The following is a 118135-nucleotide window of genomic DNA, read 5'->3' as shown; positions in this document are numbered from 1 at the left end:
GAAGCCCCCTTTTAGTCGCCTCCTACGACAGGCAGGGGATACCGTAGCCCTATTCTAGTCTCGGAACTACAGGGACAAGGGTTCTGTACCTACCCAAAGGGTAAAACCGGAATCCTATTACTAAGCCACCCTTGACACTGTCCGTCTGTCACAGGGCTCTATCTTACGAACTGTTATAGATAGGTACTTAAAATTTTTACAGAGTATGTATATTGGTGGCTTCTATTATTTAATTTGTTTTATTTTTCCTTCTATGATCTATGTACATCACAGATAGATACATAATTAAATCTTAAATATCTATAAACATCCCTTCACAAGTTTTCGTGTCATGGAGAAGAAGCGAACATCATTATTCAGTTCACTGTGGGAATCGATGTAATATCTAAACCACCACACAAACCATATTATCTAAATATATATAACACAAAGGTGACTCACTGACATAGTGATCTATCAACGCACAGCCTAAACCACTGGACGGATCGGGCAGAAATTTGGCATGCAGGTAGATGTTATGACGTAGGCATTCGTTAAGAAAGGATTTTGATCAATTCTACCCCCAAGGGTATAAAATAGGGGCTGAAAATATTACTTCGTAACGCGAGCGAAGCCGCGGGCAAAAGCTCGTCTTTGATATTTTTAATAATTTGCGCATGTAATTATCACACGTAGAGTAAACTCTTACATACACACACACACGGCAATGTGTGCAGTATGAATAAGTACGAAAAGCTGTAGGTGTATTGACCTACAGTCAAGGTATCCACAATTAAGTACATACATTAATATCTTACAATGAAAAAAAAATCTATACATTCGAGTAACATTCAAATAGTAACTCTATCGGTAATTGTCGTTGAGAATAATACGATTTTAATTTTACAAGGTGGTAGAACCCTATGTGGTTTGACTCCAGCGGCACCACCGTCACACCCATTTCTGCCTCATAACAGTAGTGTTAAGCGCTGCTGTGTTCTGCTTTGAAGGGTGTGGTAAGGGAGACATAGTTTTCCGAGGCGTTCCTTAGTCCTCAGGGGAGCGGCGCATCTGTGGTCGACTTCAGGTAGGAATATCTAATCCTATCTGGGGTTGATTACAGATGTCCATGGGCGGCAGTAGCCACTTACCATCAGGTGGATTGCATGTTCGTCTGCTACTCCCATATTATATCAAAAAGTAATGAAACAACGCAATTTACCTGCACTGGTAACCAGCGCCAGCCAGCGCCGCACTTGAACTATTACTGTCCCAATGCTGGGCACGGGTTTTTTCTAAGAATGAGAAGGATTAAGCCATAGTCCACCGTAGTGACCAAGTGCGTATTGGTAGATTTCACATACTTTCGAGATTTTTTTTAAGATCTCTCATACATGCATGTTTCTTTGGTATGTTCCTTCGCCGTTAAAACAAGTAATAATTACGTTTAAATACGCTCGTTACTTTGAAAAATTTGACGCTTTTGACAGAATTATAAGGGTTTATTACAATTACTTAATTTTCAAAATTCAATTTAATTTCATTTAAATAGCTATACTGATGGCCGATGGGGCAGGCGAGTTCTCGAACAGCGAATCGGCAGGCGGAGTGTAGGACGCCCTCCGGCACGCTGGACCGACGACCTTCAGAGGGCTGGTGGTAGTGGCTGGATGTGAACAGCGGAGGACCGAGTGTTGTGGCACACCTTAGGAGAGGCCTATGTCTAGCAGTGGAATGATAAAGGCTGAAGTGATGATGATGAGCTGAGTTTATGTTTAAATTTCCAAGGCAGATATGGCAGGGCTTTTTCACTGACCATTTGACCTTAGTTGCCTTATAGCGACCGTCCCTCTCACTATACCCTCCCCCCGGTGACTCCGGGATCTCCAAAGGAGCGCAACCGAAGTCCTCTAAGTATCTTGCCCCGTCGGACTCTACCCTGGTAAGCATAAAACTCGCTAAACTATCTAGTGTATGCGACGGTATGCGGCCATACATACCGCCGCCCTTCCCGGGATCGCTTACCGGGAGGTTCGAGCTCCCACTCTTTCCACCCGCGACCCTCTCGCTCTACCCTACGACCAGCGTAACTGTCAATCTTAACGACAACATGTCAAGACCGCTTGCTCGTGAACGACAGCAATTTTACGAGAATCTCCATATTTTTGGTGATACTGAAATGTATGAAAGTGATGTTTTATAAGCGCCCCATGTTTGCTCTTCATTGCGTCATGACATGACAAGCAATTAATCTACGTCGTGGGATGTTGCGGGCCAAGATCTTAATTGGACAATATAATAATAGCCTGAAATAAATAAGGTGGTTTTTGGGTGCGGTGGCGCAAAATTAATCATCTAATTTTGTTTTTGAATAATTTTTGTACGAAATAAAAAAAGTGATTTTGCGTAAATAATCTTTACTTGGACCTTTATTTTTTTTTTTGATAATTGGAAAATATGATATCTGTCAAGTGTTTTCCACCAGCATTGACGCACATTCGCGCCCGTTTCATCAACTTAAAAAGCAAGTAACTTTTTGATTCAGTACAAAAGTTATTCAAAAACAAAATTGGATGATTAATTTTTCGCCTCCCTATACGAGTATAACAGTCGTGTTAAAGATGTCTTACAAAATCTAATTTGAAAAGTGTGGTATGGTTACAAAAAAACCAGGCGTTACAACGATACAACTTCATTCACTGGGGTCTGTGACCGTATCAGGTAAGTGTCATATGATTTATTTATTTATTTTTTATTTATTAATTTATGCACACAAAAATACAACATAAAAGAGAGCTATATCTAAAATTTAGTGCAAAGGCACTGCTTATTTCTAAAGAAATTTCTTCCAGCAGACCTGAGATTGGAAATTGGTTAACACCTGGTAAGCGTGCACTTTTAACATAATATATAACGTGAATAATATTATAATATATGAACATAAATATACATATATATATAAAGTAATAAAATACACATAAAATATACATATACATTTAATACTTAGATACATAATATTTTCATACTCATACGGTTAAGGACAGGTAGTGATTTTTTACTCTTTTCTTGAAGATATGGATGTTTTTAGAGTCGCGTATATTTGGAGGGAGCGAATTCCACAACCTGACTGCATTATTTAGAGGTTTCGAAGATTACGATAAAGGTGTTAATAGAAGGCTGTGAACACTTATTGTCAGTTGGACTTGAGTCTTTGCTAGTCCTAATGCATATGTCCCTGTAGTTCCGGGACCAGAATAGGGCTACGGTATCCTCTGCCTGTCGTAAGAGGCGACTAAAAGGGGGCTTCCGGGGTTGCGGACGGCAAGAGTGGGAGCTCAAACCGCCCGGACAGCGACCCCGGGAAGGAGTGTGGTCACATACCGTCGTGCACATCAGACGGTGTGGTGAGCATCGAGCTCACCTGGGCGGAGCCCGACGGGGCACAGCGCTAAGAGGACTCCAGTTGCATTTCTTTGGAGATCCCGAAGTCCTCTACGCAGCGCCGAGGACGGCCACCGGGGGGGTTTTAGTGCGGTAAGAGTCCCACATAACCCTGTGTCGCTCCCACGGCACCGGGTACCTTTTGAAGGTTTCCCCCTCGTTAACAAAAAAAAAAAAAGAGTCCTAATGCATAACACGACAATAGATATCATGAGCTATACGGTACCAAGAGATAAAATTGTGATGTCTCTTATATTTCAGTGACTCTACATTCTTAAGATTAAGCTGTTTTTATCCCTTATCTAATGACCTTACAGTCATTACAGAAATTGTCTATTAAATGTAGAGGAAAGCAACATACGCCTACGTCGTTATCAACATTGATTCTCAATTAGGCACCGTTCGGCAAACACTGTGTTAGGTTTCATTTGCGCTGTAACTTGTACGTAGTATCAACGCTAAATTCTGCCTTATAATCGTAACAAAGATTGCTTGATAAAATCTACACATGCCATCTATGCTGCCAAAGTATGAGGAACTTACATAAAAGTGTTGCGTGTTTATTTATGTTTCAACATTACATGAATTAATTACTTTTAATGGAGTCTTTCATTTTTGTTTTACAGAAATCTTGAGTTGCAGTTGCCTTTTGGTAAAAGGATGGTGAAGCTAAGTGACTTACAGGTATATAAAGCGATCATCTTAGCCCTCAAAAGTGGCGGCGCCTCTACAATCGGCTTCAGGTAGAATGCCTGTCCTATATGGAATTGGTTACATATGTCTTTTATTAAAAAGTCCCAAATATTCTACAACCGTGACTCTATCAACAAAAACATTATAAACGCCGACAGAATCACGCTAGAAAACGTAGGTACAAAAGTCTTAATCTACTCAGAGATGCTAAAAAACGATACTCGAATACTTCTAAGCAATAAAAAGAATTTCATGGATCTGAAGAACTTTAAATATGTCCGTTTAATAATGAGGCATTTAAAAATGGTTCAGTCACTGTATTAAAACTTAAGGATACTGCAATCATAGATTCTTGGTAAATAATCATTCTTTAGGATTTGTAGTCTGCACATGCGAAATTTCGCAGGTATTGGAAACCTTTTTTGCGATTTCGTGACGTATATTGTACTGCGTTTACTTGAACAGCGATGAGGTAATGATGATTCTTGTAAGCAGTTGTAAATAATACATTTATGAAGTACTTTCACCTAAAGGTAATTTACCTTAATAGTCCATTGAAAAGTTACATTTGGGTATGCATTTGTCAGAGGACGCAATTTTATTTTTTTAATGTGTAGGGGGGGTCAGTAGAAGCTTAAGTTCAAGTTTGTGGGGTCGGCACCCTTGTCCCCCGGCCGCCATCTTGGAAAAGGGGGTGCAAAGGGTTTTCGCGCTGTATCTCGTAAACTAGTTACCCTACAGAAAATTTAATCAAACATAAAATGTAGCAAATTAAATTTCCTACAATTTTATTTCTATTACTTTTTATCGTCAAGTGACCAACAAAAAAGTTATAAACAAAAATAAATGAAAATTTTGTAACAAATTTCCTTTTGGAGGTTATAACTTTTTTTCAGTTCATTTTACAATAAAATGACATCACAGCAATTTTGTAGAGGGTTTTTCAACGAACAATTTCCTCTATATAATTGTTTCATTTTATTTATTTATCTAGGTTTTACAGCGCTCCAAACTTGAACGGATTCTCGAATGCTCATAGGGATGCAATAAAAACTAAAAATTAGGCTTACTTTTCTATCTATATTTTTTTTATTCATACAATTTATTATGATCTTAACATTCCTATGCTATTATTAAACTATGTTTGACCCTTTTACCCACCACCTATGATAATCCACGGGCAATTTCTAGATAAAATAATGTTATTTATTATTATATATTGAAAAATGTCTATTAGTTATTATTTTTACATTCTCTTCGATGGTCCAGGCTGCGAGAAAAAATCTGAATCAGTATCCGAGGTGAATTTTTGTAGTATAATGGGAGTTGGTATTGGCGTCATTGTCGGTAATTCATCTTCTAATTCATTTTCTTCAAGTAATGTTGATATGTCCACGATGTTGCTGCAGCTTTCACCACCACAATGGAGGCAAACTGGTGAACATTTAAGGCCTGCTTTTCGGCAACCGCACGCACTTCCACAATTTCCTTTGCATCTGCAAAAGATTAATTTCATAAGCTCGGGGGGTGCTGGAGGCTTGGAAGCTTGGATTGGCATCCAAAATTTTCCATGCTTTTTCCAGCCCCATTCTTCTGGATCACAATATTTACCGAGCCATAACTGAATCTGGTGATACACTCGGAAACTGTGGAAACGGGCTGCATCTTGTGTTGGAGGAAGTGAAGAGAGATTAAATGCATTTTTTGTCACTGTCTTAGCAAATCGTTTGTATCGCAGAGTGTTTAGAGTATCGTCTTTATTTCCGCCATATAAAGAGACGAAAAAACGTTCGCCAACAACACTGAGTAACGATGACTCGACTTTCTCACTCATAAATAATTTAGTTCCACTTGCTAACTCTGGATGCTTCTGAAAAATTTTTATAAATTTGACTTTGCCCATGTTATACGCTGCTGACGTTGTGTCGCATCCTGAGAAGGCATGGAGAAACAGTAAATTCTCAGCTATTACGTCGTCATATTTAAAACTTGAAGGACAGTACAATTGTTCGGACGTACGCCCTTTTGAAGGTTTTAAAAAAAATACATTTGTTTGATTCCTTCCTAATGCCGTCAGCAACACAAGGATGTCGATGTCTTCTGCTATGATTGTCACCGAATCATATGACTGTGATGCAGCAAGCGCACAACGGACGATGACTGCATCTGCATCCGATTCAGCCTGGTCGAAAGTAAAATCCACCTCTGATAGAGCAGTCTTCAGGAGGCATATGTAATAGGTAAAAGGGTCAAACATAGTTTAATAATAGCATAGGAATGTTAAGATCATAATAAATTGTATGAATAAAAAAAATATAGATAGAAAAGTAAGCCTAATTTTTAGTTATTATTGCATCCCTATGAGCATTCGAGAATCCGTTCAAGTTTGGAGCGCTGTAAAACCTAGATAAATAAATAAAATGAAACAATTATATAGAGGAAATTGTTCGTTGAAAACCCCTCTACAAAATTGCTGTGATGTCATTTTATTGTAAAATGAACTGAAAAAAAGTTATAACCTCCAAAAGGAAATTTGTTACAAAATTTTCATTTATTTTTGTTTATAACTTTTTTGTTGGTCACTTGACGATAAAAAGTAATAGAAATAAAATTGTAGGAAATTTAATTTGCTACATTTTATGTTTGATTAAATTTTCTGTAGGGTAACTAGTTTACGAGATACAGCGCGAAAACCCTTTGCACCCCATTTTCCAAGATGGCGGCCGGGGGACAAGGGTGCCGATCCCACAAACTTGAACTTAAGCTTATACTGACCCCCCCTACACATTAAAAAAATAAAATTGCGTCCTCTGACAAATGCACACTAAGGCCTAAAAAATGTAACATTTCAATGGACTATAAGGTTAACAATAGAATGCAAAGTGAAATTCACTCATACCTTTTTGTTACTGAAAAAAAGTTTTTGTTTTTGTCGGATATTTTTGCATCTGTGTTGGTAAATGTTATCAATACCTAAGTACATAAATGAAAAAAATACTAAGTATAGTATTAAAAATACAATAAAAGCTTAGTGAGCATTTAATACACAACAACACTATAAATTAACCAATTTATTATATATTATAGTTGTAAAAGTAAATAACACCTGTCGAAATAAAATTTATAAAATATTACAATTTTATGACCTATTAGCTCGATCGTGTAATCATGAGACGTTTATACATTTAGGTATACGAATTAATCCCATGACAACAACAAAAAACCACCCTTGGAAATGGAAGATAGACACTCGTTCCTGTACCTATTGTTTCTTATTAATACGGCCGACAGTCTTGTTGATTTCATTTAGAACATGAGTAAATACATCTAGACATCTAGACTAAATACAGATGAAAAAGAAAGAAAGAAACGAACACAGGTTCGACCTCAGATAGAACAGGTCGAACCTGTGTTCGACGGCTGGTAGAGATCTAATCTGCCAGTACAGAGGAGTAGGCAAGAGATATGTGAATGTATATATGTCATGTCATGGAAGTAGAAAACAGACTTCTCAACATAACTGGGTTCGACCACCTTTATAAATAGACCAAATTCTCCAACAATTCTATCGTGATTCCTTGTAATACATAGAACGAAAATAATTGTCACACTCATATCATATACATTCCTAATCTAGTCGTAAATAATTGTAAATAACATATTTATAGCCGTATAACAATAATAGCTATTAGTAGGTACGCTACAACAAAGGAATTCGACAAACATTAGTGGTTTGATAAACGCTAATCCGATAGTTATCAGATTTGCAAAAAACAATGTTATTTATGGCACTAACAACTCATGCATATCATGTTTAGTGCAAGAGTCCAATAGATTTGTTTTGATGCCCTGAAAATATAAAAGGAGGTATGCATTTTAAACTAATACCATTATTATTAAACTGATGGGCAAGGGTCTCACAATAAGAGCTGCTACAAAGCTGGTCGAAGGTAGAATGTAGACTTCACCAGCTCACGAATTCACGGATATAAAGCAAATACTTAATTAACTCCTGAGTGGATGTAGAGATTCATTATAGACTATCACTAATTAATAGTACATGACGAGGGATAAAAACATTAAAACTATAATTTTGAATGTCTACTTGACATTGGTGTAATTTTCCCGATACTTATAAGTAAACGGCTTAACAAATTATTTGATATGATTAGAGCTATAAACAAAATGTTTGTTGTTTCAACTGATAGTAGAGCGCACTCTTTTCCGTTTTGATGCACGTGCTGAAAAATTATAACAGATTAAACTTTTGTGGAATGAGGTGTTCAAATAGACTCCTGGGCAGATAGATGCTAGGCAATTTATTACTGCATCATTCAATCTTCACCGTCTTGACGCACTCAAGCTCTGTAAAATTCGAAAAACAACTTGATTTTGTAAAATAAAGAGAAAGCTCAATTTCCTGTAGTAAACATAAACTATGAATGGATCGGAAAATATGCAAGGATTGCCATGATATCGATAAAAAATTCCATCGCTCTAAAACTGATATGACTAGCATTTCTCGCTGCTCTTCTTGTAAATATTTTGGAATGTGACGCTCCATTTCCTGTCTTATTGTTATCAATAATATAATTAGTCAATGATTAGCAGATAATGCACATAATTTGTTACCCATCAATCATGATTGCACAATTATTTGTAGGAATAAACAAATGATATTCTTTTTGTTTTTCCATATGAGTGTCAGACAATACTTTGAACAATTAATATTAAATGACAAAGAAATCTTGAAATTTTAATGTGATATAGAACTTAGATAACAATATCCGAATACTTTGCCAACTGAGCTACTTGATGATAATTAGGTATATATGGGTAGAGATTAGATACATAAATTTAAATGAAAAATCATCAAATAGAAATAAATTACTTACAAATTAATAAATATGTTAAACAACCCGTCAATTAATTATGGAGTCCGTTACTATTATTTAGAAATAGAAGATATTAGGTAGGTGAATACTTTGATTAATTGCGATAAATTGATTAATTTGATTAATTGCGATTTTTAATGTATTTCAAGTTTAAGTTCCTACGTGAAAATCGGACTAGTTTGATTTTACTCCATAACATATAGCATTAAAATAGTTAAGCAGGACGAAAGTAGTACAAGAACAGCGGGACCAAAGTTGACTGTCGTATATAGATGATAGTTTTGGAGAGCATCCAAAGCCCTAGTCATAACGTAAACTTACTCCACGTCTATATTCTAATAACGGTTTTCAATGATGATTTGTAGGCGCGCGGATATAGCGATTTTTATGTGCCATAAATAATTTTATTTTTACACGTAAACATTGTTCTTTCACCCGGAATATCTTTCGTCTAGAATACTTGCGCTAAAAGTAAAGTGTAGAAATATTTTACTTGAATGATTGTGGATATTTATCATCGAGCGGCTATTGTTCTACTTCTGAACACGAATCTCCACTTATAAATAAGTAAAAATAAAAGTTATAGTACACCATACTGGTTAAATCCGGATTGTAAACTTTTTTTTATAGTTGTAACCAAGTTATACCTAACGTTAAGGCTACCTGATAAAAACAGTTACCGTTGCCTATCGACATTTGAAATAAAATAGGAGACGCTATTGCACTGCCGTTTGAAGGAGAGCTCTTCTTGAATTTTAAAGAGCACTTGAAGACTCATGCCATAGCTTGGGATAGCCGGGAATACCTACCTCAAGAGGAAGAAACTTCACACACTTTTATAGAACCCTCAGACATGTAGGATGTACTTAGGTCTTAGTCTTTTAAGATACTTTTTTTCAAATTTGTTTTTTCAATATAAATATTTGTAGGGTATCTACATAGATATATTGATAACAATCAAAGGTGAAAGGTGAAAGAAATAGGGTGATAAGCCGAATTTCAAACCACTAAACATTAAGACTTCAAAGGATATTATATCAGAGGATATTATTATGAGTTGTTACAAATGCGTATATTTTGTAACTACAAAATAAGCACATACGTAGATTGGTATCACAAAAATAGTTTGTCCCAAAAGCCCAAAACATAGGGTTCCGCAATACCACACACGTATATTTGCTTCTTTGATGTCTGACCGCCAGACAAATCTTCATTAGCGTTGTCGGGCTTCAGAGACGCGGTAAATTTGTTTGTTGTAAGATGTAGGCATATTTGGATTTCTTATATGATACTTTATATAGGTTACACTTTATTACTCACTCCATACCCAAATACAACAGTAAGTACGCCTTTGCTTCTATGAAGATAAAGGGAAGCAGATATGCTACTTTTAGCATCGGTGATAGATGACGGGTTTTCGGAAGCTAGATGTAGCGATTAAACGTTACATCCCGCAAATGTTTGAGTTCCGGTCGTAGATACTTTCGAATGCTGGAATTAGTATTGAAACGCGAATAACGATGCAGTAACTAAAACGCGTTTCAATATTGCGAACGAATTCAGCAAGTTGCCAGCAGGCACATAGATACCATCGGCAAAACGCGAATTGCCGATACTAAAGCAGCATGTTTGCTAGGACTGTAAATAGACACTGCTTCCCTGCTACATAGTTCTTTTTAAGATTGGATTTAGAAAAATATTAACAGATAAATACATAAATAATAAATATGTAGGTTCTAAAATGCCTACTAAAACTTTTTTACATATATGCTTACTCCAATTTAAACTAACGTATCGAGTGATTTAATCTAATATATAAAATTCTCGTGTCACAGTTTTCGTTGCCATACTCCTCCGAAACGGCTTGACCGATTTTGATGAAATTTTTTGTGCTTATCCGGTATCTATGAGAATCGGCCAACATCTATTTTTCATCCCCCTAAGTGATAAGGGTTGTTCACTCTTAACATTTTTTTATTTATATGGCAACACAACGTTTTCCGGGTCAGCTAGTAATCAATAACTCTATTACATATAGGTAGTTGTGGATACATAGTTCTAGTACACAGTTAATTTTTATTGTATTCCATTATGATAAATTATAATTAATTTATACGACTTGCAAATCGTTCACGAGGTAACCAGTTTGTTGCTTGTGATGTTGAATAATTATAATTATGTTTAACGACATACGAGTCATTATTTAGTGATAATAAGGTGTTTATATTTATTAATTTACGCTCTTACACATCTTACAATAAATTACTCGCTCAAGGATTATTTAGGTGGTCAAAATTCTACCATAACGAATATTGAAGGAAAATATATGTTTTCTTTTTTTTAACAATCTAAAATTCGACTATGCAATGAAGCAGAGAAAGGGAAAATCGGTTTAAAAAATAAAGGCTGTTGAAATCTTTTCTCTTTGACTAATATTCAGAAAAATCGTTATATATCAACATTTAATTATCTAAGGCCATACCGGAAATTTTTAAAAATGTTAACGTTACCATGCGAAATAAATACACATTTTGTAGTATAAGTGTGGTATTTTACATATATTTCAAATGTGACTAGGGGGCTATATGAATTAAGAGTTGCTTATCCATAATTCCTATTTACACTTAATTCCAGCGTGCTCATATCACTACTAAGGTGTACAAACTGTAAAACATTTAAGACACCGTCTTTGAAATTTCTTTGTTATATTTACAGATAGCACTTCAATTTGTAGGACAATAAAATTCACTGTACTTAAGAATCAATAAACAGATTACGGCGCCGTAAAACATTTTATCTCTAATTTATCACGTCCATCTGAAACAATGCAACATAACAAAACAACTCAACTTAGTATCGATATATAAATTGTGTGAAAACACTAATAAATAAACTATAACATTTCTGAGAATCCTTATTGGATGTTCTAAACATGTCAATGAAAAGTTTTGAAACATTTTCCGTTTTCCATACTTCAGTTGCGGTTGACAGCTTGCAGGGGAAACACGCGTGACATAGAGTCGTGAAGAAAATATCGTATGCGTGAATTCAAATTGACTGTATATTGAATTTTGTTTTGTGTAATAAATTGGAATACTGATAGTGAAGTGATGTGCTTTTTAACAATTAACGTTATGAATTTATACTAATTGGTCGTGACTTAACTGTTTATGGTCAAACTTTAATATTTACGTTAATAAGTATTTGATGTTGGAATAATAGATAAATAAAATGTAATTTTAAGCTAAGGTGAAAGTGTGATACGTATAAAATAAACATATTTGGATTATTTAAAAAATGGATTTAGTGAGAAAACTACAAACTGCAAAACGGTTAAAACTCAAAAAATAAACAATGCAAGTCATTAAATAACTTGTTTTTGTCTGTGTGTTATTAAAATGCAAGGATTATGGAAATATTACATTTCGGTCGCGTACCTACTGGTTTTGGGTAAGTACTTATATATAATGTTTTCAATAATAAGAAGTTACATATACTTCAATGTATGAAATGAAAACTGTTGTACTCACAATTTTAACGACTACTGTTAAATTTCTTAAAAGCTTAAGATTAAATGACGAAAGATATTTTGAATTTATTTATTTAGGTACATAAACCTTTATCACATAAATTACATTGACTGATTACACGTAATCAATTTTGGTACTTTAAAAATACTGAAAAGTCCTGAAAGTTCAATACTTATTTTTTTTAATTTTCCGAATATACCTACTTAACTTACTTGAAACGTTCAGGTTTAAGAAGTTTATGAGAGTTTTAGCAGATTATTTTCAGCAATACCTAAATAATAATTATCTATGTTTTTCAATTTTACTTATTATTTTCTTCCATTTTCTCATGTTTACTATTTAAGGGATGTCCGGATAAAATCGTAACGCTATCGACAGCTCTTTAATTACGAGTCACTACTATTGTTCTTTTCGTTATGTACGGTTACTTTTATGGTTTACAATAAAACATGTTTGAATTGAATTTGAATTTAAATAAGTCCGGAATTCTTTGTCGTAATCACGCTCTCTTTTACTTAGGAAGCGAGTTATACCTACGACAAGATTGTATTAAAAATATTAGTTAGTCGATTGTAGCCTACTTTTACGAAATTTAAATATCACTGTCAAACTATGTGAGTCCATTGGAAACCTCTAGTGTTCAAAAACATTGTAAAGAACGCCGACGGCACGTAGAGCGGACCGGTCAATATACCGGTCCGACACGCGGTTCGGGGTTTGATCCCCGAGCGTATAAATATTAAATAAAAGTTTAATTTAGATTTTGGTTCTGCGTCTGGGTGTTTTTGTATTGATTTTTATGTGTCCACGGCACTATACGGGAAATATCCTAATGTGCGGCTACGAGTGTAGGCACCGTATTTTTTATTTAAACAGGGGGAAAGCTTCAAAAGGTACCCGACGACGTGGGAGCGACGCCGGGTTATGTGGGATTTTTACCGCTATAAAACCCCCCCGGTGGCCGTCCTCAACGCTTGGTGAAGAACTCCGGGATCTCCGATGGAACACAACCGGAGTCCTCCGAGCGCGATGCCCCTACCCACACCGCCGTCCTTCCCGGGGTTGCTTGTTGGACGGTTCGAGCTCCCACTTTTGCCGCCCGCAATCCCGGAAGCCCCCTTTTAGTCGCCTTTTACGACAGGCAGGGGTACCGTAGCCCTATTTAGTCCCGGGACTACAGGGACAAAACATCTACAAACCTATGTACATGTCTCTTTGTAAAGTTCCCATAGGTATGTAAAGTCTACGAAGCTACAAAGCATTTCTAGCATACTCCTAATTCTCTTTCTCGTATGACAGTTCTTTTGCTCAGTAGCATAATAGTAATGGTTGATGTTCTTATGATGTTGTAGGGCTGAATGGGAATATCAAGTAAATGCGGATGCGATACTTGCTAAAAAAATATTTATTGTTGAGGTATTTATACGGTAACTTGAACCTAATCGATCACTACGTACTCCACTTGATTGGCACAAACAATGGCTATTGACGTCGAAAGTGAGTCACAGCTCCGAAAACTGAGAGATATAATGATGATAATAATAATTAAATACTTTTATGACGTCATAGAATTAAATACGATTAACATATAATCTTGATGTTAAATCATGATATGAAGGTACAACCCTTTGTGATTCCGGAGGCACCATCGCCACAACTATTTCTGCCTAATAACAGCATGGTTAAGCCCTGTTGTGTTTCGCTTTGAATGGTGTGATAAGAGAGACATAGGTAGGTACTTACCGAGACACTCCAACTTATTCTTCAGTGGTAGGACGCATGCGGCTGTCCTCCGGTAGCACAGTTATCATATCTGGGGTTGATTACAGACACAAATGGGCGAACGTGCATTGGGTGGATTGCATGCTCGTTAAACTTATTTGATACTGCTGTATTATAAAATTAAAAATAGCATTTTATCTTGGGAGGGGTTCAAGTCTGGTTATGCTAAGTAAGACTTATTTTTTTCGCAGACTCTACATAATAACTAAGATTATGTTCTTCTTATTTTTTCGCCTATTGCCTATTATATAAAACATAAAAAAACAACAAATACAAATTCATTTAATATTTAAACAAATAAAAATTCAACAACAGTAACGTTATTTTTGCAACCGGTTACTTAGTTAGGTTTATACTTAGTTAAAAAAGATAAAAATAATATCATTAACTTTTATTATTTACAAGACGTATCTAATCGTACCTTGCTTTGTTTATGATAAATTCTTCTCTTATTAGTCATACACCTTATATGCTGCATGTAAATAAACAATTTTATATAAACCATACAATTAAGCCATGCATACCCATACAATTAAAGTCACTTCTTTATCTGCTTTCACTCGTCATCATCAACCCCTTATTGTCCCACTGCTGGGCACGGGTCTCTTCTCATAATGAGAAGGATTAGGCCATAGTCCACCGTGCTGGCCAAGTGCGAATTGGTAGACTTCACATACTTTTGAGATTTTTTTATATATCTGTCATATATGCAGGTTTCCTCACGATGTTTTCCTTCACCGTTTTAGCAAGTGATAATTAATTTCTAATAAGCACATAATTTTAGAAAAATCAGAGGTGCCTGGGATGAACCTCGAACCTCTCAACCGAGAGGCCGAGTTTCTACCACTAGGCTATCACTGCTTTTATTTTCTCGTAAATAGATCTAAATAAAAAAATGGTATTTTAATGTTTAAAGTGAATGTCTACTCACGTTAAGTCCATAGATTTTAGATATATACCAGATAGGTATTTATAGTGATTTTATTATTTAATTAATGCTCGAATACAGATTAATATAAATAGTTAGTTGTAATTATATTTTATTATGGATGAATATTTAGTAAAATAATATTTTGAAGGTGGTAGAACCCTTTCTGGTTCGACTCCGGCGGCACCACCGCCACACCTATTTCTACCTAATAACAGCAGTCTTAAGCGCTGGTGTGTTCCGTTTTGAAGGGTGTGGTAAGGCAGACAGACTTTTCCGAGGCGTTCCAGCTTAGACCTCAGGAGTAGCGGCGCATCTGTGACCGACCTCAGGTAGGAATATCTAATCCTATCTGGGGTTGATTACAGATGTCCATGGGCGGCAATAGCCACTTACTATGCATAGGTGAACTGCATGCTCGTCCGCTACTCTTATATTATAAAAAAAGGTGTACAACTAATAAGGCTTTTTTGAAGAATTGGGAATTTTCGATGGGTTCCAATCACACCATACTGATTCTATCACCTTTCAAAACATTATAAAAATAGTTATATTAGATCTGGTATTCTATCATCAACTATGCTCATACTATGTATAAATATATTAATACTAATACAGGTGTAGTTCTAGACAAATCAAGTAATAATTATAAGCATGAATAATATAACGCATAATTGATTAAGTCACAATAACAAATTAATACCAGTTTGAGAAACTCGTGTAAGTAATGAATAACCTTTTTATTCTATATTGAAAACAGAAAAAGCCAAGTGCATTTTGGACTCGCACTCGAAGGGTTCCGTACCAACGTTTGATGTCTGTACTCTATTGCAATTATTAAGATCGAGCAACAATAAGAGAACCCTAAAAAACTGTTCTCTATTTAGTTTATGTTTATTTTTTAAAATATTTGTTGTTATAGCGGCAACAGTAAACACATATTGAACCGTTTTAGGGTTTAAGAAATCTACACTTATATTATAAAGAGGAAAACTTTGTTTGTTTGTTTGGTTGTAATGAATAGGCTCAAAAAATACTGGACCGATTTTAAAAATTCTTTTACCATTTGGAAGCTACATTTCCAACGAGTAACATAGGCTATATTTTATATGAAATATATGTGATAAATAGATTTTGAGGCGGTACAAAATTTGCCGGGTCAGCTAGTATATCACATAGACGAACATTAGTGCCTTGGTCAGAGGTTTCTGTTAGCAAACTTTGGTTTGGTTGAACCCTAAAAATCTGTTGTCTACCGGAAGAAATGTATACTGAACTTTAATTAATTCATATTTAAGTCCAGTCGAATAACATTTGATTTATTTAAGACTAAGTGTGCTTCGTGGTTATATCTGCGTTTAAAAAATATAACATACCATACAGATATGTGATAACAAAAATGTTATACCTTCAACATTAAAAAAGTAACATTAGCATCGAGTCCGGAGCTGCGTAGATAGGGATGCATTCGGTAAAAACACTCGGATGGACGGATTTTATAGGCTTTAATTTTTTCTCAGAGAGCCCTAATTAATTTCTAAAATAAAATGTATCTAATATTTCTTTATAAAATCAGCTCTATACCATTAAAAGTTGTGTCAAAATCAGTTCACTTGCTTATGAGATTTAAAATATACTTACTTTCTTATGTTCTGAGTAAAAATATAACTTAGATATTACAAAGAAACGCTTCTACTTTATTTATTTGTGTAAGAAATACTTACAATAGTACAAAGGTAGTACCTACTAACAAAATTCTAGAATGTATCGGCAATTATCCACTAACAGCCGTTATCGTACGGCCTTGTTTTAAATTTAGATTAAATTAATCCAATAGATAACAGATTAAATAATTACAAAGATACGAACAGAAATAGATTATCATGTGCCTTTGTTATCGATTATTTGACTACCGGATCCACGTGGCGCCATATCTTATGCAATATTATGCAAGTTTACGATTCAATCCTATACGGAAGATTTAGAAAAAATCTTTTGTAGTTTTGTTTTAATTTCTTCGAGTTTTATTATATTTGGCTTTAAATGTTTGTGACTAGGAGTGAAATACATTCCCAGGAATGTGGTGTCCTGTTGTTGCTCATCATATGAGTCAGGAGTCAGGCATGGGCAAATTTTTAAAATAGTGAAGGAAAATAGTTAAGAAACCTTACACCGCCTTAGAGTTCTTAAACCTTTTTAAGCCTATGAAAAGTCTACCAATCTTCACTAGGTCAGCGCTGTGAAACATGGTCTACACTTCCCTCTAAAAGGAGAATAATTGCCTGCATTGGGACAGTAAAAAGTTGACGATTGTTGTTTTGTTTTTATATTTATCGTTATATGTGTTCATGTCAACCATAACGCAGGGTACCCCATGTAGGGTTCTAATATGAGTGTATAGAAATCGTTTATAATCTACTTTCACTTAGTTACCATACCATATAAAATGTGAACACGTTTAGGTATCAATCAGTTAACCCAGAATATTTCGTTTTATACAATGTTAATAAGGAGATCAAGAATCCTTTCAAATTCATACTCTACTATTCGATTTAATGTGGATTGAAGTAACTACTTTTAAATAAGATCCATATATTTTAAAATAAATCCATACTGTTCGCATTTTGGGGTACCTTTTTTATTTTGAACGGCGCTAAGGTTCTTACTTGCGGTTAAGTTTAACAATTTCAGTAAGTTCAATTATTTTTAGAAAAATTTTATTAACTAGCAGTGTACTCGTATGTTCGGGTCAAATCCCACCATTTAAATTGGACCTACTTCCCGATATCTGAATGAGGTGAAATTTTTTCTGAGCGAAGAATCGAATACTCCGCACTTATTTCTCATCTGTTTTTTCTATAAGAAGAATTATTATTTCAGAAGGAACACGGTTGAGACCTCGGGAAATAACCGGTTTGTTATGAAGTGCGCAATACCCATTTTTGCGTTGGTTTGCGTATTCTTGTTATAAATTCTTGTTGACACAGCGTGAGTGACGGATTACTGCATCAATAATTTAAAGATAACGCCCCACAAGTTGCCGCCAAGCGATAATAGAAAAGCCTGCGCAGTTGCTATGATCACTGACGAAAATTGTAGAAAAAATAGGTATATCGTAAAATTGTGTTTTTAAATCTAAATAAACTACATGATGTGACAATAATAACTTAATACAGTACAGTAATGTTCGAAAATATTGTTCTGTTGCACTTAAAATAAAACTATTACTCAATTTAAAGTAACATATTTACGGCGTATATAGCATAATCTTTGCTTCAATTGTTAAGTGTTTTAGTTCGCTACTTTATCCGCTGAAGCTTTAAAACTAACTAGCAAAAAAATGCTAAGTGTACGTAAAGCGGTGTAATCGGCTGTAATTTCGTCATTTTTTTTATAATATTGGAGTAGCAGACGAGCATGCCGTCCACCTGATGGTAAATGGCTACTGTCGCCGAGGGACCTCTGTAATCAACCCCAGATAGGATTAGATATTCCTACCTGAGGTCGGCCACAGATGCGCCGCTACTCCTCAGGACTAAGCTGGAACGCCTAGGAAAAGTATGTCTCCCTTACCACACCCTTCAAACCAGAACACAGCAGCGCTTAATACTGCTGTTTTGAGGCAGAAATAAGTGTGGCGGTGGTGCCGCCGGAGTCGAACCACGAAGGGTTCTACCACCTACAAAATTTTCAAAATTTGTAAGTATGTAGGTATTAAACCCAATTTAATCAAAATATATTTTGAACGTAAAGGTATTTAGTTGTATATAGCGCTCTACATAATATTTACCCTCCTTGTAAAGTAAACTGCTAATTGGGCGGGGAAGCGCCGCGGTGCTGTTTACATCCAATTTCGAAGCCCACCAAATTGGCGCCGTCGTGTTTTCTGTCGCTTTTATCCCATGTATGGTCAATATGTATCTATATATAAATGACTTTCATAAATAGGTATTTTATTTATAGATATACACTACATTTCTAGTATGGACTAATGGTTTGAAAATCTCTCCTGGGTCCTTCCGTAGGGGCTCTCCAGGTGATCATTCATCTTACCTTCGTGTGCTTAAGTCGACACCACACAAAGCGTCGACCACACATACCGTCGAACTTGCCGAGTTCGCTGGCTAGATTCGAGTTCTCACTTTTACCGCCCGCAGCCCCTTTTTAGACGCCTTACGACAGACAGGGGATACCGTAAGCCCGAGATTGTAGAGAAAATCATAAACGTGTCTAGCGCGTGAAACTTTAGTCTGAATTAAGTCCAAATAAATATAATATACAGAAAGTTAAAAACACTAAGAATACATGTAATAAAATTTCAAAAATGAACCAAAAAGCTCGCCGTCTCTTTGTGAAGCCACATTCTTTCGTAGTGAATATTCGATGCGTTTGCATGTGCATGCATACGCATCTCGTCACTTGTCGGTTAAAATTAGTCTCTATCCGCTATTCTTGTTAGTTGAAACGCTCAAACATTAACCAGCAAACCTATCTATTCTAGCGGAAAATATAAATATAAATAAATATGTTATGTGTGTGCATTAGCCGTGACCTGTATTTCCAGTTGCATGCATCTCTGTATGCCAATTTGAAAATGGTAGAGCTGTTTGTAGTTCAACTTCGGAAGCATACCTACTTTTGCCTTCAAACAGCAGTGTTAAGCGCTGCTATGTTTAATCAAGTGTAGTCTTCAGGGATACCAACACATCTGTGGCCGAAGCTTTAGGCCTGTTGTTACTCTATCAAGATAGATTAATTATTAATAATGAGCATTAATCTGCCTGGTTTCCGACAAGATTTAAGGATTACTTAACCACTTTATAATAATAGAGCTGGAGTAGAATACGTAAATAAACATATTATCAATACGGTATCGTAAACCGGCATTAGATATATATGTAGTTATAATATCAATATACAGGATGAATTTTTCAAACGGGCCTTCAGGGCCAAATCCTAAACTATAAGGATTAGCGAAAAATGGTGAAAGGAGTTACGAGGCCGATTATGATAAAAACTAAAACTGCATCATTACTTTTTTAAAATATTTTTTTCCTTAGCCGGGAATCGAACGAGTTCATTTTGAAAAAAATTACACCTCTATATTATTCCACTATCTGATAGTGTCGCTTATAAGGATCAAATTCTGGGAAGTAATGTTATGTGACAAATTAAAGGAAAAGGAAAATTTTGAAGAAAATACGTATTTTTCCATACATTGGCATACTAAACCTTAAGGATTATACATAACAAATGATTTATGTATAATTCTTTAGAAACAGACATAAGTCATACCATTGAAGAATTTGTTGGTTAATCAACTAATTATTCGATGTTATGACTATGACATACGGCTTAGTATGAGATAGTAATAGTTTGGCAAATAAGTTACCGCCGTTTTTAGCCTTTATTTTTTAATGAAAATAGGTAACTGATTAAATAGTAAATTCTTATTGTTTGTTGTTTACAACTTCGTTTCAACATTAAATATGATTTTCCATATCTCTTTTTTTAATAATCACTCGGATTTGACTCTAAAAAGTAATTCGCGCAAATTGTCAACTTTACATCCGTATTAAACGAAACTCCGCCCATAGCAAGTAAATCTATTTTAATGGTCCTAAGCTAAGTTGAACATAAAAATATAAATTATTGGGAAACAAAACGTTCATTTCGAATGATTAGTAACATTGAGCCAAAAAAAATGTTAATACACGAAATGTTTAAATTAAAGAAGGGCGGGAATTTAACTGCCAAATTAATATGAAAAAATATGTATTTTCTTAAAATTGAGGCTTTTCCTTTAGTTTTTCATTTATCATTACTTTCCAGATTTTAATCCTTATAAGCAACACTGTCAGATAGTGAAATAATATAGCGGGTGCATTTTTTTTCAAAATGAACTCGTTCGATTCCCGGCTAGGGAAAAAGTTATTTTAAAAAAGTAATGATGCAGTTTTAGTTTTTATCAAAATCGGCCTCGTAACTCCTTTCAGCATTTTTCGCTAATCCTTATAGTTGCGGATTTGGCCCTGAAGGCCTGTTTTAAAAATTCACCCTGTATACTAATTAGATAAACAGATATCGGATATCTATGCCGGTCATAGAGCTAGTAGAGATATTCATATAACTAAGTATAGTTTTAATTTAATTGATGTTTTCTGTCATGATAAACTTTTATTAGCCAGTTTGATTCAAAATACGTTTAAATCTGTAGATTTTTGAAGCAAATGAAATTATTTTACAATTTACAATCTGGTATGTCAATCTGATTTAACAAGTGGTAAAAATACAAAAATGTTGTACATTTACATATCAAACAAGTCAGTTTTATTATAAAATAGACAATCGTAAAATTTTTATAGAGTAGTTTTGTTTTTTTGACGGCTAAGTCGTCGTTGATTTAAATGTTTTTTATGTCATTCATAAAATAAGCGGACATCGGTCCAACAGATAATAAGAGGCCGATATAACTGAGTCTATGTAAATGAAATCACAAAGTCTGCTTTACATAGTACCTTGAACAACTTAGCAAAGTTTAAGATCTATGACCTTATAAAATAATTAGGAAAGACTCCAGAATATATCCATATATCGGGGAAAACACGCTTAGGACATCAAAGGGACGCGTCAGTCAGTAATTCAGTAACAATAAAATAAGTTATCATAGTCAGTCGGTTAAGTATATAGCAAATGCGTTATTAGGTAAACCGACAGTTTCGCATTGGAGATGTGACCGGGTCCGTATCTCACGGTAAACTACCCTCATTCTCGAATACGACTGTCCGCATGGCGCACTATTTTTAAATAAAAGTGACGTCACGGCGTCTACCTGAGGTACAGATAATAAAATTAGCAATCTTATCAAATAAATATATCGATATCCACGACACATATATATCGAAGTAATAAAACACTTATTATAGCTTGCTACTAGTTGTCAGCCAACTAAATGCTGACCGCTCTTTGTAGAAACACATACGCAAGCCAAAAAAGTTAGGTAAGTTATGTACATTGTACAGTGCATTTCATTCATCCATAATATACAAGCGGTACATACCTATGAGACTATTAATAGAGAGTGACAGTGGTTTTCCTTCTCATTAGGATTTCGATAATGTTAAACGACAAGATATCAATTAGGATCGATGGCTTCATGAGACCTCTGAAGCATGGAAGCTGACATTACAAGTATTAAAACTCACTAGGGATCAACCATTTCCCACCGTAAAAAGTTTAACTTTAAAGTTGTTTAAGATCAACCATCAAATTTCCCACCGTCCAAAGTGGCCTAACCTCGTAGATCTGTTAAAGTTACGCTTAAAGTACAGTTATTTTAATTACATAAATACTTAATTCCCTGTAAGATTTTCGTATTAAATTAGCATCTATCATTCCGTATCGTTGATTTGGCAGTGACTCAAGATAACAGCGTGCGGTCTGGAAAGACAAACAATCATTTAATTGGCGGACATTCCAAATAAATATTTCCATCATATCGTGATTTATTATTGGAATTATGTGCTTCTTTAATTTAGTCATCTCCACATATCTGTTTTATCAGAATTTATTACTGTTCCACTGCTGGCTTTTTATCAGAATATGAGCGGGTTGGGTGGGCGTTAAGCTTAAATGAGTATTTATTTTAACTTTTTATTTTCTCTCTATATTTTCGTTTTTGGTTTTGACTTCTAAATCGTTTCATTAGTGCTTCGTAGAACTGTAAATTGATATGACATTAACAACGACAAAAATCTTCCTAATAAAACAAAAATCTGATATTACTGCCCGATCTACTTGTGAAATAGGTGACTGTGTATACTCCTCAATAGTCTTACACTTGGGATTAGGACGTCTTATGGGTTGGTAGATTAAGAACATTATGAGATACTGGGCATATTTTTTTCATAAGGTTAAATTTAGTTTGTAAAGTGTATTTGTCGTAGGTACATATTTAAATATTGTTGGTGATGACGTCTATGATCATATCTAGGTGCAACTAGAACTAATTGTAGCTGACAGGGCCGATTCAGAACTGATCTATCCTTGTCTACAATAAAATCAATGTTAGTGTTATACATAAATACAAAAGTACTACATAAATATTCTTGTATGCATAGTTGCAATCTTCTTATAGCTTAAGTTAAAATAATTAGCTTCCATTTTCTACCGTTATTTAAATTAATTTGACTGCTTATCTATTGAAATTATTTTAAAAAGTACTCAATCGGTTTGGGCAGAAACTTTTCAAGATTGGGAGCATTACAGTAAGTAACATTGGTAGTCAATAATCTGAAAATAACTGCGTGAGTAAATTCATTATAATGCTACGAAAATATTACTTTGCAAATCTCTGCGTAGACCGGACATTCCGAATTATATACGAGAGATATAGTATAAATAGTATTTGAAGCATCGGTGGAGCCGATCTGATGGTAAATGGTATGAACATCTTATTTATCTCTACGTCAAATACGATTATAGTATGTTCTGAGGTCTGATCCAAATGCTAGTGTTGTTGCTATTGAGGACTTAAGTGAAATTTGTAGAATCTTTGCCATAACACGAATTGACACTTTCATTCTACTTATATTCTTCTGGTAAGTCATGCATATACAGTATTTTCTGTATGTTATAAATCAATCTACTGACAGTAATGAATAACCGATATCCCAGTACAGACAGACACCACGATTCTATCAATATGTATAGACGTAAGTTTACCATCGATAATGGCGCCTAGACCCGCATTTGTTATCGCAAATCATTGTAAATGCGGGTGTTTATGAAACTTTTGTATTTACTGAATCAATTATGCTAATCTATTCAAATGTTGAAATATCGACGACATTCGCGTGATCGACGATTGGGAAACAATCAACTCTATTGTCCGACAAACTTGCAGAGGTAAATCATGACCATGTTTGAAATCGAATTAGGTAACTACGGTTAGCACTTGACCTCTGCATATATTTTTAAAATTTACTTAATACAGTTTTTATTTATATTAGCAAAATCTGTGTTTCAGAAGTCTGTAGGATGACATGCATTTGCAAGAATGTCCAGTGTTTGATCCTCGGCCAAGTAACATTCAAATGATGTACATATTCAGATATAGCATATATCTGAATATGTACATCATTTGTGTGAATGTTTGTATAATGTATAAGTATTTTCCACTACAGATTACATAGATCACAGATAGGTATAGTAAATTTAATCACATACCGTTTAGAGTAAGAGTCTAATTTAAAAATAAAATAAAAAATCATATTAAAAACACCAGTCGAAATTGCTACTGAGTTGTTAATGAAAATTTTATTTAGGTATTGACGAACATTAATATATCATTGCTTACGAAGACTAAACAAATTCATTTGAGGTCGTTTTTAATCTGAATATTTAATTATTTGTCATTGAATATTACTACTTTATAACACCTACAAATTGCAAGGATTGGATGAGTCACAAGTGGCGATTGTTTTGACATTTAAAAACACGTTTATGTAGTGATTTCCGTTTCCTAATCATAATATCTAATTCATTATATATGCATACAACTATCATGGTGACTAGTATACATGTACATATGTATACATGTAGTATACATACCAATAAATATTAATTTTACTTTCATATAGTATAGTTCAAAGTATACTTTTATAAAATTATAATAATTTAAATATGCATCCAATCATAACAATCAGAACTCTATACAATGATAAAAATTAGAAGGTACAGCGGAGATAAGCGATGTTGTGTTACTTTATAATGTTGGTAAGAAAGACACACTTAATCGAGGCTTTCCAACTTAGTCTTTGGTCAACGCATCTGTGATGACCTCAGGTAAGACTTCAAAATTATCTAGGATTGATTACATAATGTCCATGGGCGATAGGGGCCATTTAAATTAACTGCTATAAAAACGACCAATGGTATAAAGTACTCTTCGATGCATGTCATCGTTTTATATATATTAATTTTGAAGGTAGAACCCTTTGTGGTACGACTCCGGCGGCACCACCGCCACACCTATTTCTACCTAATAACAGCAGTGTTAGGCGCTGCTGTGTTCCGTTTTGAAGGGTGTGTGTTAGTCCTCAGGGGTAGCGGCGCATCTGTTCCCGACCTCAGGTAGGAATATCTAATCCTATCCTGGGGTTGATTACAGATGTCCATGGGCGGCAGTAACCACTTCTGGTGTATGCAGGTAGCTGTATGCAGGTTAACTGCATGCTCGTCTGTTACTCCTATATTATAAAAAAGCCACTGGCATTCCATACTACTCCGCGACCGACATAGCATAACTTTGTAATTCCATTAAAACTTACATACATTACGGGGCATTGCACGCTTCTGATAACTGATTACCAACGATGTGTTCCTGTTAACATCAAAGGATCGAGCATGTCTTATCAGTGATCAATTAGCGCTTTCTAAATTTACCGTACAAGGTTGTGTTGTAACATGTGATAATAGTATTAGCACCGTTATAAATATTATTCATGGAATATTTAAATTGTTGGAGCATATTTAAATAAGTTGATGTGTACGTTTGATTTTGTTGTTTTTTCTAAGATTTTTAGTTATTGTCAATTTCGAAAAGCATTGCCTTTCACGAGCATCTGTGATTTTGTAAACAACGCCGAATAGAGAAGTAGAGGGAATAAAGATTTTGCGGAGGCCCCGAGGCAGTAGCCCTCCCCTAAATTCAGCCCTACTGCTGCCAGTACCCGAAGTTCCCTAATTCCCTCATTCAACACGGGCAGAACAAGGGAATCATAGGAGTAACATAGAGTATTATCGAAAATAAAGATTTCTCTGTAAATTCAATATAACCTTGCATGTAGTTGCAAAAGCTCGGCCAGTCTTGTATGAACAAACATACGGCGCGATTGTACGTTACGGCTTGGTGATGAAGTAATTTGTAAATAACATTTGGGAAGCAAATAGATATACAATAGACACTTAAAAGGTGGTTTACATAAGGTATATGCGTACGTGTATATTTTTTCTTTCAAACAAATCCGATTTTTAACTTCATGTATTTTACCGTTATCACTAGCTCCCTAGTTTTGTAGAGGTGTTTTCCCGTTTTCTATTTTGGAGATACGCAATTTAAGTAGCTGAATTTAGAAACCTACATTTTAGTACCTTAGAAACATATTTATAAATTTTAAAATTGTTCGACAAACTCATCGTTAGCAACTTTCACTCACAAAGTTTCTAATTCTATTCGACATAATATTCTAAAATCCACCATTTATAAAAGTAGTGTTTTATTACTATTTTATAGGCATAATAAAATAAGCAGGATTTCTACCGGTCGTATAATATTTGACAAATTGGACTTAGCACTGTCGTTGGATTTTTGCTAAAAATAATTCTCATAATATTATTTCAAAGGTACGTACGCAACTACGCATTTAGATCGTGCTTTAGTGCGTTTAATGAAAAGCAATTTTCTCAAAATATTGGCTTTCTAAATGAGTGATAGGTATACCCTGTGGTACGGAATACAACATAATAATAGAGGAGCCCAAGAGGGGATTTCTGGAGTGACTCGAGCGCGGCAGATTAAGATATGGTTACCAACAGCAGTGTTAGCCGCTGCTGTGTTCGTTTTGTAGGGTGTGGTAAGGAAGACATACTTTTCCGACGCATTCTAGCTTAGTCCTCAGGGGTAGAGGCGTATCTGTGGCCGACCTCAGATAGGAAATTCTAATCCTAGGGGCCGTTCAAGTATTACGTAACGCAATTTTTGAAGATTTTTGACCCCCCCTCCCCCCCTTGTAACGCACCGTAACGTTTTTCTATACCCCCCCCTCCCCCTCTCTAAACGTTACGTAACACTCAAGTGTCAATTTTTACCCTAAACTCGCTAAAAAGTTATGTTATAGTTTTTATCCTTGGGCGTGTTCAGCCGAACTAGGTGTCCTGAGTATTCTAAGTTAGTTTAAGTATAGTCAAAGCATATATACTGCTATACTGTACTATACTTAGTCTAACTCAGAATACTCGGGACTCAGTTCGGCTGAACCCGCTCATTCAAGGGATTCCCCGTAAAACGTAAATGAAAAGGGTTGCCAATTTAGGAGTTTTAATTCTCTATTTTTTTATTAAAAATGTTACGTAATGTGTATTAAGAAAGACCCCCTCCCGCCCCTGTAACGCATCGTAACGTTTTACAAGACCCCCCCTCCCCCCAAATTGCGTTACGTAATACTTGAACGCCCCCCTATCTGGGCTGATTACAGATGTCCATGGGCGGCAGTAGCCACTTACCATCAGGTGGACTACATGCTCGTCTGCTACTCCTATATTATAATATATATATATGGGAGATACCTTACATCCTGTAGAGTATACAGAATAAATGCCGTAACGATCATTGTATTTGAAAATAACTCACTTTCCCTCCCTCGTGTGTTTTGTTTACGCTCTAAAGCACTTACTTTGACGTAATGCATTGTGTAAAGTCAGTTAAAGCTCAAATACACTGGAAAACTAATTTTGCCCGTGACGTCATAGTCATGAGACCCGCTACATCTAAACGGCTTGGACTCCTTTGAACTGTGAACGGAAACAACAATGTTTTCAACGTTAACACATTTTGTGGTTTGTTTGTTTTGTACTTCATTGACTTCGTTTTTATTTGGTGATGCGTTACGCACGTTCCATATGTACAAAAACAATTTAACGTGCCGAGTCCCTTCATTTTATTATGATATTAAACGGTTGAAAAAAGTTGTCAGTCACATGTCACTGTGTGCGTTATCTAAATTGATATTATGAAATTGTTGCGGATATGACGTCAGACGTCAAGCTGTCCACTAATCACAGGCAACCCTGCCATATTGTAGCCAACCCTTCGTCATAGCCATTGATTAAAGATCTAGTAAACGCGGGATTGGATTTGGAATGGGATTAAATCCAGGAGATGGGCGACTGTCCGGCGTGGTGAAATATCTCAAATTCAAGTTTTACAAAAATGTTCAGCAATAAAAGAACACATACTTGATACTGAGCTATCATTTACGTTTTTGCTGGTAAAAGATAAAAGAGTCTCTGGATATCTGGATTACTACAATTATATGCAATTGATTTACATATAGGACAACCATCGTCCTTCGGGATACCAACGCATCTGTGATCGGCTTTAGGTAGAATCACCGTTTGATATCTGTATTACATTTTTACATGTCAATGAATGATAATGACCAAATACCATCAGGACTACAACCTCGTTTGCTACTCCAATCATGTAAAAAAATCTTCGTAACCTTGCAACTTCGCAAGTCGTAATCGGCAATTCTTATAAAACACACATTCTATGATATTTAATCTAAAATATGCGTTAATTGAGTCGCGCTCCCTACAAAGTCAGACGGAACAAATTGAGAATGGAAAGCAAACGATGTACCTACAGTCGTAAATTAAAGGCTGTGTTATTTATTCGTCCAACTGTACAATTTTATGGCGATCCGAATACATAAAACTGAATGTTTTACTATCAGACGCACTCCTTCGGAGATGCTTTTACAGTAACAAATAAAAATATAGATTTATTTGCAGATCTATGTTGCCATAGTATCTCGTCAAGGTCTTTGGGTACGTCTAAAACGTACCTATGTGTTTGAAGGCGGAAGAAGTTTTCATGGTTCTTCCACACATCAATCATGGGTACAGTTAGTTTGCAATATAACAGTGTCAAGCATTGGTATGTTCTGCTTTGAAGGATGTACTAAGGGAGATACAGTTTCAAATTAGTATTTAGGAGTGACTGCCCTCATGTAGAAATTCGAACCTACCTTATATATAAACACTAGCAGAACCCGCGGCTTCGCCCGCGTAAAAAAAAAAAGATATAACAGACAAATACTCGTAACTGTAATCGTAAATTTGTACCTTTAACAATTTTAACGATAAAATAGCATTAATATTTAATTAATAACAGCTTTTTTTCTTCACTGTGTAACTAAATTGGTCAAGCTTTCTTCAGAAACATACACTAAAATTCTAATTAGTGGACTGTAATGAAACTTTCTTTAAAATATAAGTTTCATGTAGGACACAATAATTATTATTTACTCTATTCCATAGGAACCGTCCATGTTATATGCGGCCTTACATACAGTGGTTCTTTCCAGGGTAGCTGGCTGGGCGGTTAGAGCTCCCATTCTTGCTGCCCGCAACTCCCGAAGTCCCCCTTTAGTCTCGTACGACAGGCAGGGGATACTGTAGCCCTGTTCTAGCCCAAAAATTTTAATCCAAGGTCTATGTATCTATCACATAACCATCACTAATCCACGCATAACCACAACCATACCCCACGGCAGGACAAAATGTTGGCACGCAGTGTGTCCAAAGTAGTTGCGATGTACCTAATCAGTATACCAAAATTACGCATTATCATATATGAAATTTGCACCCGTCCACGTTGTCGTGTATTTGTCTGAATAGACGTTATCTGAAATTTTACGTTTCTAACTTCGAACCTAAAAGATTCCCGTATATATACATATAACACTTCTTTTACCTCCTTAGTAGAATTTCAAAAACATTCCTATGTACATATGTATCAATAAATACTTTATCATCAAATTTCTGAAAGCTAATTCAACACCTGCGGTCGGCAAGCCGACAGGCAAGCCGGCAAGCCACGGGTGGTGTATGGCCCGCGACTTTTCCTTGTGGCCCGCGGGTCTGCGCGTTACTAATAATTTACCAAGTGCAAGTCCAACCCGCACCTTGAGCATTCCATACAACTAAAATTTTTATTTACACATTTTGTGAAAATTTCAACTGTCTACCTCTAACGGTTTAAAAGTTAGTTGGAAAAATATCGAATAGCAGTTTGTTGTATGGGGACCCCTTTTTGTTTTCAACTTTTTTATTTTTAGTATTTGTTGTTATAGCGGCCACCGTTATGCATCCTCTGTAAGAATTTCAAATGTCTATCTATTACGGTTCCAGAGATAGAGCCCTGTGACACACGGACAGACGGACAGACAGTGAAGTCTTAGTAATAGAGTTCCGTTTTTATCCTTTATGTACGGAACCCTAAAAAACCGTCGATGTGCACTTCAACACGCGTAATACATTCCCATGTTAAAAATATATGTTACGATGGCCCGTGGAATTTCACCCTACACTAAACCTCTCTGCACTCTGTTCTTTTTCCAGACACGCCAAAGGAAGTAACTTCAACAACGGTTTTTAAAGAATCTTCCTTTACTTATAGGTTTCTAAAGGTGGTAGAACCCTTTGTGGTTCGACTCCGGCGGCACCACCGCCACACCTATTTCTACCTAATAACAGCAGTGTTAGGCGCTGCTGTGTTCCGTTTTTAAGGGTGTGGTAAGGGAGACAGACTTTTCCGAGGCGTTCCAACTTAGTCCTCAGGGGTAGCGGCGCATCTGTGGCTGACCTCAGGTAGGAATATCTAATCCTATCTGGGGTTGATTACAGATGTCCATGGGCGGCAGTAGCCACTTACCATCAGGTGGACTGCATGCTCGTCTTCTACTTCTATAGTATAAAAAAAAAATAGTACCCTAATGGTGGTTGATTGTTGAGTTGCTAAAATGCTGAAACAGATGTGTAAACAGAAAGGCATAATGCATACACCCTTCTATAGCAGTCTTAAGGGTTGATCTAAATATCTAAAAAAAACCGATGCTTCATTGATTGTAATGATAATTTTTCATAGTGGTCGCTCCCGAATTAACGGAGTTTGAAATAAAATTCCAACCCCCATTTAACGACCTTAAGGGATGATTTTCCAAAAATAATGGTATAGGTGTTTAATTATTTTCTATCGAAAACCCAAATACCGATTTTTATACAGTTTACATTAAAACTGGAGGACTTTCATACAAACTTACAACCCCTATTTTACCCTCTTGAGGGTAGATTTTCCATAAATGGTGTTAAAAAGTTCTATTATTTCTAACAGGAAAGCCAAATGCAAGTTTTTAGAGTCCTTGCTTCCGAATTAACGGAGTTTGGAATAAAATTCCAACCCCCAATTAACGACCTTAAGGGATGATTTTCCAAAAAAAAATGAAATAAGTGTTTAATTATTTTCTATCGAAAACCCAAATACCGATTTTTATACAGTTTACTTCAAAACTGGTGGACTTTCATACAAACTTACAACCCCTATTTTACCCTCTTGAGGATAGATTTTCCATAAATGGTGTTAAAAAAGTTCTATTATTTCCAACAGGAAAGCCAAATGCAAGTTTTTATAGTCCTTGCTTCCGAATTAACGGAGTTTGAAATAAAATTCCAACCCCCATTTAACGAACTAAGGGATGATTTTCCAAAAACAATGAAATAGATGATTAATTATTTTCTATCGAAACCCAGATACCGATTTTTATACAGTTTACATCAAAACTGGGGGAGTCTCATACATACTTACAACCCTTATTTAACCCAAATAAGGGTTCATTTTCTAAACGGTAGAATTAAAGTTCCACTGTATCTAACCAGTGAGCCAATGGCTAACTTACATAGTGCTGGCTTTCAAATTGGCAAATTTTAAAATAAGCTGTTAACCCTTATTTTACCAACTTAAGGGTTGATTTTCCAAAAATGGTGAAATAGGTATTTAATTATCGAAAACCTAAATACCGATTTTGATAGCGTTTACATCAAAACTGGGGGAATTCTATACAAAGTTACAACCCTTATTTAACCCACATAGGGGTTGATTTTCCAAAAACGGTAGAACTAAAGTTATTTTATATCTAACCAGCAAAGCAATGGCTAACTTTCATAGTACTGGCTTCCAAAATGGCAAAATTTAAAATAACCTGTCAACCCCTATTTAACCACCTTTAGGGTTGATTTTGGAAAAACCCTTAGATTAGATTTTTATTACTTTAAATCAGAAAGCTAAATACCAATTTTCATCTAGTTTGCTTTAAAACTGACGGACTTTCATATTAACTTCCAACCCCCATTTAACCCCCTTAACAGTGGAATATCAAAAAATCCGTTCTTAGTGCGCATCTACGTTATAAAATGAAGCTATATTTCATAAAATTTTTTGGTCAAGTTTCAGAGTTTTAAAAGCGATAGATTGGAAGATAAATTTTTTTTAATTTTCAACGCCCCCGCACTCCCCTCTGGGGGTGGAATATCATAAAATTAGTTTTTAGTAAATTCAAACATGCCAAAAAGAATATCCTGACTAAGTTTCATACCTATAAGAGCTGTAGTTTTAAAATGTGATTTTTTTTTAATTAACACCCCCGCAACCCCTCTTGGGGGTGGAATTTCGTAAAATCCGTTCTTAGCTGACCTCTACTCCGTGAAAAGAATATTCCTACCAAATTTCAAGTCCCTAGCTCTAATGGTTCCAGAGATATCGTGATGAGTGACTATATACGTGGAAATCTCTTATATATATATATATATATATATATATATATATATATATATATATATAATATATAATATATATATATAGATAAGAAGATAGATAATGCAAAAAAACTTTATATGCATTTGTTTTCAATGTCATGGGCTATGCGCATGAAAAGCATAATTATTAGGTACGAATTTTTAACTTTAACAGTACTACGTACTCCACTTTAGGTAATATAATATATAGACCCTTTTATAGTTCGATTCTGGAAATATGTCACAGCTATTTCTGACTAATATTAAATTTACAGCGTTGCTGGGCTCTTTAGGAAGGGTGTGGTAAGGATGACATAGAAATCCGATGCTCCCCAACTTAGTCCTCAGAAGTAGCCTTACCTGTGGTTGACCTCAGATAGAACTGATATCTTATCTGGGATTGATTACAGATGTCCATGGGTTGCAGCCACTTACCATTAGATGGACGGCGTGATTGTTTGCTATGTTTATATTATAAAAAATACGTAATAAGTCAGATCTATACCTTTCGCTTCTTGGAAACGAATTTGAGTAAGTACATATTGTTCACATATTGCCGAACCCTGCTTGATACATAGATTTTAACGGACAAAACCTCGTAATAAATCGTATTGACCATCTCTAGGTACTTGTGACCTCGATACTATTTGCATACATTGTTAGCGTTGAAATTAGAAGTTTATACACTACACTATACCCGGATTTAGTTCACGTGGAGTATTCCTTAAGCTGTTATTGCTATTTCTCGGTTTATAAGTCATCGTAGGTGCGTCGTCAACATACTATCCCACTGGTCTCGTACGTCAAAGGGTTTATAATATAGCAGTAGCAGAAGAGCATGCAGTCCTGATGGTAAGTGGCTACTGCCGCCCATGGAAATTTGTAATCAACCCCAGATAGGATTAGATATTCTTACCTGTGGTCGACCACAGATGTGCCGCTACCCCTGAGGACTAAGCTGGAACGCCTCGGAAAAGTCTGTCTCCCTTACCACACCCTTTAAAACGGAACACAGCAGCGCCTAACACTGCTGTTATTAGGTAGAAATAGGTGTAGCTGTGGTGCCGTCGGAGTCGAACCACAAAGGGTTCTACCACCTTCAAAAGGCCTTCAAAGGGTTTTAGGCCGTCGTACACTGTGTTGATCAAGAGCGGTTTGGTAGATCGTAGTATTCTTGGTTCGACATCGGATTCGTGATCGCAATTTTTATTGAGCGAAAGTATTTTTGTTTTTGTACTTATGATATTACACCTACCTATTTTTGTTTTTCTTCAGAATTTCACTCGGATACAGCTTTCATTTGTACATTCATAATCTTCATCTTATCTTAGTCAGATAAGTACTTTTAATTACCTTTAATATAATTAAACCAAAGTCACTTAACAACGATATAATAATAATATTATTTTGTATTTGTACACGTACGTCGATAAAACGTGATAAAACGCAATAAAAGACATGAGCTTTTGTTGGTATTTCTTTTCCCGCGCTTTGTTATTTATGACTCGTCGCGCAGATAAATTAGCCTAGTACCACAGAATAAATAACAGCCCTACCCAATGGTATACTGAGTGTCTATACCCTTTATATTAATGAAAAATACTAATATATTACTTAAATTATAATTCAGTTTAAGTTATAATTTTGCCTAGAATTTTATTAGGATTTTTAGGCTAGTTGCATTTTTTCTTAATTTTTTTTACTTACAAAAAGTATGCAATGTTACAAAATAAATGTAAAAAAAAGATAAAATTATATAAAAAAATAAACATTTGTTTTTTTTCTTTTCATGAAATGGCATAAGTGAGTACATCGATAATGGCTTGCTACTTAGATTACATAAAACATCAATATTTACACATGCAATCTGTTGTTTTGCACTTGGCTTTCTCGAAGTAGATAAGGAGTAGAGATTATCTCGTAATATTATAATCTTATTTATTCGGCTTTACACTGAAATAAATGTCTTCCAGTATGTTGATATCGTAAATTGTACAGATAACACTTATAATACCACAGATAATAAATACATGTATCTATTTTTAGAAGAATGCTTTCTGCAACGTTGGTACATCATTGTACAATTTATAAAATTCGACAGTACGGTACCTTAACCTTGATTTTAATATATATTCGTTAATCAACACAGACTACTAATTTAATTATTTCGGAAATATTTTTTTGTATTTCCACATAGATAAGTAAAGATTACTCACTCCTAACAAGAAAATGTACCCAGTTTTGAGAATTGAAATAGTTGCGTAAAAAGTTTTGCCACGTCTCCGTGCTAAAATGTCCCTAAAATATTTGAAATAATAATTTATTAATTATGTAAATTACGCAGTATTAGTTATTTATTTGTAAATTTTCTCTAAAAATGTTTTTATTTGTCAAGAATTCAATAAAAGAACTTACTAATAAGCCGTTTGTGGCTTCATTCAATTTCAAGGCGGCGAAGTATCTTCACTAATCTATGTATTTCCAATTAAACAGGACTTCGCATTGAAATAAACAGGAAATGTGCTCTTTTCGAATTCTTAATAAAAGTTATCATCACATCATTTACCTAGTTACTTTTTTAAGACTAATAGCCATATTATAGCCATTAATACATATACATATATACATATATATAATTGTATATATGTATATGTATATGATATCTATCCTACTTATCTATTTTGTGCACACTTTATTTGCCTTTCATACAATTTTTCTGACCATAGGGGCTGCTGGAAGAAATTCCAGGTTGGAATAAGTAGTCCTTTGTACTACATTTCTTTTTAATACTCTATTTCTTTGTTATGTTCTGTGTACACAAATTTGTAAAATAAAATAAATAAATAAATAAAATAATAGCCCAAATATTTTCACATTTATCTCACATCATTAATTTTCGAGCCGACGATCCCTGATAATTTCAAACTGAGCAATAATTGTCTAATAAAGTAGTGAAACAACAACACAATTATTTTTAGCCACGACTGTAATAACGATTGTGCCGATCCGTCCGACTCTACCGAGAGTCAGGGACGTCCAGGGAACCTAAGTTGAGTTATCTTCAAATATTATTCCTATTATATCACGCTGACAAGGTGCATAATTGAAAAATATTGTAAAGTATTTAAGTACTTCCACTTAAGCACTACAAATGCGACAGAACCCTTCGTTATTGGAACGTGGTGGCACCATCGCTACAACTATTTTTGTCACAGGACAACTGTTTTAAAAGTTGAAATTACAAACTTTTAGGGCAATGCATTTGTAGACTCCATTATCATAATTTCTGTAATAGTTAAGTAAGTTATTATTTACTTCAATTTAATTATTAACTTGGGAAAAACAAGGCTGAATCAAATTGGTTGCGATGCAAACGGTCCAATCGTGGTAAGCCGAGATTGTCCATCTATCCCTCCATTAGCCTTGTGGAATCAGTCAACAACTCTAATGAGGCCGACATCCTGCGAGTCCATAAGCACACATCATTTATTTATCCAGCTATATTTGGCGTGACCCATCCCGGCAAGAGGAAAACGTAAACATTTCTCGTAAATAAAACGCCCTTTTATCGGAGAAATAAAACGAATTGGTCATTACAACGTATTGTGTTGAAGGCTCCTGGTATCGGAAATAGTCCTGGTAATAAAGAGCTTGATTGCTAAATGATGCCCTGGCATTAAAAAGCGTTATTATAGAAATTATTATTATATTTATTTATAAAGATTAGTATTAAATTATTATTATAAAGATTAGTAAAGTTCACACTTTGCAATTCGACTCTGGAAGCACCACCGCCACACCTATTTCTGCCTAATAACAGCAGTGTTAAGCGCCGTTGTGTTTTAATTTGAAGAGGTAAAGATACATACTTTAACCAAGGAGTTCCTACTTAGTCCTCAGAGGTAGCAACAAATCAGTTGCCGACCTCGGGTAGGATACCTCTAATCAACGCGCTTTTCCTAATGATATTTTCATATTTTAGACGTACCTTATAAAATAAATAATAAAATAAAATATACCTACAGCTAGGCATATAAAAATTACGCCTCCACCATTTTCCCAATTCGCGTAATAATGATTTCGAAGCCGAAGTCGTAATATTTACTACTCAATTTAAGATGAGGTCATGTGAAAACCTAACGCATCTTTGTCTTTTGATGTGAAACATCTATAGCCGCACGTAAAACCGATTTCTGGCGTGGCGACGCATGCCGTGGCCGTGGTATATATATACAGTCTTTTGAAATAAATTCGTATTTTTTTGTATTTAATGAAAATAAATGTTTATTCAATAAATAGTCATCGTTATCTGGAAAAAAATCGTAATATTTTATTTTATCATTATGACATATTTAGTTCTTATCACAATATGTTATTTTCTGCATATTTCTTTTACAAAATAATGTCGATGTTTCACATCTGCCAGGCGTCCCGTGACGGCTCACATTTTTTTTATATCCATTACTACTCTTTTAATATACTTCTGTAGATACTAACTATATATATATATACTAACTATATATATATAATATACTTCTGTAGATGCTACTAAACCATAGATATATTATACTAAGATAATATATCTATGTACTAAACTTATACAATTTGACACGGAAGTTTTCCCATTTTAAAGATATTTTTTTAAAACGTGTTGAGACCTTGCGCTTTGGATCAAAATGTATTGCGGAAGTAATACTAAAAATCCTTTGAGGAATATAAAGATTTTATTCCTTTTTGTACATTAATGACAATTTACGCGCATTTATTTATTTCATTAACGCGCATTGCATATGAATCATTTTTGTTCCGCGAACTTTTTTCTTAAACTATGCAGACATCTTGAAGTACATTTGACTGTTTATCCGTCTAATAAAACAAGAGCAGAAGTTACAACATAGCCGGTAAATTGAACTTTAAAACTCTTACTGATAAACACAGATCTCAATATTTACGATAGTACACCCAATCTCAACTCCGGGTGTTCATCGTGGTCCGATTTATCGCTTATAAATTAATTTAACGACATTTTAATCGTACATATTTGCTGATTCGTTTAATTTGTCTGTTAGTATCGCTTTTTACCTCCGTTGCAATCGTAAAAACAAAATTCTGAGGCTACAGCTGATTTTCGGTGTAGATTGTAGAGTCTATAGGCAGAGGTTATATACACACTGAATTAATTTGGCCTGAACAACTTTATAGATAAGGTTTCGTCGTCGACCTATTACTGTCCTACTGTTGGGCATGAATCTCCTCTTAGAGAGGTTTAGGCCATAGTTTACCGCGCTAAACGAGTGGCGCCAAGTGCGCATTGGGAGATTTCACACACTATTGAGTTTTTTTTTTAATTCTCAGGCACATAGCTTGTACTTTTCACGATGTTTATCTTCACCATTTAAGTAAGTGATAATTAATTAATTATTTTTTAAAACACACTCTGAAATAACAGTGGTGCGTTCCCGGGCGTTACCTTTTTCTTTCTTTTTTTTCGTGGGGAACCCCTTCATGGGTTCCTCTCAGCTGCGGGGGGACAGGATATGCCGGACTCCTACCGGCTAAAACCCCACGGTGTTCCTTTGGACGCCTTTTGTCGGGACGGGTATGCTAATAGCACTCGTCCGCGATCCCGACGGCGTTTGCCCACGTCCGGGCCCGTTTCGGTTCGGGATGGAGCTGGAGCTACTCCATCCGCTCATCTTTGAGGTGGCTCACCTCGAGGTTTAATGGTGTTTTTGACATAGGACCCTTGTCCTACGCCGATGCCTCCATTATGGAAAGAACCACAACTACCTAAAGAGATAGCGCTGCCACCCGATACGGGACAGACGCAGTGTATCCCAACCGCCACTGGCGCTTTAGCTTCACCCGCTACTGGATTGCAACGGGCTTCTGAGCCCCCCCACCACGACAAAGCGCACTCCAACTTGGGGGGTTCCCAGGCGTTACCTACTCCAACCTTACGAAGAATCTCATGGTTTGCAATGATATAAAAAGTATATATCGTCGCTCCCACGGCACCGGGTACCTTTTGAAGGTTTCCCCCTCGTGCAAAAAAGGGTAGTCTCTAAAATATTTATCAGTTTGATTAGACTATTAATTACTCTATAATTTTATAAACATTGCCGCTTGTCAGTTTCTTACAAATTGCTCTGTTTATTACTCTTCGTACAAACGTTGGGAGTTACTTCGTTTATCTGCTTGTCATTCTAATAAAAATAATATCAAAGCAGATGAATACTGTTTGCATAAACAAGATATAAAGCTAACTGGAAACGTGGAATGGTGGAGTTATACTTCCGTTACTTTTTATAGCCAATACAAATTACGTGTCAAAATAAAATTGTTTACTTTTGAAGCAACATCGTTGCGAATCAAAACGAATAGATAAATAAGGTTTTTTGAGTTCATCTTTTATATGAGATTTAAGAAGCAAATGAGCATACAGTTCACCTGATGGTTAGTGAACTCTACCGTCCATAAGCCTTATAACTATTATGGACTATGATTGTCGCCTCATATGTATTTAAGCCTGTTTGCCTTATCGTACTAGGTTCCATTACATAAACACGTTTTCTTTTTATTTAAAAAATCAAATAAACATTATAAAGTTCTTATACCAATAGAAATATCATACCGTCTGCACCTTTTCGACCAGGAACATCCACTAATTCAAACTTTCCTACAATTCCTGAAAAAGAAATCCAGAATCGTATAAGTACACAGTTCTATTCCATTTGCTTTATGTAGCTCCACCCAAGAAGCAACAAGTAATGACTGTGTCACGTACCACTAAATGGATATGTCAATATGGCTCGGGCGTAGTCACGATCCGAGTTTTCATGACACGTACAATGCACACAAGAAAAACTCCACGGAAACATTCAAGCGACATTCGCTCTTACGTACTTATAATATAAAAACAAATATATACCGGCCGAATTGATAACCACCTCCTTTATGAAGTCGGTTAATTAGTATGGAATAATTCGATAATGATAGCCTAGTGGTTAAGAAACTCGGTCTTTCGAGGGGTCCGAGGTTCAAATCCCAGGCACCCATCTCTGATTTTTCAAAACTAAATGCGTATTAGATATTATCACTTGCTTAAGCGATGAAGGAAAACATCGAGAGGAAAGCTGCATACCTGAGAAATCTAAAACGAAAAAAGTTTTCAAAGTTATATGAAGTCTATCAATACGCACTTGGCCAGCGCGGTGGACTATGGCCTAATCCGTCTCATTCTGAGAGGAGACCCGTATACAGCAGTGGGACAGTAATGGGTTGATAGTGATGAACAATGCACACAAGAAAAACTCCACGAAAATATTCATTCAACACTCGCTCTTACCTTCCTAATAACATACCTTAGTATGGAATAAATAAATGCCATTTATTGTCAAACTTTTTGGCTCATTGTAAGGAGTCTAGGACAACAAGCAATTAAGGCAATTGCGACGTGACAATGGGATATTTCTCATTTAGAATTTGTTTTTTTGGGGCGATCATAAATATTTTTTACAGGTTTGTAGCGCAATTTCTTTGAATGCACACAAGAAAAACTCTACGAAAATATTCATTCAACATTCGCTCTTACCTTCCTTATAATATACATTGGTAAGGAATAAATAAATGCCAGTTATTGTCAAACTTTTGTGGCTCATTTTTGTTTGTGGCGGTCATAAATAATCTTTACAGGTTTGTAGGGCAATGTTAGGCTAAGTTGTATAGATTATATTAAAGATATCGTGTTTTAATGCCTTAGATTGTAGATTATAATTTTTGTGTTGTTTAGCGAAATGCGTAATTATTTTCATAAACCAAATTTTTATAACTACTCTTTCATTTGACCTTGCTGTTTTGTGGTATGCAAATAATACCAAAGCCGGACAACTTAGCAGTAATCTCTGTTTTGTACTATTTTAACAACCTCATGCCAATTATAGCTTTATTTTATATTAAGCGCACCAACAGACTTGGTACTTTAAGCATGGACGATTTAGCTGCTTTATACCCTGCGTTCGCTGGTTGTAGCTACTTTTATACGCTCGATGCAACACCTTAATGTAAAAACGCACGTTTTTAAACCGACGTCATATCGTTAAAGCATAATACACCATCGATTGAATCACCAAAACTCCAATCGCTGACACTAGACACGTTGCATATAAGGCGGGAGCGTTTCTCCGTTGTCCCTGTAGTTTCGGGACCAGAACAGGGCTACGGTATCCCCTGCCTGTCGTAAGAGGCGACTAAAAGGGGGCTACCGGGGTTGCGGGTGGCAAGAGTGGGAGCTCGAACCGCCCAGCCAGCGACCTCGGGAAGGACGGCGGTATGTGTGGTCGCATACCGTCGTACGCAACAGACGGTGTGGCGAGCGCCAAGCTCACCTGGGCGGAGCCCGACGGGGCAACGCGCTAAGAGGACTCCGGTTGCGTTCCTTTGGAGATCCCGGAGGACTTAGACGAGGATCCCCTTAGGACGTGGTCACACTAGGCTAATAGTTGCCGAGTACTGCTTTACTCTTATTTCGTTGTATATTTACATTCCAAAACTGTGTTACAGAAGACAAGATCATAACACACTTTTTCAAATTTGCTACCGTGTTTAAGCAACAAGAAGTTACTCATGCATTTGATTTCAATTCGCTTGTTTAGTCTGCGTACGATTACATAGGTTTTATTTAGAAAATACTTTTTGACTGTTATTATTGTTTGTGTAAAGTCTATTTCAAACAGACAGACGGACGCGGAGTTTATTACTGTGGAATGTGTGTAATTGTTGAATTGACGGAAGACTTATAATAGGTATTTAACAAAATTCAGGTTGTATTTCGCCGTCACCCATCACTGTCCCACTGCTGGTTTCAAGTAGGAGTGGGGAAAACTCATGTGTGTATCTTTCCTCATGATGATTTCCGTTATCGTCAAACAAGAGATTATTAATTTCTAGGATTTATTTTAATGTTACATCGATTATATTCCATTTATTATCCATATAAACTACTACAACAGACCTTAATATCAACTAAATAGTTATAGTATTATAGGTAGATATGGCCGCAAAACAAATCAGTTGAAACAATTTTCTTTATGTTAATATATATATATTTCTTATGTGCGTGTGTATGTCACTGAGCTACCTCCTAAACGACTGGACTGATTTTGATTAAATTTTTGTGTGTGTTCAAGGGGACTTGAGAATGGTTTAGATTCACAATTAAGTCCGTGGGAAAAGGTTTTTTTAATTAATTTTTAATTCGTAAGTAGTTATAGAATCGGAAACTATGCATTTGATCAAGTGTTGATCTTTAGCAAAGTTGTTGTCCAAGAGCCTTCGAGGGTTTGGGAGTTGGTAAGACCAATTTTAGACAGATGGCACCACTGTCATTCTAATGCAGGTACAAATTTTCCGTTTTATGTATGTCATATTATTTCTTTAAAATGCGGGCGAAGCCGCGGGCACCACTAGTTAATATATAAAAAACCTTTATCTAAATAGAAAATATACTCTGAAAATCCCCATCAGATGGAAAAATATCTTAATTATAGCATGCATTCTCATAATGGTACAATTTCAGGAGGAAAATTACTCCAAGGCAGTACTTCGTCTGCAAAATGAGTAAATATTAGTGTGTCAACATTGCATCTTTGCAAGTAGAATACAAATAGCAATAATGACCGTACACGTTGCAGCGTAGCTAACAGGAACACCTATTGTTTGTTTGTTTTTCAATAGCTTTCCGTATATACCTGTCCCAATTAATATTATAAATGCGAATCTGAGTTTGTATGTTTGTTACACTTTCCCACATTATTTACATAGCCGATTGTCATGACATTTTGTACACACGTTTTCTTGGGTTTAGAAAAGGATAGTAGGGTATCTTCTATCCCGAAAAAAAGTTAGATAAAAACTTACGATCGCGAGCAAAGCCGCGGGTAAAAACTAGTATTTATATAAAATGTTACTACTACTACTACTACTAACGACGCTGCTTCTTTCTTAGAAAAACAGCTGCAATGTTCCATTTTGTTCTGTTGTCATACAAAAAAATCTGAGCATTATAATGACCTCACAATTAGAAAAAATCCCCCTGGAATGATATAGTTTTAATTTTTGCAGATCATACAAAGCGCCCATAGGCCTACTGCTGGGCACAGGTCTCCAGTTAAACTGTTAAAGCATTAGCTACGTCTTAGTCCAATTAAGAACTTTTTTCATTTGATTTTTTAAACTTTTTAATGACTATGATTATAATATATTTTTAGTCATCTTATTAAAGTTGTAAGTAGGTATACGAAAGTAAACTAAATACAATTTATTCCAGTGTATTGCGACTGAAGAGCAATGAAATATTTACTGAATGAATCATATTTTATCTGCCAAAATAAATATTCAACAATAATTAAATAAGGACTTATCATGACACACCTGTCCCTTATCGTCCACATTTAATTAATATTAATTTAATCATAATATTGCTTATCAGAAAGGATACGCAGCTATTTATAAATAATAATTTGATCTTCCTTACCATCGCGCAATTTAAGCGTAATATAACGACAAAACAGATTTTTGTATGAAAATTAGCAGACAAGCATAATAGCCTAGTGATTAAGAAACTCGCCTCTCGATCGATGTGTCCGAGGTTCAAATCCCAGGCACGCTTTGATTTTTCAAAATGATGTGCGTATTTGAAATTAATTATCACTTGCTAAACGGTGAAGGAAAACATCGTGAGGAAACATACAAAGAAAGAAAAGAAACCTGAGAGATTTATAAAAAAATCTCAAAGGTGAAGTCTACCAATACGCACTTGGCCAGCGCGGTGGACTATGGCCTAATCCTTCTTATTATGAGAGGAGAGCCGTGTCCAGCAGTGGGACAGTAATGGGTTGATGATGATTATGATGATGATGGGACAAGCATGCACTCCACCTGATGGTAAGTGACCACAGATGCGCCGCTACCCCTGACGACTAATAGCAATAATAAGCGTTACAATTTAGTCCCAAGGCTAGCATACATATATATATATATATATCACATACATCACGTTCAAGCGACTAAACATAAGAAAAGCTGCAGAAAAAAGGCAAATGTGGCCATTTGTCTATTTTTATTACTTATTTTTGAGAAATGTCGTATTTAATGCTAAGATTATTAAACTAGATAATATATAGGTACTCGTATATACGATTACTATCTTACATGTACATAGAAATACACTCATCTTCAATTCCCTTAAGTGGTTCCATCAGTACTAAGAGTGGAATGCTCGCCGACCTAAATAATTAAAAGAAAGTACTAAGCCACTTGTTATCACGATCGCCGTGGCTGACTATATACGTAGATGATAACAATGTTTTTAATTGACACTTCACCTGAATAAAGTTTGTTCTAACACCTCGTTAACTTGGTGATATGGGCTCCATATTTCGTAATGTGCGATTTTACCGCATGGCTAATACAAACAATACTTAATGTCCATCTATTTTTAATCACAATACATTCTATAGATGAATTAGGAATGAATAAAGCTTAAAAATGATAATTTGAAGAGGGGCCTAGACGACAAAGTTAGACGACAGGTAATTTATCTCAAAATTATTTTAAAATATAAAATTATAAGTAATTAATAAATTTACACTTGTGTTTATAAGTAATACCTAATAGTGTAAGTACTGTCTTTCATTTAAAGCAAATTTACGGCCGTTGCCATGATTTTGTTTTGCTTGGTTAGAACAATCTTGACAACTTTTTTCCAGCTCATTATTTTTTCAAGACCACGTGACTCTTTCTAAAAATTTCCTCGAATCATTCAAACATATTCAAGTTACTCTATACACTATAGTAGTTAGTAGTTATCACTTAATATTACATTCCTAGTACCGCAGTTACTAGGAACGCATATAGAAGCTAGTCTATCCCCACGTATCCGCCGTGCTATCGGACAAATTGAATTATTTATTGGCCTTATCATATTATTATCTCGCCGGTTATTGACCAATTTATTATTACAACTCATGTCCACGCTTCTCTAGCCGTATATCCGATATGTATATCGTAGTTAATTTGATCAAATATTGATGAATTGTTTCTGTATTCTAATCAAGTAAGTAATAACGAAAGTAAGTAACTTAGGCATACACATGCCTAAGTTACTTACTTTCGTTATTACGTTACGTTGCGTTTATGTTATTTTTGCGTTTTTGTTATGTTATATTATAATATATTGATGATTAATAATAAGTATGGTATTGTGTGGAGAGACAAACATCGTCAAAGGAATGTTAATTTATAGTAAGCGGTTTATCATTATTTTTTCGAGGTATGTAGCAGAGAGATTTTTCAAGACTTTCTTAGTATTGAAAGAGAGCTTTATTGTGATTTTTGGAGGAGGGTAATGTTTTAACTCATTGCCATCTCGTAGGGATGATTTAAAGTTTTTGTTTACTAAGGTTTTCTGGAGCCTAGTGGTTAAGAAACTCGGCCTCTCGATCGAGGGGTCCGAGGTTCAAATCCCAGGCACGCACCTCTGATTTTTCAAAGGTATGTGTGTATTAGAAATTAATTATCACTTGCTAAATGGTAAAGGAAAACATCATGACGAAACCTGCATACCTGAGAGATTTATAAAAAAATCTCAAAGGTATGTAAAGTCTACAAATACGCACTTGGCCAACGCGGTGGACTATGACCTAATCCTTCTCATTCTGAGAGGAGACCCGTGCCCAGCAGTGGGACAGTAATGGGTTGTTGATGATGATGATTGATGAAGGTTTTCTGGAGCCACGCGGTGGAATGCTCAAGACCTCCCCAGCGTCACAATTTATTCCACATCTGTGATGATTTATTCATCAATGTACAAATTGGTATTATTTACAGAAATTAGTATGTTAGTAAACAATAAAAATAATTATTATTATGAAGTTAATAATAAAATTATGTTTATTTGTATTCTGAACAGTAGGTACATGATCAAAGCTCTGATCTTCAACTAACTTCATTCGTTAATCTTAACTTCCGCGCAGATAAAGATATTATTTCAGACTTTATTACCAATGTATGTTTTACGTTATTATTTCGATACTAGCTTGTACATTGGCTCGCGCTTACAGATGGCAAATAAAAAAATATGTACAAAATAGTTTTGATACTATGTAGCTGATTATCCTTTTTGACGACCCTCGGATTGCTCTAAGTCGTAAAGGATTATAGGTTCGATTCCCTTTATTTCTAGTCTTTATATTTATTTCTTTTTTTATTTATTTACTCTTTATTGACCATATTAAAAACAATGTGGTACAAAAGGCGGAGTTGATGCTAAATAGCATATTTATACATACAAGCAAGCATATTTTCCCCGTTAAAGGTTTTTGTCAGTGTTCGTTATGTTATTTTTCCCTAAAAATAGAGTAAAACGTATGGACACTTAACATATATAATATTATTAAAACTAATGAATTAATAAAAAAAATGTGACGTAATGAAAATTAATGAAACCTTTTAGTTTGTGCGCCTGCTATGGTGTTTGGACACGTAGCTAATATTTAAAAAAATGTTATTTAAAAATTTCAAAAAACATTTAAAATTATTTGTAAGATTTGTAAAGAACATCCCAAAGGTAGACCGATGTAAGTATCTAGTTCTCGCAGTGGCCATTAAACTGTTCACGACACGATGATAAAAATTCCTTTGAAGTTCAGTTTTACGGCGTCAATAAAATTAAAACGTTACACCTCGTTTCGGAGACTATTAAGGTTGGTATTCTTAAATTGATATTCGTGAAGTAATATCTAGAATTTTCAAATGACAACACATCATCATCATCAACAACTCATTACTGTTCCATTGAGCACCGGTCTCCTCTCATAATGAGAAGGATTAGGCCATAGTCCACCGCGCTGGCCAAGTACGTATTGGTAGACTTCACATATCTTTGGGATTTTTTTATATATCTCTCAGGTCTGCAGGTTTCCTCACGATGTTTTCCTTCACCGTTTAGCAAGTGATAATTAATTTCTAATACGCACTTTACTTTGAAAAATCAGAGGTGCGTGCCTGGGATTTGAACCTCGGACCCTTCTATCGAGAGGCCGAGTTTCTTAACCACTAGGCTATCACAATGTGCCTCAATGACAACGCGAATTTCAACAATGTAAAGTTTTTCACAAGAATTAACAAATCACATTTGAACAACAATAGAGAAGAAAAAAATATGATTTTTATCAACATTTTTTTATCACATTGAAGAAGCAAGCGAGCATGCAGTCCGCCTGATGGTAAGTCATTGCGGTCTATGGACATCTAAGTACAACCAACTCTATATAGAATAGTAACTTTCTGAAGGCGTCGTTAGATGCTCGTTGCCAATCCTGGTGATTAAGCTGGCCCTGGACAACGCAAGTACTGTTTCACGCTATATTGCGATGCTAGGGTTGGTGGTACCTAAAGAGTACAGTAACCTATATAGGTGGTACCCATCGGTCGCCCCATAACCTTTCTAATTATACTCTATAATTTTCAATGTTGAGTAAATGCCATTTGGATCTGAATTATGAGGTAGAATAACTTCTTAGATAGGCTTATCTCACTTATCTCAAGGAATTTACAATGCTAAATGATCTAAGCTAAGCAGACGGTATATGCTTCTAGACGCTACAACTAAGCAAATATACTTTCATAATTACATTAATCAAATAGATTAAGATCTACATTTGCATACGTAAGACATGATAAACAATACAAGTATTCTTCATTGTGAACCAAATTAATTGTTTTACAATAGGTTTTATATTAAGTAGCGCCCTTATCATGTGCGTATTGAAGGCGTCCGGATGTTCGGGCGTCCGGATGTTCGGGCGTCCGGATGTTCGGGCGTCCGGATGTTTGTTAATATAATACTTTAATACCATGTTTAAGTTTAATTACTATATTTATGGGTACTACATAAGCAAACGAGTAGTCCACTTGATGGTAAAATGCCCATGCCATGGACATCTGTAATCGACCCCAGATAGGATTAGACATTCCTACCTACTACGAAAGTACTAAGAAAGGACTAAGAAAGAACGTTTCGGACAAGTGTGTCTCCCTAAGCACACCCTGTAAACCAGGACACAGCAGCACCTAACACTGCTGCTATTAGGCAGAAATAGATGTGGCAACAGTTCTTCCACCTTTTGATTCACTCAGTATGAATTATTTTTGAGTATGATTTACATACATTTCTATTTTGCACTAAATCTTAGTATTGCTAGGAATGCGTACTTGAGAAGTTATTTTTAAACTATTATTGAACCACCTACGTGATATAGTTTTGGAGCGTATTAACGTGTCCGTGAATCACTTTTATTATGCACTTAATGTAAGAATGAATTTCAGTTTGCAAAAAGAAATGTTCGACTTACAAACATTGATACAATGACATGCGATCATTCAGTGGGATTAACTGGAAACTGCTAAAATATATCATTTTTGTAATATATTCCCATAGTATATAGTGATATAACTACGGTGAATTTTTCAAATGAGCTTGAACTAACTTGAGCTAACTCTAAAGCTATAGGGATTAACGAAAAATGCTGAAAGGAGTTATGAGGCAAATTGTGATCAAGAAGTAAAACTGCATCATTAGACTTTAACCGGGCATCGAAAGATTTAAGAAAATCATTGAATAAAAACATATTTTAGGCTTTATAACATGTCGCTATGATTTATATGAAACACTGTTTTTAATACAGGCGGGCAGGAGATTTCGGGGGTTCGGTTCCCTCTTTAGCATAGGCGAAAAACATGGAGAACGGAAGCTACCGCCATAACACAAGCGAAATAGTGAAGCACACCTCGTATTCAACACCTACCTATGTGTTAATATCCTCATTGTCCACAGTACCGCGGCCGATGAGAACCGAGGCGAGTGGCACTGGCAGCGGCTCGGTGATCTTCCACCACACCAACATCACCAAGCTGACGGCGCGCGCGATACACGCCGCGGGACACCACTTGCACCATGTGGAACATTTGTAAGTGTGTTGAACGTTGAACGTTGTGACATTATGCTTTCAGTGTTTTCAACAAAAATATGTTAAATAGGTACATACGTTTTATCTAAATTCGGAGAGAGAAAAGTATATAAGTAATATTTTTCGAGAGTACGCATGTCAGTGTGATTCCTTCACACGCCCTGCAGCCCAAACAGATATTACCAATGTGATGTTTGATTCGTGTAATCTTTGGGAGAGACGTAGGATTTATTATTAGTTCAAATAAACGATAGGTACACCAAAAATTTATCAAATTTTAAATTTATGTGTGAGTGAGAACTGACACGCTCCAATTTTTATACCCATTATGTTATTAACACTTTAAAGTCTCGAAAGATGAAACAGCATGAAATATTAAATTTGTTTAAATTAGTTAACAGCGCCGGTGGTGTCGCACTTTCGAGGTAGAGATGACATGAACTAGGTATGTATAATATTAAGAATTCTGATACTATGGTTTGAAATTAGCGTTTTAAACGATGAGTTTCAATGTTTCCAAAACAAGAGTTAAGTCAACAAACAAACGAAGCAAATGTATCGTGATTTGAACTCATAATATTTTACAGAATACATTAGTGAACACACTATGCTCTAAATATGTCTATGGGTGAGTGACACAGATCAAAACGCTAATGGCGTCTAATGGAAGGAAATGTTATATCGTTAATAGACAATTCCTGAGCCCATCTATCTTACATTTTTATTTAATTTGTGTATGTCTGGATCTCCGTCATAAGTCTAATTCAACACTCGGAGCGGAAAGGTTTTCATAAAGATCTGATGCGTCGAGCGTTCTATAATAGGTTCGAACCCCAGTTACTTACAATTACTAGCTGACCCAGCTAGTAATTGTAAGTAAATGTTGCCATATAAATAAAAAAATGTTAAGGGTGAACAACCCTTATCACTTAGGGGTATGAAAAATTGATAGTAGCCGATTCTCAGACCTACTGAATTTGCATATAAAATTTGGTGAAAATCGGTAAAGCCGTTTCGGAGGAGTACGGTAACTAACATTGTGACACGAGAATTTTATATATAACATTATGTAAATATTAATTTTTTTTTTGTTTCAGGTCAATCATAGATGCGCCTAAGTTAGAACACATAGTTGTCGAAGATCTGAGCAAGATGCCTAATCTCAAATCCTTGTAAGTACTACTTTTTTACCTCAAGTAATATAATTTATTTTTCAAAGAAACATTAACATTATAAATCTTCTATCTAATTAAATTAAAATTAAATAAAAATAAATAAAATGAAATAATAAATTAAACTTATAAAATAAAGATGTCGGCCAAAACCACATACTACTTACATAGGTACATACACAAATGAGGAAATAATATATTATGCGTATTCTGTATTTTATATATTGGAAAAAAGTTACGTACTCATGAAAATTATTAAATCAGTAATACTATTAAAGTAGATATGACTGCCGAATAACAGCAGTGTTAAGCTCTGATGTATTCTTGTTTGAAGGATGAGGTAAGAAGACTTTTGCGAAGCGTTCCCATATAGTCCTCAGTGGTAGCAGGTAGCAGCTCTTGTCTTACGGGTTATTATAGATATCCATGGACCGCAATATCCACTTGCCATCAGTTTGACTATAAGGTCGTTTGCTTCTCCTATATCATGAAAAAAATATCGTACAATTACAATTCGGTTATATATTTTGAAGAAAATTAATATTATTGATTCCAACTTCCTCCTTGATATCAGTAACGAAGTCAAAATAATAATTAGTTTTTTATTTGCAGTTTAATGCCATAAATACAGGACCATAAAGACAAAGCCGTTAATACTCCTACAACGATAACGTTGAAAAACAAGCGATATCTAAAAACCCCTAATTTACACAAGAGTATTGTGATTAATATGGTGACGTACAGCCCGCCCAATTACGGGTCATTTGCATAGCAACTAATGTTGGATAAAATGGTTGAATCAGATAAATCTGTGCAAATAAATATGTTACTGAAATGTAAATGAGTTTAAATAAGCCATTACGGATTTCCGCGAGCGTGTTCGAAACGTACGTTACATATTAAGTTACGTACGGTTTTTACGTGTCATATGTTAAATTTCACAGAATTAGTATGGTTCGACCGAGCAGTTCTACCGCTACACTTATTTATTGATAGCGTAAAGCAGTTCTTACGTTTCGGTAAGGCGTAAATGCCAAGATAGCTCTCACGAAGCAGGGCCTAAAATTGCCAATATTACCTCTAACTCTAACTAGCTACTACCCGGCTTTGCTTTACTAGTCTAACGCAAGGTGTTTAGAAAACATCGTTATCGTGAGTCAGGGTTACGTGGCGCCATCTCTTATCGAGTTTCAGAAAGTTGCCCACAAGCCCACAATACATTTTCTTAAAGTACCTTTTTAATGTATTTTTCTCTTATTTAGGTTTATAACGCAAGCGCCGATGTTGCGGCGTATACCGCCGCTGCCCTCGTTGCCAGAACTGCGCACATTGTACGTATGTATGTCCATATATTATTATTATTTAATTTATCTTTTATTTTTGCTATTTCCTTTAAAAAATGCATTTAAAGCGCTTATGTATCATTTGTATTACCCATGATTATTAATGAATACCTGATGTTAAGTTTTTACGGTGATTAGTAAAAACAAAGTCAAAAATATGTATCACGTGGTGGAAACATAGGTACTTTGTCACAAGCAAGTAAGTATGAATCGAAGGTATGCTCATGAGTACAATTGTCAAAATTTCCATCTCTGGCAATATTTGAAGTTTACACCTCCGGGACTTTTCCTAGAACGAATAAATCAAGATAGAAAATCATGACGACTTTTTTTTTGGGTTGCCAAAATACGTCATGAGGTGGACGCCATGATAGCTGCCCCTCAGGCCCTATCTTCAAAGCAAGAATTATAAATAAATAAATAACGCATCGTTCATATAAAATACGATTCAGGAAATAAGGATTATTTGCAGTATGATAACGACATCAGGACTATTGGAGGTGCCATTACTGAGCCACGTACATGACAGCAGCAAGAGTAACGCATCGCTTTCTTATCTTCAAGCCGTGTAAGTCGAAAAACGCTTCTTTTTTAATATTGTGATAAAGTGATCACTGTCGCTAAAGTATCTTGTGACCAACTTCATATAAAACAGCTTCTATTTGAAGATCATAAGTCATGTCATGAGATGATCATATGTCAGCCGGCAATCACTCTTCCAGCGAACCCAGAACTGCTTCACCATAACCATACTGTTTGTTGCACCTGTAAAAAATAAAGCTAATTACCGTATAACATAGGTCCTCGATAATGTTATGTTATGGTTTGAAGGAAGTTTCACCCATCGTTCCGATTAGTTCACATAAAATGATAACCATAATTGTGACTCACTTGCTTATCACGTCACGAGTTCAGGAAATTATTTACTGTTGATTTTTGTAATTCTCTTATTTGTATTTGTCGAGATACATAGATACGTTGTTCATAAGTATCGTAATTTGATAGTGAGTCAGCGTTCCCATTACTTAAAAAATTAATCGTTGTTAAGCCTCGAAAGCCTGGAAATTTTACAATATTTATTTTCTTAATCATATGTTATGTAGATATTGAAGTGACTTTTGTAAAGATTGCATTATAGCCTTTGTTTTCTTATTTTGAATGGTTATTTAGCGAAGGGATATCTCCCGCCGGGCTAGGTGATATGCCCGGGGAGCGGCCGTGCTCCGGCAGTCTCCGTTTGGAACTTGTATATATGCCAGATGTTTAGAAAACTTCGATAGCGTGATTCAGAATACTCGTGGCGCCATCTCTTGACGAGTAGCGGGAGGTCGCCACTGTTACATACGATAGCAGCTACTAACATCGATCCATTATTTATCCATTGATTTATCATGAATCCAGTCGTTAATAATGAATCCAATTATCAATTATAAATCAAATTATTAATAATGATGATTATGAATAATCAATTAATTTATGAATAATAAATTCAGTTATCAGTAATAGATCTTTTAATCAACAATTTATTTCCAACAGTGATCTGGAGGGTAACCACATAAAGCGCATCCCTGCGCACGCGCTGCGAGGCGTCCGCGCTGATCAAGTGTAAGTCACTAGGTATATACACTTTGTGCTATTTACTTTTTGTTTATTTTCTTTATACCGTGTGGTTTTTATTTTTATCTTTATTTCTTACTCGACAGTGTAAACTTTTTCGAGTGTATGTATGTATGTATTTTCTGGCACGCTCTGCAGCCCAAACTGTTTGACGGATTTTAACATAATATATAGACGTTATTAGATTTGTCTAAATAGTGTGCTACGTTTTGAAACTGACTCCTTTGTCAAGCTATCATTTTACTCAAAATTTATTTGCTCAAAAATTATTGAATTTATGTTATTTTTTTACTTATTTTGGTTTCAGTTACTACCTATATTGTTTAGTTGTCTATTGCTTTTTAACGATAACTGCTGATGTTTAATGATCAACTGGGTTTTGAAGGCTTAATACAATCATTTCCTTATTACAGATCCTTGAACTACAACTTAATAGAAGAAGTGCCGCCGCACGCGTTTAAAAATGCTCAGATATCAAAATTGTACGTTTGTATTTTACATTAATTTTGTACGTAATTGTTAAGTCGAAGTGCCGAATATATTTTTGGGATACAAAGTTGATTTTGAGTTAGACAGATCGGTAACTTCATTAAACGCCTTGTTTTTAAAATTACTTTATCTTATGTGGTCGTCACTATAACCTATTTCTTAATTCCTTAACTAAATACTTTATTTAAATATATTAATATTTAATATTTAAATATAAATCTAAGCATGTAATTTTATTTAAGGTTTAATTAAATAAAATGTAAATTACTTTTCAGGAGTTTTCGAGGAAACACAAAGTTAAGAAAGTTAGATCCATTGGCTTTCGCGGGAAATCTTTTACTTCGACAGTTGTAAGTTATTTCAGTATTCAATGAAATGATATGTTTTACTGAATACCAAGGTATAAATTGTCTATATTTAATTTTTAGAGATTTGAGCGACACGTCTATCACTTCTATTCCAACGAAGGGTTTGGAAAAGTTGGAGGTGCTTAGAATTGAAAAGACTCCAACATTAAAATACATACCATCGATATATGAATTTCAGGTAAATGACCAACAATTTAAAAATAATTGCTTAAACTTTTTTTAAATAAGTAATAAAATATAATTCATATTGTTTTCGTATATAACGACATATAATAAATGAAAAATAATTTTATAATGTTCATAGATTGGTATATCTCAAGGAAGTATCTTAGGACCGCTACCTGCCGCTTCTATATATCATACTATTCGATGACCTTTTAAGAACCTAATAAAATACTGAAACACTATATAATGTTCCTGATTTCGACAAAATATTTATTTCTGTGTTATTTTAGCAATTAGAAAGAGCGTACCTGACCCATCACTTCCATTGCTGCGCATTTGCGTTTCCCGAACGCCACAATCCCGCCAGACATGCGTTATACGAAACACAGAAGGCAATAATGGCACAGGTATGGTATTTTATGTAGTTCAATTGATTAAATAGCAAATGTAATATTTGTTGGTATGTAGGTACAGTAGCTACATAAGAAAGAAATTAATTATTAAAAATTATTACAGAGATGCGGCCATGGAAATCAAAAGACAACAGCGTTGACCAGAAAACGAAGGGCTATGGAGCGTTTGAGTCCTATACTATTGGCAAACACTCAGTAAGTTATTAGTAAAATAAGATTTTTTAAGAATATGAAGGAGATACCTTAATAAATTAATTGAGGTTTTTGAGTAGACTAATAGAGTCCGCTAAAGCTGTGGATAAAAAATCAATAATTTTTTAAAGATAATGAATATTTTCTACCATTATATTTTAAGCACAGGTGCCTTTTATAGAACCAACTGAATTTTATCATTCTCTTTCGATTTTAGGGTACTAGATGACGACTCCACAGCTACGACAAGCGAGGAATATGATTCTGTGGCAAACGATGATTACTTCTCAGATACGGGCAGCTTCGAATACGACGACCAAGGAGACTTCCACGCACCCGTCAACAATACTTCCATCCAGGGAGTCGCTTACGAATGTGGAAACTTTAGTTTGAAGTAACTATTTTATGTTATACTATAAGAAAATGATACTTCTATACTAATATTATAAAGAGGAAACCTTTGTTTATTTGTTTGATTGTAATGAATAGGCTCAAAAACTACGGGACCGATTTTAAAAAATCTTTTACCATTCGAAAGCTACATTAACCACGAGTAACATAGGCTATATTTCATATGAAATACATTTGATAAATAGATTTTTAGGCGGTACAAAGTTTGCCGGTTCAGCTAGTAGGTAATATGTTTAGAAAACTGGCGCTAAAACTTTCCAGTTCGCCCCATATGAAGTGGTTTTCGCAGTCTACTATTACGATAGATATTTCAAGTGCATCACAATGCGTTAATTGTTATCTCTAAGGACTATCTTTGAACGTTTCTTGTAGTACTTACACACTTCGAAGAATTCAATGCGGGTCTAAGGATGAGGAAACCTAATTCCGTTCTTATCTAGGACAAAAGCAAATTTCTTTGACAACATTATTTAGAAACAAGAAAGTAGGATTTTCTGTTACTATACCTTAACACTTATGATGCATTTATTTCTCTCCAGTCCAAGAAAAGTGGAGTGCACCCCGAGATCAAACGCTTTAAATCCTTGCGAGGATGTCATGGGCTGGTCGTGGCTCCGGGCTAGCGTGTGGTTCGTCGTCGCGGCCGCCGTGGTCGGAAACATCGCCGTTCTGTTAGTCCTACTCACCAACCACACTGAGTTGACCGTCCCAAGATTCCTCATGTGCCATCTAGCATTCTCGGACCTCTGCACAGGATTATATCTTTTTATGCTAGCCGTGGTAGATCTAAGATCCTACGGCGAATTCTTCAATTATGCCTATGATTGGCAGTACGGCGTTGGCTGCAAGATCGCCGGATTCCTATCAGTATTCTCAGGACAGCTGTCGGTATTTACTCTCACCATAGTCACGTTAGAACGCTGGTTTGCGATAACCTATGCGATTTATCTAGAGAGACGGATTTCACTAACGGCGGCTGCTAAGATTATGATTGGCGGGTGGCTATTTTCAATTTTAATGGCTGGGTTGCCATTGGCTGGCGTTTCGGATTACTCTTCAACTTCCATATGCTTGCCAGTCGAGAGCGAGAGCGTTGGTGTTGCTGTGTACCAGGGCTCGCTGTTTTTAACGAATGCGGTAGCTTGGGTGACGATAGTGGTATGCTACGTGCAAATATACAGATCTCTTGGAGGCGGCGGGGAGAAGTATGGAGGGAGAGGTGCTGCGGCGGCGGCCGAGAGACGCATCGCGAATAAAATGGCTCTCCTGATCGGGACGGATCTACTATGTTGGGCGCCCGTAGCGTTTTTTGGGGCGACAGCGTTAGCAGGAGTGCCGTTAGTGGACGTAAGCCACGGGAAAGTGTTACTCGTGTTCTTCTACCCACTCAACGCGTGCGCGAATCCATTCCTATACGCGATCTTGACGAAGCAGTACCGTAGAGATCTTATTACGCTGATAGCGAGGACAGGGAAGTGTAACTGGTTGGTAGAGAAGTACAAGTTGGCAGCGACCCCCCCTCCCACCGCACACACCAACCCCTCCGCCCCCGCGCCGCTGCTGCCGCTAGTCGACTACCACAGATCACAATCACAGGTCACGAAGGAGAACGGAGAGGCCTTGCTTTAATTGTTCTAGGTGTAATTACTACTGATATTATTATACAATTATTTATTATGCTGGTGTTTTAATTTCATAAATTATTTCCGAGTTTTCTTTAAAACAGCAATGCTGTGCCGTATGCTTAAAGTTAAGTGACTATTGCAGTCCATGAATATCTAAAATAAACATTGAGATTCCTCAATAAATGTGGTAGGTCTTACTAAAAACTTGCTTTTTTTATGTGTAGCTAGGGATCAGGTGTGCAGACTTCATAGCCATGAGAACAAATAGGTAGGATAATGGTACCGATGCGATTGAATAACATAAAATTCAACCACCTTTTAATTTTTAGAAAAATAATTTTCTCGCACATACATAGACTATTATACCACCAATTCTGACCTTATCTGTTACAAGGATTTAAAAAAATAGATCTTTTAATTTCATATGATTTATTTTTCAATATACTTAAATATCAACTTAAGAAAATATGAGTATTATCATCCAACTTATTTATAACATCAGTAGAAATATACTCTATAACCAACTTATCACCTTCCAGTAAGATCTCTTTGGCTATTAATTCTTCTATAATAACCTCCATTTTTAATGGACTGATACAATATCCATCCAACTGTCTAAAAAGTCTCAGTTTTATGTCACCCATTTTGTTATTATCATTTTTAATATTACATGTATCACAAATAGAATCGATAGCTCTCCCGAGACTCCATTTAGAACATACAAAGACTGGCACAGTGTCTTTCAAATCGGGGTCCAAAGTTACAGATTCAATAATATTTATGTTATCTATGTCTTGGACAATTTTAACATGTTTTGGTTCCATATTTATGGGTTTTTTGATAGCGAAATACACTCTCTGTGATGCAGCGACACTTTTCAGTCCTAATGCCTTTTGCTTTATTCTCATTAAGTGGATTTTTGAAGCTGTCTTCACTTTCGCTGAGGACTGTAATGCCTTTCTGATGTTCTCAGTAATCTGGAAGAATATCATGGAAAACCCTATATAATGTCTACTTTCACGTGTTACAATTTTTTGTATATCAATTTCTATGAACATAAATTTATTTGCATCCATATTGATTTTCAAAAATGTAAAAGGATTAATAGGTTAATACTTACTATCAGATAACTAACAATCACCATTTATGTTAAGTTAGGCTCCAAATTCTAGAATTTCATGGCTTACATGACTCTCTTATGTCTCAGTATATTAAAAATTAGGATATTAATATATCTTACCTTTTCTTGTAAATATTTATTAGCTTCTTGAAACTGTCTTCGTGGTGCTTCAAATTGCTCTATTTTAGCTGCCATTGTTTCATCATCTATTTCTGGACATGACCTTAGGAAAAATATACAAACAAATCAAAATATATAATAAAAAAATATGAAAAAATTAAAATACATGGTAAAATATGACAAAAACAAAAGTTACACAGAAATTGTTTAAAGTAAAACACAACTTAATTGCAATATGATTTAATTTAACAAATATTTTTCATTTGTTTTATTACCTCTTAAATAAAAAAGCAGCTTAGTCAAAAACATTTGGTCAACCTTTATCATTCAGTTAGTCAACTCGAGATAGATGATGGAATATTGTAAAAGTAAATATCTTAAAAAAAATATATCTAAATACTTACGGATGGAATCTGTGCTCAATACAATAATGCTTATTACACTTATTGCACAGCATTTCATGGAGATTGCCCTTCCTGCATCCATTAGAAGAGCACCGGAATATCTGATCATCATTTTTCAGTTCAAATTCCCGAGGTTTTGGCGCCAATTCGCACTGGCCAGAAAGACAGTGATCATTGAAGTGAACTCGGCAGAATACCTTCCCGCACTTGCATTGTAGAGGCAGGAAGTCTGTCTGGTTACAGTTCTCGTACTGGCAATGTTCACCAAGGGTAGGAAACTCCATGGTTTCACTGCACTTATAACCTCAAATGTAATAGAGAGGTAAAAGTTTTAATCATTTAACTATTAAGCTATGTTATACATTACGTACGTTACGCGAAACTTGTAACTATTAACTCTTTCTTCCTTATATCACAAATCAATGACTTGAATGAATTTGCAAATAATATTTTTTATAAGTCACAACAATGAACAGATATTTCTACGTCAATGTCACGTTGACAATAAAATGTCTTCAATACCGATTTGATATCATTGTTGAATTCGAACAACGCTGCTATTCAGGGATGATCGATTTTAAAAACATCGATATCTTACGTAAATAAGTGTTCGAATCTAATGTAATCTAATGTCACAACACTTTACTGTGTACGTCATCGGAACAATACGAAATCTTCGATAACTTCAAGTAGTAACCAATTTATAAAAAAATATAAAAATAGTTAAACCGTGTGTTTTAAATGTATAATGATTATTAAAAAATCATTGACAATATCGATTTTTCAGAATACCAATATCAGTATGGCATGACAGCTAAATTTATTTTTAACGCACTCCTTTCCTACCTTAGATTCCTCCTAATCTGCCTATCAGTTTTAATGTTATGTTTTATGTATAATCAAGTCGCATATTATTATACAATTTCAATACTTGTGTACTTTTCAGAAAGATTTAGAACTTTTTTCAATAATCAATAAGTAATCAGTTTAATTTTCGAAATAAATACAGATTAACATTGTAACTTAAAAAAAGAAACAATATTTTAGAAAATAAGTATATTTCATCGTTTCCTCTTCCCGCCGCGCTTGCCTTTGCCTATCCGGCGCCGCACTCCCGCCGCTTCCTCAGTGTCGTCGTCGGACTCCGCGCCGCGCTTCTTGCCCTTAGCGCCCTTCTTGTCTTCTAACTCTTTCATTTCCTATGAAATAGATTACATTATTACAACAGATCTTAAGAGTTTAAAGTTTTTTAACTACATTGAAAAATCCCACTATATTGACACACAACAGGATTCTTAATTATGCTTTTCAAGTTATTCTTTGAAACTCTGCTCCTTTGCTAACAAATAGATATGGTGCCTGCTGTTTTTCGTTATATTCCGAAAAACTTATCGGATTATACAAAAAAATAATTCCATAAAGATTTACATTAAGATCATCTTACAATTTTAGTCAACCGCTGCGCCTCAGCCACCCTCTCTTGCAGCACCATGACTTCACTCTCTTCTGTCTTGTACAAAGGCAGCTGTTTACCGATGAGCTGCTCTATGCGTTGATACAGCTCCACATCATACTGTTATAAAAAAATGTAATTATGCCACAATTCGTGACTTTCTGTCTAAAGTTGACTTTTTATATGAAACAAAGACTGTCATGCTATGTAGGTAAAATAACTAAATGTGAAAACTGTTGTTAACTAAGTAACATAATAAGATATTGAAGTTAAAAATGGTCCTTCCGATGACAAGCAGTTATTGTCGCCCATGGAAGTCTGTAATCAACCCCAGATAAGACTATATTCCTACTTGAGGTTGTCCACAGATATGTAGCTACTCCTGAGGACTATGTTCTGCTAAGTTACCTGAGTAACAAAGGTGATAGACTTCCCAGCTCTTCCAGCGCGCGCGGTGCGGCCCACGCGATGTATGTAGTCCTTACTGTGGAGGGGGATATCCAGATTGATGACCACGTCCACGTGCGGAATGTCCAGACCTCTGCGGGAATATGGTTCGTAATTAGTATTTTATGACCAAAACATGAACTACTAGAAAATGAACTAGTTAGTAGTTGTTAAATAGTTAAGAGCAAGATAATTAATATTGATTCAAATAGATTCATATTAATTTTTTTTCGAACATCAACAAGATACTACCGCTTTGGAAAGTGGTTCGTTATGGAGAGGAAGTGGCGAAAGAAACTCCGTATGTGCGCAATTTAAAATCTTTTAAAACATACATAATGTTATGAGATGAATTGCTTAATAGTCTGTTTGTACGGGATGATGTGTTCGTCCAGCGAAAAATCCCACTTTAAATTAAAATAAAATAAATAAATAATATTGATCCATAACTACAATTTGATATTGATTGCCTTGGCTCCATTCTACATCATATATTTTCTTTAATGTAAAAGGTAATTTCAATGACAAGCAACCTCTTTTTAAAGAAGCATGGAGCATCGAGAGATGCATGAAAATTTTTTTCGTAAACTAAATAAGTCTTGAACTTACGACACTTAGATTGCTGCAAATGTGTCTACTTTGGAACTTCAACTAGGGCTTATTCTGGTATTACATAAGTAAAATATCAGTAATTATTGGTGTTATCACGAATCAGACCCCTCAACGAAAATCCCCTTCTACGAAATAAGACACTTACCGCGATGCAACATCGGTACAAATCAACACCGAGCGACTCTTGCTCTTGAACTTGTTGAGTGCAGCGAGCCGCTTCTGTTGCGACATCTGTCCGTGGAGCGGCACCGCGGGAACACCGAGAGCTCTCAGTAGTAGCGCCACACGCAACGCACCGGCGCATGTCGACACGAACACGATGAACGTGCTGCCTGTTAGCTCGTTTAAGATGTGCACTAGATGTACGTCCTGTATAGAAAAACAATTACTGTTAATACATTGTGGTTATATAATATGTGGTTGGGTGCAACCCTCTTTACGCTACTACTGGGGGAGTTGAGATATGAAATGTAACATGCTGTTTCTATTGATTGTCATGTCCGACAGATTAGATCCGATTTTTTCAAAATGGGCATAGATTAGGTCAGAGTTCATTGGTGAACTCAGTGATTCTGCTGACAAAGCAATTTTAAATGTCAGTATTTGGAAATAAGTGCCCATAGTTTTTTTTTTTAATTTATAGTGGGTTTTTTTCGCTGGGCGAACATATCATCCCGTACAAACAGAATATAAAGTAATATATTCATCCCATAACATTGTATAATACAAGTATTTACTTATAAAATATTTTAAATTGCACACATAGCCAATAGTATTTACCCATCCAACTACTGACCACAACCGACATTAGTTAACTTAGTAAATCACTTACAATTGAAACTTACGACAACACAAAGTGTTATGCCCGAAGAGTATAACTGCTTATATAGTCATTCTCTACTACTTTTACTTGCATATATATCCCACAAGTTTACAAAATTAGTGTATTTGCTTACTAACCTTATATTTAACCGGTATGAACAGATAGTACTGCTGCAGAGTATCCACAGTCTGATACTTTGTCGACACTTCCACTTTGACAGGGTCTTGCAGTGACGCCCGTTGTAGTTTTTGCACTTTCTTGGTCATAGTGGCCGAGAAGAGATATGTGCGGCGCTCGCGTGGTATCACACGAAGGATCTTGTCCACTTCCACCTCGAAGTCCATGTTGAGGATGCGGTCAGCTTCGTCCATAACCTGTTCATAATTAAATAACATGCTTTGTAGTAGACAATTTGTAACTGGGTTTCTATTTGTGTACTTGTCCTCATGCTTTTAATCGTAATAATGTTACACACTTGCATCCCGCCTGTTGTCGGTCCTCTACCTACTATTATTCCACTGCTGAGCATCAGTCAACTATCAGAATGAATGAGGTTAGGTTGGTAATGAAAATAAGAGGTGAGATTCAAACCCCAACCCATCAACTGTGAATATAAAAAGACACTGAATACCAAAAACTGCTGTTATAAGGCATAGATGAATATTTATACATGCTCAGCAATCCATTACTGTCTCACTGCTGGGCAAGAGTCTCCTCTCATAAAAAGTAGGATTAGGCCATAGTCCACCGCAGTGGCCAAGTGCATATTGGTAGACTTCACATATTTTTGAGTTTATTTATTTTTATAAATCTCTCAGTTATGCAGGTTTCCTCAAGATGTTTTCCTTCGCCGTTTAGTGATACTTAATTTATAACATGCACATAACTTTGAAAAATAAGAATATTTACACACCTCTTCAAACAGACATAGTTAGATTTACATAATTTTAGATTGAAAAAGCAAATTGCGATAAAATAAATTTACTCACCAAGTATTTCAAAGCCTTCAAATTGAACCCCTTGGTGTTCTCTAAATGATCCACCAGTCTGCCTGGTGTGGCGATGATGATGTGTGGCTTCTTGGACAGCATCAGAGCCTGCGCCACCATGTCCATACCACCCACTATCACTGCACATTTTACACCTATGCTTGCACCTATTTGAAAGAAAAGATATATCAATTTGGTGAGGCATGATGTTTCATGCTCGCACCTATCCGAAAGAAAATATATATATACCAATTTAGTGAGGCATAATGCTTCAGGTGTGATCGCTGGCTAATATCTGCCTGAATCTTAATAATAAAATACGACTTCTGTGTGTACTTTTGTTGTTTTTGTAACAAACTAAAACTTTGTGACAACTAAGGCATAGGAAAATAAATGACAGGAATATACATATCACATTCAGAGAGATTAAAGTGTGCTTCCTAGCCAAGCAGATAACTAAATGACAAATTTACTCATCTGTTCTGTGTCTGTATGTTTTTATAGGAAGCTTTTTGTGTCTATGGCACCCACAACAAAGAGAGTTCAGATATAAAAAGTTTATTCTTCTGATTTCATATTCTATGTTAACAAAATACCATGAGGGTAATGTGAATCTTACCAAGTGCTTCAAACTGTTCAGATATCTGGAACGCCAATTCTCTCGTTGGTGTGAGAACAAGAGCAAAGTATCTCTGTGGGTTTTCCAGCAATGCTTGTAATATTGGCAAGGCGAATGCACCAGTTTTGCCCGACCCTGTCTCTGCTAGCCCGATTATGTCTTTTCCTTGTAATGCCACTGGTATTGATTCCTTTTGGATCTTTGATGGGTTCTTCCATTTTAATTCTGCACACGCCTCGCATAGAACATCGACTACACCCTGAGAGAAAAATGCTTTATTTAAAATTCAACATCAAATTCGATGGGTCGTAAAGTTTTACCAAAATTTCATTTTTAAATAATATATTATGTTGTCTATGAGTGTCAAGGAGTAGGAAAGTAGGTTATGTACAATAATTTGATATAACCATGTACTTTAGCATACATGCTTTCATTCCTTTGCCAACATTTAGTGAACAATAACAATGAACTTAACCTGTAACCTTATTTATTGGTATTGATTATATTTCAAGTTAATGTTTTATGAGGGAGAGAGAATGTTAATGTATAACTAGAGTTGGAAATTAAGTAAATAGGTAAACACACCAAATCCTTAAATGTTACTGTTTCCTCTTCCTGTTCTTGTTCCGCGCCATTTTCCTTTTCTATTTCTTGTTCTTCCTCTGCTGATACACTTTCATCGTCACTATTACCGTTTTCACTATCTGCGCTCATTGTTTAAAATATTGTAATTCATTAGACGAAATAAAATATCAGAAATACACGTGCACGTGACAGTTTGACTTCAAAATGTCAAACTCAAAATTGACGAAAAATAAACAGAAGTACAGTAACAGATTCAAAATGTGTGACGATGATTTTCCAATGATACTGTCATAATACCTTATTTTATTTAATATTCATTAGCTTTTACCCAGGGGCCATGTAGTAAAGTTTTTAATATGATTATTATCTTCTGAAAAAAATCAAAGAGTCAAGTAGCCTCTTAGAGGAAATCCAAGTATTTCTCCTATAATAGTCTATGTATGTTACTATACTCTTTGCTCCTAGTTTAGTCCCTATAATAATATTATAGTAAAAAATAAGAAATGTCAAGTCACAAATGAAATTTAATCAAACATTTATGACAGCAGACTGATTGATTTTTAGGTTAGTTAGGCGTTTATGTTTTTAAACTATTGCGTGTATTATCGTAATTTACAAAATCTAACTATCACAGAAAATGGCAAAGCATCATCCAGATCTTATTTTCTGCCGGAAGCAACCTGGCGTCGGTAAGATACATTTAAAATCGTAAATAACTTGACATAAAGTAAACAATGTTTTCGACATTTTTGATTTTTTGTTTTCACAGCTATCGGTCGTTTATGTGAGAAATGCGACGGCAAGTGTGTGATATGCGACTCATACGTGCGCCCGTGTACGCTGGTGCGTATCTGTGATGAGTGCAACTATGGATCATACCAAGGCCGGTGTGTGATTTGCGGCGGGCCCGGCGTCTCTGACGCATATTACTGCAAGGAGTGTACCGTTCAAGAGAAGGATGTAAGTGTATCTTAGGACCCGTTTTATGACTCTGTTTTTGTTTCTTTATTGAAGTAGTCCATCACAAATAAGTATGCAGTCCACCTGATCGTAAGTGGTTGCCGCTGCCTTTAACATTTGTAATCAACCTCAGATGGAATTAGAGTCCTACCTCGGGGCAGTCACAGAGACCTTGCTAGCGCTCATTGTTTATTTTTGCCATTGAACAATATTTGCACTAAATTATTCTGGTTTGATAAATGTTGAACCAGTTCTATTTTATTTAAAATTGTTTTAATAAATGTCTTTAGATGGGAGTGACTTTTGGGGTACTTTGCTTAACATCACATGGATCCCATTTTCTTACAAATATACATGAAAACTTTCCCAAGTTCTAAAATCTATTAACTTTTACCAGTCCAGCCGAACTCAGCCGAGGATGCCCGAGCGCGCCTTACCAAACTTTTCACTTGACACCGAGAAGTCAGTGAATAGAAATGTCATAATTTTATTTTTTTGTACTAGTGACGTGAAGGAATATGTTGTATCGGTAAAATAGGTTCACATACTATATATTAAAAGTATTTTTGGCCACAAATAATATGTAGATAATTTAAAATAAGCCAAATACCAAGGCGCTAAATTTGGATATGTATGCATGTCCATGGGCCGATTAGGACATTTTTTGTTTCGGGACATGTATACAAGTCGCTGGGCATTCAAAAATTAAAACAGAATATATTGATTTTCTAGCTTATTTATTTCTTTGCTTTTATTAAATCATCTAAATTCTCCTTCCAGAGGGATGGATGTCCGAAGATTGTCAACCTGGGTAGTTCAAAGACAGATCTGTTCTACGAGAGAAAGAAATATGGTTTCCGAAGACATTAGAAATAAATCTCAATATAAGACTGTGATTGATTTAATACAAAATAGTTTGTGTATGAAACTTTAACTTGTGGTGTGAGTGGTGGTTTACAATGTTAAAAATCTGATATGCAATATAATATTCAGTAATTAATACTTTTAAGATGGCAAATGTATTGTTTCATTCATTATTTTATCCAAATATAAAGCTTTAGCTAAGCATTTAGTTATTGCTCAAAAAATAATGTCTTAAATTTCCAATATTATGTTTTACTTTTTCATCATGTAAAAAATAAAAAAAGTTTAAAAATAATACTGAAAGTTAGTTACATTCATTTTAAACTCACATTAAAAGTAGCTGTAAAAATTAAGACACAAAAGTTATGTAAGAAATATGTTTAATAAATAAAACTATATTTCATTTCATATTTTAAATTTATTGCGCTCTTATCTCTGCATTATGGAGAACCACTACTTTACATAAAAAATATACACACAATAGCATTTTATTTTTTAACAAAAATAGGTACATACTGGCAATAAGCATTTATTTAAACACTTTATTGTCATCAAATCACATAACTATGGGAATATAATGTTTATATATGATAATAGGGTTCAACATTAATATATATTGAGATTCCTTGATAAATAAGAAGCAAAATAAGTAATTTTTCTTAAGGATTTTCTAATAAATGTGTGTGACGTCACAAGCTCATAGTAGCACTGTATATAAACATAAAGTCTATGTGTAAGACTTATATGGCAGCAAAGAGTCTTATGACCATTTTTCCATGTCATAGGACCATGTCTGTCATTTAAAATATACATAAATTTATGTGAATATGTTTTTAAAAAATTGATGTATTTTATAGGAGGCATTATTCGTTTAAAATGGCATAACTTATTTTTATTCTACAGAATGCCTGAAACCATAAAAGCACACATCAAATTAAGAATTTTATTTCATAGTTCTTTTATTTATTTATTTTATTGTAAGGCTTTCATTGTTTAGAATAATTTTAGTATCAACTATGCTTCTATTGATATATGACACCTAAGATTAAAATTTAATAAATTTGAAGAAAATATATACCACAATACCTTCTCTCTACACTTACAATGTTTTAATATACTTATATACAATATCATGTAACTATGTTATAGATACATTTTAACTGCCTCCACTGATAATGCTGTTAGCAGAACTATTTGGATTCCTCCAAATGTTCGGTTCGGTAACATCTGAGAATGTTGAGCGTGCGGGAATGATAGGCGATCTGATGCATACTCTGGAAAATAAAAATTTAATCAAATAGATAATCAAAAAATCAGATACAATGGAAGATTCAGATTCTACAGAAATAGCGTTTTCTAGGAATTAATCATTCCTATAGCGGTAACAATTCTAGATCTGGATAAATGTATCTAAATTAAAGCTTATAGGGACTTTTTTTTTAAGTTTTCATTTATATTATAATATTATTATTGCACGCGTGTTGCATTCAGTGAGTGATATTAACGTTTATTTTAATTTAATTATTATGGGTTATTCCATTTTACTTTCGATGAAGATTATTCAAACAGATAACAATATGAATATTTTATCGTGACAAGCATTTAAAAACCATAGACAAACTCATTTATGAACATGTTTAATTATATACATTTTTTATTTATATTTTTATTTTTCAAGCATGTGCAAATAGTTCGTGGTCACTCATGCAACATTACTGATAAACCAACGAACCTCAATCGGCTGTAAGCACTTCAGTTTAATCCAAATATAGTCCTAGGAAGACGATTAAAATTTTATTTATTGTATGGGGTAAAACAGTGCAAGGGGTGAAAAACAGTATCATTGCATAAAACTCTGATTGAAAGATTGAACAGCAGTTTCATTATCGTCAAAATCAATTTAAGCCATAGAGGTAATCTCTTTTTTTGTAATAAAGGAGTAGCAGACAAGCATGCAGTCCACCTTATGGTAAGTGGCTGAACTTCTTAACGGAAGTAGGTATTATAACAGTTCTTATATAAGGATGTTTTTAATTTCCATGTTAATTGCTACTTGGTATTAAATTTACGACTTAACTTTCAACCATCCGTTATGTCCTAAAATTAAAAGATTTTCCAGAAGGAAAGCTTGTACTGGTTTAGAGAAGAGTAACTTATTTATTGTTTAACTTAAAATTAATATTCATAATTCGAATCCACTATTAAGTGTCAATTCCTGTATCGTTTACATACTTACGAGTTAACATCCTCCAACTTCTTCAGCAACCTCTCGTTCTCCCGGCTCAATAACTCCTGGTCTCTTAGCAGCTGGTCTCTCACGACGAACAGTTCGCTGTTCTCTTGACGTAACGCTGAGTTCTCCTCCATGTGCAGTTGGACCAGCTCCACCAGTTCTGGTTGCGGCAGCTGGTACAGTTTGTTCGTTTCGATTGATGGAGTGCCTTTTCTTTGGTCTGGAACGAAGTTTTACCAGTACATGATTTCGTAAGTTAAGGAAGTATTGTTATCTCGTGATACATGAGAATTATGTCAAGGCTTTCACTGTTAAAGTTTAAACCCGTAATATTCCTCAAGGAAACCTGCACTCAGAAGTGGGCCAGTGGCCAGTGGGCGTTGATAACAATACGTTAGCAACGTTTAACACGTTTAAAATGAAATTAACATAGGGTTGTGGTGGTAAATTGTTACATACTATAAGCATCCACGCTGATGTCCGTCTGCACGTGTAGAGCTGTTCTCAAGTGATGGTTCTCAGCTTGTAAGGCTTCCACCTCTCTCTTCAAACTTAATATCAACGCGTCTCTTGCGTCCTGAAAAAATAATGAAAGATAGTTTCACAATCATGCAATCAATCTTCCAGTTAGTTCAGATGGGATTTTTAATAATGAAGATGAAGTGTGTTTTTGGTTTGAAATTATACTTTTACTTTTTTGGTGCGTTTGAAAATATAGATCCAAGTGCATTATGTTGTAAGTATATTCTGCAATTCTCTTACCATTTTTACAATGGGTTTCGATTTAATTTTCTTTGCTCGCGCAGCATATCGAAGCGTGTTGATGGTCTCGCTCAGATTTGATCTTGTCGGAGCTATACAAGCGATCTGAAAAAAAAAAATATATTTCAATATTATGGATAATTTAACTTTTATTCTATGTCGAGAACATCTTGTCGTCTAATCTATTTCGATAACCGATAACGGGAGAGTTTTACACCGAAAAATACATTCAGCTGAACATAGAAGCTCTTCCTTTTTCGAAATCGATAAAAGCCTGCCAAAAACAAGCTTTCTAACTAGAGAATTGCTCCTAGGATAGCGCTAGACCCCTTTTCCACCTCGGTTCTATCTGTGGTGGAATGAGTCCATGAGCGACATTCACTTAAAGTAAAAGTAATTGAGATGATATAAGTGAAACATGATGGAACAATCTTACCATGAGCGTGACACCGTTTCCTGCAAGACTGTCCGCCAACAGTTTTGTCAGCTTGCTGTCTCGATACGGTATGTGGCCACGTTTCCTGCCATCGCTCAATTGTGCTATACAGTAACCTGTAACACGAAAATAGTAATTATGGACAAGGTTAGATGAGTCCAATGTGACCTTTGAATTGGTAGACTGTTTAGAGTTTGAGCTGGTTTAAAATGTTTAAAAGGCAATGATCATGGTATGTACTTTTACTTTACTTTAGGGGAATTTTTCAATCTTTCCCATAGCACGAGCTTCTTACTATGACGAGCTTCGATCAGCAAATATCGAGGGTGGCGAGGAAGGTGGGAGAACCTTTTTTGATTCGACTCCGGCGGCACTATCGCCCCACCTATTTCTGACTAGTAACAGCAGTGTTAAATGCTGCTGTGCTCTGGTTTGAAGGGAGACATACTTTTCCAAGGCTTTTTAACTTAGCCCTTAGAGTACCAACGCATCTGTGGCTGACCTGAGGTACAAAACAATCTTATCTCAGATTGCTAAAGATGTCCATGGGCCATGATTGTTCGTTGTTACTTCTATAATCAAAAAACGACCGGTTATGTCACTGCTCCATCAAATGGATCATCGGTAAGAGCGAATTACTAAAACTAAGCTTTACCCAAAACCATTAAACTCCTGTTAATATTATTCGCTTCTTCCAACGTTTTCCCGGTGCTATTCGTTCGCTTGGTCATCTCGCTACCAGCCAGGTCCACGAAGTTGATCTTGCCGTGAGTAGAACACGTGACGTCACCGTCAGTGCGGATATCTCTACGCACACGCACGCAGAGTAGTGTGTGTGAGCGGGAGGAGTGTGCGTTCATCGCGTGCGCACCTACTGCGCGGTTGCGCATACCTGGGGGTGTAGTGTGTCTGTGTATAGTTATCGCCTAACTCCGCACTAAAACACCCCCGGTGGCCGTCCTCGGCGCTGCGTAGAGGGCTCCGGGATTCCCAAAGGAACGCAACCGGAGTCCTCTTAGCGCGTTGCCACGTCGGGCTCTGCCCAGGGGAGCTTGACGCTCGCCACACCGTCTGGTGCGTACGAGGTTTCGCCAAACTCCTAGTCCGCGATGAAGTTGTTCCGTGCAGGTCATACGATTTGTTATGGCGACGCGATTCATTTCTATATTCAGAGCGGACTAGCAGTTTTACGCGGACTGTACTCAATATTAATTTTTAGTTGAAAAAGACTCTTAGAGATAATAGTAGAACTTTTTTTAGATTTAACCATGTGACCTGAATTCTCAATGAAAACACATCATAAGCATTATAATATGTTAGTCTATTTTTTTGCATATATTTAGTTACACCTTGATAAAACGGGAGAGGTCTAGAAAGTTGATGATGGTTTTGATTACCAGTTTATTAAGAAAATTAATGAAGTCGTTTTACATTATCTGTTATTCTTAAGTTTATCGGTTATTATTATTATTAATATTTTTTACAAGATTATATATAGTACATACTTATTTTATCTGTTCTACAGTGCATTATTTCGTGTAAATAATTTGTTCCTTGTAAATTTGGAAGTATCCACGATAGTTATCTTCTAATCTAAATATATATAACTCAAAGGTGGTCTATCAACGCACAGCCCAAACCACTGGACGGATCGGGCTGAAATTTGGCATGCAGGTAGATGTTATCACGTAGGCATCCGCTAAGAAAGGATTTTAATCAATTGTACCCCCAAGGGGATAAAATAGGGGATGAAAGTTTGTATAAATCGTCTTAGTTAATAATATTACTTCGCAACGCGAGCGAAGCCGCGGGCAAAAGCTTGTCTAGATATAAATTACTGTCTAGAGGATGAGATCTGCATACTTACCTTCTTCCAAAACAGCAAACAGATCATCCAACTGTTCGCAGTCCACTGTGAATTGATTCTCGACGTAGAAGCTTCTGCTCTCTTTGGACCATCTCACTTGAAGAGGCTTGCGAGAGCTGCCAGGGTTCAGAAGATCTATCACCTAAAATAAAACCATTAAAATGTTGGTTTACTTTCGAACGAAACAAATATTTCTCTACCTACTTAGAAGATAGGTTTTGTAGCATTTATATTGCTAGTAATACAAGTTCCAGCCTAAGGACATAAAGTAGCAAAACAAGACATAGACATTAGAAAAACAGTACACTTTGTAAGTCCTATGTAAGATTGACAGATGCGATGCGAAGTAGGACTAAGAGAGCATTATTAGAGTAAGTGTTTCTTAATTATCACACCTTTAAAACCAGAAAAAGAGAATACCATACCAGAGAATACCGACTTCTAAAACGATGTGTGTTTCAGAAGCTTAGATAATTATCTAAGTTCAGAAGTCATCAATAATATCGTTCTTTTGTTGTTTCAATACTGACCTTTTCATTATAAATTTCTAAGAATGAGGCTTTGAGGATGAAGTGGCAGTCCGGCCGGTCGTGGATCAGTTTGAACAGGTACACGAAGGAGCGTACCACTAGCCCGTGCTCAGGATTGTAGGGACTTGCTCCTCTTTCCACCTGGGCAGTAAAGATAGGGAATATAAGTAGGGTATGTCTCCTAGACGTTCGATTGTAGGTATAGGTATGTATGTTTTCTGGATGCAAAAATATAGATGAAGATGAAACTCTTTGTCCCTTAAATAAAAAAATATCCCCACATTCCACTTCTCCATTTTACAAGTTCCTACGTATGTCTCATTACATCGACTTTACAACATGCTTTAACCTTAACATTGCTTTAACCCTAATGTCACCCTTACATGTATATTCCGATTTAAAAAGCCAACAATATAGCCATCTTTTTCATCCCCATAATATGCTTTAAGCTCCAATCCATTTTACAGGGCATAAAGGATTTTGCGTAGTTTTTTTTTTATAATATAGGAGTAACAGACGAGCATGCAGTCCACCTGATGGTGAGTGGCTACTGCCGCCCATGGACATCTGTAATCAACCCCAGATAGGATTAGATATTCCTACCTGAGGTCGGCCACAGATGCGCCGCTACCCCTGAGGACTAAGCTGGAACGCATCGGAAAAGTCTGTCTCCCTTACCAAGCCCTTCAAACCGGAACACAGCAGCGCCTAACACTGCTATTATAGTTGTAGTTGAAGTAACCAACTTGTTATTCCCAAACTATTCCTAGCCAAAATTCGGATACTTGCACACACGCACCAGCATGGTATCTCACGAGTAATATACCTATTATTACAATGATTCTAATACGTAATTTTAGTGTAAAGCATTATTTTGTAACATTAATGATAACACAAACATTGCGTGACGTGAAGCGTTACGTCGCTCGTTAGCGTCGCGCTATCATTCGAAATGGCTCGGACACTGCTTTCGGAATTAAAAATGTCATTGCATAGTGATTCATGGTTCAAAGGTGTGTTAAATTACCAATCTGCAGTGAGATAACGTGATGATGAACTAAGTCTTTCTAAAATTGAATAGGGAGTGCCAGCCCTAGCCAGCTCAGCAGCGGTTACAATAATGAGTTGTAAATAAGGATGAGTGGTTCAAATTCTGTACAAAGCCCAATGTGACGATGATGGTGGTATGAAATTTGCCGTTCCACACAGGTGGGTTGGGTTTGACTTCTTTGGTTTGGGTATCTTTTTATTTTGTGTAAAAGCGGTAAACAAGTCTGCATTTTAATTGATGTTAAGTGTAACCAATTTAATTTTTAATATAATATTAATACTTATATAATATAATAATAATACATAATACTTTTTAATATAATATTTAATACTGGTGCAATTATTTGTAACCGGTCCAAATAGAGTATTACGATTTTGTTCTTTACCATTAAAACAGATAACTTTCTAATATGTAAATAGCTTTGAAAGAACGTGTTATGGGATTTGAAATGTGGACTCATGGCGAACCCCAGCACTACCTTGCTAAAGGTTAAACTCTACTGAAATATTTACTTTCCCTTCACTACACACGTGTTACGTGACACGTGGCAAATGAACACCCCATGAAAATGATGACACTTTGTATACCCATTATATTCCGTACCTAAGCATACAGACATGTCTGAAAATCGATAACTGTCCCCAAGGACAAATGCAAGCGCCACATCGTCATTATGACACATTTTGTTTATGTAGATAATGGAAGTGGCTAGTGCAGTCCACTTGATGCAAATTGGCCACTACTGCCTCTATAAGCGAACTACTTCCTACACTTTAATACTAAGTAGGAATGCCTCATGAAGTTATATATATATTTATTTTTAGAATCACTTTAATATCTAAATATATATAACTCAAAGGTGACTGACTGACATAGTGATCTATTAACGCTCAGCCCAAGCCACTGGACGGATCGGGCTGAAATTTGGCATGCAGGTAGATGTTATGACGTAGGCATCCGCTAAGAAAGTATTTTGATCAATTCTACCCCCAAGGGGATAAAATAGGGGATGAAATAATTACTTCGTAACGCGAGCGAAGCCGCGGGCAAAAGCTCGTCGTGTATATTACCCACTACCTAATACCTTGAACTGAACAGGTCTCTCTATACTAAAATATTTAAACTTGATACAAAGTTACAACTTACTTATTGATATAATTTCTTTTAAACTTTTAATTTCAAAAGTTTCTTTTCAAATTACTTAAAACATAAATTAAAAGACTTACCTATTTTTACGTACAGTAATACAAGTACCTACTTAGTACATTCTAACCCCACAAACATCTTTCAGAGCTCTCATACAGAAGTTTCTATGATGTTTTCCTCAATCATTCATTCATCATCACGTATGGAACTTTCCTTACCAATCCCGGAGGTCCAGTGAGCGTGTGGGTTTTTCCACTGCCAGTCTGCCCGTAGCAGAAGGCCGTACACGAGAACCCCTCCACCGCCATCTCTAGAAGACGCTTCACGCCAGAATACTCCAGCACATCCTCCTGTTACAATAAGTACTTCAACTGATTGAAATGAACTGAAACTCGAACAGGTTCATGTGATTTCGTTATAATTTCATTTTTCGCAGGTATTTATAATTTAGACTACTACATCTTTACTTATTTGTAGACAAATTTGTGTAGTTAACTGTTATCCTAGTGATTATGCTAGCTACCTGTTGTATATTAGACACTGAGGAGAGTCTGTCCTGTGTGACAGTTGCAACACCAGAAGAGTAACAAATATTGTCAAATCTCTTTGTACTTTTGTGGAGAACCCCATGTGATAGCGCTCCGAAAATAGTTTGGGAGGACGACCATTCCACATCTTACACATTCGTGGCAAAAAAGAACGAGTTTCCTTCAAAGCATATGCGCGTTACTATTCAAATGCTTGAATTGTAAACAATCTCTACACAAACAAGGAACTTTTAATCGACAAATACTTACGAGTACTTAAGATTCATACCTGGGTAGCTGCTGGTTCAAACACAACGTTGTAGGAGAACACCTTCGGCTTCTGTCCCGGGGCCGTGTTGTTGCATATCACCTGGCCTTTCCCGGGGAACTCCAGTACGTCTCTCTCCCGGTAAGAACGCTCCTTCTCGTTGAGGGGACGAACTCTGTGGGTATCATTTTTACGTAAGTAAATTTTATTTCTGTAATATTTAGTTGTATTTCCTTTCTTCTATTTCTATCATTCATTGATTGGATCGAGAAAGTAAACTACATAATGAACCAATTTTCATGAAACTTAGGAACAATTGTTGTGTCGTACAATTATCTATATCAATTATGATTCAGGCACCGTGATAGAGTATTCTCCGAGTCTACCCAATTGCAAGAAGCCATGGTTAGGAGTGTCTAGCAAATGCCCTGGTTCCCTCTCTATACCAGACTCCTAGTGATAAGGTAGGCTAACTGATGAAAACTAGCCAACATTGTCTATGGACCTTTGCAACATCAGACGCAGATGTATCACCAATGTATCGTCATTGAAGGAGGGCTGGATTTGCACCTTTTTGAAGAGACCGAAGTCGTAGCGCTTTTTGAGACTGGCAAATTCATTTTAGGACACATTATAAACTAACTTCATAAAGTTCCTATATAAGTACCTATTATATATCACATGTAAGTTATTTTATAGTGTTGTTTATGAACAAACCAGTGTCGTGTTAAAATGGAACTGTTAAAAGCGTTATCGATCATGTAACGCGAGGGAGGAATTTTTAACATTGACACGATTCGGTTTATTGCGTTTTTATGTCCTGCCCATATCATAGTATTTAATGGCCGTTATTAACAGTTATTGCTAAAGTTTAAACCCAGTGACACAGAACCTACGTGATTCCTGTAAGTTCTGTAACTATGGTCCATATTTTTGCATTATTTTAATCGAAATCAATATTTTGCAATTGAAATAGTAAAAGAGTATGCAGTCCATTCATTACCATTCATTATCAAAAATCATTACCACCCATCTGTAAGCAATCCCATGTATGAGTCATACGAGATTTAATAAAAATGCAGTGAATAATTTCATTACAAAAATCTATTAAACTTATAACAAGTTTTTAATTTAATCTTATTAACAGTTTTCTTCTTGACCAGCTTTGAATTTATCCCAGGCCTGTTTGGTAAATGGAAGTATTTCTGGATTCTGGAATTTCAGCTGTCCCACCGTGACACTAAGTCTCCTATTTGAGGCAGACTACAATGGCGTTGCTGCTTTTAAGAACTAATTTGGAATGAAAATTATCTTCAATCCAGAGGACAGCCATGCTTAAGGCTAATATTTAAAGTTGTAAAAATTTATCTACTATAATTTAGGTAAGTGCTGTCTTAAAATTAAACTTACCTGACAACAACATTAATATTGTCTTCATCAGAATTAAGGGTTGTGCTGGAACCACGAGTGCTGCGGTCGACGCTACCGGCTCTGCTGCTACCACTGTAATAATATTAAATAATTTAACATCATGATGATCTTAATAGAAAAAGTATAATTTTGAAGATGACAGGATTACGTTTCGATTATAGAGGTACCATTTCCACACCTACTCGTATTTCTATATTATATATGTAATGTATGTTCTGTGGTTTGAAATATTTAGAACGTGCACATAATCCAGGCATTCTTAGTTTTAACAAAAAGCAACACGTTTGTGAACTCAGTCAGACTTGTTAATTATCTGTTAGCTAAAATTAAAATATCTTTATCTTTCTCCTTAAGGATAGTATTGTAAGCTCAAATAGAACTCATGTTCTATTCAAAGCTGATTACAGATGCCCATGGTAGCAAAATCGACTAACATAAGCTACCTACTCCTGAAAGAATTCAATACCTATTTTACATTTACCAGCATTTAAATGCATCGTGATATATTTTAAAACCCTATACTTTACAACAATTTCCACTGCGATAAACGTTTCATTAGAATTTAATACTTGATCGACTGATCGAATGATTTGCTGATCATTTATGCGACCCAAGGTCAGACACGATTGTGGTATGGAAAATGCAATTTCATAGAGTCAACATGGTGACCTATAAATACGTTGAACTTTAAAATTGCCCTTATGGACGATGACAGATTATCTACGTAAATAGCAACATCCGTGGTAAATGTGTGTTAGTGCGCTAAACAAATTAAGACGAAAAATTTAAATGAAACAATTAAATTGTAGGTTAGTTCGAGATGGTTTCAAAATTTTAACTCAGCCAATGAGGAACAGGCGAAAATAAATACTACAAATAAATTATGCCTTTCATCGGAACACGCAACTACGTGCTACAATAAAATATATATTACACAGGCGCGCTAAATGTGCACTTTTTTAAAATACTCCAAAAAACTGTAATAGTTAGATAAAAATTTGTTCTGCACAAGACAATCGTTATAGAATGTTATTACTGCTATGTGACATCGTTTACTAGTACCTAATTGTATATGAATGAGTTGTTGGAGACTAAAATAAAAATATTAATCTAGAAATGTATTATTTAATCACAACGTCACTACATAACAATAGGGTTTTATTGTCTTCAATGAATATTCGAGCACGTTCCCGCCTTTCAATGGGATTGACAGCCGTTAACGTGGACTTACCGTCTGTTAAATGTCAAGGTCCTCGGACTCATTGACCAATAGTGTTTAAGGGTTAAGGAGATTCAATAGAATTTGAGGATTTCAATGTGCTGTATATTTCAAGTATTGTATAGTAGGTACCTATACATGCCGTATAGCAAAGTCTTGCCTATTGTAAGTATGACCTTCTATTTGGGAGGTAATGAAGAAACTAATGCCTTTTAAGGTTTGAAGGCAAATAAGTGTGTATGCAGAGTGGCGAGAAAGAAACCAAAGGTGGAAAAATATCAGCAGAATTGGATTTCCAATAAATATATTTTATTGATTTGGTCTATCTAATCATTTTGAATTTATTAACCACGCTAAAATCGCACAAGGACAATCGTTCATTCTGATTCCTGACGATCCTGATAAGGTGAATGGGATAAAATTATTTAAATCGTGTATTGTCATCGGTTCTTGATAATTGTTCATCATTTTAAATTAGCCGGACCGTTCAAAGCGGGTAAAAATCGAGTTCAAAGATTCCGTTACATACATACATACAGATCAAGTTAATAAAAGCTTGATAATAATTAGGATTTTAGGACCATCAATGATTTTTTATTTATCTGAGCGTACAGCAATGAAGCTGAATAATATTCATTGTTTATTTGACAAAACTATCGGCAATGGCTTACCATATATTATTGAATAATGTTATAAAAGGTTTTCACACATCTACTTAATTCGAATAATTATAACATACAATCTGGTCGTATTGTGGAACATTAAACCTTTCACATATACTTGAGTAAACTTATTGAAAAGGCTAGCCTGATTTGGATCAAGGCTGGTTTTTAGAGATGTGCCGAGTCAGGTCGACTCGAGTCAGTACTCGAGTACTTACATAAACTCGCATACTCGAGTACCAATAGTGATACTCGAGTACCAGTAATACTTGAATACTGACGATACTCGTACACTACAACTACTACTCGTACAAGTAAAAACTTGTTTAATTTTGTGTAGTGAGTGGCGTTTTTTTTTTTTGCTCTTCCGTGCTATTGGACTATATGTTGTGCAAAGTACTCGAGTACTTTGTGAATACTTTGGACTCGAGTACTGACTCGATTCTTTTTTATATGAGTACTAAAGTACTCGAATACCAAAAATGGCCGACTCGGCACATCATTACTGGTTTTCAATAAAACATCGCCTTGATACTTGAAAAGATGTACGTACCAAGGATTTAAATGGACGTTTTATAAACCTAATGATAGTCGAATAAAAAGTTATAGTTAGATATACCTACCTGTACAAATGTTTAAATTTAAAGTGTCTGTAGGTATATGGTTCTAAATTACTGTAATTTTAGCCATTTTTTCGGGTATTAAAAAGTAAATACATGAAAATTATAGTAGATTACTTATATTAGAAAGAATAGAAAATAACATAATTTTGCACATAATAATACGATTACAGTCTGAGATCACAGTCATTGTACAATCGTAACATCTAGTAGATCTCTTTTACCTTATACATTATGTAGCAAGTACGTTGCACTGGTATGCTTCAAGAATACGATAAATACTAAAGGTGGTAGAACCCTTTGTGGTTCAACTCCGGCGGCACCACCGCCACACCTATTTCTACCTAATAACAGCAGTGTTAGGCGCTGCTGTGTTCCGGTTTGAAGGGTTTGGTAAGGGAGACAGACTTTTCCGAGGCGTTCCAGCTTAGTCCTCAGGGGTAGCGGCGCATCTGTGGCCGACCTCAGGTAGGAATATCTAATCCTATCTGGGGTTGATTACAGATGTCCATGGGCGGCAGTAGCCACATCAGGTGGACTGCATGCTCGTCTGCTACCCTTATATTATAAAAAAAAAAAAAAAAAAAACTTATTGTGACCGATTTCCCATTCTTCTTCAATATGGGATGAGGATCTAAGGTCCATGGGCAGCAGTGAATTATTAACATCCGTTGCATTCTCGATCATTACTTAAAAAGCTACTATTGGGCAGAACACTTAACCAATTAGAATATTAATCAGCTTATTGTAACACGCGATGTAGTACCAAAAAGCCAAGTTTCCAAGCGGTTCTAAAGAAACGTGATTCAACGAAAACGGAAACGTTAATTTGTTATTCGGCGAAATAATGTAAATTCGGGCAATATTAAATCACTAGTGACTAGTAACTTAGTAGCCTGAAGTAACGCGGTAAGATTATAGGTTTTTATACTGAAGTAACCAAACCTCGTAAGTTTTTTTTATAATATAGCAGTAGCAGACGAGCGTGCAGTCCACCTGATGGTAAGTGGCTACTGCCGCCCATGGACATCTGTAATCAACCCCAGATAGGATTAGATATTCCTACCTGAGGTCGGCCACAGATGCGCCGCTACCCCTGTGGACTGAGCTGGAACGCCTCGGAAAAGTCTGTCTGCCTTACCACACCCTTCAAACCGGAACACAGCAGCGCCTAACACTGCTGTTATTAGGCAGAAATAGGTGTGGCGGTGGTGCCGCGGGAGTCGAACTACAAAAGGTTCTACCACCTTCCAAAGTAACATAAATTACCTCCACTGCACTTTCTATCAGCCGTATTCAGCGCTACTGTATTTTGGGTTTGAGGGGTGTGGTTTACTGGCAGACATACTAGCTACTCGTAAGTTCTCCGGTGTAGAAATACATTTTTGGCTGACCTCAGGTACCAATAGAGTACCTATAGCACATGTCCATTTGCGACAGTAACCGATTACCATCAGTACCCTTACCATGAGTTTTTACGTTGTGACAAATATGACTGTTTTGGTATTTGTTTACGTATTTGCCCATACTATTTCCAATCAGCGTCCCTAGCGGATTATATCAGAACTTATACAGGTCACGAGCATGGGTATACTCGTTTAATATTAGAATAATATAAAAAAAAAATGTGAGCCGTCACGGGACGCCTGGCAGATGTGAAACATCGACATTATTTCGTAAAAGTAATATGCAGAAAAGAACATATTGTGATAGGAACTAAATATGTCATAATGATAAAATAAAATATTACGATTTTTTTCCAAATAACGATGACTATTTATTGAATTCGATTGCGCATGGCGACGCGTCGCCACACCGTACACACTACTGCATATAGACTGTATATATATACCATCGTATAGCGTGGCGACGCCACGGCATGCGTCGCCACGCCAGAAATCGGTTTTACGTGCGGCTATAGATGTTTCACATCAAAAAAAACAGATTGAAATTAGGTTATAAGAATAAGCTTTAGGGGCTCAAATTGGTGACGCCAGCACAATTCTAAAAGTACCTGTGATCGATTAGAAGACGTCGTCAATATGTATTAGATGCTATACTCGGACGTGAATCGAATGTTGGACTTGCAAGCTTGAGCTTGCAGCTTTGCAAATCTGCGTTCAAGCTTCAATGTATTTAAATCTGAATAAATGTCAGTTTAAATCGTATCAAAACATCTTAAAACTCCACATCGATTTCCCATTTCCAAACTTAATTAGCGATGAAACCTTTTGACCGAATGTAAGGGGCGTTTTCCGATCCATCACATAATAACCACGTAGAGTGGTCTGCCGCACGCGATATCGATGCTTGCGTCTAGAAAATAGAAAATAATTGGTAGGATTTTCCGAATTTCCACGTATCTACCAATGTTTTTTCTTTTTTTTTTATTAGAAGCATAGATTAGTAAAGATACTTCGCCGCCTTGGAATTGAATGAAGCCACAAACGGCTTATTAGTAAGTTCTTTTTTTGAATTCTTGACAAATAAAAACATTTTTAGAGAAAAATTACGAATAAATAACTAATACTGCGTAATTTACATAATAAATAAATAATTATTTCAAATATTTTAGGGACATTTTAGCACGGAGACGTGGCAAAACTTTTTTACGGAACTATTTCAATTATCAAAACTGGGTACATTTTCTTGTTAGGAGTGAGTAATCTTTACTAATCTATGATTAGAAGTAGTAACTGGCATGATAATACGTGGCCATTACCGCTTATAGTAATTTATTATCAATGCCAGACAAAAGTAGAGCCCTACTTGAGGTCGTTCACAGATACATTGCTATCACGGAAGATTGAAACGTCTCGGTTAACACGTTAGCTGCGGAACGCGGCTTAAAACACCTCGTCCATGTCTGATCGTTATAGCGGTAAGAAAAAACTTTAACTTCTCTGTGGTGCGAGAGGCATAACTTCCGTCTGGTTCAGTGTAGGAGAGTGATAACTATATGTTTGTGATGTGCTACTGATTCCTAGTTCTATGGTACACCAACCTAATGTCGGGTTTGTTAGACCTCGTACCGCACTGAACAAATAATAATGCTAACACAGTGCGGAACGAGGTTGGGAACGCCACGTTTCCCCACGCACCTCGTACCGCACCCCACGCTAGCTTCACGTGGTTAGTGTTGTGCAACGCAGTCGAGGCTGCGTAGCGACGAAGTAGGACCGCTGTCTTTATGTTGAAAATTATCATGTCGAAACGTTGCCGAAAAAAGTTGATCATGGAGGAAGATGAAGAAAAACCGGTTGAAAAATCTGAGCCAGAATCAGAATACAGGAAGATATTTCAAAAACAGGTAAGTCACAAATATACTCTGTCTAGGTGAAAGTCCAGTAGTGAGACTTGGCAGGCTAGGCGTATATCCGTATAGTAAGAAATTACATTATAGATAATTACGTTTCCTGTTATGGATCAAACAAAAGTTAAGTAGCTACATTATTGATATAGGAAACGTAGGCAAAATCGTTACCGAGTATTCCGATTACTCTTTACCCTAATCTACTCGCTCCTACTTTTCAGAATCCACTGCAAAGTAAGCACATCATCTCGATAAGGGTCCAAAGAAGAAGAGATGTGTCGGATGCTACGAAAAAATCTCACGGAATGCACTGTTTGCAAAAAACCTTATTGTCTGAAATGTTTCAATGAAAAACATCCATAACTTTTCCCCTTTTTGTATTCATTCTGTCCATAACGTTGATAAATAAAAACAATAAAATAAAATCGATATTTATTTTCCCGTCACTAAATTATATGGAAACCTGCCATTTTTCAGTGCGGTCCGAGGTGCATTAGACCCACATTTTATTTTACCCATAGAATCTAAAGTAACGAATTTAACCAAGGGCGGCGGCAGTTTTAGGTTAATCAACTCATTGTTAATAATAATCAAGACAAAAGCCGTCGATTTTGTCTTATTTGGCGCCAAAAAAAGGATTTTAGTCTCCTTCGGGCGGTGGGATTTAACACGCCTCGTGCCGCCACAATGTCGGATATAGGACGAGGTTTAAAACAACTCGTAACGCAGTAATGGAAAGTACAGAAAAATCTGTGCCGCAGGGAACGTGTTAAGCTTGTCTCCTATACCACACCCTTAAAACCAAAACACAACAATGCTTAAACTTGCTGTTATTAGGCAGACATTGCTGCCAATTTTTTTATCCTTAATCTATTATAGTATGTTTAAATATTATTAATCAGATGTTTGAATTAAAAAATAGCCTTTTTGCAGTCCTGTAACGTCTTTTATTTCCATGCAAAAGTCCCGTTATATTTTGCAATCAATTACTAGAAATGGCAGTTATTTTGAGATCAAGGCATTTTTCTATTATAGGAGTAGCAGACGAGCATACAGTCCACCTGATGGTAAGTGGTTGCGGCGGCTCATGGACATCTGTAATGAACCCCAGATAGGATTAAATATTCCTACCTGAGGTCGGCTACCGATGCGCCGCTACCCCTGAGGACTAAGCTGGAACGCCTCGGAAAATTATGTCTCCCTTACCACACCCTTCAAACCAGAACACAGCAAGGTTTAACGCTGCTGTCATGAGCCAGAAATAGGTATAGCGGTGGTGCCGCCGGATTCGAACCACAATATTCTACTTACCACCTTCATAATTTTTACCACCATCAAAGCAATTTTTTTATTTAGAATAAAAAGACAAGCAAGATCGCGTGTCGATAGACACATGTAAGTGAGGGCGGTAAGGGCCTGATTACCGGTTAAATATTTATTCGACGGCACACGTATTACAATTTGTTTTCATGTTTTATTCGGAAAGAGCTTATGTTTATGTAGCTATCACCTATGGACATAAACAACATTAAGATTTGGTAGCGATCTTCAGTAGATGCGTAGGTATTTAGATTACTCATTCAAAAATCAAAATCAAAAATACTCGTATTTGTTGCGGTCTACAAAATGGGCTATTTAACAGATGATGATTGGCACCTTGGAAGGTTTTATTGCTCGTATACTTATTAATTACTTATTATTTCAAAGGTGGTAGAACCCTTTGTGGTTCGACTCCGGCGGCACCACCGCCACACCTATCTCTGCCTAATAACAGCAGTGTTAGGAGTTGCTGTGTTCCGTTTTGAAGGGTGTGGTAAGGGAGACATACTTTTCCGAGGATTTCCAGCTTAGTCCTCAAGGGTAGCGGCGCATCTGTGGCCGACCTCAGATAGGAATATCTTATCCTATGTGGGGTTGATTACAGATGTCCATGGGCGGCAGTAGCCACTTACCATCAGATGGACTGCATGCTCGTCTGCTACTCCTACATTATATATAAAAAAAAACTTATTACTTATGCAATAAATATAATTTAAGACAGTAATTTCAAGAACATAGTTATGTACCTAATTATCAACCTTTTTATGCTTACGTACTAAAGGAAAAAATCAGTTTCATATTTTAAATCTTTACGAGATAGTCGCGAAGACTTCTGCATTTTTTTTAAATTAAATGACAATCGCCTAAGTTTTTTAATAAAACATCGCTTAAATAATAATAATCGATAAAAAATAACTGAGACATACCTGCCATGTCTAGATCTGCTCTTAATGCTGTCGTCATCACGACCCCAGTTCTTCACAAGTGCTGGCAGGCCCAGGGAACTGCCTCCCTTCACGAGCCCGGCTCCAGGCTGCTCTGTACTCCTGGCTTTGCGGGCTTTCAGCTCCTTACCTGTACGGAGAAACTCAATAAGTCTTCGAAACGTGTTAAACATTATTTTTAGTGTAAATGTAATATGACTTTGTCAATATGTTGCTGTCGCCTGACCACACCAAGACATACAACTCAACTTACTTTTGTGTGCTGCCATAATGTCCAAAAGAAAATAATGTTGTGGATAGACATAGGTAATTAGTTACTAATACTATATAACACCACAGGCTCTACCGTTTACAGCAGGAAATACATAGGCTTAAAACAAGAGTAGTGTAAGTGTGATTCGTATGTATTTGAAGATTAAATTATTAAATATTTTTTATTCGGCCTACCTTCTTTTTTGGATGTCGCAGGACTAGTAGTAGGGCACTAAGGCATTAAATGCAAAAGACAAATATTATCTTCCTGAGTAATTATCTATTGACTAGGCCGCCAACAAGGATAGTCCAAGACCGTAATTTGAGGAATAACCATTTAATAACATTTTTATTATAGGAATAATTAAACTTACCACATCTAGTCGTGGCTACCAAGGTTTCAGCGGACTTAGAGATGTTTCTCGATAAAGCAGTAGGCGGCGCTTTCATGGGAGTAGCCTGGCGGTGGTGGTACACCATATCGTGCTTCAGTGGTTGGAACAATTGCAAGTTCTTTAACGCCATGGCTCCAGCATACGGCCATATTTGATTTTTAAATATTTCGAGCACATTTCTTTTTTACAACTTTTATAATGTTCCTTTTATTTTTAAACACTGCGACTCTACATTGCACGTCCAATGTATATCAAAATTTCCAATATTTTAAAACTTACCTACTAAATACGTCAAGTAATATTTAGCAAACTTTACGAGTATGTACATTTATATTCAATACGACAGAAACTTTGTAAGTCTGTCGTTTATAATTGAACAAATAAAAATTCAGATTCGCACCTAACTTTACACTTGTTTGATAACAAGTTAACTGCATGACAAAACGGTGTTATATTTGATGATAACACACTGTTAGCACTTACTAAATGCTTATACAATGCGGGCTTAATTTTATTACTACGTTTATTACTCTCGTAAAATAATGGAGAGTTGTTTGAGCTCCTAAAATATAGTACGAATAAATGCTTAACATAAAAAAATGATATGTTTTAGGGAATTACTAAAAATAAATTGTTTAAGGAACAGGGATTTTAAACTTGAAATAAAGTTCTCAAAATTATTAGGTATATAATTAAATATTATTCGGTAAATAATTAAGTATGTGCATAAATTAAATTTATAAAAGCTTTTCCTTAAGAAGTGTTTTCGAGTTCTCAACTAAATACATATAAATCGATTTATTTAAGAACTGACCACCTTAATCACAATTGAATTATTCACAAAATAACATTTTAAGAATTGAATACTTATTTAAATGATTTTTGTAAATTACTAAAAAGTACATATTACGTATTTACTTTTCAGTAACATAGTATGATTGTTTATTAGTTTTAATTTTGTATTCATATCTAATTACTTTGTTAGTGTACCTAAATAGTAAAATAATTTTATATTAAATATCCACATCTGACTGATGTTCTATTGAAGCGCTGTCTGTGGTCTTTCACGTGAACTTGCAAATGTAATATATAATATTGTAAGTGCATTAATATTATTTAAAATTAATTTACAATATTTTCACTGTTAACTTAAAATTATTTCACTATTTTTTGCAGTTTTGTAGCTGTTTATATTTAAATAGTTGTTCGTTTGTCACATTCTAGGCGGGAATTTCTCACAATATGGCGGCATGAACGGGTGTCAGAAACGCGCGCGTAGCGTCGACTGAATTATTCGAAGGGTATGTAAAACGATTGGGGTTTTCAATGATAAGGCGTTATTTAGCAGGGTGTTGGGGTTGAAAGTAAATTTCAATGATGGAAGTCGTTTTTGTCGTGTGTAGATATAATAATTTCTGGAAGATTGAAATTGTTAATATTATCTTTACTCACGGTAAAATGATAGACCATGTAAAATATTTCTTAAGATCTAAGGAAAGTAAGTGATATTGTGATTTGGCTCCATGGTTAGCAATAATTAAATAAAAAATATCGTACCTTTATCTATTCTGAAATAATTATTAATACAAATTGGCGTAGACGCTCTAGTAAAATTGGAATGTGTAATTCGTAGGAATCTATGCTCGTAGGATATAATTTCAGTATAATTGCCCTAGGGATTCGGTCAAAAATAAAGTACAAAGTTATTTTTACTTAGCATTTAAGATGATGTTAAATTTAAAGTTCTGTACATAACCATAGATTAGTAAAGATTACTCACTCCTAACAAGAAAATGTACCCAGTTTTCAGAAATTGAAATAGCTGCGTAAAAAAGTTTTGCCACGTCTCCGTGCTAAAATGTCCCTAAAATATTTGAAATAATTATTTATTCATTATGTAAACTACGCAGTATTAGTTATTTATTCGTAAATTTTCTCTAAAAATGATTTTATTTGTCAAGAACATGTAGTCAAGAATTCAAAAAAAGAACTTACTAATAAGCCGTTTGTGGCTTCATTCAATTTCAAGACAGCGAAGTATCTTTACTAATCTATGTACATAACGTACATAACAGGCATATTTAAGATTTTTTTAACACGGGTACAGATTGACGGAATATAATAATAAATGTTTTTTATTAACGCTAAAAAAACAAACAAATATTTGCCTATGACATAAAAATACGTGTCATTTTTTTAATTTCTTTACTTTATGATAAGGATATGAAAGAAAAAATATATTTTAATCAATTTGTGCTTTTGAAAATCTATTTATAATCATATTTAAGACCCACTTTTCTATTAAGAAACCAACATGGTATTATACAAACAACTCAATACATCAAAGGTGTGCCATAACAATCGAATATAATGGATAGTGTCATGCATTATGAAGTGGTAGCTTCATGCGCCAAATGCCTTCTTCATGTACAAAGGCCTGAATAACATATGAACTTCAGAATTAATTAAATATTTTTATACCAAAATACATTATGCACTGTGTATTTTTATTTTTAATTAGAAGAACACAGAAAAGATGCAGCCATTTCGGTGTTACATGACTTAATCAGTTCGTATCAACTTCAAATAGCCTTGTAGATCTGATCACAGATTGTTAATACCCATGAGAACCAATACACCTATTTCTACATTATACATGGCTTTGTAGCGCTGCTATGTCCTGGTCTGAAGGGCGTAAGGTAGCTATAACAAAATACCTATATGGGGCGATATGGACTGTGGAGCTTAGAACTACAGCTTTGGATACCGGGTGATGACTAACAAAGGAATGTCCTTGAACTTAGCATAAATTTGAGTTAAGTATAGTTATATGCTTACAGTCTTTCAAGCGGTAAATTTTTGGCTGACTCAACTTACTGTATTGTTGATAAAAGTATATAGCCAGCATGCAGCTGTTGTTTTTAGATAGCCAACGACGGTGCTTTAGAAATTGGTAACGATTCTACGAAAGTTGGAGACTTATAGAATTTTAAACTATCTAATCTAAATATATATAACTCAAAGGTGACTGACTGACATAGTGATCTATCAACGCACAGCCCAAACCACTGGACGGATCGGGCTGAAATTTGGCATGCAGGCAGATGTTATGACGTACGCATCCGCTAAGAAAGGATTTTGATCAATTGTACCCCCAAGGGGATAAAATAGAGGACGAAAATATTACTTCGTAACGCGAGCGAAGCCGCGGGCAAAAGCTCGTTATACATATGTGTGGACGTTGCACATACTTTGCTTTATTCTGCCTTTATTTGAGAAGAGATGAGCTGTAGTGTTGATTATTCCGAATAACTCTGACAGGCAATGCTTCATCAGACTACACATTTATTCTGTCTATTTTCTATCAAAATCATATTTTATTATTGATTGTACGAGTATCTACATCAATAATGAAATGTCCACGCACGGTCAGCAACAGGGTCGTTACACCCTTAGTTCGCACCCCACGTCTGGTTGCCACGTGAATAATTAATTGGTGCAAACAATTGGGGCCCAACACAAGACAAGCAAAGCCGTGATTGACGGCTTACGTCGAAGCTTGATTGTTTGACCAACGATTGGTACAAATATTTGCGTTTATTAGTTAGTGGATTTCGAAATGTGTATCATGTTTTAGGATTCCGTAGCCAAATAATAAAATTGATGGCCTTATAATTTCGTTATATCCATTTTCTGTCTGTACATAAATTATAATAATAATGATTTCGACACTCATAGCCCACACTAGGATTTTTCTAGTCCTGTAGGTGCCAACACAAATATCCACAATAGAAACCTAAATTCATTATTTAAATATCTATTTGACCGGAGATCGAACCCGCAACTCACTGCGTGTCAGACCGTTATGGTGACCGCTCCGCCACAGGGGTCGTCATGTTTTTTAATCTGCGGTTATCAAATGGTAACAAATTTACAGATATACAATACGTCCAGAATGTAATTTTGTATTTTTCTTATGAAGAACTATTTAACTAAAGTAACGTAACGTAAAAAAAATTGCGGGTTTTAATAAGCTTTCCACAACTTATATTTAGAAATCCAGATTGCGTCCTTCAAATCTGGTCACAATAAGATTTATTCAATGTTAATGATATTATCTCTAGTTTTTTCAAATAAAAATAGGACAGAGTATAAAATAGTTTCCGAACTTGGCCCACATAAGCATAGAGCTTAATGTAGCGTCCAATGAAAAATGGATTCCGTTGTGATAACAAATTGCCTCAATATTGCCTCCGATTCTTGTTTAATGAAATGCCTTCACTAATGGAAGTAATGGACAAGTTTTATAGTTTGGTTTTGTATATAATTTGTGGCAGATATTTTTAGTATTACAATAGTAGAGCTTTTCGTAAAACCGCCTTATCTTTCATCATTTGATTTCATCCTTTATAGAATATGCATGCCGCTATAAAACTGGTGTCAGTGATGCCAAATTCATATAAAAAATACTATTTTTTACATTATATAAATAGCAAAGGAGTATCCAGTCCTCCTGGTGGTAATTGGCATACATACATAATCGACCTCATGTAGGATAGTCTTACTTCAGGTCCGCAACAGACGAGTTTCTATCCATAAAAATAAATTTAGAACGCCTCGTATATCTTAATGAAACAGACGTTCCACAAAACAACGATTAAAGTGATGAAAAACAGTGATTTTTATTAGGCTGAAGTAGGTGTGGCAGTCCGGTGGTCCGGAGTCAAACCACGAAGGGTTCTTCTATCATCTTTAATATGCTGTGACTTTTTATTAATAGGTCAATCAGACGCAGCTTTCAATTCGTTATAATCTATTAACATAATGTCAATCGATTAGTTATGTGACTGCATACAAAGGTATTTGTGTTTTTCAATAGTCACAGTACTGAAAAGAAAGTAGGTTACATGGTATTTAAGGAACTTTCCAATTGAAATAGGGACACGATTGGGGTCCTTTTTTGCACCACAAATAGGTACAGTTAGGTTAAATAGTGTTTACTTTTTACATTTTTAGCACCTTATTATGGAAATACTAACAAAATCTGACAAAAGGTGTCTAGATATGGTTATATACTCTTTTAATAAATTTTATGTGTAATCCCGCACAACTTGAAGATGGTAGAACCCCTTGTGATTCAACTCCGGCGGCACCATCACCACATTTACTTCTGCCTCATAACAGCATGTTAACCCCTGCTGTATTTTGGTTTGAAGAGTGTGGTAAGGGAGAGATACTTTGCCAAGGCGTTCCAGCTTAGTCCTCAGGAGTAGCGGCGCATCTGTGGCCGACCTCAGGTCTACCTAATCCTACCTGGGGTTGATTACACATGTCTATGGGCGGCAGTAGCCACATACCATCAGGTGGACTGCATGCATGCTCGTCTGCTACAGAGATACATACATGTGAATGTACTGTATCACATACCTACATATTTTATATGTTCGGTGTCATTAAAATGTGTGTATAACAAGCAGACATAGGTACTCTTGCATGCGGAGATTTTCAACTTTTATGTAAAAAATAGTAAATGACCATAGATAACCTCGTGATTCACCTCAATGTCAATGACCAACGACAAGAGACTATTGCCACTTATTTGAGTTTTGGGCGGGGAACATCATTTGTTACCCATGTCCATGGGGTACAAAGTAGGTACAAATTATGGTGTTTATGGCGGTAATGAGGACGATTTTTTTCTAATAATTGCGAAATACGGGATGTCGTAAGTATACATATTGTTCAAAGACAATGTAGATACTACATACATTTTGAAGGTGGTAGAACCCTTTGTGGTTCGACTCCGGCGGCACCACCGCCACACCTATTTCTACCTAATAACAGCAGTGTAAGGCGCTGCTGTGTTCCGGTTTGAAGGGTGTGGTAAGGGAGACAGACTTTTCCGAGGCGTTCCAGCTTAGTCCTCAGGGGTAGCGGCGCACCTGTGGCCGACCTCAGGTAGGAATATCTAATCCTATCTGGGGTTGTTTACAGATGTCCATGGGCTGCAGTAGCCACTTACCATCAGGTGGACTGCATGCTCGTCTGCTACTCTTATATTATAAAAAAAAAATAAAAAAAAGCATCCTGCTGTTATTTATACTTCCCCTGTTTTTATCTACTTTCAGAATAAATAAATATACAAGTTTCAGTCTTTAAGGCTTTAGGTAGCTTGAGATAACTCTATTATTTTTTTTGGAATGGAAAAATACCAGTATACTTTAGTTTATTTTAATAACATAACATTTTAAAAACAATAGTATTAATTATTATTAATTAATTAATAAGAAAGAAAATTGCAAGTTAAACTTTATGCTTCTCATCATAATGATCTAATTTAATATTTAAATTATTCTAATTCAGTTACTGGTACAATTGAAAGATTTTTTATTAGTAACCGTAAATAATAAAGGGTATAAATACTATAAAATCTAACTATAACATGAAGTTTATTTTAAACTAGTTTTTGCCCGCGGCTTCGCCCGCGTTTAAACGAAAATAATATGACATACTAACATACATAAAACTGAAAATTCGTACCTTTATTGGAACGACAGTGGCGCCATCTGGCGAAAATTGGTCGTACCAACTCTGGAACCTTCTTGGGCTCATGGACAACAACTTTGCTAAAGATCATCACTTGATCAAATGCATAGTTCACGATTCAATCCTTACTAATATCGATTAAAATAATCGAAGCTTTTGGTCCAAAAGATCGATTCTTCGATTAATCGATCTTAGATCGCCATCCCTAGTTCCCGTGGGATTTCCGGGATAAAAACTATCCTATGTCCGTTCTCGGGTCTGAGACTATCTTTGTACAAAATTTCATTACAATCGGTTCAGTGGTTTAGGCATGTAGAAGAGACAACCAGACAGATAGACAGACAGAGTTACTTTCGGATTTATAATATTAGTAAGGATTTACTTAATGTTTTACTAAAACGAATACTCATACGCACTCATTTTACATGAAGAACCATGTTATAGTTCATGCAAGTGTACTCAGGTGCATTAACTCGTATATTATAAAATATAAACTATATCACACCAGTTAACAATATGTTAACGCATCTTACACACGGTCGCTGCAAGGTTCGTTGGTTTCCGAAGCACAATGACGACGCGGTCCGGTGCCGGCGGTTTGGGTTCGCACCTCCGATGAGGCATGTTTCCATTGTTGTATGGGAAACTGCATTTCATGTTTATCTCATACATACATTTCACCCAATAGTAAGTGGAAACTGTTTATAGTATCTATAATTAATAATTTAGAGTCAAAAAATAGAAGAACGTTTTGTAGAGCTACGACTACGAAAACATGCGTGAAAACTTGAGACTAGAGCGTGACGACACTTTGAAATGTTTGTAAAATATGAAAATGTAACCAGGAAATATAATAATCTACTAATCAGGTGTTTAGTAGACTTTTAACAGATTGTTCACAATAGTATAGCTCAATTTACTTACATAAAAATGAACTATTTATTATATACCTGTATTATTATAACTCCTCCATGGGAGTTGCCGAATTCTACGCAACTCTCAAGTTAGCTCGCACGGTTTTTTATATTTCCAATCAGCTCAAAATAGAATTCAAAAAGCCTCCGGAGCCTCCTAGAAACCTCCTGTCGACTCAAAATTACACCTATTTACACCTATTGAGGTATAACATGTACGTGTAGCAGCACTAAATATTTTCGTTACCGTTACAGAAAGTTACGATTAACTACACGCGCGAAATTTCAAAAAACCACTGGTCTAAAATAAATTCATAATCCACCACGTCTCTTCATTTATTACGTCACACTACTACATTATTGCACCGATATTAATAGCACTGGAGAGTCAGCTTCCCGTATTACCTGTAGTACAAAAAAACAACTCTACCATGGCAAAAACCTAATCCCATAGCGTTATCATCACCATAAAAACGACAATGGGAATGGTGTGTCGTGTGAAACAATAGCGTTTCCTCTTCCTATTTGCTCACTGTACGATCTGACTCCTAAATAAAGTAGTAGTAACAATAATATGTTTTATTAATTTATTATATAATACCTATGTTTTACACCATAAAGAGGATGATTTGCCATAGATCATACGGGCCAATGATTCACCTCTTGTAGGATCAATTCGGTAACAAAATATAAAATATAAATAGTTTAACTCGGCGAATAATTGCATGATTTGTTTTTTTTTTAATAGGAAATTAGCAACTTATTAACATGTTATTCTTTTTTTTTGGTTCTTTAGCTGTGAGTATTTGATTTAAGATAAATGTCGAAAAACTCATTTTCAAAAATATGTATGAAAATGATTTTTGAAATAATTTATTTTATCAATGCTAAATATTCAATTAATATCATGTTTTTCAGTAACTCGTCAATTTTTAAACATATAATTATGCATATCTTACCAATACAATAGTAATATGTAAGATATGCTCTACGTAGAGTCCGTTTTAATGCTAAAACTCTGCTATTGACATAAAATGAGGTATTTATTGTAAACTATACTATACACCATGAGTAACCTTCAAAACTGGTGGCCCTCGAGAGATAGACGGATGGACAAACAAAAAAGCAACAATTACCGTAATTATTATAAGCGCAGGACGCATGCGCGGCTGGTCAGTACGCTACACGCATCTGCGCATCACGGAGCACCCAACCGAAATAAAAATACAATTTCTTTGTTTTATACTTTCATATAGTTTTGACAGTTGACCATAGACAATGTAAATTTATTTTTAATTTACGCGTTAAGTTCAACGGTATGCAAACTGGTTTCTATGCTGCTAAGTAAATGTACTGTAGGTAGAAGATAATGAACTTTATATGCAGTTGCGGTTTATAGGCTGTATTTCAAGATGGGCCGAGCGGCGATGGTGGTGAGTTTTTGCCATTCTTGTTTATAGTAATTTAAAATACTCGCAGTAGAAAAGGCGCCATTTAAATAATAGCATGGTTTATTTGATACTTAACTAGATTTTTTTAATAAGTATACTTATTATAATTATTATCTTTTAATTTATAATTTGGGTAGTTAACACATGATGCTTAAAGTCAATAGACAAGCTTACTATATTCTTTTTTATAATCACAATTTTATATTCTCCAAAATTATTAAAAAGTGATTTAATTATCAGTGTATGCGGGGCGGCACAACCGTACCCATTTTAGCCTTACAGCAGCAATGTTTATTACTTGTATTCCGGTACATACAAGAAAACTAAATTTAAAAATTAAACACCTGACCTGACCTCCTCTCCAACCTCCTGACCAAACCTAGACAAGAGCTGATGATTTTCACTCAGCTTTCCTTATACTTAGCTAACACATAATCAAGTCGCCTTTAAACCCATAAAAATAAAGTAAGGCTTTTTTTTATTTTAAAAGCCAAAACAATTTATATCCATACGAGTTACAAACGTTCTGTTTCAAAGAATCATCGTTTACGAATTTCCAAAACCTTAGAAAAAGTTACCAAAATGGTAGTAAAACCACAACTAATAATTAATATTACTAAATAATAACAATTAGTAAGCAGTGATAACTTACAGTATCCTGTTCATATAGCCTAAGCCACCTAAAGCACTTATCTTATCTGGACGGTGACAATAATTTATAGGAAATGACCACAGAGAGGTCATTACCAGGTAACTCGCTTGGTGTAATTTATTCGCGCCGATTATCCTCCGATATCGTTAGTGTTCAAGTAGACGCTATCTCTAACTAGTTTATAAAAAATAGATATAATTTTTTGCGACTACCTATCACTGTATCTTGAATGTACAGTTAGGATCTGTGTAGAAGAATAAGACAATAATTATAGTTTAAAAACTAATAACTACGCTGAAATCGCACAAGGAAAATCGTTAATCCTGATTCCTGACGATCCTGATGAATGGGATAAATATATTTAAATCGTGTTCTTGATAATTGTTCAAAATTTTAAATTAATCAGACCGTTCAAAGTGGATAAAAATCGAGTAGGTACAAAGATTCCGTTACACATACATACATAAAGGGTTCCGTTACTTACATGCATACATAAAAGTGGGGTCAAATAAGGTAGATTAGCGCCCCTGATCAATAATCAATCTATCTGTTTTTTGCCTAAAAAGATCAATATTTGACATTTGAATTTGACAAAGTTTAATCTTTGGCAAGCAAGTCATTAGATAAATAGAATTAATAACTGATGTAGGTCTATGTAGAAGTACCATATTTAAAGATTAAAAAGTTTTCCTTTCTATATGATATAAATAAAATTACTGTTTTTTTATTTGTACACATAAAAGCCTATGAAGACCATAAATAATAACTACTTCTAGCTAATTCTTTTGAAGTAAAATGTACTTACTCTTTGTTTCTGACACTTTTATTTGTAGCACATAACAAAATTTTAATGATGACAACTGCGCTATGGGAAATAATAACTCATATAAAAAAAAAACATATTTCATTTATTGTACAGAATCTGTATGACTCTATCTTTTTTGACAGTTTACTAAGAGAAGGTTATGTTTAGAGGTAAAATGCTCTTACTCTATGTTTCTGACACTTTTATTTGTAGTACAAAACAAAATTTTAATGATGACAACTGCGCTATGGGAAATAATAACTTATATATAAAAAAAAAAAAAACATTTATTGTATAGAATCTGTATGAATCTATCTTTTGTGACAGTTTACTAAGAAAAGGTTGTCTTTAGAGGTAAAATTTACTTATTCTTTGTTTCTGACACTTTTATTTGTAGCACATAACAAAATTTTAATGATGACAAGTGCGCTATGGGAAATAATTACTTATATAAAAATAAAAAAAAAAACAAATTTCATTTATTGTATACAATCTGTATGACTCTATCTTTTTGACAGTTTACTAAGAAAAGGTTGTCTTTAGAGGTAAAATGTACTTACTCTATGTTTCCGACACTTTTATTTGTAGCACATAACAAAATTTAAATGATGACAACCGCGCTATGGGAAATAATAACTCATATAAAAACAGATTTCATTTATTGTATACAATCTGTATGACTCTTTCTTTCTCGACAGTTTATTAATAGAAGGTTGTGTATGTATTCAAGATTTTAATTTTACAGCATATAATCAATAACATCCCATAATTACCCCTACATATCAATAAAAATGACAGCTTACGAGCACAGCCTAGTATCAATGTATGTATAGTGGGGTGGTAAGGAAGTTATACTTTTCCGAGGCGTTCCAGCCTAGTCTTCAGGGGTAGCGGCGCATCTGTGGCCGACTTCAGGTAGGAACATCTAATCCTATCTGGGTTGATTACGGATGTCCATGGGCGGCAGTAACCACTTACCATCAGGTGGACTGCATACTCGTCTGCTACTCTTATATTATAAAAAATCCTGGGCTTAAATTTAATGAATGTCAGTATAATGATTAGTATGCGCACGATACGCGTACAATTCGTACAACATAGTGATTATGCTTGCATTTAAGCATTAACAAAACGAATCCCATAACCTTTCATTCATTGTTCTGATGATAATTATAAAGCTATTACATGATACTGACTTGTATAGTGTGCTGGGTGGTATACATTTGGGTATCCCACGATTAAGGGCCTTAGTACATGTTATACCGATGCGTCCTCGCGTCGATTTATTTGGTTAGCGCTTTTTAAATTAATAATGATTTGTTCTAACGGTGACGGAAAGCATCGTGAGAACGTCTATAAATCGGGATATTTCCACAATATTGGTAAGTATGTGTGGTGTGAAGACACTGGGCACTTGGTTCATCTTGTTCCATAAATCTACAGTTTAACTTTTGACTTTCCACTGAGCATATCATTACAACACTTAATAATTGCCGGTAAAAAGATGTTAATTTTAAACTATAAGTGGTTTTAAAACATTCTAATATTAAATGATATTTATATAGTTAAGTTTATGTTCAATAACTCCTACATCTACGCAGAATCTACTTACAACAATCGTAAAATAACGGCACAAAAACATCAAAAACACTTCCTGGATCTTAGAATAAATCAAATTATTCCAAATTATCATTAAAACCACCAATTGTTATAATATAATATGTTATGCAAATGATACATATTTAACGTAACGATTGCATTTATAACGCGACCTCCATAAACAATGGGTGACGTCACACGGGGTGAAACAAAATGGCGGTAACCGGAATACGGACCTTGGTGTAATTACTATTGTAAGTTTTTTTGACCCATGCGTAGTAGGGTCAATTAAGTTGGGCTGATGAATCATAATACATATTTTGGGATTTAATGACCAACGGATGTTGTGAGCAATTTTTTGTGGCTTTTAACGGCCGTATGAAGGTAGTCTTGTTTTTTATACGTGAATAAGTAGGTCCGTAACTGTAATTTTTCTACATATGAATTAGGTCAATAAAACCTTTCTTACAATGAGTTAAGAGTTTTGATGTGGTTGCATTATGGCTCTACCGCTACACATTATATTTCTGATTGTAATAACAGCGACGTAGAGTTTTTATTTAGGTTTACCTAAAGAATGTGACATGTTTGTGTTGCTAGGAATATCCATTTGAATATAAAACATTCTGGTGTCGGTCATAGATATCAACGCCAGATTGCTGGTGTTATGATTATTGGCATCAAGGGTGCACCAAATAATATAGAAACATTTAAACAAGTGTGAAAGCCATATTTTTTAAATGTTTATAAAAATCGATTAAAACCATTAGGCAGTATAAACTCGTAACTCTAATGACAAATCACTTTAAAAACTAAAATTAGTAGATAAAATTCAGTCTATATCAAGTATTGTTAGTAGTAAGACACGTGATGTTTTTTATAGTAATAAGCTATGACGAAATCGTAAATTAGTTTAATGTGCAAAAACCTCCATTATGTATCACAGTTAAACAAACGGGATAAGATCTTACGTAGATAACCACTATTATGAGATACTCGTACATCGTTAACGATCTAATGTAACATGACTACTGTTTGTATTTCTCAGGATTATCATGTCGCAGAAATCTGACATGATCAGATGGAAACTATTTTATTACTAAGTTTATATAAAAACTGCATTTACATTTAATTAACCTGGTACGACATGTAAGACTCAGATTATGTTGATGTTAAATAGACCGATGTTAAGGTGACATAGTCGCCTTTAGTCACTTGTAACCATTAGGATAATATATCTATGCTTGTAACGTACCTTTATTCAGATTACAAAATTGGTACCATTAATTAAGTACTTGTACTTTATACTGACATAGGAGTGACCGCGATACCACCACAGATGAACCACGAAAATGTATAACACCTGTTTTGTTAAATAACAGTTGGTAATTATTTTCGCATTGTTTGTTTCAGCCTTTGATCGCAGCTATTCTAGCTAGTCTAGTCCAATTTACTGCAGTGAATGGAGAAGAAACGATTCTCTCCGCTGTTCTAACACCCAGTGACAACGATAGAACTATTAGACAAGAGAGAAGTTACTATGAAAGATATGGCACTGGAAGATTTAATGATGATAGATCTAAATGTGGTCGATGTCTAGATGATAGATATGATGATAGAGATGATGATAGAGGTCGAGACAGGTACGATGACGATCGACGACCAAACAGACCTACGTACGGAAACAGACACGATAGAAACAAGAACTATGATAATGATGATGATGACAGAAGATATAATTCTGACAGAAAGAATAGCCCAAAGAACGGCACAGAAGATGATAACAACGATGACAAGAAAAAACCTTATGACGACAAAGATAGAGACAGAGACCGTCCTAGTGGCGGTAGGAGAGACAGAGACAGGCATAGGTACGACGATAGAGATAAATACAGACCAGATTACTATGACAGGTTCTTAAGAGATCCTTACAGAGATAGATACGATAGGCCGTACTACGAAGATTCATACAGAGAACGGAGGCCATATTACGACAGATATGATGAGGGATATGGGGGCAGGTACGAAGGGTATGGATACCGGCGACCAGCCTACGACGACCGGTATGATAGAGGAACTGGATATGATGATTATGGTGGATACGGTCCCGGAGTTGGACGAGGACCTCATGATAGGTATGTATATGCTATCAAAATTTATAAAAAATCTAGTTAAGCTTTTAGCAATAAGTTAAATCTTATGTGTCAGTTAAGGCCTTTGTCCAAAAATGGGAATCTAAAACATATACTATCAGGCTGTTCAAGTATGGATTCGTAGAAACGTTAATTTGTAGAATGGAAAAGTTAGTTGTCCTTAAAAACATCACGGATTTAATAAATATAGGACGATGATTGTAAATTGTAGTATATTATTTTTAGTATTAAAATTGAAAATTCAGTTCATTCTTTCGTGACCATAGATTTAGAACTATGGTCAATGACCAACGAATAAGGTCAGTAAGCACTATGTCAAATACATCAATAGCATTGACCATAATAATCGCTTTCACCAAATTACATGATTCTCCCATGTTCATTCACCATATAATAATAATATGGCGAATTAGATCAATGTAACATAACGGTAGACATTTGACACGGGAGCTATGACAGTTCTATTTGCCGCCAACGCGGAAAATTATCCGCCATTGTTAAAATGGACGTTTGGTGTAATGAACTCTATGCCAACCATTTTCTTTTTTTCTGTAAATAAAATTGTAGCCAGTACACTTTTTTAATTTGTATTTATATTATTTAATAAATAATATTTCATATAAGTCAACTTAATACTTATTATTATATCTTACATATTAAGATTAAAGATGTGAATAATTATCACATTGTTTTCATTTTTAGGAATATTACACATATTTAAAAATCTTTGACGTTAATGTTTAAATATCTTCCATGAAAGTCAAGATTTAAATCAATCGTGGATAAGTTCATTTTTGTAGCTTAACGGCACTTTTAACACGTGAGAACTTCGTATGTAATTTGTATCATACATCTAAAAGACAATAGAAACACCTCATAAATCATCAGTGAGATGCCAACATTAATTCTATACAATTATCCAATTTGCAACAAGATTCTTTATTCAAACATGTGTCATTAGCCTATTAACAGTAGATACAAACCACAGTACAAACAACTGTTTATATACAGTCAAATGAACTTTTTTATGTGGCATCTAGATCTAGATTGTTTTTATTCTTGTAACTATTTTAAGAGACTAGTAGGTATCATTATTATCTTGCGAAATATTTTAAATTGCAAAGAATTTAGATATCGATTCCGCTCCGATATGCAACATCCTTATGGCGCGCGATATTTTTTTGACATGCTGAAAATACCTACAGTATGTTCAATTTTTCTATACAAGGAGTATAATTTAAAAAAGTATTGTTCATTTTATTATCTCATATCGGGTTTTCTTCTCTTTTCATATCTGTTTGATCTACGGTTGTTAAGATAATAAATTATTGAAGAGTAATAGGTATAATATCATTCGGAGAATAACGAAAAAACCCGTTATTCGTGCAATTCGGTTGCGTACATTTTAATATATTTTAACAAGACTTTTTTTTCACTGACCAAGATTTAAACACGGATAGATTGAGCCGGTTACTGAACTAAAATGCATATTAATAAGTCAAAGCATGTGTTTTTGTTTTATTTTTTATCGCTCACAGACAGCGGATTAGATAAGCCCGTTTTGGTCGGACTTTGGTTTACGAAAATGTAATTTAATGAATAAATAACTGTATTAATTAATTAAATTATGTTACTCCCACGTAGTTATCAGGGTAATCAGATATTTAACTGTTCATTTTTATAATAATCATTAACATAATCTTAACAAATACATAGAAATACACTACTGCATGTTCGGATAACAAACGAATGAAATATGTATGAAATTTTACCTTAGTCCTTAAGTTAGCAGTGCATCTATGGCTGATCTCCTGTAGTGTGAATCTTTTGTCCTATCTAAAGTTGTATTTACGATCAGGTGCACTGCAAACTTGTTTGCTCCTTCTGGTAATGCAAATCACTTGACATTTTATATCGTTTCTCAAACTTGGAATTATTTAAAGTTTCAGACCATGGGACGAAACGTATCGCGGCCAGGCGGGGTGGGATGCGGGCGGTCGAGGGTACTACTTCGCATCCGGCCGCCCTGATGCTACCTCGGCTTGGTCTAGACCAGAATATTCTAGGTAATTTTACAATTTGTCGCTAACCTGACTAGATTAAAGCTGATTTAGATTAAAGTTCATCACATTTCATACACATACCATTCTGAATTTTAAAATTCTTACTTATTCTTGCGAAACACTAACTTTGAAACAGGAATACAATTTACTTAAGAATCATTCACGTATTTAAATATTTGGACTTGCTAATTCCAGACCCGAGTCAGGCAGTGGTTGGCAGAGCTCAGGCTACTCGGGCGGGTACTCCACCTACCGAGATCCGGTGGACTACCGCGGCTCAGTCGGGTACTCGGACGGCGGGTACCGACAGGACGTCTCTACCGCGTACGGACAGGCTGCTGGGTATGGGCAGGGGTACGGACAGGCCGCCGGGTATGGACAGGGCTACGGTCAGGCTAGCGGCTGGCGCAATGTGGGAGAGCGAAGGCCATATAGGGACCAGAGGTAAGTCTTTAACAAAAATATTATTGTTTTATAAGTTCGTTAGAATTATTAATTCTATTTTTTTTAATCTCACGATAGGTACTACCTAACATGCTTTTTATTACACGTATGTATTTTAAACATATGTTAGTGGTGGAAACCGAATATAACAGAACAATTTATTTCTGACATGAGCAAATATATTATTTAATTAACAGTGGTGGTGGTGGACACGATATTTGGCTCTTTTAATAATAACTGATATATCATTTCATATACGGGCAACGAATTCACAAACATTATATTTAAATGTAACCTACACTAACGAAAGGCAATAATACTACTTCTATTAGACAAACACACCTAAACAACCTAATAAAACGGTTGTCACACACTCGGGTACACTGGTTACAGGGATCCGGATTATTCGCTCGGGTACTCGGGCGGGTACCGACAGGATACCGGTGGGTACGGACAGAGCGGGTACCCTGCCAGTGGGTATGGACAGGGTAGCGGCTGGCGGAACGTGGGGGAACGGAGGCCGTATAGGGATCAAAGGTATCGTAAAGTGAAATAGTGACATGATAGAAGTAGGTACTTGCGAATACTGAAAATGTACACGAATCCAATCTTTGTTAAAGAACCATAATATCTACTAATATTATTTAAATATTCGTTCACATTTACCTCATTAAAATCACGTAAATTCTTATATAGCAATACTCTTATGTAAATTATGTTTCTTAATAATTGTTTATGTTATAATTAGTTTTTAATAACTGCACTCTAAGGAATAGGTATCTCTCATTCAAACGTAAGTTTACTGGTAGTGATCAGTGCCACATGGATAAGGCTGCTTATGACAAAAAGTGTGATTATATAGTACTATTTTGTAAGAAAACCTTTATTGTTGGGCACATCATTTACAATGACGTATAATGTGCTATTATAAACATTCCATCTATTTTTTAAGTCAATGGTTTTGTGATAGTTTATCTTGCAACTGTGTTGTAGCTATTTGTTAACTTCAGGCGCTTACATAAAAATCTGGTCGATATTAGGCTGAAGCGGTAGCTTCACTATTTCTATATTATGAAAATAGCGTAGAGGTGATCTTATTTATTTCGAAGGATATTGCAACTCGTAAGATATACTTATAAGGAAACCATCTGTGATCTGCTTCCCTATCTCTAGTTGGACTTCTGTCCTATATATCATTTTATTGTAACTATAGTAATTTAGTTGGTTCTTCGATATTTATCTTTTTTTTAATTCCAGTGGAGTAAGCCAATCGGACAAAGGCATCTACAAGCAACCAACCCGCAACGACGACCGTTACGACCAAAACCGTCAAAACGGTTACGGACAACAGAACCAATATCAACAGAACTCATACCAACCCAACAGCCAAAGCACAACAACACCGGCAACCAGTTATCTGTATCAGAGAGAAGACGAGCACGTCACTAAAACAGCTGATGAATCTACGAAACCACCATCTTAAATTGAATTTTAATTGAAATGTAACAATAATTTAATTAAGAAACTTAAGAAAAATAGATAGAACTACGGATAAGTAATCTTTAAAAGATTTTATTTAAATAATAAAGCTCACTAATTGTATAATTGATGGTGCCGTATAAAATAAAATAAGAACGGTAAATACGAAATGTACAATCAGCTGTTAAATAACAGTTAGGGGCAGCCATCTTAATTTTCTTTTTTTTATTAAAATATGTATCGATTAAGCATGTGAACCGTGTGGTTTTTTAACAAACTTTTATATTTTAAAAAATAAATTCCTATTTGTCAAATGAAATTAAAAATGGAGTGCCTTACAAAGTTATGGAAATAATTATTTTAATTTCACATTGACGAATACTTTCCTATAATATTAAGAGGCTTTTACTATTCTTAATGTATTAAATAAATAAAGTGCACTACAATGTATAAAAATATTTATTTTATTTTGTATCAACTTATAACAAAAATTTTTAACAGTTAATCAGAAACTATCGACAGGTATGAGTAAAATCATTGAGGCTCAAAGCTATGTAGTTGCGCCTGCATTGTAGCTTATATGTCTTATTGACCTCCTCTTTTCTTCTTAGTTGATTCCCCATGACTAAGGGTCGTGACCATCAAGAACAGCTTCGTTTATGGACCATATAATGCGATTTTGTGTTAATTCCATATAATGGTAAACTGTGGTGTTGCTTATTTCCTTCACAACGTCTGTCTATCGGGTCGGTGACCTCCCTCTGCTGTTTTCCAGCCACTTGGCAAACGACTATCACCTTCTCCAAGTTGTCTGGGTCTCGTTGTGCCACGTGACCGAAGAATTTTAGGACCCGATGTATACTGTGGAGCATTGACATTACACAATCTCAAAATAATATGGCATTTAAAGGTGGCGCCACAAGTTGTGTAAGCAAGCCGCCACATACCCTCTATTTACGTATTAAATTTATATAAACGCTGATTTTGTACATACGAATAATTACACCTGCGTAAATTTGTTTGTTTTTTTATGTATTACAATTTTAAAAATATATTTAACCCCTAAACACATATTTCTTAAAACCTATTAAATATAAAACTGTTAAAGGTTCTGTAGCGACTTCCCGCTACTTGTCAAGAGATAGCGCTGCTGAATCACGCTATCGAAGTTTTCTAAACATAAGATGTTATACAATACGGTTCGGTACTTGTATATGATGCATATACAAGCTCCGAACTGAGACTGATGGACCACGGCCGCTCCCCGGGCATGATCACCTAGCCCAGCGGGAGATCTCCCTTTGCCAAAGTTCGTATCGTTTGTATGTAGCATTATGCAAAGGCACCCAAAATGTAAACCTTCAAAGAGTAGCAGACGAGCATGCATTCGTAATATCTACATCTGTAATCAACCCCAGATAAGATAAAATTCCTACCTGAGGTCGGCCAAAGATGCCCAGTGGGGCATTCCAGTTTAGTCCTCAGAAGAAGTGACTCTTAAGAACTTAACTAAAATGCCTCAGAAAGGTACGCCTCCCTTACCATAACACCCTTCAAACCAGAACACAGCATCGCTTAACACTGCTATTATGAGGCAGAAATAGGTATGGCGGTGATGCCGCCAGAGTCGAACCAGAGGGTTCTACATTCAAATACTTATTTAATTCAAACTCAAAGTATAATTATTGCACACATTATCAAAAGTACTCAACGTTGGACCAATCAAACTCTAAAACACAAGCACGCGAAATATAATTTTATATCAAGCAATTAAAGATACGAGGAGACGATTATTTGATTACATATCAGATAAATCGAATTATACCGTCCACTTGGCACCGACTCCTTGTAAGTTTTAACACGTTGTTATAACATGTTTTAATTAATTAGGTAAATTAATAATAAAGAGTGTAATTTTAAAAGGTTAAAGTGACGATAACTTATGAAAACGCGTGTTTGAAAATTGTATTTCGATAGTATAAGAAAAATTGTCCGTATTTTTGTTCAATGTGAAATTGACTACAAGTTAGCATTTCTCCTACGCTTTTTACTTAATAATTTAAATATTCAAAAAAAAATATGTTTTTATATTGAAGAAAATTATTGACTATAACTTTATAACTTGCAACAATTCGCTTACCAATACAATAAAAATGTGAATTATTTCGCAGAAAATTACTTTAATTGTTTTCATTCACAATTTCCCATGCTAATAAAGCCTTTTATTTGTTCTCTTTTGTAGTCTTAACCTAGCAATTCGATAAAAAATACGGATTATTTTTCTACTAGAGTGCCAAATATTGTGAGGACGGTAAGCTAAACATGACAGAACAAGACTCAGTGCAAGTGGCAGAAAATGCCGACAGTGCGCAAGTGAATGGGGAAACAGAGCCCGTGATGCTGAATGGCGACATGCGACCCAATCAACTGGAGCCTAATAAAACGTGAGTATTTTGTGACAGAAGGCTGTGAGAGTTTAAAGGACAAGAATTCATGGAAAGGAATACAGTAATAGACTCATAAAATATAGCTGTACCGTTGTAGATTGTCACGTTAAAAATGTGAGGTTCCTGTAGATTAAATGCGAGATGATAGACTTCACACGTCTTTAACAACTTTACTAGCATGTAAGCACTGTAGTAGAATACGCTGTATGCATCCTCAAGTTAAGAAGAAACCTGGGCAGGGGAAAACAATAAAGGTTTCAACTATTTTATCATGTAGAGATCATCATGCTCCTACTTTCCATTTTAAACATGCATATTCTGCCTATTTAAAAAAAAAACAAATCAATTCATACTTTCTAATCAGGATCAAAGGGATATGAAGCCGAAATTAATATTATAGAGCGCCATTTTGTCTATTACATCAAATAATGAGGTAATTATTATACCTACCTATAAATACAGCTAAAAAACCCAACATGATATTTGTGATTATCTCAGATAGCTGTTTATCGGTTTATTGACGCAATTCATGCTAAATGACATCGGCGGCATTTAACCGAACTTGGACTATCAAATGTATCTCATGATTTTCCGCCCGCGACTCCACCTACGTGTATCTGCGTGCACGGCTATAAACATTTACGCAATTGCATATGATACCTCCTTTAAAAATAGGACCAACTATTTCTAACATAGACCCTTAAAACAGACAAATATACACAAAAATATTCGAATAGCAATACAGCGCATGTCTCCATTTAATTTTTAAACTAAATGGCACTGTCACAGTCCAAATCAAATGTATTGCGTGATAAATCGGTGTGATTTAAAAAATACATACAGCCTAATATAGAACCTCCTCCTTTTTAAAGTCGATTAAAATGTACAAATAATATGTATTGACTGTATAAAAAAATGAACACAGCAAAATAAAGGAGCCTAAATGTCTTGTACCGATAAACATAACGTAAGGTTTTGACAGAAGTAGATTTGGCGATAGTGCAGTTTATATCAGGTTCCTTAGAAAGCTTTATAATGTTTGTATATTTTCGCAAGTGAACCATTTGACCTCAAATACTTAATACAGATAAACCGGCGCCGTAGATATTTGACACACTGCCAATGCAACTGGAATGTCTTTTGTGCCGATATTGACTTTTAACATTTGTTTGATCACAGTAACTTTGGCGTCGGTAACGCTCATACATAGTTTAGATCAACTTCCTTGTATATGTTTGTTTCTTTTTATTATGCACTTATAAAAGGTGTACGTTTGACTTTTGTAAGAATTATAGTTGGAAATGGTACTTTTATACTTATTTATGCGGATATTTTTTCTTTACTTTCAATCGAGATACGCTTGCATTTTGGGTAAAAAATGTATATAAATATATGGAACTATTTCGGTGGCGTAGCAGGCGTGCTGTCCCAATAAGGAATTATAGTCGACGAGAAAATCACTGCTAATTGTCAGGGAAAATCTCCTCTTATTATGTATAATTTTACTGACTATGTGGCCTATTAGTGATCGAAGCTACGTGGCTATTTAAGTTGTCCTAAAACGTGACATTTTCGTGTCCCCGAGTTGTTCTTCGAGACATAACGAATATGAACTTATTTATGATGTCGACTATACAGACTATATTACACAGGTCTCATTTTTATAAAAATAATCTGATAAAGTTAGATATTTTTTTAGACGCCAATTCGATGCTCTTTAATTGAAAGCAATGCATTCACGTGTGAACCACGGTTATAACATCCTGTTATAAAACGCTACCTAATCTTTGCATAGGCCTTGAAACATGTCCAAATCGAATAAATTACCAAACGATTATCGGGACATAATAATTTTATCGCAAATAAAGTAATAAACTGCCGCGATACCATTATCACACATAATCTATCGAGTGTATTATTTACGTGGAAATATTATAAATGCTTTCGACTTTTATGTCTATCGATTAGTTTTCTAAGTATTTACTGGCGTTTCTATTTTAGGTATTATAATTATGAAAGGTTTTATGGAAATTGCAGTCGATATATATTTTCAAACATAATATGTAATCATTGTTTAATGTAAACTTTACTAGTTTACTTTATGAGTGTTTTAAGTCCTTAATTTCTAAAATTAAAACAGACTTAAGATGATAAATGATAACTAAATAAAATACTTATTATTTAGGCACAAAATGGACATTATTTTAACTTACTTTCCGAGGCGTTCCAGCATAGTCCTCAGGGGTAGCGGCGCATCTGTGGCCGACCTCAGGTAGGAATATCTATCCAATCTGGGGTTGATTACAGATGTCCATGGACGGCAGTAGCCACTTACATTCAGATGAACTGCATGCTCGTCTGCTACTCCTATATAATAAAAAAGCTAGGTGCGTAGTTCTAAAGGTTAGAAAATCAAATATCATTTTAATAGCAGATCCTGGAGGGTGGGACGCTAGTTACAAAAATAAAAAAATAAGGATATATAAATATTCAAACCTGTTAACATAATTTACCGTTAACAGTCTAATTCGTACCCTACTTATTGTTATAATGGTGCTGTAAAATTATCTCAACGATGACATAATTATCTCCGCACATCTTCACCGTTCCGTGATATGACTCCTAATGAGACTGTAAGACATGTCGCTGAAACCACTCTATATAATATAAGTGTTATGACTTTAGATAGAGTTTATACATTGTCCCTGTAGTTCCGGGACCAGAATAGGGCTACGGTATCCCCTGCCTGTCGTAAGAGGCGACTAAAAGGGGCTTCCGGGGTTGTGGACGGTAAGAGTGGGAGCTCGAACCGCCCGGCCAGCAACCCAGGGATGGACGGCGGTATGTGTGGTCGCATATCGTCGTGAACACCAGATGGTGTGGTGACTTTCAAGCTCACCTGGGCGGAGCCCAACGGGGCAACGCGCCAAGTGGACTCCGGTTGCGTTCCGTTGGAGATCCCGGAGTCCTCTGCCCAGCGCCGAGGACGGCCACCGGGGGGTTATAGCGCGGTAAGAATCCCACATAACCCCGTGCCGCTCGCACGGCATAGGGTACGTTTTGAAGGTTTCCCCCTCGTCAACAAAAAAAAAGATGAAAAAAAAAAAAAGTTTATACATAGCTAACCTAGCTGACCCGGCAAACGTTGTGTTGCCATATAAATAAAAAAATGTTAAGGGTGAACGACCCTTATCACTTAGGGGTATGAAAAATAGGTAGTAGCCGATTCTTAGACCTACTGAACATGCATATAAAATTTGGTGCAAATCAGCAAAGCCGTTTCGGAGGAGTACGGGAACTAACATTGTGACACGAGAATTTTATGTATAAGATTTTGATGAATTTGCATGGAACGTGGTCTTAGCGAAATTGCGATAGCGCGGAGGAACCGTTCACAAGTGCTACGTCTCTATTAATCTATCAACACTCCTATGTAGTTTTCCTTTTCTAGGTTCCATATCATGACAGTAATAACTATATCTATATATTTAAGCACCGAAGCTTGCATTTGTGATTTACGTAGGTAACATACATTGCGACGATAATAATTATCAACCCATTACCGCCTCCCTCTTGGACAAGGTTCTTGTAAAAGCATAGCATCCTCGAAAAGAGAATAATGGTATTTTAAATCGACACCACACGTCTACCTGTTGCATATTGCATCGACAAATTATTTATAAACGTTACCAATGGCCTCGGTAATTAAGCTTAATTGATTCATTCTATGATTACCTACTGATCGGTTGCATCTATTTATTGATCTGATGTGAATGGGAAGGCCCGGTGGACGTTGTCTTCGTATGATTCAGAATTTTGAATTGACACACCAAGTGTATTAAGGATGCAGTGACAGCCTAGTTGTTAAAGCTTTTCCTCTCAATCTGGCGGTCCGAGGGTCTAATCTCATGCACACAACACTAATTTAATTATCATTACCTACAACGGTAAAGAAAAGATCATGAGGGAACCTACACACCCGAGCGTTCTTTAGATCAAAAGTGTTTAGAGTTATAGTTATAGAATGTAGTAATACTAACAAATGAGGAGAGAAAATTCTCAGGAAGAGCAACGCATGTGAGCGAGTTTGTGTGTTAAGTCCCTAGATTTGACCGCTTACCATCTCTGCATCAATTTAAATAAAAAATATAAGCGACTAAACAAACAAAAAAGGGCATCAACATATCTACTAATTGGATATCGTAAATCAGTAAACATTGATGCTGCGTTGCAGAGTTTCACAACACGATGCCTCCTAATTTATTTTAATTGAACATCCATTTATTTGCTGGTCGTTGATCGTTTTATTGATACGAGTTGCAATTGTGTCAGGCATGGTCATTGGTAGCTAATTGGTATCGCTGGAAGTAAAAATATTAATTTACAAAAATATTAATATAACGCTTTTATGTCGATAAGATACCCAGTCTCTACGGGGTTGCGGCCTTTAAACATGGGGTTCTCATCGTCACTTTCTAACTCTTTATCATCAAATTCCGCCGATAAGAGTCAAACGAACCCAATCTCGATTGGATAGCGTCATTTAATATCATATCAATTTTCTATTTTCATTATCAGATCCTACATATCGTCTAGGATCAGAGTCCTTGTCAAAACCAATCGACTGAGCACGTACTCGTTGGGGTTGGGGGTTAATATTACAATATTACAGAGACCCTATGGCCACTATTTGGCTCCATCAGCTCCATATCAACATCCGATTTACAGTCATCAGATTTACATAATTATGCAATTGTTTGAAAACAAATTTTGTTTTTAAGATTGCCACGCCAAGGACTTTTACAAAAGACTAAATATTTCTTTGGTCATATTCTCAAATTATTATAATTTACTTTAAAGAGTTAAAGACAAAAGACCATTCTTTAAAGTTATTTTTGAATTATTATGTACCCTAGAAGTGGTTTTCGCTTACAAGGGCATTGTTCTTTAATTGTAAAGAACCATAAAGACGGATCATAAAGAAGTATTGGACATGTTTTTAATTTACTTTAAAATTGATTGTCAATTAATATTTATTACGTATAGAAATTGTATGGCGAAGTAATTCATATCGAAGTCAAACGAAAACCAAGAGTCATAAAAATATTTCGTTCCTCTAATTTCATAATGTAAGACGAGTACCGCCTGATGGTAAGTGGGTACTGCTGCCCATCGACGACAACTGCAACAAATTCCATATAGAAAAGGTTTCTACAAGAAAGATGCGTTGCAATCATAGATATACTACTAATAACGTCTTTATTACTAGTATATCTATGGTTGATATACCTTAAGACTATCATACAGAATTTCGGGATCGATTACTGGATTTAGATAAATAAAGATTTTTTTGCTGCGGAGATTTTTGTAAATTCCTTTTTATATCTTCGTAAATAACCTAAACTTGAGTATCTACTTTAAAACAATATACGATTTTCATCTTTGGGATCATAGATAAGTATAGATATTTCACCGCCACAAAAACACGAAATCGAAGGAAAAATGCGGAGAAATATCGTTACATTCGTAAATGATCTAAAAACTTTTTTTTTAATTTTTCAAACACGAAAATAGATGTCAATTTCAAATGTCAAAACTGGTTACATTTTCTTATTAGGAGTGAGTAATCCTTACTAATCTATGTTTGGGATAAATAAAATAAAGTTTCAACAATTTAACCGTTTGTTTCAATGGAACATGTTTTGATTGAGAATCAGGTGTATAGCCTTAGGAAAGCCGTTGATTTGAATACAAATGATGCTGGTCAAGGTGTTTATGAACATAATGAAGATTTGTTTGGCGGTGATCGTAGAAATAAGTGTAGACCTTGTACCATCATCACTGAAGGATAATATCGTACTTAAAACAAATGAAGTTTTAAGCAACTTTAACTAACCTATTTATTAAATCGAGTTATATAAATTGTATTAATTTCTTATTTAATTTATTATTATTTAATACACGCCATATTTTTACAATTCTTGACAAATAATTATACGATTATGTATATTGATACCTTTCGAAACTCCGGTCCTCTAATTTTCGACAAGTTCCCTTGTATTTTTAAAGGCTATTTTTAGATAATTTTTTTAGACTATATAATAATTTATTTCGAAATATTTGGCGGTCCCCTAAATATCTATAAGTTGGCTTGTATTTTTACAAGCTAGTAAAATTAGATATTTTTTTAACTGCTTATACTCTAGTTAAAAATAGATAATTTTTTTAGACTCCTATGTTACTGCAGCTTAAATTCCGACGAGCTTAGTCGGACTAACTAAGTCTAACACTAGGTACGACCTCCGTTAAAATCCTTAAATTTGACTGGCGACTTAGATCGATAGTAGAGAAATGTCGGTGAAATTGCTAAGGAATGTATAAAATTTCACCTGAAGATAACATTATTGATAAATACGAATAAAACTGTAATAATATTTATCTCGGGCGAGTCTCAGATAAAGTTTTATCTTCAAACATATGATTTTATCGGTACCTAAAATTCTGATAACTTATAGCACATTTAGTGCTTAATGGTCGTATTTTATTAACAGACTTCCCAAAGAAGAGATACTTCTATATATTTAATAGTCATTTAATATTTAAATTATGTATGATATTCGGATCAATGAATATCCGGAAAAAAGACGTTTTTTGCCCATGATAATATTTTGTCTTTAAAGGAGGGGGACAAAGAGATAAATTTCTTTTTCGTAGACTATGGAGTGCAGCATGCATATGCATTGCGCTTCATTGAAATTATGTCTGTTTTTTCAGCAAATGTTCTACATATTATCTAATGCTGAATTTGATTGCATTTATAAACTGTTTTATAAAAATAATGTATTATATTTATTTATTTATTTATTTATTTATTTATTTATTTATGCACACAAAAATACAATACAAAAGAGAGCTTATATCTAAAATTTAGTGCAAAGGCACTGCTTATTTCTAAAGAAATTTCTTCCAGCAGACCTGAGATTGGAGAATGGTTAAATGATGGTAGTACAGCGTGCACTTCAAAATAATATATAACATGATTAATATTATAATACATAAACATAAATATATATTAATATATACATATAATGTAATATATACATATATAAATAAATATAATACTTAGATACATAATATTTCTAATACTCATACTGTTAAGGACAGGTAGTGATTTTTTACTCTGTTCTTGAAAATGTGGATGTTTTTAGATTCGCGTATACTTGGTGGGAGCGAATTCCACAACCTGACTGCATGAACAGTGAAGGAGTTGGAATAGGAACTGGTTCTATGTGATGGGAAATTAAGGAGAGTCTTTAAATGGGTTCTACAGGGAGCAATAGAAGGACGTGCGAGAGAGAAACGCTCTCGCAGATAGGATGGAGACGTTGGATTGTGACGGATATTATATAGCAAACATAAAATACGAGTGTTTCTGCGAAAGCGGATTGGGAGCCACTTGAGTTCCTTGCGAAAGTGTGAGACATGGTCAAACTTACGAAGTCCAAAGATGAAACGAATACATAGGTTTTGCAAGCGCTCAAGTTTGTTAAGTAGCTCCTCTGTAGCATCCAGGTAACAGGTGTCAGCATAGTCAATAATGGGTTGAATTATTGATTGAGCGAGAGAAATTTTAGTTTTCAAGGGCAAGACATCTTGTAAGCATTTTAGCGAATGAAATGAATGGTGCACCTTACTACTGACTGCACTGACGTGAGCATTCCACGACAGGGTGGAGCTGATTATAAGTCCAAGATCTTTGACTGTATCGCTATATGGTATAAGGGTACCGTCTAAATTTACTGAGCCTAATGATGAAAAATTTATTAGGCTCCGTGCATGTCTACTACCGATTATGATCGCCTGCGTTTTATGTGGATTAATCTTAAGACCAAAGGAGTTAGACCATTCAGTAATACGGCTTAGATTTGCGTTGATTGCAGTAATGGCTAAGTCACATTGCTCCGCGGGAAAGTGTTGGTAAACTTGCAAATCGTCGGCGTAAAGATGATATTTAGAAGAAATTACAGTAGTGACAGAATTAATAAATATCGAAAAAAGTAAAGGAGAGAGAACGCCACCCTGAGGCACACCCGCATGCAGCTGACAAGAGTCTGAAAAGGAATTTTCCACACGAACACGCTGCGAGCGGCCCCGAAGATATGAATCAAACCATAAAATGGCGCTTGAAGAAATGTTAATGGATCGGAGGATTCCTAAAAGTATCTCAAAGTCTACGGAAGAGAAAGCGTTACTAAAATCTAACAAAACTAATAGAGTTAGTTGCTTGTTCTCTATAGCCCAGCGTATATCTTCTGTCACCTTTAAAAGAGCAGTGACAGTGCTATGGCTTTGGCGAAATCCAGACTGAAATGAGTTGAGGATTCTGTTAGCGGATAGAAAAGCAAACAATTGGGCATGAACAATGTGCTCAAGGACTTTAGAAAGAAAAGGTAAGATGGAAATGGGTCGATAGTGAGACAGCATAGAAGGAGAAGTAACTTTTGGTAACGGGATAATGTGCGCCTGTTTCCACACTGCTGGAAAAGTACAAGAGGATAAAGAATGGTTAAATATATGAGTGAGTATAGGAAGGACAAGAGGTAGAATCAGTACTATCATCCTTGAGCACAGATTGTCATTCCCAACAGAAGTAGAAGTAATGGCAAGTACAGATTTCTTCACTGTTTCCTCTGAGACTGGAGAAAAGCAAAAACTAGGATGGGATGGTTTTAACAAACCTGCCAATGATTGTAATGTCCGAGATTTGATGTAAGGATCCAAAACTGTCAAAGAGTGAGAGAAATAATTATTTAAATCGCTTAGATCAACATCTTTACAAACTGCATAGGGAGATTTGCCAACACCAACTGATTTTAGGAATCTCCATACCTCAGCAGTACTTTTATTGGTGAGGGAATCATGGAAATGGCGTCTCTTTGCATCTTTACACAGACGATTGCAGCGGTTGCGTAATACCTTATAATACATAAGATTACGGTCTGTCGGATACCTCTTATATCTCCTTTTAGCTCTGTCACGACGTGCCATAAGGTCTTTAATTTCAGCAGTGATCCAAGGCGCAGGTTTACGCCTAGCCTTGACACGTCGGAGTGGAGCATGCTTATCATACAGTCCAAGGATAGCCGCCGAAAAACTATTTACTTTTCCGTCAATATTGCAATCATTGTACACCGGGGACCAGTCCATCATTTCGACATCATGCCGCAATGCCTCCAGATCGATGCCCTTATAACTACGAAGAAGAAGATAATGGGGATTACGCTTAGGAGAATGAATGCGGTAAGAAAGATAGACAAGATCGTGGTAGGAAAACGAGGCAGAGAGTTGCCCGTGCCTGACAACATTGCCCGGGGATGAGACTATCATTAGATCGAGAAGCGAAGGAGTACAATTAGGGAATGTATGAGTAGCGGAAAGAGATAGGAGTTCAAGATTAAAAGAATTTAAAAGTGATGTGAGTCTAGAAGAGCGGGCGTCATTTTTTAGTAAGCATGTATTGAAATCACCCATTAGTATTACATGCTCATATATTGGACACAGCTCGCTAAGAATTAAATCAAGTTGTTCAAAGTAATCAACAGTAAGATTAGGGCTATAAAAAACGGATAGTAAAACTTTAACCTTATTAACAGATATTTCAATGAACAAATATTCTGCAGATTGAGTGTACTCGGAAGGAGATGCGCTGACTACTTTGTGGGAAATAGCGGAGCGTAGGTATATGGCAACACCGCCACACCCTCTACCGATACGATCATTTCGAATGAGATCGAAACCCGGTAACGCGAACTGGGCAGAAGGAAGTGAAGGTTTGAGAAAGGACTCAGAAATAAGAAGTGCATCAAGGTGGTCGCTGCTGAAGGATGCTAGAAGATCAGAGTAGTGCCGAGGTACACTTTGAACGTTTATGTGTGCTATATTAAGGTGATTGGGATGACATAGTGCGGAAATCTGATCATGCAGTGGTATTGTGCCTAAAGAATCGTCATCTGCGCTAGCAAAACTATTGTCTGTGGATGAACAAGAGTAAAAGCTATCGTTTAGCTGAATATCAACCAAATCATTCATAATGTAAAAGAGTATGAGTATAATCAAGATATAAATAATTATAATAATATAAAATAATATTATATATAGAACAAAAATAAAATAAGCATATAAAACTGCCAAACCCCCTGCTCACTGGTGCTGTGGAAGAAAACTTCATTCTACGAAGTAAAACTATGTAAGATAAGACATATTTAAAATAAGTTTACGTTCAACATTTCATATTAGGACATTTTCTGAACTTAATAAACTAATAAAAATTATAAAGAAAAAGAAAACAATATTGCGTTCAGAAACACTAAAACTTTAAAAGTAAAATACGATTTCTGGACGTAGTAACATTAGTCTACAGCCATTGTCAGATCGTTGTCACTACTGTCATTTTATGTCACTAATTACTGTAATATTGTACTGACTTTTCGTTGATATGTCGGCTAATAATACGAGTGCAACTGATTATCAGCTAAAAATGAATGCTACTAGAGTATACAGTTAGTTACATTGCAATGCAACATAAAGTGAAGTGATTACATAAGTATTTGTCACGGTCTAAGTTTTACTAAAGAGTTTGATGGTGTTTAACCCCTTTGCGGTTTTACTCCGGAGACACCTCTGTCAGAGCTATTTCTTATAACAGCGATGTTTAACGCTGCCATGTTCTGATTTAAAGAGGTAGCACCGCTACTATAGCCGATCTTAGGTCTAATCTTGTTGCCTGGAAGTAGTGCTCGTTTACCCCAGGTGGACTGCATGCTGGTTTGCTATTATAAAAAAATATTAGATAAATTACAGATTTCATTATTTTCTTTTATTCTGACTATTGCACGAGTATCTCTGTTGTGATTCTCTTACGAAATATCTTCCAAAGAGTTATTTTGTGTAAGTTAGAAAAACATTTAATGAGGTAATTTCATCAAGTCTTGAAACATTCACTTTGTGCAATCCCAACTCGAGTGTACGTATTATAATTGAGTAAACTTTCAACATGCTATTTGTTAAAATGTCACCTCCAAATGAAAATAATTAAGGAACACTGTTTTGTAATTGCAATTTAACACGTTTCTGTTTTAACGTAGGCATCGTCATCATCTATTGTAATTTGTAATAGTTCAAGATATTTAGACATTACATAACATAACATAACATAACAGTGGACTGTAATAATGTATGAATTCGGGTCAAAGACCAAATGTACGATTCCGGCCGATAGAACAAATAAGGAACCGAATGTTCCTCACTTCGATGGACAGGACGATCGTGTCCCGAAGAAGGTTAAGTGGACTGTATATACGAAACGAAGAAGCAGCCAGAAAGAAGCCGTGGAATTGTAACGACACGAAAGAATTTACCATACGCCGAGGAATGGTAATCGAAACTAATTTTATGTAAGTTGTTTTAATTCAGAAGTGTTTATACACGGCATATATATTTTCTGATTAAAATGCAACCCCAAACAAGTGTGCAATCCACCTGATGATAAGTGATCATCGTCGACCATTAAATCCATTATAACCAACTCCATAAAACAGAGGTTCTAAAGTCGATCACAGATGTATTACTGTATTATTACAAGTCCTGGGGCCTACGTTGTTCGCCTCATATGTACACCCTTCTGCCGGAACTCAGAACTCCTGCACGCTTGAAATAGGTATTGCAGGGGTACCACGGTCTGTCCCTGTATTCCCGGGACTAGAATAGGGCTACGGTACCCCTGCCTGTCGTAAGAGGCGACTAAAATGGGGCTTCCGGGGTTGCAGGCGGCAAGAGTTGGAGCTCGAACCGTCCAGCAAGCGACCCCGGGAAGGACGGCGGTATGTGTGGTCGCATACCGCCGTAAACACTACATGGTGTGGGAGAAGCCAAAACTGCTCCCCCAGGGCAGATCCTGAACGGGGCATCGCGCTTGAAGGACTCCGGTTGTGTTCCGTCGGAGATCCCGGAGTTTTAGTGCGATAAAAATCCCACATAACCCGACGTCGCTCCCACGTCGTCGGGTACCTTTTGAAGATTTCCCCCTCGTAAACAAAAAAAAGGTACCACGGTCAGACTTCCCTGGATCACCCATATAAATTATGATAGTGAAATTTTAAGACGCGCGTGCACTAACGCGAAAAAATAATACGACGGAAATATTAAGCGAATTTTTTTATCTATGCGAATATAATCCACATAAGTCTTACAAATTATTTCAATGTCATTTGATTTTAATAAGTATTATATTATTCTTTAATACAATAATCTGTATTATTTTTTTACAAATATACATACGAGTAGGTACACAATTCGTTTAATAATTAAAGATTTCATTGTTTTCCCCTCCATACCATGATGCAAGATCTTTGCATCATTTTGTTAAAAAGTAAACAAAAAATGACATAAATGATAGAAGAACTGGAACGAAATTAACATGAATTTAGCGTGATATTGCATAACATTAAAATTCTATTTTACTATACGAACTATATGTGCTAGAAAAATTATGCTTTGCATTGAAAGTCCATATGTTTACTTGAAGCGGTTACAGCATGTTGGTAAGTAACATAGGCATTTGAAAAATGGTAAAAGTCGTATGATTCGATTTTTGATACCACCGTCATACCTATTTCGGCCTAATAACAGCAGTGTTAGGCGCTGCTGTGTTCCGTTTTGAAGGATGTAAGGGAGACATATTTCTCCGAGGCGTTCCAGCTTAGCCCTCGGGGGTAGCGGCGTATCTGTGGCCGACCCCAAGTAGAAATATATAATCCTATGTGGGGTTGATTACAGATGTCCATGGTGGCAGTAGCCACTTACCATCAGGTGGACTGCATGCTCGTCTGCTACTCCTATATTATAAAAAACACGGTGGCACTTAATTTTAGCGTGAAGTAGTTCTGTGTTCCGGTGGAATGGTGTGGATGCTGAATGACAGATTTATGAGGCGACCATCACCTCAACCTCAAGAGTGACAACGTTGTGATCAGTTTCAGGTACAACCCGTTTGTTTTATAAGAGTTTGTTCACATATCATAGGCAGCAGTGACAGTGTTTGCTACTTTCAACTTATAAGAAAAATC

The 118135-nt window shown here is 35.5% G+C and overlaps 6 protein-coding genes across 8 annotated transcripts; 3 read left to right on the top strand and 3 right to left on the bottom strand.

Moving 5' to 3' along the window:
• Nucleotides 1-12001: 12001 nt before the first annotated feature.
• Lgr1 (Leucine-rich repeat-containing G protein-coupled receptor 1) lies at nucleotides 12002-56538 on the top strand. 2 transcript variants are annotated; one of them, XM_073093473.1, is made up of 13 exons: nucleotides 12002-12458; nucleotides 48559-48691; nucleotides 49789-49863; nucleotides 51126-51194; nucleotides 51679-51774; nucleotides 52743-52811; nucleotides 53237-53305; nucleotides 53588-53662; nucleotides 53741-53858; nucleotides 54136-54252; nucleotides 54362-54453; nucleotides 54668-54844; nucleotides 55401-56538. In XM_073093473.1, exons 1-13 carry the CDS (start codon nucleotides 12407-12409, stop codon nucleotides 56488-56490), a joined length of 2232 nt encoding a protein of 743 aa, XP_072949574.1. In that variant the 5' UTR covers nucleotides 12002-12406; the 3' UTR covers nucleotides 56491-56538. The 2 variants fall into 2 exon arrangements, with proteins under 2 accessions (XP_072949574.1, XP_072949575.1); XM_073093474.1 differs by lacking the exons at nucleotides 12002-12458; nucleotides 48559-48691 and having other exon boundaries at nucleotides 49809-49863; nucleotides 51126-51198.
• Nucleotides 56539-56898: 360 nt separating this feature from the next.
• LOC140757628 (AN1-type zinc finger protein 1) lies at nucleotides 56899-58617 on the bottom strand. The gene is made up of 3 exons (XM_073093471.1): nucleotides 58131-58617; nucleotides 57727-57829; nucleotides 56899-57463 (listed from the first exon to the last, which is right to left on the bottom strand). Exons 1-3 carry the CDS (start codon nucleotides 58412-58414, stop codon nucleotides 56939-56941), a joined length of 912 nt encoding a protein of 303 aa, XP_072949572.1. The 5' UTR covers nucleotides 58415-58617; the 3' UTR covers nucleotides 56899-56938.
• Nucleotides 58618-59169: 552 nt separating this feature from the next.
• Nucleotides 59170-63880, bottom strand: pths (probable ATP-dependent RNA helicase DDX47). The gene is made up of 8 exons (XM_073093470.1): nucleotides 63659-63880; nucleotides 63074-63332; nucleotides 62455-62621; nucleotides 61603-61839; nucleotides 60788-61011; nucleotides 59992-60124; nucleotides 59575-59703; nucleotides 59170-59329 (listed from the first exon to the last, which is right to left on the bottom strand). The coding sequence occupies exons 1-8, from the start codon at nucleotides 63785-63787 to the stop codon at nucleotides 59192-59194; spliced, it is 1416 nt and encodes a 471-aa protein (XP_072949571.1). The 5' UTR covers nucleotides 63788-63880; the 3' UTR covers nucleotides 59170-59191.
• A 303-nt stretch (nucleotides 63881-64183) lies between these two features.
• Phf5a (PHD finger protein 5A) lies at nucleotides 64184-65636 on the top strand. The gene is made up of 3 exons (XM_073093469.1): nucleotides 64184-64347; nucleotides 64428-64618; nucleotides 65399-65636. Exons 1-3 carry the CDS (start codon nucleotides 64296-64298, stop codon nucleotides 65486-65488), a joined length of 333 nt encoding a protein of 110 aa, XP_072949570.1. The 5' UTR covers nucleotides 64184-64295; the 3' UTR covers nucleotides 65489-65636.
• Nucleotides 65637-65889: 253 nt separating this feature from the next.
• On the bottom strand, nucleotides 65890-84729 carry LOC140757624 (kinesin-like protein KIF12). Its single transcript, XM_073093468.1, has 13 exons — nucleotides 84438-84729; nucleotides 83794-83941; nucleotides 75713-75805; nucleotides 74324-74477; nucleotides 73726-73857; nucleotides 71311-71451; nucleotides 70781-70922; nucleotides 69569-69805; nucleotides 68914-69029; nucleotides 68478-68582; nucleotides 68175-68292; nucleotides 67719-67935; nucleotides 65890-66756 (listed from the first exon to the last, which is right to left on the bottom strand). Exons 1-13 carry the CDS (start codon nucleotides 84586-84588, stop codon nucleotides 66639-66641), a joined length of 1872 nt encoding a protein of 623 aa, XP_072949569.1. The 5' UTR covers nucleotides 84589-84729; the 3' UTR covers nucleotides 65890-66638.
• An 8358-nt stretch (nucleotides 84730-93087) lies between these two features.
• Nucleotides 93088-103020, top strand: LOC140757623 (uncharacterized). 2 transcript variants are annotated; one of them, XM_073093466.1, is made up of 6 exons: nucleotides 93088-93351; nucleotides 97839-98560; nucleotides 100522-100644; nucleotides 100837-101085; nucleotides 101479-101622; nucleotides 102343-103020. In XM_073093466.1, exons 1-6 carry the CDS (start codon nucleotides 93331-93333, stop codon nucleotides 102566-102568), a joined length of 1485 nt encoding a protein of 494 aa, XP_072949567.1. In that variant the 5' UTR covers nucleotides 93088-93330; the 3' UTR covers nucleotides 102569-103020. The 2 variants fall into 2 exon arrangements, with proteins under 2 accessions (XP_072949567.1, XP_072949568.1); XM_073093467.1 differs by lacking the exon at nucleotides 101479-101622.
• Nucleotides 103021-118135: the final 15115 nt, after the last annotated feature.

The sequence above is a fragment of the Epargyreus clarus genome, unplaced genomic scaffold, assembly GCF_041222505.1.
Source record: "Epargyreus clarus isolate Ecla_fem2 unplaced genomic scaffold, WU_Ecla_fem_2.2 ptg000004l, whole genome shotgun sequence".
Classification (NCBI taxonomy): Eukaryota; Metazoa; Arthropoda; class Insecta; order Lepidoptera; family Hesperiidae; genus Epargyreus; species Epargyreus clarus.
The sequence above is the reverse complement of the archived record's forward strand: the minus strand, read 5'-3'. Positions and strand labels throughout refer to the sequence as shown.

Coding starts and splice junctions, on each gene's coding strand:
- Lgr1 (XM_073093473.1), top strand. CDS start 12,407: ATGCAAGGATTATGGAAATATTACATTTCGGTCGCGTACCTACTGGTT. Junction 53,663..53,740: donor AATCTTTTACTTCGACAGTT/GTAAGTTATTTC, acceptor TTTAATTTTTAG/AGATTTGAGCGACACGTCTA. Junction 54,845..55,400: donor TGTGGAAACTTTAGTTTGAA/GTAACTATTTTA, acceptor ATTTCTCTCCAG/TCCAAGAAAAGTGGAGTGCA.
- LOC140757628 (XM_073093471.1), bottom strand. CDS start 58,414: ATGGAGTTTCCTACCCTTGGTGAACATTGCCAGTACGAGAACTGTAAC. Junction 57,830..58,130: donor ATTGAGCACAGATTCCATCC/GTAAGTATTTAG, acceptor ATTTTTCCTAAG/GTCATGTCCAGAAATAGATG. Junction 57,464..57,726: donor ATAAATATTTACAAGAAAAG/GTAAGATATATT, acceptor ATATTCTTCCAG/ATTACTGAGAACATCAGAAA.
- pths (XM_073093470.1), bottom strand. CDS start 63,787: ATGAGCGCAGATAGTGAAAACGGTAATAGTGACGATGAAAGTGTATCA. Junction 62,622..63,073: donor TGAACAGTTTGAAGCACTTG/GTAAGATTCACA, acceptor TCTTTCAAATAG/GTGCAAGCATAGGTGTAAAA. Junction 61,012..61,602: donor TCATACCGGTTAAATATAAG/GTTAGTAAGCAA, acceptor TTTTCTATACAG/GACGTACATCTAGTGCACAT.
- Phf5a (XM_073093469.1), top strand. CDS start 64,296: ATGGCAAAGCATCATCCAGATCTTATTTTCTGCCGGAAGCAACCTGGC. Junction 64,348..64,427: donor CCGGAAGCAACCTGGCGTCG/GTAAGATACATT, acceptor TTGTTTTCACAG/CTATCGGTCGTTTATGTGAG. Junction 64,619..65,398: donor GTACCGTTCAAGAGAAGGAT/GTAAGTGTATCT, acceptor TTCTCCTTCCAG/AGGGATGGATGTCCGAAGAT.
- LOC140757624 (XM_073093468.1), bottom strand. CDS start 84,588: ATGGCGTTAAAGAACTTGCAATTGTTCCAACCACTGAAGCACGATATG. Junction 71,452..73,725: donor TCACTGGACCTCCGGGATTG/GTAAGGAAAGTT, acceptor TTTACTGCCCAG/GTGGAAAGAGGAGCAAGTCC. Junction 68,293..68,477: donor CGAAACCCATTGTAAAAATG/GTAAGAGAATTG, acceptor TTATTTTTTCAG/GACGCAAGAGACGCGTTGAT.
- LOC140757623 (XM_073093466.1), top strand. CDS start 93,331: ATGGGCCGAGCGGCGATGGTG. Junction 93,352..97,838: donor TGGGCCGAGCGGCGATGGTG/GTGAGTTTTTGC, acceptor TGTTTGTTTCAG/CCTTTGATCGCAGCTATTCT. Junction 100,645..100,836: donor TCTAGACCAGAATATTCTAG/GTAATTTTACAA, acceptor TGCTAATTCCAG/ACCCGAGTCAGGCAGTGGTT.